Source organism: Lissotriton helveticus, chromosome 10 (genome assembly GCF_964261635.1).
Source record: "Lissotriton helveticus chromosome 10, aLisHel1.1, whole genome shotgun sequence".
NCBI classification, from domain to species: Eukaryota; Metazoa; Chordata; class Amphibia; order Caudata; family Salamandridae; genus Lissotriton; species Lissotriton helveticus.
Window position 1 is genome coordinate 1,046,508,499 of NC_136071.1, and position 144,179 is coordinate 1,046,652,677.

Genomic DNA, 144,179 nt, shown 5'->3' on the forward strand with positions numbered 1-144,179 from the left:
GGGGCATATTATCAAGGGGGTTTATCTCCGCTTTTTTGGCTTTAAAAGCCAAGAAAGCTAAGATAAAATTATCTTCCTATTACCTAGCTGTCGCTAACACCAGTTAGGGACAGCTAGTAGGAGATAGCGACCATCTTGGGCCCCACTTTGCATGTCAGTGATATTTATCACTAATGACATGCAAAGTGGGCGTGCCAAGATGTTAGCGACTGGAAACTGTCGCTAACATCACTATCTCCTATTACCAACTTTTGGAGATATTCGCGCTAAGCGCGAATATCTCCAAAAACTAACACCTGCCCTGAGCAGTTCTTAGCCATGTTATCCAATGGGAGGTGGATAACATGGCTAAGAGCATTAGCTCGGTAATGCATGAATATCGCTGACTTTTCAGCGATATTCATGCATTGCGGCCGTTTTTTATCGCATTTGCGATAAACCTTGATAATAGCAAGGTTTATCTGCAATAATTTCTGACGATGCTTAGCGTTAAAAAATTTGTTGCTAAGCATCGTTAGCGATAAATATCGCTTAACGTTGGTAATATGCCCCTGAGCTCTATGCTAATTCGAATTATTTCGAATTTTGAGAATGTATTGACATTTTGTTTGAAATTACAATTTTTGACTTCTATAACAATTTTGGATTCACATAAAGCGTCATGGTTTTGATTCTGAACCTAATCTGTGTAATTTTGATTTGGCTTTATTTATCTTTGTTCCAGGATCATCATTCTTTGAGACACACCCACTTAAAATGAAAGCTTAAGAATGATAATTTAGTGTCAACAGTTTTTAAGAGAACAAATTAGTGCCAACAATGACAACTGTGGTTGACGGGAAGGAAGGAAGCAACATTTAACAGTAATATCTACTTCCTTTCTACTGTCTTCCATCATTGATGAAAAAAAATCTTTTAATAGGATTTTGCAAGTTTATTAATCCATATTACATTGAGTACAGATTTTGAACTTTGGGTTTCGGAAAATGTACAGAAGCATCTGCAATAAGATCATACCTCATCCAACTCGTCTACAATGATAGAGCAATTTAAGGAAGACCAAAGACCTTCCCAGGCCAGGTGATCGATGGAAAGTAATATAGTTAGAGAAGTGTGAGGGTTTTCTATTGTGCACTGTTTTCATAGCCTCATCTAATTTTTCAGCTAGCCCTTGAAAATATAGGCCCTTATGTCTGGAACCATGGAATTATAAACCATACAAAGATTGTTATGATCAATTTTACAGGATGACCGGTGTTACCAGCAGTTAAGGAAAAGCCATCAATGAAGCAGACTAATCTTGCAATAGAAAGGTATGACCTGCTGCAGATAAACTACTACCAGTAAACATCAAGGACTGTGGAGTGGGACACTGAGGCAGAAGTAGACCTGACAGTTCACACAATCGCATGTCTAGTGGTGAAAGTGGAGTTCATAGGTGTTTAAACGAGTGCACACCGTAATATGCTGTATGCTTGGCAAAGTTGCTTTGTATATAAAGAGAAACACTTAAAAATAGTGAGCATTAGGACTGTATATTTGTTAATGCTAGTACATTTTCACACACACCCTTATTATTGGGCTCTGCATATCCTGTGTAATTTTTGTTTTCCTTACACTTAACACACACTGCTCCGTAATCACCACCCCCTGTTCCTCATGTAGGGCCTTATCCATGCTTGTGTGCAAGCTGGAAACTTCACCTCTTTTAATTATACACTGAACCACATAAGATGAGGAAGAATGACGATTCTTAAATTAATATGCAGAGAGAATTTTGATTTAATGAAAGACATATGGAGGCCGAAATTATGCAATGACTTTTATTTGCTGCCCCAACAAGCAGCCCTTTAAGGCATGTTCATACAGCTTAAGCATTAGAATGTTTGTGAAAACACTATAAATATCTAGTGCACAATCTCATCCTCCTCTTTTAGCTGCAATGATACAAAGATGAACCACCTCGAAGATTTCTGCTGGATCGTATGCATTATTATCTAAGAAACAAAGTGAAACAGGTAATTTGACCAGTAAAAATAGTTGTAACATTGAATGCAGGGTAGATATTGCAGAAAATAAACACTTAAGAGGAAATGTATTTTCCTTAAAATGTTTATTGAATATTGAAAAGTAGTACTCACCTAAAATAACCTTCTCCTCAAAGTGAGGAGGAGGGATAATGTTAGCCTACGTATTTCGGAGGCGACAATTATGCATGTTTAAAGCCATCTAAGCCAGCGTTACTAATATGCTTCAATGATCTTAAATAGAATTTTGCCAAAGTGTTTGCCTTCGACCAATCAGCTGTTTTAAGTATTTCAGGCAGGGATCGCACTGCCCAAACCACCTTACTAGTTATGGCGCCTCCTGATGAGTGTGCTCTGAATCTTGAGAGGTCTACGCTGCTTCATACATAACCATGGAAATCCATCTGGCTAATGTAGCTGTTTTAACTGTTTATAAAGTTTCACATAGGAAAAGAGGAGTTGGTCAGTGTCATGTGTTCTGAATTCTAATATGTTACTCTCATACACTTTCATACATCTCACCATGCATAGATTCTCACATTTATGGAAGAAAGGATAGAATACAGAGTCTGGCATAGTTTTTGTTCTATTCCAAATGTCAAAGTATGCACCGTCTGCTGAACAGAATCTATTAGATAGTTCTAGTCTTTTAATGTCTGAAACTCTTCTAAAGGAGATTAAGCATAATAGGGTAGCATGTTTCATGGAAATTTGTTTAACAGAGAGAATGGTATTGTTTGGCCAGGTGGTGAAAAGTATAAAAACTAGATTGACATCCCACAAAGATTTGTAACGTGCTTTAGGGGGTCTTCTCAATTTCACACCTTTCATCACTATTTTAATTAGAGGGTTACTACCAATTGTAAGATTATTAACCATAGCATGTCCTAAAGAGATTGCAGATCTGTAACAATTAATTGTTCTATAAGAGAAACCTGAATCAAAAAGTTGTGCTAGATAGTTAGCTACTTGTTGTACAAAACCTTCCACCGGATCCAAGTCCCTTTCCATGCACCAACGACACCATTTTGTCCAAACACCCCTCTATCTCTTTCTAGTTCCTGGTGCCCATGATTCTTCCAGAAAGCTTTTAGCTTCTTCCGAAAGCTCTGAATATCTATTTGATCCCCAGAAATCTTTAAAACAAGAAGGTAATTTTTCTCTCTATGACCAAAAGGTGTTCCTCTCCATCTGGACCCTGAAGAAGACCCAAGGAGCCTGGATACTAGGGGGCCCATTAGGATGTCGGGAGAATTGCCAATACAAAAATATTGCGGAAACATATTGCCATTAAAAATATCTAAAATACCTTAAGCTTGAATACAAAAATATAGTTAAGCTAAATAATGATAGGACATCAACTATGTACAAAAAGTAAAAAATATCAAAAGTAATAATATCGGCTACGAAACTATAATTTAAATAAATTAAAAAATATCAGACCAAATAATTTTGGACTAGTAATTATATTTAAAATCGCTTAGATTAATTAAACACAAGGAAGTCTTTTTAAACTACTTCTTATACCAAATGATAACAAAATAAAATCTTATAAAATATATGCAAAACCATATTTACTGACTAAACGGCTAAAATAAATAAAAATAGTTTGAAAATAATAAAGTAACATAAATAAAAAATAACATTAAATTATACATGCTTAAAAACATGTGTAATACATAGTAGTATCTGTTACCAAATACAGAACAAACGGCACAAAAAAATCAAACTGAGTCAAAAGTGACCAGTAAACTTAAATTTAAAATGAGGTAACTAATAAATATCTTAAACTAATCAGATAAACACTATAAAAAGAGCAGAAAAATTCAAGTTTGTGCCAAAAATGTTCATCTAGACAAAAAACCAATACACTGCTGTATTTTCATTAACATTCTGGGGGCTATCTTGCACAAAACTGACCATTCACATCCATTTACATGAAAAAGTAAGTATATTAAAGTCATTAAATAAAACAATTCACTTAAATTTATCTAAAGTAAATGCATAATACTTACCTAAAAATAGGCCAATAAAATACATCTTTTTCTTTATATTTCCAAACATTAGCAGCCTTTACAAGATAACGAACAAGATCACCCTGCTCACCATAACACCAACTTTCCTAATGAAAAACTCGACAAATAGACTGAAAAAGTAAGTAAATATAATTAAACGTAAAAATTCGCAAAACCCCTAAAGGTTAACAAAACTAACAACCAATTACCCCTAAAACTATTGTTTTCAAAATACACCTCAACAAATATTAACAAAAGAGAAAAAAGCTGCACGTTAAAAACACAGTATCTATGTAAGTAATATATATGATCAGTGAAAATGCATATAAATAAAAATGTTAACTGTAAATGATATACATTTTCATCATAAAATAATAAATAGATAATTTTAACATTAACTGATACAAAGGGGCTGATTATGAATAGGGCGGTCTTGAGACCACCGTATCCTAGAGGGTGGTCTGACCTCTGTCTCCTCAGCTGTCCTATTGTCCCATTATGAGGTGGGCGGTCGGATCACCACAAGGCTGCTGCAAGCACAGGTTCTTGGATCCTGTGGCGGTGGGTAAGGCAGCACTCTATGGCCCGCAGTGCAGATGTCGGCACCACTGTGCTTATCACGACCTGCCTTTCTGCCGACCTTTTCATGACAGGGACCCTGCCATGAGAATATCAGCAGAGAGGCAGGGAGGGGGCCACAAACAGGGCCCTAGGGCAGTTTTGCCCATTGAGGTCCATGCATTAAGGCACATGTTGTGCCCCCTCTTTTTGCACTGTCGTGCAGGCACTGTGTGCCATGCATGACATGGTGCATGGTACACAGTGCGCCAAATGTCCAAGTGGCGCTGCACTGTGGCAGCATGTGATTCAGGCTCTTTCTACGAGCCGGAGCACGCCGCCGCCGTGGCTCCAATGCCACAACACCGGCAGCCATGCAGTAAGTTCATAATGCAGCGGTCAGGATGCCGTTGGCTCGGCGGCATTCTCCCGTCCACCACAACCGTGGTTCGGTGGTCTGTCCGTCAAACTCCTAATCGGTCCCAATGCTATAAATAGCCACGTACTTCCCCTCTCAGAAAGGCACAAATTGTTATCGTACATCGGATATAAATACAGCCAGAAGAGCACAAGAACCAGGAATATACATTGAAATTATACTAAATACCATGGTAATGTTTGCTACCGGAGGGCTACAGCTAGATATTACATCATAATTAATGTTAGGAATCACAATTCCTACCCCAAATATAACAGAAATAGAAATAGGACATATGTTGCAAGACATGCGACAAGCAAGCATTACCTCCCAGTAACCCACAGGAACAATCATAAAAAATATACTCGCAAACATTCCTGAGCACATGACAGTGCAATTCTTAGCAATGTTCCAATATAAAAAAGATTAATAGCATATACCAGAAAATCCACAAGATATACCCCTGCTATCGCCAGAAAAGACCAATACTTAGGCATTCCTGAAAATCTAACCACTGTGAATACTAAGGAGCACTTTCTCCTGTACGACAATAATTTATGCTTTGCTTCCAAAAAAACGAAATACTATGTACTTTGCATTATTGAGTCGAATTAAAATAAGCTCTACAACTAATACCCACAAAAAATCATAATAGACTTCGAGCAAGTAATTAAACAAATACATATAAAAATCCATCCCCACACAGCCAAGCAAGGTTTCTATTACCATTTCAACCAAATCATTCACACCTCCCAAAATCTGCACTAATTGTAGAATATGCAACAGACTGCTATTTTGCATATGAAATAAAATGAAATAGTGCTGGCATATGTACCAGTCACAAAAGTAGCTAATCACTACAACCTCGTCATACAAGCCCCTGACTATCAGACCCAAGAATTACCTAATGTGCTACATTGAAGACACTCGGGTTAGAAGACTGCACCATTCTGGCCACAGGCTCCGACTCAATTTTCAAATACCTTGGTGGAAAGCCTATGACGGCACCATTGCTCAACAAGCTAAAACCAGTAATGCAGTGGAAAGATGGCACTAAGCATTTTTAAACCATATTACGCAAAAGTCATCCTACCAAGGAAGAGTGTGCATCTGTTAGACCTGTCAGCCTTTGGGGATTTTCCTTGAAATATTTTACATACACCAACTCATTTTTTCTGAACTCATTTTTGCAGTCCTTGGGACTCTGTAGTTCATCACTGCTGTCCAGTGCTTTAGTTATTGTGTTTAATCCCTAAAACATGTAAAATTGGCTTACAATTGATTAGCACATTTAATTTACTTTTAAATCTCTCGTTAAGTGATATACCATGCACTTAGAGCCTGTATAGTAAATGCGACTAGTGGGCCTGCTATACAATGACATACAGCAACCCAATCTTCCCAAGGAACTGGGTAAACTAGTTAAAACACAAAAATGTTCCCTAAGGGTTCATTTATCTCAAATCTTTGTTTTTTTCCAGGTCACTAAAAGTGATCCTATTACTCATCTGCGACACAGTTGTGTTTGTAAAAAAAACATATCAACCAGCATAGATGTCTTGAAGTAAAATCAACTGTATTTTATTTTAACTAATCATGCATACCAAAAGTATATGTCGCATTATATATTTCAAAATTCCAAGCAGAACACAAGCACAGTTATATATAAACACTGATGCCACCAAATAATCCCTTTGTTTCATGCAGTATCTATACAAATAATAATGACACTATTTTCATAATTAACAATTAATTAATTCTTAATTTATAATTAACCAATTATTATTTAATTAACTTCCCACCATATACCCCTACAAACCAACAACCCGCATCTAAAATGTAAATGACAAAATTATTATAATCACACTATTTAAATATTAATTAACAATTTATTAATAATGTATCAATAATGTATCAATTATTATTTAATTATATTCCCGCCCCAAAACCCTACAAACCCAACAATCTGCACCTAAAATACAAACAAATAATTAACAATTAATGAACAATGAATTCATCAATAACTTATCAATAATTAGTAATTAATTAATGAATATTTAATTGACTTTACACCCTGTACCCCTACAACCTGATACAACACTATGAATTACTATTTTCCTATTAATTAAAAAAATATAACTAACTTATTACAAACTATATTTAGAAATATTAACAACAATTACACAAACAACATAAAACTTCTACAATTAAAATATCATTTAAATGACTGCTAATATCACCTTCCTGGCATATGTTTTACACTGTAGTATGTGCTTATATTCTTCAATAAAAAAATATTTTATGAAATTAAAATATAATTTAAACAAATAAAATATATTAAAAAATGATATTTCTTACTATTTTTACAACCAATATTTCTGAGTCATGATATTAAAAATGAGATATTTCTGAAACTAGATATTTTTGACTCAACTTTTGTTCCGAATACCGGCTTGAGCCAGGGCAGGAAGGCAAGAAATTCCCAGCACTTCAAAGGAAACCTATAGCAACTTCTCCTACCTCAATCAAGGTAAAAAATAAGACTCTCAGACCATTGTTTCCACTTTGTGCTCCATTAGTTTTTTTATTTACTGTTTGTTTCTCTTATTTGGATTTCTCTCTCACTCTCTCTCACACTCCTGTCTATGTCTCTAACTTTTTCATCCCAATAATTTTTGCCTTATTTGTTACTATCTTGCATTTTCCTAAATGAGTCTCTATGTTTGCCACCTTTTCTCTTTTGTTGTTGCTCACTTTGGTCTCTATCACTCTCACTCTTTTGCTCGCATGCTTGTTTTGCTTTGCCTCTCGTTGCCTCATACTTGTTTAGCCTCCTTTTTGCTCTCTTTGATCTTTTCACTCAGCTTTTTTTCAACCCATTGCTGCTCATTTCCCGCCCGCATCTGCTCCTTGCTGCCTTTTCCTGGCCTGTGTCCTGGTTTACTAGCTCCACCGCTTCTGCCCAGATCTCATCCCTCCTCCAGGAACATCTTACTGGCAGCAAAAGATGCGCAAAAGGCAGACCAGGCCCCCGGTCCTGTCTGCGCCCCTCCCATGCCCTCAGTGAGCAACCCTGGTCCTTTCACTACTATCCCCAACCCCATTCATTGCTCCTTGGTCCTTCAACTCGTCTCCATCAATCCAGGATGACCCTTCCCATGTTGCACCAGGGCGTTCCCCTCATGGACGACAGGACCCTTTTGCCACCCCTGCGATTCACCTGCCCCTCCCCTAACTTCTCCTCCACTGACACATACCACAAGCCACATACCCTTTGGTTGGGCCCATGAACCACTCACCTTAAAACACACCAGTCAATCAAATGTCTCCTGCTCAACACAAACTCTCTATTCATACATGCCATTGAAATCTGGGACATCCTGAACTACCTCTCCCCTGACCTGCTCGTCTTCACAGAAACCTTGCACATAGATGTGGCACACTCCCTGCCCACAAAATAATCAAGCATGGCAGAACCATCAAACCCGGAGGCATATTAATCATCATTCACTGAGAAAACATTATTTGAATGGCCACAGACTGAAACCAAGATACGGCTGGCACATCTGGTCTACAAAATCAACATTCACAACACGACCAACATTGGAGGCGCTCTCCTCTTCTGAGAGGTTTCTTGGACCATCTCATGATCTCCTAATGTGACCAAGGTCATAACTGCTTGCTCCTCCCCATCCTAGGGACTCAATACCTCCTCCAACACTACACTCACCCGGTGTTGGAGCACCAATGGGTGCCGGTGGTTGCTTGGGGCATTTAGGGGCAATGTGACACACCTCCTTACAAAAATAACAAATAGGAGGGCCTCTGTTGTCCCGCTTGCCCTTAGCGGGCCAGGACCTTTAGCCTTCGGGGACTGAGACCCCTTTACCTGGAAACAACTTTTGGGCCCTTTAGAGAACTCACTGTGGTTACCCTTATCCTCCCCATCTTCTGCTGGCGACCCTGTACACCTTTGTCAGAGGTACCCCCAACCCCCTTGTGGACCCTGGTGCTAGCCCAGCGGTCCACCTCCTCAGCAAGCTTACCGGGATCAGTCAGCTTACTTTCTAAAAGAGGCCGGTGCAGCTCCGGAACACCGAGACTACTTAAGTTCTCCAAAATAATTAAATTGCATAAGGCCTTAAAATCAGTCACCTTCCTGCCTGTCATCCAACCATCCAGTGCACGCATGTACGCATTTACACATTCCACCCAAGTACAGGATTCCACTTTCTTAAAGTTCCTGAATTTCTGCCTGTACTGCTCAGGAGTGTGCCCATGACTGAGGCATAAAGCCTCCTTTATGTTGGCATAGGTCAGGGTTCCCACCCTCTCTAAAGGTGGTAAAACACCCCTCTCAGAAACCTCAAAGTGTTTCCATAGGCCCACCCCCAATGCTTCTCAGGCACCTTATTCATCCTCAATGTGATCTCATGTGCCATGCATAAATATCATCACCCCTTTGGTAATCTCGCACTTAGGGGCCCATTAGGATGTCGGGCGGATCGCCGCAGCCATGCGGGCGGTGGCGATCCGCCCGACATCCTTGCCTGCCCGCCACTCGCCCGCCACCCATTTCCCCTGCCATATTACTATGGCGGGGGGACCGCGGCGGACGGAAAGTGCGTCCACCGCTTTTCCGCCCCAGTCACCCTGCGACCGGGCGGAAAAGGTTTAATATGGTCGCGGTGTCTATCCGACACCGCCATCCATATTAGTATGGGCTTTGTGAGATTCCTCTCCGTGGCGGCCACCACGGAAAGGCAGGTGGTCTTCACTTTGGGGGCCCCCTGTGGGCCCCCATGGTGAAGGTGAGGTGGGGGTGCACATGGTGGGCTACCTGAGGTACCCCCTAAATTTGCATACACAATGCAGCAGGCACCGCGCAGTGCCTGCCGCTTTGTGTATGCAAATGCATAACATGCATTTTTAGCATTGTGGCGAGCGGTGCTGAGAGCACCGCCCGCCACAATGTTAAAAATGCAGGATGCACCCGCCACTGTGGCGGGCGCATCCTAATTCCCCCCACGGGACCCCCGCCCTAATGGCGGGCGGTCCCGAAATCAGATAGGATGGCAGGCGGACTAAGTCCGCCCGTCATCCTTATGACCCCCCTTAGTCTTTGGGAATGTACCCCTTGCCTGCTGGAACTGACTGTGCACTGCCACCACTCGAACTGGACTCCAACTGTTTAGCCTTAATATCCAGTTCCCTCATGCTTAACTCATGAGCTACGAGAATCTTCTCTTCCAAGGCGAGAGCGTCTTGCTCTCCTCTGCTCGCTTTTCACTTTCAATGAGCAGCTTTTTCTCCTCTGCTTGAGCCTTAAGTTTTAAATCTCCAACTCAAGCTCTCTGTTCCCTTGGTTTTCCTTCAGCTCCCCTGGGGAAAAGCTCATCCCTGAATGGTTACTACTAGCCCCAGAGGCTGGTCCTCCCAAAGGCAAATCCTGTGGACCAAATCCGTTCCCTGGGTCATCCTCATCCAACTCAGCATCACCTGTCTCCTGAGCCTCTTTGGCTTCCCACCAGGCTCTCTAGGCCGTTTGCAGCTCCTACTTCTTGGCGCTACTTTCCATGGGACATCTCAAAGCTCTGCAGATTTGCCTCAATTGATCAACTTTGTAGGTAAGCAATGCCTCAATGTTGGATTCCAATTCTGCAACCTCACTGGCTACTTGACTCCTTTGAGACATGATGTGTGGCTTAAAGTCATTTAAAAATAGAACCATAAGGTCTGCGCTAAAACCCGCGATGTACACCAATTACTGTGAGTCAACCACCAATGGTAAAACTGGGGGTCTCTAGTTGGCTAAGGTGGGTACCTTAGTCCAAATAGAGACCCTTGCTTCTAGTCAGGGAAAGGAGGGACACTGTAGTGTAGTTCCTATATTCCCAATAGGCCCTGTGCATTGGAATAATATATTCAGCAGTGTAGACGTAGGACTGAGGTTAACTAGGTCTCTACTGATTATAATAGACTTAAGGTTTGCCAGCTAGCTCAGAGGTCACTAGAAACTTTCTCGAATAAACGAGGAGGAGTTTAACCTCCCTGGATAGACAAGAAGGGATTAGCTTCTGAAAACCATAAAACATGACAACTTTGCTCTCCCTGAATAAGAGTGTATCTCTAGAGTCGTTTGAAAACAATAGACAGCTATTTCACTCAGTCAAATGTGCGTACTTAGTTTCACCAGAATGCAGAGAAAAGAGAGACGGGCGTTTTCAATAAAAGGTGTAATTTATTGAGCAGTCTTCTTCCTCATGCAAGAGAAATGAATTGCCACGATTGTGATACTCATGGTAAAGTAAAGTGCGTACAGTAAAAGTAGGATTATAAAATAATACTGTAAAAGCATTGATATGGTTACTTAGCCATATGATACTTTAAAATAGATAAAACATATATACATATATACATTGACTAACGTACTCAACTGGTGCTTCTAAATACGCCTACCCCTGTGTACCTGACCTAAGCCTAATACGTGGGAAGGAGTAAGTAAGTAACAGTTTAAGTTAAGTTTGTTTTGCCAAGAATCTGACTCAAGAATTCTCTTTAAGGGTTGTGGCGTAGTGTAGCTCACTGGTTAGAGGCGGCAGACCCGGGAGCAGAAGTCGGCCCGGGACCAGGGTTCAATTCCCGACGCGGCAGGGTTGTGCAGGGTTGTGGACTTGGGTCAGCGGACTCGCTTCGGTGCTTACTCTAATCAGGGGTTCCACTCGGCAACTCTGGGCATTAGCTTGCCTAATCTCCACAACGGCCCCATCAACTCCAGGGATGCCTGGCTCCACCTTGGGGACTCCTAGCAGGGACCATCCCACAGGGAAAGCCAGGATGGGTTCCCCAGAGTTATACAGCGCCAGGAAACCTAGTACGGGTAGCAGTGCGCTTTACAAGCTCAAATACATTTACATTTAATGGTTTAGTCAGCTCCGTACCTGGGTAATTAGAAAGCAGGAGGTCTTGTATCTCTCTCTCAGGGCTCGATATCCCAGCAACCCGCAAGGGTAGGCTGGAAACGCCGGAGCTGGATTTCTCGGCAGGAGAAAAGACAGCGTCTTTCTCAGCACGTCAAAGAGGAGGGGCAGCGTCCGTGGGCTCTCGCATCAGCTGGGCTTACGGGCAAGTAGATAGCTGCTCTGCTCCAAAATCACCACCGTGTGTTTGCTGAAGGCAACGTTGGTATATTTATACCTGAAAGGTGCCGGGTTTGACGTAAGATTGGACATAAGATGTCAATAAAGATGTCACTAAGAAATGGCCGTTCTTACAGTGCTTTACAGGAGTTCTAGGACGAAATCAAAACAAAAGCAAGGGGGATTTCCCAGGTTGCTGGAGGCTTGGTTTTGTTTAGAGAACTCGGTGTGCTTTCTAGTGGGCCGGAGAAGTAGCCTTGCTTAATGTGACAGCATGTGCTACGACTGAATTCTGGATATGATTACTATGCCGTTGTATGGATATTATTGATTATAACTGGACAAGGGCATAAAATAGGAATATCGATTCAGGTCCCTAGATAAAAACACTACACCCACTCCACAAATTAATGTCCATCATTACTAAAACTAAGCAATAATAAACATTTAAAAGGTGCATGTGTACACCATCCCACCCCATAATACAATTTTGCATTTGAAATGGTGTATGCGAAATACATGAAAATGATTATAGGTACTGTACGCTTTTCAAGCAGTGTAATCATTCAATAAAAGATGCATATATATATCAGCATGAATGATTTGCGAAATTTACACATGAGATGGCTCTTAATACAGAAAAGAAGTGCGAGACCATTCCATCACATATAAATACAGTTATTTGTAAAAATGCTAGAGGCTGAGGTAATATATTGTCTCTAGAGTTCCTAAAAATAGAAGCTCTGTTCTCTAAGAATAGTTCTACGTTAAGCAGAGTACAAGTGCCAAAAAAAAGGTAAATATTTTGGAAGGAGAGATGGAGAAAAAATGTTTTTTTTTCCTTTCAGGGCAAAAAAAGTTCCAAATATTTTCAGTAGCTTTTAGTTTAACAAAGCCGAAGGCCGAATTCAGAGTTCATGGAACGCTGTGTGCTCGTTTGCTTAAAAGTTTTTCTTTCTGTTCAGGGGAGAACATCATTTTAGACAGACTTTCAAAAAAGTGGTCTACCGCTTCAGGTGAAAGTTCGACCAAGTTGGAAAATGCCGCTACTGTGCAGTCGTGAGAATGATTGCTATCATCGATGTCTTGATCAGCAATGCTCACAGAAGGTCGTACCTGGGTGATGTTGCTCTCATCTCGTACTTCACTACCCTTTAATCGCAGTGGTGAAGTCTCAACGAATGCCGTCATCAGGATTGGTAATCGCTGGGGACAACACGATGCATGAGCCGTTACAGGACTTAGCAAAGTATCTGTATCCAATGGTACTGCTGATTGTAGTGTAAGACAGACGTCCAACACGCATTCTTCTCCGCATAGCATACATCGAAGCACAGGTAAGATACAATTCTGCCAGATGGATCTGAATGAAAGAAACCAGGTCATATTCAGATCTCTTAGCCGGGCTAATCCAAGGACTTTAGTTATGCGGTCTCGATAGCGTATAGCTAGGATCGTTTCTTCCATCGTTGCAGGAGTTTTGTCTGCGATTTGGCTTGCCATAACGAAGCAGGAGTAACAAAAATAAAATGCCTGCTACGAGTCCCAACAGGAGTGGTAGGCCGCCAAAGACAGAATGGACAAAATTAGGAAAAATGCCCAGAACTGTTGTGAAGGGTGTTAACAGTCCCGAAAAAATTGTCTTAAATATATGTGGGATACCGCTGGTTTTAGACATATTTAGGATTTGGCTTAACATTTCTTCGAAATGCAGGGGGCAATTTGTTGATAAAAGTGTATGTATCTCTGCCGTTGTCCTTGCAACTTGAAGATCATACGTTTCTTTTGATGACGTCAAGGGTACAGTTGTCTGTAGAAGGACAGACTTCATTCTGCTTAAAGTATCAATTCGAATAGAAGAGATATTCAAAAAGGGCCAAACTTTTGCCTCCTTGTCTGGAGTGCTGTTTGGATACAATACTTGCATACAGCAAGTGACCATGGAACTAACGCTCACGAGATAAGCTTTTCCTGGCACCATGCCACAACATCTGTGGTCCACTATTAGAATATACCTCCCGTTAGAAACCGTCTAAAGAATGGCTCTATTCGAGTTGCAGGTGTGCCATGCTGGTGACATGAAAGGTTATTTGAAGTCCCCTCACAGGCCCCATGCAGGTTAATACCTTGACACAGAAGTATACCACTTAGTGATCTTTTACAAATGTTACCACTAAGAAATACATTCTGTTCCTTTTCACTATAACATGTGTGTGTGTAAGGTAATTTCCATGATGACTTAATGTACCCTTTACCCAACCTTTCATACTGGCCTGCTGGTATATACTCTTGACAGAATTTAAATTGGAAAGTTGTTATCGGAATAGTTATTATTCCGTGTATTATCCACTCAATGACAGGTCGTTCTGACATTGTCAATGGTAATCTCTCAAGTTTTTCAATGCTCAGAATTGGATATTCTTCTCCTTTCTGTGCCAAGCTGATTTGTGTATCAGTAAGGTTAAAGATAGAGAATAATGACGTTGTGTTGATTAAACGCCAAGGCACGTAGCCTGAACGCAGATTTTGTAACGTCCAGCTAAGCTGTACAATAGAACGTAATTGGGACTGACAGTGTTGTAACATTAGCAAGTCCTGCTCTATTATATCTATAGCAGATGATACAATACTGTCCAGTGAATATATTCTGGAGTCATTAACCCATTGTCCACAACAGAAAGTGATTTTTCCAAATTAATACGGTCAATTTCCCGTATTTTTTCTGCTGTTTTAATTTGCGTTTCTTTCCAAGCTTCGTTGTAAGCTGCGTATATACCGGCCGCTATGAAACATTTTTGACGCTGTTTGCGTGGTCCCATTATGAAATCACGCAAGTCAGCACCGTCTTTGAATAAAGTCAAGTGTTGCTTAATTTCTGCCAGTGTGGATGCCCGTAGCCATTCGAGGCAGAGTTTTCCTACACTGTATGTTGTAACTATCCCTGGATGTTGTCTCTGGGAGTATCTAGGGTCTGGCCTGGTCAATTTGAACCCCTGTATTTTGTTCAGGAATCTATCTTGACAGTTATTTGTTTCTGTGGGCCAGATCAACCATTTTTTCCAATCAGCATGTGTTCTGTTTTGGTTAAAAATATAGGATACGTCTATCTCAACATCTGTAGTGCTATTACTGTCAGGTGTTGGCTTTGGAATAGACGGTTTGTCTAAGTCTTTAATTTTGGCTAGGCAAAGACAGGTTGTCTGTTGAATTGTGTCATTCAAGAATATAATTTGTTCTGGGATCATGCAGGCTCTAAATAATGTATCTATACCTTGGACCTACCAATCTTTGGTACCCCAGATGGTTTTTGTTTTAATATTGTTTTTCCAAAAATCAAAACCAAACGTATTCATTTTTTCATAAAATGTTTCAGAATAGATTAATTTAGTGTTTGTCAGCATTGTTTATCATTCCTGTCTTATTTAACAGTTTAAAATAAAACGTTTCTGCATTACTAATGTTAAACTCTGAGAAGTATGGGAATTTCTCATAAAATGTTTTTGAACTGCCTTTTGGTGGAGTTGCACAATGTTCTCATTGATTATAATTAAAAACATTTCTAGGTTGAGCATATTTATGCAAATAGTGATGTGCAAAGTGGTTGTAGCAGTACATTTCTTCATAATTAGATGAACCCTGCAAGTAATCATGTTCTGTAAATTTGGCTGACATTACTAAATCTGACATCATATCATTAATACTTTCAAAGTCCCAATCATCAGAGAATGTGCTCGGTTTTACAAAGTCACTTAATGAAACCTTAAACTGGTGTGGATACTTCAAGAGCTCGACCGGGCCATAGATTTCGTAATCTGTTTTGTCCCAAGCTACCCCACCGGGTATTGGATTGGCTGTGACATTCACGGATGATAGTTCTCTTTTCTCGATGTGAGATGACTTGTGTGGCTTTAGGACCAAGTTGATGTTCTGACTTGCTGTGTCCATTGTACTGTATTTTCCCTCAATGAATTTTCCCAAACAAATAACCATGATGAGGCAAAGCAGGAGGAAAAGTACACCTACCACAATCCAAAATTCAATCCATGGAGAAATCAGATAGGTTTCTTTGAGTTGATGAAGGAGTTCTGTTACTTTGTCTTTAAAAGATTTAGTTGTTGGCTGTTCTGCAGGCTCGCTTGGATCCTCAGAAAAGTTATCGAAATCGATGAAGTAGCCAGATGCAGTTCTGTCAATTGTTGGAATCGCTTCCGGATTTTTATTTGCTTTTGGAATTTTCTTTGTTTCATTAGCATAGTCTAAGGCTACATCGTTGTAGACAGGTGTTTCTTGACGAACTGTTGCAATTTGGGTTTCAAGAGGCATAAGTTCCATGGCATTGTTGCATAGTCCTTTTTGATTCACTGTAGGTTTATCAAATGTGATTAGTCTCTCAGTTTGAACCTCTTGTATTGTAGCAAACTTTGGTGTTCTGCTATTTTTTGGGAGTCCACTGGGCCTACTACTTATTATTGGCCACATGATTGTGGTTTTACCAGGTCGATGGATACAACTCGGTTCTCCTTTTTACCAGCAAGGGGCGGTAGTACAACTGATCTTGTTCCATTGACAGCTAAGACAGGTACTGCTTTTCTGTAAGAAGGCCCAAATTCCTTCTTCACCGCGATCTTCTCTCTGACCAGATCCCCAATCTTTGGAATCCAGACAGGCCTTGCTTGGACAGGTGGTTTTTCTTCAGTGGCTGTTTGCTGCTGTTTTAGCTTTACGTTGCTCAGGTCCTTTCTTGTTTCATTTAAGTCCTGTAAAATAGCCAAACGATCTTTGATATCAAAGCATTTTTCTTCTACCACTGAAGTCTGACTGTCTAAGTCCTGAATATCCATTCTAGTACCGAACAATAGTTCATACGGACTGAAACCTTTTAGAGAATTTCTTGGCAGATTGTTAAGACTACGTTGGACACTTATTAAATGTTGGACCCACCCATCACCCGTACCTAATACCCTCGCCGTTATAGATTGCTTTATGTCTCGGTTTTTTCTTTCCACAATCCCGTTTCCCTCAGGATGGAAGGGACAAGAGTACCGCAATGCAATGCCCATGCTGGTCATGGCCTCCTTATAAGCTCTAGAGCTAAAAGCAGGACCATGGTCAGAATGTAGCATGCCAATTGCGTATGTGCCGATATAGACTCGCAAATCTTTTATAACAGTTCTGGCGTCAGCTGAGCACTGGGGTCTACATTTTAAGTGGATCTAGTCTTAAATATTATACATTGGGACGCATTTTTCTTGTTTAATCATGCGTATAGATCGCCTTATGCTTTCTGTTAGGTGTTCTGGCACTACTTCGGTCGGTTCGCCACTGCGATCTCTGTTGCAGTTTTCACAGTTTATTGCAAATTTGTGATTATGCAAGCTCATTCCCGGCCACCAGTATTATGATTGTAATTCTGTCAGAGATTCTTTGATCATCTGATGCCTTAGACCTAATCCCATATGTGCTTCTTGTATTAAGAAGATTCTCCTGTTCATGTTTGGAATTACTCTATTCCCCACTCCAGGGATTCGAGCAAAAGGAACGGAGTTTGCATCGGTTATGTATCTATAATTGAGTGGATAGTTCACGGGTAATGCTGCACAGTCGCCTTTTGAAGACATTTTTACCGCCAGCATGGTTTCCCCGTCTATGTATTTTTCTGAACGCTTTTTTGTGGCTACGGAAGCCGGATTAGTTGCTTCTGCTGTGGCTGTCTCAGCCAATGAATTCTCTGCAACATGAACGCCATCACGCTGATGACTCAGTGTATGTATCACGTGAGTCTTTTGTAGTTCTTTCTGCAAAAGAACTACTCGTTCCCAAAGCGATTTTTGCTTGATTGTGGCACCCGTGTCATATTTGTAACCGTTTTGAACCCATTTCTGCACGTCATTATTGTATGATTTGACGCAGGAATGCAAATCGCACACTATCAGTGTCGGGAATTCGCAATCGGCAATATCGAGCGCCATTTTTAAAGCTATTAATTCAGTTTGTTGACCTGAATTGTCTTTTACAGATTGTGACATTGTTACCAGTGGTCTCAATTTACCTCCGCGCCACCGGCATTTGACAACCTCGCACGTAGCGTTATAAGCTTGTTTTCCCCAAACTGAGGGTTGTGCATATCCGTCTGTATATATTACACAGGCGTAAAGTTGTATGGGCAGAATTTCGATTGGCAGAGGATATTCTCTTTCATATGTTAGATATTTCAATTTTTTCATTTCCGGGTCAAAATAGTATTTCACTTTTTCTGTAGCAAGAGAATTCTCCCATTGTATCCATTTTGGATCTAATGCCACGGTAGTTAAATTGCGTCGGACTTGTTAATGCCTCAAAGACTGATTCTGCTGTTAAAACAGTTATCATTTTGCTTTGGGCTTGGTCTCTTTCGCTGGCTACAGCTGTTTGAACCGCATTTACAATATTTTCCGCAAGACTGAATGTTTTTTCAGCTTGTGAGTATAAAAGTGATTTGTATGCTATTGGTACCTTTTCTCCCTCGTTAGAGGTCAGGTACGTAAATCCGCATCTTCCTGGGATGACTCGGATTACAAGGTTGCGTGTATTAGTGCGAGTTTGCAATTTTGTTTTAGCTAACATGTCTGTTTGCAATGATCTCAAAATTTCTGTGTGTTTTTGAGTCCAATTGATTGGTTTAAAATCAGGTTTTATTAATTCATAGAGAGGTTTAACCCTCTCCGCATAATTTAGAATGTAAATTCTTCCGAAATTCAGGAAATCTAGTACTGATTGTAAGTTCTTCAGCGTTTTAGGTGCTTGGAGTACAGCACACTTCTCTAAGAAATTGTCTGCTAGACTTTTGCCTTCACTTGATAATTCATATCCTAAAAACAGGACAGTTAGATGGGCAATTCGTGACTTTTTAAAGTTGAATTTGTAACCCTCTGCTGCGAACCCAAGTATTATGGTGTTCACTCTTTTCAAGTGAGTATCCAAGTCATCACCTGTTAGATAGATGTCATCGACATAAGATAATGCCTCATCATCATACATTTGTAGTAACTCTGTTACTCTTGCTGAGAATAATCCTGGGCTATTCTTGAACCCCTGTGGGAGTCGACAGAAATTTTTCTGCGAACCCATTATTGAGAAAGCGGTCAAATACCTGCTTTCAGGTGCAATGTTTTGACAAAAGAATCCATTAGAGATGTCTAATGTCGTTTTATATTTTTTGCGCACTATGTTATTCATTAGTGCTACACTCTGTGAGTTTTGTACTACAAATGTCTTGCAACATGAGTTAAGGTGTCTGTAGTCCAAAACTAGACGATATGAATCGTCTTGTTTGGAGACAGGAAACAAAGGATTGTTCATTTGTGAGGTGCATGTTTCAATCACCCCTTGGTATTCAAGTTGATCTAAGATCTCCCTGACTTGTTTTATAGCTTCTTGCTTAATTGGGTACTGCCTTTGTGCAGTTGGTTGACATTTTAATTGGATTTTGTGAGAACGAGAGTCCTCATGCCATCCTACATGATTTTTATATAATGCAGGAGCTTGGGCTACTGCCCACTTTCTTGCAAGTGTATATTTTTTATGAATTGGAATGTGATTTGAGAAGGCAGGCATAATCATTTCTTCGCCATGAGGGCACTCCCTGACAAACTCTGGTGGCCAGTCTTTCTCAGCTAAAAGGATATCATAGCCTTTGGAAAGGTTATCCCAAAATAGACCCCTTACTTTCCTAGTCTTATCTCCCTCTATACGTAATGTTATTTCCTATATTTTATGAGGTTTGCTAACTCTGCTGTCTGCAGTTTCCACTTGAATGTATTCATTCGTGTCCACTGTCTCCAGATGATTCATCAGGATCTTGCGAGCTATGGTCACTTCTGCTGCGCTGTCTAGCACTGTCTGGGCCCACTCTATGTTTTTCAGTTGTGTCCTTAGTATCCTCGGCATGTTTAACTATTTTAATGCTGGCTACCTTCTTTCTTGGAAATTGTAATTTTTTACTTTGAGCAGGTTCCTTGTCTTTGGACTTGACGTGCTCTTCCCTGTGTTCTGACCGTCCTCTTCTTTCCGATTTCTGCGAGGAAGTCTGAAAAGATCGAGAGGGACGTGTATCAATATCTTGATATCTATCAGGTTTTTTCAGATTATCCCTATTTCTAAGATTGTATCTTTTCTCCGAGGGCTCCCTCTGGGGAGACTTGTGTCCTTGGTCCGGAGATCTTTCTCTCCACCGAGGAGACCTTCCTCTGGACTGGAGTCTTTTTTCTTTGGGAGTGGATTGTTTATTTCCATCCCAGCTCTTTTTTGGAGTGTTTAGATTATTTTTAATAAATATCTTTTCAGGATGTTCAGTTAGTTGGGGTTTTACTGGTTTCCCACCCAAACTATCTCTTCCTAGTTCTTCATAGCATTTTTCTATGATTCTGGCAAGTTCAAATGGTTGTTCTGCTATATCTGTTTCTTTCAATTTCTGGAGGTAAGTTATATCCTCCGTTGCCAATTGAACTAACTCTCTATATGCCTTTGTTAATTCTTTTATTTTAACTAAGAGTTCTTCACTTGACATTTTATCAATGTCTGGATGTGGTGTGTAGCTGGCTAGAACCGGCCACGTTGCTCCTGGTCTACCTAGTGGACCGCGCCTGGTGATGTGATTATTATGTTTTAGGGGGCCTTTAAACCAGAGCAGGTGCTCTTGGTATTTTAATGGGATTTCCACCTCCTCGAAAGGGGTGTACTCTTCCGGAGGTTCCTCTATTTTGTAATAGTGGAATTCGTGTGTGACAGCGTTTGCTGCTGGAAAGTTTATCCATGAATAGAATACCTCTGTCTGCCGATATTCGTGTGCCTCAATTACGAATATGACTGTACCACCTCTCGATGTCAGTCCATTTTCTATAAGTTTAAGAGTTATAGTTTTTCTTATGTTGACCGGAATGAGTATTGCATCCGGGTCACTCTGTAGGAGACTTATGTCATCCTTTAGGAGTCGAGCCGCTATTCTTGCTGCCTCCCTTTCTTCTTCACCTTCTGACATTTTACTGACAGAAAGGTTTTTGATGCAGATCAAGTTTCAAGGAAACAAAGATTAGGTGCACAATATTTTGGAACACTGTATCCTTCAACGTTGACTAAACCAAAAACTATACATAGAAATCTCTTTCTACTAAGTTCCAGCGGATTTTAACCTTTTACCCACTCCAGACGTCTTTTGGAGTATTTACGGGAAAAAGGGTCTGTGTGAAAAAGCACGACTGAGTTACTCTAACGTCTTGCGTTAGATTTATCGCCTTACCAAACGTTGGGCGCCATGTAGTGTAGTTCCTATATTCCCAATAGGCTCTGCGCATTGGAATAATATATTCAGCAGTGTAGACGTAGGACTGAGGTTAACTAGGTCTCTACTGATTATATTAGACTTAAGGTTTGCCAGCTAGCTCAGAGGTCACTAGAAACTTTCTCAAATAAACGAGGAGGAGTTTAACCTCCCTTGATAGACAAGAAGGGATTAGCTTCTGACAACCATAAAACATGACAACTTTGCTCTCCCTGAATAAGAGTGTAAACAATAGACAGCTATTTCACTCAGTTAAATGTGCGTACTTAGTTTCACCAGAATGCAGAGAAAAGAGAGACAGGCGTTTTCAATAAAAGGTGTAATTTATTGAGCAGTCTTCTTCCTCATGCAAGAGAAATGAATTGCCACGATTGTAATACTCATGGTAAAGTAAAGTGCGTACAGTAAAAGCAGGATTATAAAATAATACTGTAAAAGCATTGATATGGTTTCTTAGCCATATGATACTTTAAAATAGATAAAACATATATACATATATACATTGACTAACGTACTCAACTGGTGCTTCTAAATACGCCTACCCCTGTGTACCTGACCTAAGCCTAATACGTGGGAAGGAGTAAGTAAGTATCAGTTTAAGTTAAGTTTGTTTTGCCAAGAATCTGACTCAAGAATTCTCTTTAAGGGTTTAGTCAGCTCCGTACCTGGGTAATTAGAAAGCAGGAGGTCTTGTATCTCTCTCTCAGGGCTCAATATCCCAGCAACCCGCAAGGGTAGGCTGGAAACGCCGGAGCTGGATTTCTGGGCAGGAGAAAAGACAGCGTCTTTCTCAGCGCGTCAAAGAGGAGGGGCAGCGTCCGTGGGCTCTCGCATAGCTGGGCTTACGGGCAAGTAGATAGCTGCTCCGCTCCAAAATCACCACCGTGTGTTTGCTTAAGGCAACGTTGGTATATTTATACCTGAAAGGTGCCGGGTTTGACATAAGGTTGGACATAAGACGTCAATAAAGATGTCACTAAGAACTGGCCGTTCTTACAGTGCTTTACAGGAGTTCTAGGACGAAATCAAAACAAAAGCAAGGGGGATTTCCCAGGTTGCTGGAGGCTTGGTTTTGTTTAGAGAACTCGGTGTGCTTTCTAGGGGGCCGGAGAAGTAGCCTTGCTTAATGTGACAGCATGTGCTACGACTGAATTCTGGATATGATTACTATGCCGTTGTATGGATATTATTGATTAAAACCGGACAAGGGCATAAAATAGGAATATCGATTCAGGTCCCTAGATAAAAACACTACAACACACTCTTACATAACCCCTGCTCATCCTCCGGTAGCTTGGCATGACCTGCCAGGCTTATCTCTAAGGCAATGTGTAAAGTATTTGCAACCACACTCCCAGTAACACAGTGATAACACCACAAATGGACATCACACTGATTTCGGAAAATAGCGGTATCTTTATCAAGAAGAAATACGATGAGACCAAATGATAAAAATATCCAGCATATGCGTATTCGTAATATTTCACTTGGCTGGTTATTAGGCCAACAATCACTTGTAGGTTCTTGCGGTATTAATGGTCAGTTCATGATGATCTAATGCAGTCCTAATGCAATGCTATACAGTTCGTAATGTAGTTTGTAATGTAGAAATAAGACAGTCCTTCATGCAAGTACTAATGCGGTTCGTAAGAACAAGTAATAATGCAGTCCGTCGTGCAAGTACTAATGCCGGGAAACCTCCGGGTAGCTGTGCGCCTTATAAATTACATTTAATATTAATAATAATAATATTAATGTGGATTGTAAAAGCAAGTAATAATGCAGTTCATAATGCACATACTAATGCTGATCGTAAAAGCAATTTGGCACCGGTGCTCTTGAAGGGCTCTATGCCACACTTGGCTGACTCGGGGTCAGCGACTGCCACAATATGCCCCCAATCCTCTTATGAATTAAACAAAGTGCAGCTCCACAATCCAACCCCGGTACTGCTACTCCTCAGCGAGTACGGGCTGCGATACTGACTTGAGCAGAGGCTTGCGCTGCAAAGATCGGAAAGGCCAAGAGCGGTCTCTCGTAGCATGCACTCCAGCCCAGGCAGCGACACACGCACAATCTCTGAGCATTACCTGGGGGGTTGCAGTCTCTCTCTCCTCTCCTCGTGGCTTGGACGTCATGCTGTGTGGCTTCGGGTTGTCGGCGGCTGCCTCTCGCAGCGAGAGTCGGGCTACCAGGCGACGGCCTCGCAGCTGATCGGCTCCTGGCGCGACTCCGTTGATCTTGCCCAAAGGACCTCGGACCCAAGATGGTGAAGGTTCACTGGTCTCTCCTTGGAAAAGGCAGGCTCTGGCCGGCTGTGGTGATTTCTCATGGCTCCCCCTTGGGACGACAGTCCAGGCCAATGGTGATAATGATTACAGTACTTCTGGTCACGCTGTTAATCGAAGCAGAGCGCAAGACTGCTCCGGGGCACATGGTCACAGGGCATATTCTCACGAAGATCTCAGGCTGCAAAAAGCACGCGCACACAGCGTCGCTGAGACACTCTTGGGAACCTTTATGTTCCTGAGTTTCAACAACAGGGAGCCATCTCCTCTCAGGCCCTTGGAGACAAGTTAATTAAGGACACAGCGCACTTCTTTCAAGCAGGGGTACACAGCACGCAGCAAAGTCCCTTGTCCTCTCCTTAGTCAGATCGGCATATTGCAGGCCAGCCCCAGAACGTACAACAAGGGCAGTCCATCTCTTCAGCCTCTTCAACTGTTGCAGTGGCAAAGTGCCCAAAGCATCTAAGCCAGCAAAATGAAATCCATCACAGCATCAAAAATAGAGGAAGTAGAGGCAAAGAGTCAGGGGTAATCACACCAAGAAATGTCAGGTCTAACAGACTCTCACAATCAGATTCGGTCGGAAACCATTCCCAAACCCACTCGGTCGGGAAGCTTTCCAAACCACATCAGAATCAGGCCCTAGGAGTCTCAATCATACATTTAAGAGAAAAAAACATGCTAGACTATTGCCATAAACTCTATGTCGATATCATATTTTTGCAAGAAATGCGACATGGTGAGATTGAGGCGCGCAGTATAGAACACTCATGGGTCCAATATAGTACATGTGCTCCAATAAAAATGGTGTAATTACATTAATTGAAATGAAAAATGGTAAAGACACCCTTGATATAATCTTCAGAGATGCCAATTACTGTCAATCTCAAAGCACATAAAGAACAGACATGCCCCTTCTATTGGTTCTCATATGTGGGTGACCCTCATCCCAATGTGTGGCTAATTGCCTAGTCTAGGATGATTTCAAAGTCCCAATATCAGTAGGCAGGACCTAGAGGATATCTATAAAAATATACTGGATGACCTCACACACCCCTTGGGTGTCATGCTTCATCACTGGCCATCCTACACTCACCAGAGTACCCTTTAGTGGCAGGTGGGCCCACCTAATACAATGATGGACTGTGCAGGGATAATCCAAGGGACCCTTTTGGACATTAGCTGCCTTAAAGAGCCATACGTATCCTCCTGTTTATTTTAATCATCCCTTCACCACCCCTTCAATAAAGTGTAAAACAACCTCGGGAAGGTGAATGGGAATTCTACATTAAATCTGACTCCCTTTCCCCATTTTTCTTGGATCTATTGAATCCATTGTTATCTCTGACGATGCTTGTATTTCCCTAAATGTTGAGCTAGCCAAACCTCATTACAAAAGAATACCCAGAGAAATAATGATGTAGGGACACCTTAAGCTACACAAATGGCACACTTGTCAACTTACACAAAGCAAGTACCTCAAACACCACTTCGGTCAATGTGATTGCACATAGGGATATGGCCTCATTTACCATGGGCACGTCTGGAGTATAGCATCCAGCATATGTGTAATGTTAGAATTGGGGGTCTCTGGTTGGCGCAAGTATTCACTTGTGACAAGCAGGGACCCTCTCCTCTAAGTCAGGGCGAAGGATGACCCCTTTAGAATTACCCTTGCTCACCCTCTAGGTGCGTGGCGTGAGCAGCCAAGGGTAATCTTCAGGCGTTATTGGGTTAAGCATTAGTAATCACACACACAGCAAATATATCAATCCCCCCACAAATGGACACCAGGCTGTGGTTATGTAAAAATACGTCTTCTTTATGTAAAAATATATCTATGCAGGTAAGAATTTATCACAAGACCAATATCACGTTTTTAGCTAAGCCACAAGGTGGTAAAATAATGGCAAGTTCTCCTTTGGATTGCAAACTGCTTCTTTCTAGTCTCTTTCTCTTATAAATAGTTTTGTTAGTTCTTTGGGCACACTTCCCAGCACTGGGATTCGGGTCAGGCTGGCTGGGCGGCTCGTAGCGCTCTCCTGAGCGTCGTACGGGCCGAGAAGCGGAGTCCTGCTGACTCCCACGCTTCTCGCGGTGCGCCGCGTACGGGGCTGCTGATCCCAAAGCAAGTACGACTCGCACGGCTCTGGTGCGACTCGTACTCGGCTACGAAGGAGGAGACGTCCGGGCCGGGTACGCGCCGAAGGCTGTCAGCGGGGTGGCGGACAGCGGGGAGCGAACTGGGCACGGCAGAGGCGCACAAGGAAAATGGGGAAATAAAACGTTGCGGGCCCCAAGCCCGTGGTTTGCTGGTTCGTGTTGGGGTGCGACGTCCACGCTTGACTCGGTCTACCAGGCAGGCAGACGGGTTGGTGCGCTTTGGTCACGGGGCGTACCTTGGGGTCTGTGAAGGCAGCAGGCGGCTTCCAGATGGCGCGGCGCAGGACGGAGACCTCCAATACGGGTTGTAGAGGTGGCGAGTCCTTAGGTTATGCGGCGCGGCCTCTTCCTAAGGTCAGAGGGCACAGCGGGGCGGCCGGGTGCGATCACAGCGCACGGGCGGCCGACCAGGCTATAGATGTGCGCTCGGGGAGACCAGGATTCCGGCGGGAGGGGGCAGATGAACACTCCATGTCCTCCAGTAGCGAACAGTGGCAGAGGAGTGGGCGGCCTGACCCAAGGGGCAGAGAGCGGCTCTGGGCCGAGCGAGGCTCTCAACGGGTGAAAGGGCAGGCACACTCCTGAGTGACACAATTTTAGGAGGGGGCGAGGTGCGCGCAGTCTTGCCTCCGGGGGGAGAAAACACACGTCTCAATCGCAGATGAGCCAAGGCACAGAGAACCCACTAGTCCTGGGGTTCAGATCAGGGGGCAAGCTCAGTCAAGCCCTTGGAGAAAGTTTCAAGCACAAGTCAGCAAAGTCTTTTCAATAAGTCTTCTCCTCTCCTTCCTCAGCAAGGCAGACAGCAGGCCAGTCCTTCCAGCTTCTTCTTTTCCTTTTAGTTGGGCAGAGGTTCGTTGTGGGAAACAGGATCTTTTTCCTTGGGAGCAGGGCTCCTATACTTATACTCAGTTTCTTTTGTTCTTTCAGGCCAGGGGGGTCTTTGAATAGCCTAATTCAGGTTTGGAGCACTCTGTTGTGCTGTTCCTGGCTTTTCCTTTCAGTGTGAGGGGCAGGCACATCAGACGCTCCGCAGGAGGTGGAGCCAGCATTGTGATGACAGGGGCAGCCAGGAGTACTCTGTTGACAGTCCTCCCTCTTCCTGGGCCAGGTGTCGGGCTGAGTCATCAGTCGCTCTACAGGAGGTGGAGCCAGCATTGTGGTGGCAGAGCACAGCTCTAATCAGAGTCCAGGGGCACTCCCACCTCCCACCAAGGTGTAATCCTTGCATTCACCACCTGTCATCCTCCAGCCCTGTCACTCACATAACCCAGACAGTCAGATGCACATCCTAGCAGAGGCGGGCTGCAATGGTTAGGCAAGCAAATGCTAGCTTCCCAAAAGTAACATTTGCAAACACAGTATATTAAAATAAACTTTACTAAAAGAAGTATTTTATTATTCTGAGTTCAGGCATACTAAACTTGACTTTCTACCATGTTCCCTGAGCCTGCTGGTATTATAGAGTGTAATAATTCCAGCAGCCCATCTTGGCCTAAGAGAACAGGTAGCCTTACAATAGTGAAAAACGAAATTGGCTGTAATTCACTATTAGGACATGCCACACACATCAGGGCATGTCCCACCTTACACTTACAATGCACCCTGCCCTTGGGCCTACCATAGGGGTGACTAATATGAAGCAAAGGGAAGGTTTAGAGGCTGGCAAGTGTGTGCACTTGCCCAGCCAGCATGACAGTACCAGACTGCACGCAGGTTCTGCAATGGCAGACCTAGACACATTTTACAAGGTTGCTTCTGTGGGTGGCGTAACCAGCGCTGCAGGCCCACTAGCAGTATTGGCATTCACAAGCCCTGGCACTTCTGGTGCACTCTACTGGGGACTGACAGTAAATCCAATGAACCAATCATGGACATCAATCACATATACATTTAACCTTGGGAGCACTTGCACTGCGGCATGGATTGGCCGTGGCGCAGTGCCCTGAGCAGCAGACACCAGCAAAAACATCTGAGGCACATCAGCAAAAAGTGGAAGGGAGACTCACGCCAAGGTGCCAGGTCTAACATGTAACAAATCAACCCCACTGTCTCATACCTAGCTGCTGTACCTGACACACCTTCATGCATCATTTTAACCTGGCACACATCAACAACACAATGACCACAGTCTGAGCAGAAATGACGATTGTGTGCATAACCAGACATGAGAAGACATGCAAATAATACCATCATTCATTGAGTCAAACATTGCTGTGATTGCTAATGCACCTTAACACATTGTAGAGTCCAGAACAACACTGTCCTGTTTACAGGACCATCAATATCACAAGTGACATGTGAGGAGTGCATGCAATCTAAGAAATCACATACACATACATGGTATGTGTAGTCACCAGTGGAGTAAATGGAACATTGGCAATGTGTGCACAATGATGTGCAATTGACCATGTGGCCACTGTGCACTGTTTATGTTTGCCAGATGGCCATTGTGATTGTGTGGCACCCAAAATCGCAGTAGCTACCGCCTGCCCCCAGCGGTGTGTCATCAGCAATCTCCATTACACAAGTGCGGTAGTGATACCTATCTATGTATTGCCAAATGGCGGTTGGCATGCTCTGCCACCCAAATCGTGGTGTCTCATATGACTCTATGGCACCCAAATCACAGTAGCTACCGCCTGGCCCCAGGGGGTGTGTCACCACCAATCCCCATTACACAAGTGTGGTAGTGATACATATTTATGTATTGCCAAATGGAGGTTGGCATGCTCTGCCACCCAAATCGATGTGCCTCATGTGACTGTATGGCACCCAAATCGTGGTAGGTACAGAATGGCCCCAGCGGTGGAGCATGCCCTTACAGCCAATGTTTGATCGCGATGGCATGATGCAATTCAGAAAATCACGGTAGGCCACCATAGAGCTGGTCATTGGATGTAATTGAAAGATGCACCATCGGTGTAGCTACCCCTTGGCCCCTGCGGTGTCTCCACCATGGAGCATGCCTTGCAGCCAATGGGAAGCTTGATCGCGGTGGCATGATGCAATTTTGAAAATCGCGGTAGGCGTGCTCTGCCACCGCGGATCCAGTCATCGGATGCATTTGAAAAAGGAAGACCTGGAACACCAATGTCTGCAGCTTGGCACCTTTGAAATGACCCCAGAGGTTTATATATGTGTGGGAATGAGCCTCACATTTCCACTGATCCCAGAGCCTGCCTGAGACCCCTCATCTACTGCTGCCTCCAGGGACTGCTGCCAAAGAGCCCTCATCTGCTGCTGCCTCCAGGGACTGCTGCCAGAGAGCCATCAACACCCACTTCCGCCGCTGCTGTCTCATGTCTACAGTGATGGCAAGGACTGAGAAGATCCGTGCCAGGCCGTTCACAAGTGAGGAGCTGGAGGCCCTGGTGGACGAGGTACTGACCCAGTACCCAAGGCTATATGGTGCCCCAAATGTCGTGGTAAGTCCTCAACAGTGGGGGGGAGTGCAGGGGGGCACACATGTAGTTGGACTGATGCAGCATGTGCCTGAGAGTGTGGGGTGGTATCATGCACTGCCTACCATGCTGTCTCCAGGGGGAAGGTGGGTGTACCCTATGCCACAGGTTTCCCTGCCTGTACATGCATGTTTGAGTGACCTGTGTTGTGTTATCAGCCATACAGTGATGCAGTGAGTTGTTCATGCAGGAGTCAGGACAGTGATTGCTTGGCTGAATGGCTGTGGGTGCCCCTGTTGTCGATCTCAGTGTGAGCCCAGTTGGCCTGCACAGTCCCCGCCCAACAAGACAAGGACACTTTGCTTCCTCGCACTGGGCGGTTTGCACGGCGCAGCATAACACCACTCATGGGCCGCATCATGGCTGTGACACAGCCTGAGCTGGCTGCATGTTTGAAGGAGCATCATCAGCAAGCCAGGGGTGAGCTTTCTGGGAAGGGTGATTTTAGCTGGGAGTAGCTGCATGTGTACAGACCCTGCGCCAGCGCTGGCCTTTGTGATGTTGTTAGTGTGATGCAGTGGCTTGTAAGTGGCAGCTGGGCTGTGTGCAGGTGTTCTGCATTTGCCCTACCTGTACTTACTGAGGTAATTTCAGTACTGTGCATTCCCATTGCATTATGAGTCATGGTTTTCAGGTATCATCTGCATTGGGGTAGTCTGGGGAAGCCCATGGAAGGGAATGGAAGTGTGCCCCATCTGAGTGTGCCTTTTTCAATGCGTCCATTGACTACACTCAGATTTAGGATGCTTAGACATCTGAAATCAATGTGAACCAGTTGTTGGGCACCAAAGTACAACATGGTTGGTGGCATGGGCTCATGGCCATTGTGGAATGTCAGGTTGTAGTGTGTGTGTGTGTGTTGTCCACTCCTGATCCATCCAGATCTGTCAGTGGCAACAAGTGGTGTGCCCCCATCATGGCGCTAGGTGAGCTCAGATCGATTTGTGTGTCTGGTTGAATGGTGCAACTAGCAGGGTGTTGTGTTGTGTGGTCATCACATGGCTCACTTATGCCTCAATTACAAGTTTCCACACACTGTTTGAGTCAATATAGTGGGTTAGCACAATGTGATTGCACAGGGTGTTGTGCAACTTGTAGATTGAGTCATATTTCGTGATGATTTGCTCGCATATGTTTGTTCTGTTGCTGCCACTGAACTGACCCTACATCTCTCTCTCTCATGCAGCATCTCCTGTGGTCACTGTGGGACAGGAGACGGATACCAGTGGGGGTCAGACAAGCACAACAGCTGCACAGGAGCCCAGTGACACAGATGTCACCAGCGCCTCGGAGAGGGACAGGAGTCAGCTGGAGGAATCCCAGCCTGAGACACAAAGTTCCACATCATCTGATGCCAGTGGTGATGCATCCATTTTGGCGGGCATAGGGAACAGGGACTCTGCATTATCTACCACCACACAGACAGTGCCCACCCTCCCAGCAACTTCCTCTGGTGCTGCTCGTGTTCACCCCAGTAACAGAGGAAGAGTGTCCTTCACCCGGGCACCGCTGCTCCTGCCCCTGTTCCCCCTGTTGCCATTAGTCTATGGAGCTTTTGCGCCAGCTGTGTGTAGACCAGACAGCTCTCCTCAATGCCTTCATTGACCACGACCAAAAATTGTCACAGGTGGTTGCTTTCATTGAGGGCATACATTCAGACATGGGTGGGCTGCACCGGACTGTCCAGTCCTTGTCCTCCACAGTGACCGCAGCCCTTCAACTCGCACAAAGTCAGAGTCCAGATCCGGTCCCTTTGTCCACCCCCCTGGCATTGGCCACATCTGATGATAGTGACCACGCTCCACAGACCTCAAAGTCACGATACAGAACACGAAGCACACAGCAGCAGCAGCAGCCCAAGCAGTCCAGGCTGCAGACACCATCCCCACAGAAGACAAAAGCCACCCCAGAGCACACAGATAAAAGCCCATCAGGCGACACCAGGGGCCATAAAGCAAAGAAGCAGACCTCAGACTCACATGCCTCAGAGGTATCCCCAGCCAAGGACTCTCCTGTCCCTAAAGCATCTCGCAAAGAGAAGCATACAGTTCATGTGCCCACTGAGAAGATGGTGCATGTCAAGAGTACACCTAAGAAGGGCTCCAAGGCAGATTCACCCACCACCTCGACTCCCATTCCAAGACCAGTGAAGCAGGGGAAGGAGGGCACTGTAGGGATAACACCTGGTAAACAGGGGATGGAGGGGCAAAGGCGAAGCCAGGCAAAGCATTCCGCTGGATCCAGCACGTCCCTAGAGGGAGTGCCCTTGTCTGCACCTGATGCAGCTTTGGTCGAGAGTGTGCCTGTTGTGTCTGCCCCACTTCCCACTCCTACCAAGACACTGAGGCCATTTAGACTCCCCAAGAAGTGGAAAGGCACCCCTCCACAATCTCCTCGCCGCACTGTGTCTCACGTCTGCATGACTCCGCCTCCACTTGTCACTACACCACCTGGTCCAAGCAGCCCTCCGGCTTGCCAAGCCACTGATAGCTCTTCCAGATCAAGTGCTCCGACTGTTCCCAACACACAGCCAGCTCACAGTCCACCTGACAGCCAAGTTTGAGTGATAGTCACCCTCACACACCTGTCTCTCACACAGGTGGGCTCTCCCCGGTCAAGTGCTCCGAATGTCCCCAACACACAGCCAGCTCACAGTCCACCTGAGAGCCAAGTTTGAGTGATAGTCACCCTCACACACCTGTCTCTCACACAGGTAGACCTGTACTGTACATCGTTGCCCCCTGACTGCGTTGCTGACCATGGAAAGGTACAGTCAGACACATTCACTGTGCAGATTCTCATGGACATACTCCGAACCTTGCCCTGTCCACTGGCCTTATTTTTCACTGCTGTTTTGGCCTTGCCTGTGCAGCTTCTCATGGACTGACTCTGCACTTCACCCTGCCCACTGGCCTTGTCGTTCACTGATGGTTTGGCCTTGCCTGTGCCGCTTTTCATGGACTGACTCTGCACTCTGCCCTGCCCACTGGCCTTGTGGTTCACTGCTGTTTTGGCCTTGCCTGTGCAGCTTCTCATGTACTGACTCTGCACTTTGCCCTGCCCATTGGCCTTGTCGTTCACTGCTGTTCTGGCCTTAGCTGCGCATCTTTTCATGGAATGACTCTGCACTTTGCCCTGCCCACTGGCCTTGTCATTCACTGCTGTTCTGGCCTTGCCTGTGCAGCTTTTAATGTACTGACTCTTTTCTTTGCCCTACCCACTGGCCTTGTAGTTCACTGCTGTTCTGCCCTTGCCTGTGCAGCTTCTCATGGACATACTCTGTACCCTGGACTTGCCACTGACCTTGCTGTTTTGCCCTTGTCTGTGCAGCTTCTCATGGACTTATTCTGCACCCTGGACTGGCCGCTGGCCTTGCGGTTTTGCCCTTGCCTGTGCAGCTTCTCATGGACATACTCTACATTTTGTGCCTTGCTCTTCTCTGCTCTTGTTACCTATCTTTGCAATATGTGAATAAAGACAGTTTCTCCAGTTGTCTGTTTTGCCTGTGTCCTTACTGAATAAAGTTATTTTGCTGTGTGTGTATGGTTTAGTGTGACACATGCTCTGTGTGCCACTCAACATATCCAATGTATTTGCTCACTTACTCTATTTTTTACAGGGGTGACAGGGTCTTCAGTTCTTCATGACTTACTTGTCGAGCAATGATGTCAATTTTAAATGGAAAACAGTTGTCATGTTCTTAATTTGTTCTTGTTGGCTATATTGTACACTTGGCAGGTTGGGGGGCACTGCCAGCACACAGTGGGATTCTATCCACAGGATTGCAGACAGGCCGGCCAGGGTCATCATGCATGTGTGTTGTTCCTTTATGTGTGCCCAGTAGTGTATGTGTGTGGTCATCTTGTGATGGCCAGTCATCCTATTTCCATGGCTTACTTTCAATGTGTGCTCTTGGGTGGTCAAGAAGTGTGCAGTGTGAAGGGGTGGTTTCGTGGGGAGTGTTGATGTGTGTCTGCCCCTGCATTGTCAACTACACACATGTGTCACCCAGGAGTTGATTGTCTGTTGTTTGGATTGTTCAGCCCTGCGGATGTGGTTGTATGCACATCTGTGAGTTGTATGTTGTACACTGTGCAGTGTGTTGGTGTGTCCTTGCAGTTGTGGCTGACTCCTACATGTTGTTTTTGTCATTTGTGAGTATGCAAAGTGTGTGAGTGGCAAGTCACTATTGTGTTTTGTTGATCATCCATGTGTCTTGATATTGTTTGTGGAGGTTGTGCAGACCACTGCCCCACACTGCCATTGTGGTTGTGTTTTCTCTAGGGGTGGGCGGAATTTGCGTAATCGTGTTACGCAAATCTCCGCGAAACGGTAAAAAATCTCCACGAACACGCAGAAATTCAGCGAACATGCGGATTTGCTTGTTCGCGGTGCTTTTTTACTGTTTGCAATCGCTGTTTGCATGCTCGGGGGGCATATATCTCACGAACACGCATTTGAGAACACGAACAAGCCAAAAATTCCACAAAATCGCGGAACGCAGACTTTTGGGCAATTTCGCGTTCTCCGCAGAATGCGAAATTACCCAAATTCCGCAAATTCCGAGAGCGGAACGGAATTTACCGCCCAGGCCTAGTTTTCTCATGCATTGCTGTCACTTTGGCCTTTTATCCTCCAGTATGATATGTTGTGTGTGGTGTCATACCGCCCCTATCTGTGCTTCAGATGCCTTCCCTTTGTGAGTGTGCACTCCCTCTATTTGTAAATGGTACACTCTTGCCATGTCCCCTTCTGACATGCAAACCACTTCACTCTGATGTCAGCTGTCCCCTTGGTTTACATGTGTGTGTGCGTCCCTGTCACTTCATTTGTGACACTGTGCTTTGTGGTGCAGTTCTTTGGCTAGAAGCAATGTGTCACTCAGGACATGTCGCCAACAGTTATATGTGATGTTATTGTGCTGTTTGGCAGTCATGGTTGCTCATATGCACTTCAACTGTATGTGCTGCCCAGTCCTCTGGTCAAGTTGTCTCCACTTTTCTGTTCCAGACTTGTGCATTTGTTGATGTTGTGTTGAATGTACGTGTGTTTGCTATGGTACGGCTTCACTTCATGGGTGTGATGTTGTGTTTGTGCTGTGCTGATTGGTGTTGTGTGGGTTACTGTTATGTCACTTATATCTGTGTGGAGCTGGTATGCTTGGTGTGCACACACTACTTGATGTGCTTGCTGTGCTGTGGGTGTTTATTGCCTTGTAATTGCCTGGTGTGCACCCCCTAATGTCCTGCTGTGTTTGGTACATGATTGTTTTGCCTGTGCATCTGTTGTTTGTTTGAGGTGGCTGTGTTTTTTGTGATGGCGCACTTCTTGTCAGTGTTGTAGTGTGTTGTCTGTGCATTGTTCCTGAGTGATGAGGTTGTGCACTCCTGTTGTGTCTGTGCTCCCATTGCCTTTCCACAGTTTAGCTGCACAGGGCATGCCCGTTGTTGTTGTTTGTTCTGTGTGTGGTTCTGTTTGGTTATGTGTTTGTCTGTTGTTTTTGTGCAGACATTTGTTCTGGCATCCCTGTGTTTCTGTGATGTATGTGGCTACCCCCAGGGTGTGTGATTGTTTGTCTGGTTATTGACTGGAAAATATTGGCACCCTTCAGTGTGTTTGACACTGGCGTTGTGTGCTGCTGATATGAGGGGGGTATGTGTGTAGATTCCTACTTGTGTTTGACAGTCATGGACTGTGTCAATGGGCCTTGTGTGTTGTGCTGGTGGCTTACTCCTGTGAAGAAGTAGTATACATATGTGTGGCAGTTCACAGTTTGACGTCAAGGCCTTCCTTTTATCCTTGTGCCTTTGCATGGGTTTCCTTGCTGTCTCCCTGGGTTGTTGAACTAAGCTGATCGGTTTGACTTCACTCACTGTGCCAGCCATGTGTGCTTTGATGGGCTGAGGGTGTTGTTCTATGTTCCTTGTCTTGCATGTAATGTACACATGCTTGGTGGTTATCTCCTTTGCCTTCCATTTGTGTGCACCTGACTTTGGCTTTCCTATTTCTTGTGCTCCATTGCTGGTGGCATGTGGTCTGTGTTTGTGTCTGTGTCAGTGTGAGGTATGTCTGTGTGACTTGGCAGGCTGTGTGTCGGGAAGGATGTTTGTTCCTTGTATGTGTGTGTGTTGATTTACTGGTTGAACTCAGTTTTGTTGCCATGAGTGTGGTGTTGTTGGGGTGTGTGTGTTGCCCTGGCCCTGTGCGTCTATGCTGTGTGTTCCTCTGCAGCCACCCCTGCTGTGGCTGTCTCCCTGGTTGTTTGGTGTCTGGTGCAGGGTGTGGATTCACCTGGCTTGTTGTTGTGCATGGGGGGCACAGGAGGGGCACATGGTATGTGCCTTCTGGGGGTCTAGTGTGTCGAGGGTGGAGGTGTGGCCCTGTGGTCTTTGTGCCCTGCCCATGCCTTTGGCTGTCCCAGCCTTCTGCTTTGTGTGCATGTTTTCCCTTGTCTTCATCGCTGCGTTGTTGTGACCGGGACATTGCTGCATGATCGCGGAAAATCTGGGTCCTGGATGCGGAGGGGTGACTTTGTTGCAGGTGGGTCATGTGTGGGTACACTTGTGGATGTGATCCTGTCCCCACCAGGGTGTCTGATGTGGATTTGGACCCATTATCAGCCCATGAGTTGTGTGTTGTGGTTGTGCTATTGTGTACCTGCAGCGGTGCCCGCAGCGGTCCATGAGTTGCTGGTGATGTATCAGGTACAGCACCGGCAAAAACGTGCAGGGCTGGGTCCATTGCGGTCGTGTCCGAGTGGTGTGGTCAGGGACTCTGGTTTCACGCTCCGCTGTCGAGCTTCTGCCATCTCTGATTGGGCGGTTTCTCTGCTGCTGTGTGAATGGTTGTTTGGGGCATCCTAATTTGTGGAGCGGGTCGGACGTCATTCCACACGGCGGTGAGTCTCCATTAGCTCACACCGCCGCTGTAGCGGGCGCCCATTGATGGCGGTTTGCTTTATACCGCAGTGGACGGGAAATGGGCTATATTTGGCCATACAAATATGGCGGGCGTGAGGTACGCTGCTCGCGGGCTGTAAAATGCATTTTTCCAAACCGCCAGCCCCGCGGTGGTACCACCGCCCGACATCCTAATAGACCCCCATGAATATATCACAGCTTGCTATTAATTCTGAATCTATGCCTTCCCATCGGGTCTTTTACTTCTTTCTTAAGGTGAGGAAGATAGGTCCACATTGTACACATGTTAAAACCTGAGGCGGGTCGGGGACAATCGATATTTGCCCGGCGGTATTGCCTCTGTGACCCTCTAGTTATTTAATCAATGAAGAGGCAGGCGCTGGAGACTGGAAAGCAGGAAACAAGGTTTTTATTTTCTCCGGAGGAGAACACAACGAAACGGACAGAAGGTATCGTTCTGAGGTGCTCTAGATACATTTCTGAGGCCTGGCCTCTTATACACTGTTTTACGACTTTATTGTAGATTACACATTCATGTTAAAGCTTTGATGTATGGAAAAGATATTCCCGGAAATCCCCTTTGGGCCCGTTCCCACACACATTTACAGTTGAAGTCCCCACCCTAGTCACAACAGGTGATGAGTATCACGCAGCTGGATATTCCGCCGATTCACGGAATGTGGGGGGTTCGATCGGATCTCATGGAGTGGGGGCTTTGATCAACCCGGGGATCCTTTGATGGGGGAAGCTTTCTATTGTACGGGGAGGGGCAAGGAATGGTATCGGCAGAGCTGGGTGTCGGCCTGGGAACGGGGAAGACAAAACGGGCACACAGGGAAAAAGGGGGTTTGCATCTAAGGGCCGGAGATCATGAAAGGGAAGCAGGGAGGTGTCGCGCTGGGAACAGGATGAGGGCCTGGGGCAGAGCAGCGCCGAAGAGGGGTTTATGACTCAAGGCAGGTGCAAGCAGGGGGTGGTCAGCGTGCAGGCTTAGTGAAGGCGAAGGGCTATGTCAGGGGCCAGCAGCATGCAAAAGGGTTCGCTCTGATCGGGGCATCTTAAAAAAATGGCGGGCGCGCACGACAAAAGTGTGGCATCAGGGGAAGAGGCAAGATGGCGCAGATAATGTTCACCAAAACGTACTAATTTTCAACAGTCCTCCCTTTAACATATTCAAGACATCTTGCTGGTTCATTTTCTACTCGGTTCTATTGTGGTGGGCATGAGAAAGAAAACGGTAGGAACCCTAGAGGAAAAGAGTTGTAAACAATACATTTTAACGTTTCTAGTTTTTAGGAGGTGGGCCTATTTGATAAACTTTGATCAATTTGTTTAGCAGGAAAGTCATAGGAATGCAATACAAAAACGATTCTGTAGCGAGAGCAGCAAGCATATTTCATACTGGCAGGTTATTACATATATATCAGGTTCGGATTGGAGCATGATCAATACGATGGCGGCTGGGAGAGAAATGAGGTCTAGCAGAAACGGCGATTGGAGATGTCAAATGTTCGAAGTTTAACGAGTTCTCATCATTCTTTGTTGCCTTTCGTTGGCGCTGTTGAGCACCGGCGGTGGAGCTATAAGTCCAGCTCTGTTCTAAGTTCTGCGTTGCAGGGCACGACCCTTTCCTCGCGTTTCTGGTCGAAAAGGTCCTTTTCGCCCTGTGTCCTTTGAGGTGTTTGTCAGAAAGTTCAGATGGAAGAAGAGCGTACAAAACAGTCCATAGGGTAGGTCAGAGGAAAAGGGGGATGGAGCAAGGCCAAATTAGGAACAAAACTAGGGAAACGAGAGACTTCAAATAGGCGGGCGTGTGACCGAATTCAGAGAGCGGGGACTTGTCGACAGACACTGGACATCGAGCAGGGGCATCAGGTCGACCCTTTCTTCTCATGTTGTCGAAAACAGTGCCTCGTCCTGCAGCTCTTTTCTGTCGTGGTCTCGCCTTAGCTAATGTCGCAGGTGTTCCTTAGTCTGTAGTCAGGCCTCGTGCTCCCACATCCGGTCCTTCTCTCCTCCAACAGCAGTACCCTTAAACAAGTTTGAAAAGACAGTCTTTAGAGAATTTGCAGATGAAGATAATCAAAAAGTCTATTTCTCTCCCAGCTCCAGGCAAAGAATGAAAAATGCCCGTTATATTAGTGTTCACAACTGGCATATGAATGACCGGTGACGGGCCTGTTGGATTTACTATGACTTTCCTTTACAATTATTTATTACAGTCACGACAGTTCATCTGATAGTGACCCACCTTCGTGAGACGAACCTGGCAAAGATATGCCGTTCTCTAGAGTTTTACATTTACAAAGGGTACTGTGAGTCGTCAACATAGTACTACACAGGTATTTTGCTGAGAGACGAACATGGCTAAACATTTCCTTTCTATCGATGCATCCTGCCTTTCAACTACTACGGGGTTCATTTCGATGATTTCTTTACCTTGGACTAGTCTGTTAACCTTGTAAAACATCACTCTGGATCCTACGTAACCTTTTACAGCCCGATTACTTAATTAGGAGGGACAGGGGTTTTATGGGGAACAACCAGGGACATAGGAAACTTGTGGTAAGGGCATAAATCGACCCATCTCTCACAACCGGAAATGAGGGGTAGTTTCATAATTCCAGTTTTTGGGCGGCTGATACAGGGGGGTAACAGGGGTGATCATTTTTCTGGTTTGGGTATTGCGACAATTCGGGGAGGGGAGGGTCGCGTATTCTGAGGTCCTTGTTTTATACCATAGGAGCCGTCGACATGTAGTTCCCTTATTTCGGGCCAGATTAGGGAACCTCTGTCGTCTTACCTGTCCTTTCCCTTACGGCCCAACCTCGGTTCATTGACTTCTAGCGGAAAAGGAGAGGTAATGACGCGGCCTCAGGGTGATTGTATTAAAGACAAGTTTTTGTGCAAATACTGACGGTATTTGAAGCCAATTAGGTGGTGTGCTAGGGGTGGCAATCTGCCAATTTCGGGGCTAATCACTCGGATGAGTGGGAGTGCAAAAATAGAGGGAGAGAGGGAGAGAGAGAGAGAGAGAGAGAGAGAGAGAGAGAGAGAGAGAGAGAGAGAGAGAGAGAGAGAGAGAGTGCAACGGCAGGCTAAATAGTATACGCGCGACAGAGAGGGTGGCGGTGTATTCAAGAAAGGCTATTTAGTGCATTACACAGTAAAGGGCATTCACGGGTCTGCGTTAGAATCTTGTAATCATGCAGTTTGAGCATTAGACAGGGTAGAGGGGACGTGCCTTGAGAAAAAGGAAAGAAGAAAGGAGGTACCATTTTGTCGCACTTCTCGCATTCTCGGTCCTTCGACCAGTTGGGTCGACGCCTCAGTCACACACACAAATTCCCTCACAGTTTCGCATCATACGTGACATGGGTTCATTCGTCCGGTCTGGTTTAAGGGTGATCATTTTTTATCAGGTTGCGCTAATTTTCCGGGTTTGTTCGATACGTGAGTAGTTTGCAGGCGTGCTTAGACACCACCTTGCGGCGCTAGTCCGCTTCGTGTATTAGACATGGCAAGGCTTCAGATCTTCGCCACACCTCGGCTGTAATCTCTGATGTAACCTGCAGAGGGAGGAAAAAGGGGTTGGGGGAGACAGCATTCGCGCATATTCAAACACATGGGTTCATAAGTCCTTTACTTACCTCTTACTCGTCTTTCCTCCTCGGGGCAGGGTCCCCGGGGATATGGTTTCTGGAGTCGAGGGGGGGTAGTGTGTCCATATAGGTCGTGTGCGGGGAAACGTAAAAAGGAAACCAGAGGTGCTTAGTGCGAGGTATCTAGTCAAAGGATGTATCTCACTATCGGGATCCTTAAAACCTCGTTCAACGCTGTGGCGTTCTAAGGTTCTTCGGTTCTTGGGTCAGCTCCGTTCCCTGATACTTTGGAACGTTGTACTTTATAACATTTACATTATTTCATTTCACCCTCCTTTTACATTCCCTCATTTACACCGTTCGTTTTACCCATCCTTGGAAGTCAAGGTCTTCCTCTACGCGAGGGCTCATGGGTCAGTCGCGTACGTTGAAGGCGGAGTGTCGTGTTGTCGATCCGATCCGTCCTCCAGGGCTGGGCAACCATCTTCTTTTAACCTTAAAGAGAGAGCAGAGTAGGGTGCACAGAAAAGAACTTTCCCACCGATCCCACATTTTTTTTTTTAAAATAACGCATGCAATACCCGTCCATAGTTTCAAAAACTTTATTTTGCAAAATCATGCCAGCATGAGGATTATGAGGGTGCGGTCGTATTTGGCCGGTCGTGGCAATGGCTAAAGTGCGTACAGTGGGGGGTGTCGTTTGCAGCAATAAAAACATCGGAAAGTTTTACTCATTCATTTGTAAGAGACTAAAACGTCTATTAATTGGCTGGGGGTTCGGGGGCATTTATTTTCATAATTTAGAAGCATAATCATAATAGTGGCAATCAGATTTCCTATATGCATACCGTACGTGTGCGTCGTAAATGAGGTTTACATCAGTTATAAAAATATAATACATTGTACATTTGTAATCAACATTTGTAACGGGGATCCTTTCATACTGTTCGTCGAGTGAGTTCTCCTTGTCTTCTCTAGCCAAGTGTACAAAGGATCATATAAAATCTCGGAACATCAAGTTTATATTAGTGCCAAGGAACACCACGAGGTGTTCGTAAGTTCCGATTGATACCAGCGCCATTTTGGGCGGGGCCGGCTCAGTCCGGAAGCAGCATCAGGGGGAAATGTTTCCCATTACTGGCAGTTTGGACCAGAGTCCTTTTCGGCAGTTCTAGAATTCATGCTAACAGAAGGAGTGGCAATGTCATGTTTGTTTCGTTGGCGATCAAGGCAGCCGTCCCTTACCGGAAGCCTGCAGAGGCCGAAGGTTCCGCCGGGGACCTTTGTAGGATCTTCAAGGCTGCGGAGATGCTGTCGGAGATGGGGGCTCGTGCTCCAGGGGGCAAATGTTCGAGTTATATTGCTGGTCAAAGTTACTCTAGTGGCCGGGGCCCGCCTTCCAGCGGACCCAGACGCCATTTTGAGGCCCTACAGGGGCCACTCTCGTCGAGTTTGCAAGAGTGGGAGAGATCCTTCGGAGTGAAAGGAAGAGGTCCCTGTTGTGTGAAAGCGGGACGTTCAGCTGGGGTGCAGCTGTGATGCCCCCACCTGGGGGGGCGAGGGAGACTCGTCTGCATCGTCTCCTTCTCCCGGTGCACTCCATGCCGATCCTTTTCATCGCCCCGCATGAAGGTCTCTCCACATCCGGTGTTCCCCAAGTCCTGGGCTCAGTGCTGTGGGAGTATGGCCACCTGTGGCGCGCATTCGGCGCGGCACGAGTATCAGTGCAGTCATTGCAGGTTCGGTGTTCCGAAAATATGGCCACCATTGCACGTTCGGTGCTGCGCAAGTACTGGGGTGCCACCATGGTGTGTTCGGTGCTGTGGAAGTATTGGCACCATCGCCTGACTGGGGGTGTTCGGCGTCGGGCCGGGGGCTGGGGGACCTCCTATCGGTGGAGGTGGGAGAGGCTCGTCCGCGTCGCCTCTCCCTCCCAGCCCAACTTGGACAAATTGTGGTGGAGGTACGTGCAGGACATCCCGCCGTCCAGAGCTGCTGCGGCTGTTACGGAAGAGAAAAGGAAAAAAAGGTGCCTCGTTCTCCTCTGGACATGTGGCGGGACTACTTAAGTCTATCCAGGCCCGTTGCGGCTGGCTGAGGAGACATGTGGCGGGACTACCTACAACTGCCCCGGCTGCTGGCTCCTGCCTCTCCTCCGGCTCCCCCATACGTTAAGATTTCCTGACCAAGAGTTGGCGGCCGGGCCCGCCTTATATGGGTTGCCGTTGGTTGGGCGTAGCCGTAACCCTGCCCTACTTTGGAAGGTTCCAGAATGGGGGGGGGGGGCGAATGTTCTGTTTGACTTTCATTTTCTACAGTTTACCGTTATTATTCCTTGTTTGTTGTGCTAAATTAAAAGTTCTAGTTCATTAATGGTCTACGGATTTTGTTTTACCATTTCTTTCTTTCCAGGTTGCTTTTATGCTAAGTTTCTGCTAACAGAGGTTGAGTAACACGGAAACACGTGTAGAGGGATGACGCAGATTTGTACATTACATACACACAAACTCAGACGGGGGACAGTACAAGTACGACATACAAAGACCCAAGACGAATATAAAAACAGTTATTGGTCATAATTATCTCTTTCCGTCTGTGAATTTGAAACGAGGCTGGGTTCCCGTCTTGACGTTGCCCGACCTAGGAAAACTTGAGCATGCCGCTGAAATTGTCCTGGCGAAATCTGTGCCATCGGGCATAATCAAACGTGGTGGTTCTGTCTGGTCTGTCTATGTAAGTCGGGTTCTTCTTTGTCTCGTGCTTTTTCTCGTACTGCCGGCCTGTCGTTCCTGTCGGCCCTTTGCCTTTACTCACGCTCAGTAGAGTCGGGCATTGGGCTTTCCAGTGTCCGACATACCTACAAAAAGCGCATTGGGCTGGCCCTAAGTCTGGTCGTCTTTTGCATAGTGTCGGGGGATAAGTTGTGGGTAGCGATGTCCTGGGGTTGTCCTGTCGGTATATTTCTCTATTTGGGTTGTCCTCATCTTTTCTCTGTCGTTGCATAGCCTCTCTGCGCCACATACCGAGACTGTCGAGCATAATTGGCGTTGTCTTATTATTTCGAAGGGCTATTTCTAACGTTTCTATTTTATCAAGGTCAAAGGATCCTGCCAGTGGCCACTGTTTGTCTTGACTATCTTCGGTATACCTGTGCCACAATTTATTATAGGCTATGGTGACTAATCCATAGTTTATGAACATGTCCTTATTAGGGGTGCCTTCTAGTGGAGCTATATGGTCCACCTCTAATACTCGGTCCGGGCTAAACAGGCTATTAATCAGTGGGGAGAAGACAGACATGACGGCTCGTAACGAGGGACTAAAAAGTCAGCACTGCCTATCTTATCACTAGGTGCAAAGACCGGACAGAATATTTCTATTCAACGTTGTTTGCAGGCAGTGAATACCTCATGGATCAAAAATAATAAAAAGACCAATAAATAACAATGGGGAGAATGAGTAGGTCCGCAAAGATCTGCGTTACCTACCCTTTTCACTATCTGCAAAAAGGGTGGTCTCTTCCCTGTTTGCAGACAGGGAATCTCCAGGAAACAATAGTTTTGCGAACAACAATTCAGTTTCAAGTAATTATTGAGTGGGGGAGAAAAAATAAGCACGGCTGCTGCCCTACCTATCCTCCACTGCTTGCAAAGAGAGAGCCCGTTGTTTCTCCGTTTGTAGACAGTGAATCTCCAAATAAATAAAAAGAGCAATACTAGTATTTTTAAACAATCAAGCAATCAAGCAATCATTTCGCAACTTGTCGTGATTACACGACCTTACCCGGACCATGTGGACAGTTTCTTGTCTTCCGAATCCAGCGCCCGATCGTCCTCTTTTTCTCGTATTTCTCACGGCACTCCTGATGGTCCCCAGTCAGGACCATAGATCACTCGAGAGAGGTCTGTTCGGAACTAGTGAAGTTCGGATGATCGGCTGCCAGACGAGGGTCTATTGGGCAAGAGCTCTCCCGATCGTTGCAGTCGTTCACTCTGTCGTCGGGACCTCTCCCACTGGATCCACGAGTCGCTGATGGGCCCCACGCTTGGGACGCCAATTGTTAAAACCTGAGGCGGGTCGGGGACAATCGATATTTGCCCGGCGGTATTGCCTCTGTGACCCTCTAGTTATTTAATCAATGAAGAGGCAGGCGCTGGAGACTGGAAAGCAGGAAACAAGGTTTTTATTTTCTCCGGAGGAGAACACAACGAAACGGACAGAAGGTATCGTTCTGAGGTGCTCTAGATACATTTCTGAGGCCTGGCCTCTTATACACTGTTTTACGACTTTATTGTAGATTACACATTCATGTTAAAGCTTTGATGTATGGAAAAGATATTCCCGGAAATCCCCTTTGGGCCCGTTCCCACACACATTTACAGTTGAAGTCCCCACCCTAGTCACAACAGGTGATGAGTATCACGCAGCTGGATATTCCGCCGATTCACGGAATGTGGGGGGTTCGATCGGATCTCATGGAGTGGGGGCTTTGATCAACCCGGGGATCCTTTGATGGGGGAAGCTTTCTATTGTACGGGGAGGGGCAAGGAATGGTATCGGCAGAGCTGGGTGTCGGCCTGGGAACGGGGAAGACAAAACGGGCACACAGGGAAAAAGGGGGTTTGCATCTAAGGGCCGGAGATCATGAAAGGGAAGCAGGGAGGTGTCGCGCTGGGAACAGGATGAGGGCCTGGGGCAGAGCAGCGCCGAAGAGGGGTTTATGACTCAAGGCAGGTGCAAGCAGGGGGTGGTCAGCGTGCAGGCTTAGTGAAGGCGAAGGGCTATGTCAGGGGCCAGCAGCATGCAAAAGGGTTCGCTCTGATCGGGGCATCTTAAAAAAATGGCGGGCGCGCACGACAAAAGTGTGGCATCAGGGGAAGAGGCAAGATGGCGCAGATAATGTTCACCAAAACGTACTAATTTTCAACACACAGTTCAATTTTATCAGGAGGAGACAAGTAGTTTAGAACTGTTATTTTAAGTGACAGAATATCTGTCCGCTCATCTGCAGGTGAATTCTCAAGCCCATTGCAAGTGGTAGGCTTTGCTTCCAACCCACGGTTATGCAAGGAGTTGCCTACATGTTCTCGTGGCTTGTCCAGATAGAGTTAAGGCTTTTGAGTTCATTGAAAACTGAAGGAACATACACAGGGCAGCATGGACTCCAGATGAGATGGACCAAATTATTTCCACCTCATACATCTGATCCATGTACCCTAAATGCCAAGCCAAAGACTGGTTACTGATACTCAAACCTATTTACCCATGCATTAGGGAAAGATACTGAAGCAGCAGTCACATTAACAGATCAATAAAGGAGGCCTGAATGTACAATCAGCTAGTGCCTTTCTTAAAGGTGATCACCGCAGGGACAATGATATATCTCCTGAGAGACTAGGGTACAGTACACCCACCTATAGACTACAAATCTCATCTGGGTCTTAACAGGCTACTTTTGGGGGCCAATTGTCCATACCCAGGTATCTGGGAAAATTATCCTGTCATCAGATTGTCACTCAAAGGTGTTTTTCTGGCCACTCGGACCTCCAAGTGTACTCATGAATGGGAAGTGCAACCTCTCCTCATAATTTTAAGCTCACACATTGGAAAGGCTACATCTGCTCCCAGTACTTAGCCTGAATATGTTCCTGGCAGTACAGGACTTCCAGTGTTGGCACACGGTGCAAGTGATAAATGATGGTCAACTCACTTTGTTGCATGCAGTGGTATGACCAGTATAGCCTCCTGCTCATGTTATGTAAGCCACTGAACCAGGTAAAAAATGTCCAGAAACCTGTCCTTCATAGACAGGTGCCTAATTTCAGTGTTGCAGATTGAGTAAATCACTCAGCATCAAAAATTGCATTGCAGCACAGCCAAAGAAAATCCATTATGATCCACACCAAAAATCAATTCTCTGGTGATTGTTTGAACTCAAGTTCTTTTTTAAAAAGATTATTTGTATAATTCAGAATCTCATAGTGTGGATGAGAATCCTATTTTTTAAGAGTTTGGCTGGTCATTTTGTAAAAGGCTCAGATACGTAAGCTGCCTTAGACAAAAAACACTAACTTACCACATGTACATGTTTTTTTGAGGTTGCTGCTCCTTGAATCCTGGGCTGCATCATCCATTTCATATAAGCCATCTCACTTAACATCCTACATCTTCCTCTACACTCTATCTCGACATCCAGTTTAAAAAAAAACATTTCACTTATCGATTGCCGTGCACTGCTTCTTAAACTGCACTTACCAGCACCTGTGAAGACAAAGAAAAAGTCCAGTCCGTGCAATAACTTGATAATTTACTATTGTGCAGCAAAAGTAAAGGAAGTAGAAACAATACTGGACCTAAAATCAAGACAGAAATATCAGAAGCAGACTAGTTGTGAAATAAAGTTCTATTACAAACAACATTCAGGATTAGCTCTTTGATTAACAGAACCAACACCACTGGAGCGGTAGAAAGAGCTGATATCTCCTGAAGTGGGAATACATATGTCCACAGAGCAGCTTTAGAAGCAAAGGACAGACTTGGTCATCTGTCAGTCTGCTCACCACAAAATGTTTGAGTCTCAGGTATGCCTAAAAGTGTGTTTACCAGTAGGGGGCATGAACTCCAATTGGTTTGCTCCATAATTCGGTTATTGTCTTCATTATTTATGCAGAATTCTACCATCTCAAGTCCTCTTCTGTAGAGGACATCATAGAAAGATTATTTTGTCACCTTGTTGTGTCTATGTAAGGCAGAGTCGTAGCTACACTGCACCGAGGTGAGCATCCACTTCGGCACACCTTCCATCCACTTTTCACAATGGCCATGTGAAAAAAAAAAAAAAAAAAAAAAAACTCACCTTGCACTCGCCGCATCGCTGAAGTCTGCGATGCAGCTAGCGCAAGGTAAGTGCTTTTATTGATTTATCTTGTTAGTTTTCACTTTGTCGTCGTATGTCGATTTCCACTAGCCCCCACCCTGCCCCGATCCACCCCGCCCCACAGCATTTACCTGGGCAAGCTGCGGCTGCCCTCCTGAGACACCACAGGTCCGCTCCTCTATCCCACTGCACCTATCTACTTGACAGCCCACCAATAGTATGATGCAACCTCTATTAATCATTAGTGACTACGAGGAAGTCAAGACAAAAAGATCCTCTGTTACACTTAGGTAGTATTGGGCTGAGCCAATCACCAACAATTGGCATTTTAAATGCTTCTTGGTTTGATGAGGTCTGCCTTGGATTTGAGGCATACTGTCTCAGCATTTAAGGATGCCTACTTTAAAGAGCTATTCTTTTAGAAATTATTTGGATGCGGCAGTATGAAATATTTCATTACACTATTAATTATACAAAAATGCATATCATTTGTCAAGTCAATGGCTACTTTGTGCTGATTGGTGTGATATGTTGTGTAATATATCAAACAAGAAAATTAAAATGCATAATACTTTTGGTCATTATTAACAAACCTCATTTAATAAATCAATAACAATGAGGCCGCTTCGAATCAGGATGACATTCACTAGACACTGACAAAGAAAAGACGTTGCACTTAAAACAAAATGAACGTCAAAATCATAATGGACTTTTTGGCAGTAAAACATAGGCGTTCTGTTGATCCTTTATTTGTATGAAAAATAATGAAATGTGAGCAATTGAATTAAAAGTCAGCGTGCTGTTTTAAAGTAGGTTTCTAATGGGGGATTCAGCATTTATAACAAAGATGTTATATCAATTTAATTCAAGTGAATGCTGACTCAAAAGCCCTCAAGGCGACCTCATAAATCTATTTCTCCCCGATAGCGCCAAATACTTACTGCTGAAAATTATTGTTCTGCTTTTCATTTCCCACTGCAATCATGGCAAAGTGAAACTGTGTTATCTTTAGAAAAGCACCTGAGCAGCCCCTTCTGTATTGCTACTTAACAGAAATATTTCATTCACATGTGTTCCTTTATCATTCATGCAGTTCAGCATTCTCTGATGTTGGATTCAATTTCTCCCGAGCACAATCACCAAAGATACTCTATCTGAAATTATCCCAAAGTGTAGTTTTGCCTGCCTGTTTAAGTCACTTGCTTAGCAATTAACTCAAGTGCATATCTCATCATTATCAGCCATGAAATAATGCCTTTTGATGCTAAACTCAAAGTTATTGATTCACTTGATGAAAACATGCATGTCAAGCACATGACAAAAAACTAGGGGCCATTGTACTATACGTTTTTGAGGTCACAAACACCCTGGATTGGAACTTGTGACTGCAAATATGGATTTTCAAATATACAAATTCCCTTAAGGATGTGATAAGGCCTCACATAGTACTAAAAGGGGACTACAAATGGATACCAATCATGCATTTGTAAAGGGCATTTTTTGTAGGCGTCCCTTCCATATACCGAATTGGTATGTGTTATGAATGTTACATGACCGAAATACAGTAGCAAACCTTTGAAAAATTAACACATTTCTAGTTGGAGTCGTAAGTCATTCGCATAAGAGAAGAGGTACTCTTGGGGCCCCTTCCCCTTTGTGAATGTTAAAAAAAGATTGTTAGAGAGAAGGCAGTGGTCTCAAGGACCACTGCCAAATATGAAACAAATTAATTAGAAAATATTTTTTAAATGCAGCTCTGTTTTCTTTAAGGAAAATGGGCTACATTTTTTCTAAAAAGTACTTTATTGAAAGGCGAACACAGACACTGCGGACATTAGCAGGCCACCGTCCCCGTGATGGCCACCAATCAAAGTGAGTCACAATTTGTGATGGACCTCATGAATATAAATGAAGTAGGTCGTATTGCGATCCTCTTCAATTCTGAAGTTTATAAACTGACCTATTGGTACATAGGGCAATTCAATAACTAAGACTTCTTATGAATTCAAGCATTAAGACCACCTCACATATCCTCATCCAGGACCTCCTCACTGCCATCTGTATTAGTACCCTGGGCATGGGGGGGTTGCAAATATTACCTCAGTGCAAATTCCACTTTCCCCAAACCTGGTCCCACTTCCGGGGGCATCCTTTATTCTTATAAACCTCAACTTCAGCAATCATGCACCAGTCCATGTTTCTCCCCCATTCGGCTAAGGTCGGTGATTCTGCTGCTCCCCACCCCTGGGCAATATTACGTTTTGCAATCATGAGGCCCTAAGTAGTCAAGAGGTGTTCAGTTTGGTACATATCGGTTGCATCCCATATATTCAACTGGCACAGTTCAGGGGAAAATCGAATAACCCCACCACTTGCATCTTTCATGCATGTGATTATTGCTTCCCAATCGTTAGACTTTATTAAAGTTTAATAAAGACTTCCAATATTAGCCTATGGAACTAATGTACTACAATGCTGAAAAACAAAATTGGCAGTTTCTCCCTCAACAGGGCATATAAAATATATTTTAAAATGTTGCAGCTCAAGGCACCCTACCGCTGGGGTCAAATAAGGTAGTTTAAGACTTTGAAAGTTATTCCAAAGTCAAGTTTGCATGTAATTTTACTTTAAAGGCATGCTGCAAAGCAGGGCTGACTTTTAAAAGGACAGTAGGCAACACAGCAAAGCACACTTCAATGCATTACATCTTCTGGGCCTCTAAACCTACATACCCTACCATAGACTAGGGACTTACAGGTAGGTTGCCATACCAATTGTAATTACACCGAATTACCATATACCTTTTAAAAAGAGCACTGGTCCAGGACCTGGTTAGTCATACTGGCTGGCTAACTCCAAAGAGGTTCACAATTGCTCACAAGGTATCCTAACTAGGCAAGGGAGAAATGTTTAATATGCCAGAGTGATCAGAGTAATTCCAGTATTTACACATTACTCTTGTAATACAAAAGAACCAAAATTACGCGATTGTGCCAGTTTGAGTAATTAAGAGTAAGTTGGCACAAACATTCTGAAGCAAGAGCACAGGAACAGCAAACTAAGAGAGAGCTAGTGGCTGCCGGCTACTGCTGTTCATGCCCTGTAGCATTTAGTAATACTTTCTAAGTACAGGATGCATCCTCTGGCCCATTTTGGACACAGAGCTGCATTTTCCACCACGAAAATAGTGCTAAACGTGGAGTTATGCTTCTCAAATAAATATGCATAATTTAGAGCAATTTTGAGCTAATTACTCTAGAAAAAATTACACCCACCCCTATTCATAACAGTAACCTCATAAATAGTTATAGCTTCCCATATATTATACATATGAAACTACATCTTGTGTAATTTCGAATTAAATCATAAATGCATGAATGCCTCCAGAAAATACAATCATAACTTTGAGCCTTACGAAACCACTATGCTCTGTTAGGTGCCTTTATACAAATTCATGATAATTACTATGGGCGCTTTGGACTGTGCACTTTTGTCCTTTTTGGCAGCTCACTTTGGGGCATTTTTACAAGCCCCTATCGCCACAGGAATGTCACTTTTAGTGACGTTCCTGTGGCAATATGTGCTTGCCTTGTTTACAAGACACTGTTAAGCCACTTAGGTTTTGATGCAGTGGCGTCCTAGAATAGTAAATTTCACTGCACCACTTCTACAAGCATTTGTTGTGTGGGAACGCTCACCCTGCATACATCATACGTAATGCAGGTATAATGTGGCACAGGGCTTTACAAGGTAACGCGTATGCTTAGCTGCATTACTCTGTAAATACGGCGCAACGTGGTGCAAACTGACGCACTGGTGGCATTAGACTGTCGCAAGGGGCTCATGAATAAGCCCCCCTGTAAATTTCCTCTGCGTTGGCGCAATGGCTGCCATGCGCCAACGCAGGCACCCTTGCGCCATGGTGCAAGGCTGACTGTGTTGCAGAACTGATTGATGATGTGCAGGAAGGAACACCTACTTGCACAACACCTATTATCAATCCAGGGTATTTACTCTTTCTCTGTGTGCTGCAGAATGCTGCGCACATTGAAAAAGTGAAAAAAGAGGAGACATTAAAAAATTTATTTTCGTAGCTCCTCCCAAACGCCACCCTTGGGGTGGTGTTAAATTCTTTCACATTGCAAAGGTTTATGGTTTCTCGTAAACCTGGGAATACTTCAGATTCCATTGGCTTGGAGTGGGAACGACCACAGCAACACCCATTCAATGTCCATTTTACACTGTATAATGCATGAAAGGGGCATATATTTACAAGATCATGAAGAGCCACGTAAAGTGGCTTTACTTGGCCCTGTAAACATGCTGTGTCACATTGCGCCACCGGACCGTCTAACCAGTGCTGCTACAGTGTTGCAAGAGTGACACTAGGGCCTCAAAAATGAGGCCCTTTGATAATAGAAGAACTCTTACAATTCATCCTAGGCAAAGCCAATGACGCCATGGGCCTCTTACCATTGCAGCTAAGTGCACCAAGGAGACGACCACCACCACCTCTGACATGCATCGCTCACCTGAACAATTGCTCTGTTTCCTTTTGGTGATGACTGGACCTGATCCCCTCTAATTGCTGATCTCGGTAGACAGGGACGTCAGCAACAGGAAGCTGGAGACCAGGAACTACCAAAAGCCAGAGACTCTCTGGAGCTGTCTGTAACTGTGGAAGAAGGAGAGGCACACGACCAGTCAACATTAAATTAGGTTATCTGCCATCTGAGGAGTCACATCCGGGGGCTACACCGACTCTGCACTGGATGACCACGTCGCAGTGGAGCCCACGTTGCTGGGGGAGCATTCAGGGGAAGTGTTGGGATCTTGTCTCTGAGTGTGATTATGCATCGTCGGCGCCGCATGCAGTTCCTTCCGCCTCGCTTGGATAACCTGCTGCAGATTGGGGGTGACTTGTAATTGTGGTGAGGACACCTGCTCCTCCTATGCCTCCCAGTGCAACTGACTCCACGAATGACAGCTTGTTGAGCGGACCCTTCACTCCCTGTCTGCAGCACCTGGCAAACAGAGGATTGCACCCAGGTCCAGACCTGTTCAGCGGCGTCATTGATTTGCGTGTCATCATCTGAGATCGCTCTCAGCCTTTATGGGTAGAGGAGGGAGTATTTGATGCCCAACTCTCTTAATGGGAAGGGTGCACCTGCTGGCAGTAGGTCATGCAACCATGTCTCAGTATATACCACTGCATCAGCTCCTTCTGCTCCCTCTGGTAGATCCAACATATTCACGTTGTTACGCTGGGAGCGGCCCTCTGCACCCTCCGCTGTTCTTTTTTAGAAAAAGAACGGGCCCCCTGAAATTAGGATACAAACCCTGTCAGTGAAATTACTTCATTGGGAAACAAGAACACCTGGCACAGTGTGTTAAAACTAAGATTGACATGAAACTCTAAACTTTCTTACCATACATTCAGTCCAGACATATGTACTATTGTACAAGACATATGAATGGTTTATTATTTTCTTTTAAATATTCTTGTATCTTTATCAAATAGAAAATGTTTTTATATAAATATGTAAATAATGATATATAGATTTACAATCTTAATGATATTTTCGAACCACATGTATACTTTTACTTGAACATTTCCTTGAACAGGAGATACATTTCAATTGATTTTCTAACTGTTTGTATCTGATAACACCAATATCTAAATTTTCAATTAATTTACATATATGACTTTGTTCCTTGTTTTCTATATAATTAAAAAAAGAGATGAGAAGAGGCTCATAAATCACAATTAGCTTAATGTGCAGAAACTGGCAGTTTGTTTCAAAGCAACATGTTTCGGCTAGGCCTTCATCGGAAACTCCGTTGCAGTGGATACTCATTAATATGTAGAAGACACATTAATGAGCAGAAATAAGCCTATAATTTTGTTTGATATTCAGTGGCTTTTTTATTAAAAACGTGTTCTTCTTTCTTTTTGGACCACAGGGTAGTTTATACAGATATTCTTCTAGCAGTGCTTAATTTGAACTTGCTACTGGAAAAAACTTCAAAGCTGATGATAGCAATAGCTTTTCTTATAATCTTCTCTTCTGGTCAGTATGTGGTAATCATATAAGATTCATGTGGCGGTATTCTTTGTAGAAATACTATGCGGGAAACTTACAACCTCTCTACAATGATTCTATATTGTTGTTAAGAGAGGTCACTCCATATCTCCATGTGCCTAATGGCATCTGCCAATACCTGCCTTAGTACATGAGGTGCCATTGATCACTGTCGCAGTCTCATTTTTAAATAGTTATTGTAGATCAAATTTACTTCTCCATGCAGATTACTAACATGTGGCAGTACGGTAATAACCGATGTCCGTACATGACATGCCCCTGACGTTCGAAGAATGGGAAGGGTGCACCTGCTGGCAGTAGGTCACGCAACCATATCTCAGTATATGCCCCTGCATCAGCTTCTTCTGCTCCTTCAGGTAGACGTTTTTGTCCGCTGACCACAAATTGTCACATGCGTCGCCACTAATTGTGTCACCTACCCAAACAAGCACCAAGTTCAATTCAGGTTGTACACACATTGCTGAATGCACATTCTAAAAAATCAGCCTAGAGTGGCCCGGTCTCTCCTTTCGTGTAAAGTATTGTACTTGAAAGCCTAACCGTCAACCTTAACTATACCAGTTGAGATACGGGGAACCTGCTCGCAGTAGCGACTGCCGCCATGAGAGAAACAGCCATTTGTTCCTACCTGCCTCCTGCCGCCGTGAGGGGAATGGTTTTCCATCGCCATATTGCCCTGCAAACCATCGCCGTGAGGGAAACGGCTACTCAAGGGACTACATCCCCCACAAGTCCCAGCACCTCGTGCACCCAGTGACGCTGAGACCTCACCACGAGGCGCAAAAATAGCCGCGCTGCACCCCTGTGGCCCCGGGGAACCTGCTCGCAGTAACGACAGCCGCTGTGAGGGAAACGGCCATTTGTTCCTACCTGCCTCCTGCCGCCGTGAGGGGAAGGGCTTTCCATCGCTATATTGTCCTGCAAACCATCCCTGTGAGGGAAACGGCTACTCAAAGGACTACACATCCCACAAGTCCCAGCGCCTCGCGCACCCAGTGACGCTGAGACCGTGCCACAAGGCTCGATAAGAGCCGCGCAACACCCCCACGGCACCCAGGCCAAGGGCGGGCCCGTCCTAGACTGTCTGAGACTGGGCTGGGCCATCCCCCTTCAATTTGCACCTCTGTGGAGTAATTTTGAACTGGGGGCTTGAGAGAGTAATTATTTCTCTGCCTATACTCTAAATTAAGTCATTGGGGATTTTGTATTGTTGTACCACAGTAATTATAACCAACTGTAGCCATATCTGTAGGCTTTGTTTAGTCCAAGACAAGAAATTATTATGGGGAAGACTACTCCTCCCCAGTCTAGACCCAACACTAGACAGAAAACCCCTACCCAAACCACCATTATCCAGCCAACTGCGATAGATAGAATGCTGCAACAGGTTTCCAGCGAGATAGAACGCACAGAGAGGCGTCTTTCATTAACAGCAAGAATGACACTTTTCTCACAGTCCCAGGAGATAGACACCCCTGTTGCATCCCAATCATTAGCTCTTTCCAATTCCTTAGTATTACCCCCTGCACAAGTTAGTATGCCCCCAACGAGAACTGGTTGGGCGGGCCACGGGAGGGAGGGTGAAAAGGAAAGGAGCCTCTCGGAAAAAAAGTGCCTATAGGGGTGGGATACATGAGGAACATCATCCTGGGATAGTGCTCACTAATATTCCAGGGATCGAACACTCTGATGTTAGCGATAATAAAATCTCCGAGCCCTCTGGCTGGGTACTGTCACTGAAATTGGAGCTGAAATCTTTTTTAGACCAGCTCATAAAATCTGAAATGAGAGATGTAACGAAAAGTATCGCTAAACTAAAATCACTTATTGATGCATGGGGAACTAAAATTGACGCTGCCCTGAACACTATTGATACTACCAACGTTATGAAAAGGGCTACTACCCCCAACATACTCAGGCCATCCTGTCTCCCTGTGCCCTGCATCCTATATCTGAAGGTCCAACGAATGTTTCACAAGTGAATGCGCCCATTCCAAATAACTGCCCTCCCCAATTGAACCTAGGTAGCTCTCATAGTAGGGCGCCCCACTCTTCTGTTAATACACAAACTCTAGAACTGCGGCACACACTACAGTTATTCCAGATGACCAGCAGATTTAAACAATAGTGCCAATAACTGAAAGGAATTTAACACCACCCAAGCCGAGATTGATAAACTCTACTCACCCCTGTATCGACCTGCCCCCAGCATCATCTCCATATGTGGTAATCTTAACTGCAGTACCACCGCTGGAAGCTGGTCGTGAGGAAACTTACCCGGAGTTAAAAAACAGAAAAGTCATCCACTGGTTGAGTAAAAACAGAGCACTCCTGACCTAGTACAGACTGAAATTCTATTTACTAGGAGGGTTAGTTGGCTTGGGCAGAGACAAAAAGACGTTGCAGGGGATTGTGTTCTAATCAATTTCAGAGACAGAAGGGTGGTTCAGCATGTTCTCAGTTGGGGACCAACAACAGCGACTGGAGGCATCCAGACAGTCCGCTTGGGCTATTTTTACCCTCAAAGCCCTCACTTAGATCAAGTGGGAAGTGTGTTTAAAAAATGGGAACTACGTGCCCAGAATAGTGTCTTGTCATATATAGGCCAGGATTGGGGCAATAGAGAGCAATTTAACCTACCCGTAAGTAATCAATTCAGTCCCCTCAATTTGGTTGACTGACTGGCCCCCAGTCATGAAAACTTGAATATTGTACAACATTTACCCCCACTACTTGCCATCTCGATATAAGGATTCAAAATTAGTGACCAACCACCTGAAGTCTTCTCTGGTAGGTGCCCTCGGAGCACCGGAAACTCCTTTAGGTAATTTAGATTGTATTACTGTAGATCAAATTTACTTCTCCATGCAGATTACTAACGCTGGGCGACATGAGCAGGCTAAAACCATCCTCCAGGAAGTACAGCAGGGCGGGTCCCGTACACAGAACACCTAGAGCTTATCCTGGAACATAGCAGGCCTCAACTCAAAACTGGATCATCCAGATTGGGGAGCCTACATAGATACCCATGATCTATGTCTCTTTCAGGAACCTGGTCAAGGAAGCCTCTATATAGAGTGGAGTATGTTGCATATTTTCCCCAGCTGTTCAGGGGCCCAGGGGGAGACCCTCAGGTGGCCTCTGTATCTGGGTTGGTACACATCTGGGTTGCAACATCAAAGTGATATACACATCATCACCAGACATTCTGTGTATTCTCTTGACCTTTTTTCAATAAAATGAACATTGTTATCATTAACATCTACTCACCACCAGTGAAACAGGGACTGACATCGCAGGCTTTAGATTGTTTGGAGACTTTCTTACATTCTATGCCTGAGTCCTCACATACAATCATTGTCGGGGATTTCAACTGCCATTTTGAACCACTAAATGGTTTAAATACTACTATAACCAGTGAGGAGGACTCAGTATGGTCAATCCCTGATTGCAATACATATCCGGTAAGAGGTTGAACCCCCATTGTCCTGCAGATGAACTCCCATACTAATCAGCTAAGGGCATGTAATGGACGGTTTCCCTCGGACAGTCCGGGTATCCCCACCAATAACACGTTGGGACAAACATCTATAATTGACTACATACTGGTAGATGTGGAGCTATGGCACAGAATAGGAGATTTTGTAGTTAATCTTCATTGTGAAAATGACCATAACCCGTTGATGTTAGAAAGGATTCCGCCAAACCTTGTGCAAGCCCTGAATCTACCTGCTCAATCCGCCCCAAACCTAATAGCAACAGAAGGAGGCAGAAGAGTTTGCTGGGGAACATTTGTACAGTCAACTGATAAAGTGGCTACCCTCAATGAACAAATTATTCCCCATTTGGAATTTGCTTTTCAAACATTTGCAAATGACCAAGGTTTAGACTCCTTGCAGGAAATAGGCAAGAACCACCAGTAAATGCTCTCTAAACTAGTAGTGTATTTCCTTAACGGCGAGCCTGATAAAGCTCAGATCACAAAAATAGACACTCCTGGTATAATAAAGCATGTAGGGATGCTAAAAGTGCCCTAGTGTTAGCGGTTAAAGATAAGGACAATCAATGCACCATAGAAGCTAGGGCATCATACAAAAAAAGTGGTTGAAGCAAAGTCAACATGGGCATTAGATCAATGCGAAGCTATTACAATGGCTCTAGAGAATAGAGATATGAGAGGCTTTTGGAACCTAGTGAGAACTGGGAAGTCTGAAGGCAACTCGGCAATTGAACCGAACTTGGGGGAGGAAGTCTGGAGGATGCATTTCCATCATTATACTCCAGACTTACAGATCAAGTTGTACTAACTAGGGATTTATCCACTTACAACACTTCCCTGGATAGTAGTGCTCCTACTTGTACTATAAAAGAGGTTACTGCAGCATTAGGCAAAATGCTCCCAGCCAAAGCGCCAGGTCTGGATAAAATCCCTGGCGACTTATTTAAGGATGAAGGATCTGTGTGGATACCCTATCTCTGGGTGTTATTTAACGCTAGCCTACAAGGGATGGCGTTACCCATGACTTGGCAGGTGCAGAAATTATCCCGATTTATAAGAAGGGCTCCCCGCTTAACCCAGCTAACTACCGCCCAATAAGCTTAATTGACGTGACACAAAAGCTATTTGCCCACGTTCTCCTGGGTTGATTGCAGTCTTGGATTGAGGAGAAAAAATTTCTAACTCCTCTACAAGCAGGTTTCAGAAGTAAAACTTCAACTATTGATCAGATTCTCAGATTGCAACTGATCCACCGGAAAACAGTGATCTTGGAGGGTGGCAGTCTTTACCTAATCTTTGTGGATCTTAAATTTGCATTTGATATGGTGCAACGTGACCAGCTATGGGGCATCGTCCAGGATATGGGAGTACCAGAGTACTTATGCCACCTGCTGAAGCTTCTGCACCAGGATACGTATGCGAGAATCAGATATGGTAAAAAAGGGGAATTGTCAGCCCCTTCCCAGTAGAGAAAGGGATGAGACAGGGTTGTGTGGTTTTTAAATGGTTTAATAGACACCCTGCTGGCGGTAAAAGACTAACAGCTAGATTCATGAAAGGGCCGTTTTGCGTCTTTAATAGCGATTCATAAGGAATCGCTATTAAGGACTTGCAAAACGGGATTCATGTAGGAATTGCTAAATAAATTGCGATTCCTACACATTCCTTATTTGCGATTAGCAAATTGCTAATCGCAAATAAGGAATAACTCCCCATTCCTTATTTTCGATTAGCAATTTGCTAATCGCAAATAAGGATGCGATTTCAAGGGTGAAGGGGTGTCCAAAGGACACCCTGTAGCACCCCTGAAATGTGAATTTACACTGATGTTGTGCACACACATGTCCAAAGGACATGTGTGTGTGTAACATGCAACTTAGAAAAATTTTAGCTATTTACCACGAGGTTTGACTTCGTGGTAAATAGCGGTCCTAAATTGCGATTTCGCAATTTCAAAATGGTTCATGAATTGCATTTAAGGAATCTCAAATAGTAGTATTTAATTTTTTTTAAACTTTTTCTAAAGCAATAAATGCACATGCACGCTGATTCCCGCAGTGAATTAATTTGTTGTTCTTGTCAGCTTTAGGTACTACTTTACAATGGTCTATTGCCATCTAATGAGTACGTCTGTGTGACTTCGAAAGCATAAACAATGTCCAGTGAACGATAATAAAACCTCAATGATCAGATAGGTCTTGATAGAACCGTCAATCACTGGATTGCAGCAACAGATCAAAAGCATAACTCAATGAGAAATCCACTTAAAATAGACATTTGACCACTCCATCCTAAATCTCAATCCAGAGATGCCTCCGCACTGTCAATCTACTGCGACTCTCAGCTCTGTGTTTCTCACCCCTTACTTCAGCTGAATCATGGAGGTGTTTTACTTTGAAGTGCACCTGACATAAATCACACTTTCTCTCTGAATTCCAACACCAGCGCTCCCCTGCAGAAAAGACATATTCAGCAATGTTCTGTGTGTGGTTTAAGGCAGCACCGAGTTAAAATGCTTCTGTGTTTCATGGAATCTCATTTGTATTACGGTTTATGACTCGTATGTGTATACACTGCTGCACTAAAGTATACATTTGAAGACAAATATGTGCACATTTCTATACAATACAAATTGCAAATTGTTCTAAAGATATGCCCACGATTAAGCTCGTGATGATGTTCTTTTTTATTTTTACTTTCAATCATTATTATGCGCCGTGTTTTTGTTAGTACGAATTAAAAATTACAAATTGAACATAAAAATAGTATCCCAAATTTAATGGACTTTTACATAAATGGAGCTATTTAATGGAAAAATATGTCTGTGAAAGAACACCGGTTGTCAAATGTTCCAGTCTGGATCTTCCAGCGTGAATGAGTCTATATGATCAGATGAATGATTAGAGACTAGAGGCAGAATACATTTGTTTTTAATAGAAGGAAAAGGCATTGGATTCTAAAAATTACGACATTGTAAAAGAGGGAATGGCGCCATAAAACTGTACGGAATTGGTCTATGAACAGTTTTCATGTTTTATATAAATATAATAGCACTTCTTCACAGATTGTTAGATAATACTCAAATGGCATATTTTCTAGGCTTTAAACCAAACAAGGCCTTAAACTTTAAAAAATGTATTAAACATTGAGGGCAGGTTTACAAGCCCCTTGCGCCACCAGTGCGTCACGTTTTGTGATGCACCAGCAGCGCATTTTGCTGCCCCATATTTACAAGGGCAGGAAAAGCCAACCCGCATGACTTTTTCAGTCATTGTAAATACGGCCCCTTTACACGCAGCACTTTGAGTGAAAGAGACGTTCCATGGGTGTTGCTGTGGGTGTTCCCACGCAACACCCATGAAACCTTACACATTTCCAGATTTACAAGAAATCGTATATCTGGAAATACTTCTGAATGCTACGCCTCCCTAGGGGAGGTGTAGGGAGGCGCAACGAGGAGAAATGTATTCATTTTTCCTAGTTTCTTTCCTCTTTCTATGCGTGCTGCATTCTGGAGCACACATAGAAAGAGGAAATCACCTCTGGTGATTGTTTATGTACAGGAAGGTGTCCCTTCCTGCACATTAACAATCATTAAACAATTACGTTTTGCAAGTTCTATGTGTGCTAATGCAGCACACATAGAAGTTGTAAAATGCCATTTCTGATTGTGTATGTGCAGGAAGGGAAGCCTACCTGCACATAAACAATCATCACCGTGATCCAGGCATCCTTGCACCAGGGTGCCTGCGTCAGTGCATGGCCGCAGTTTGTGCGCTAGCGCAGGGGGAAGTCCAAAGATGCGACATATTGTTGTAAATATGTTGCATTCCCGTGCTTCGAAACTAACTCAGTGCAGCGCAGCAAAATAACTTGCTGCACTGTGCTGCGTTAGTTTCTTGTAAACCTGCCCCTGCATGCTTTTAAGGCATTAGGTGTCAACTGAATTCATGTAAAAGCCTATTTGTTACAGGTTGTGCAACTTTAAGTTCTCAAACATTGATTTCCAATGAATGACATATAGAAGTAATCCGCACCTAATACAGTAACAGCATGGACTTTTAAAACCTGGAAAAATTCAGAAAGAAACCGAAATCCCGATTAATACCACACTTCTGAGTTTCTAAGGGGCTTATTGATAAGCCTCTCGTGCCGATAATGCGTTACTTTTTACGACGCTCTGGCGGCGCAGAGTGCAGACCCATATCTACGGGGCTGCCCAAAGCTACTTTTGTGGCTTTTCATGGCCTCGCAGATATGGTTTAAGCCAACACACCACAAGTTCTTGCGTTGCCTTACAGTGCGTGGGGGGGGGCATTCCATGGGCCTTGCAGTGGGTTTTCCCACTCAGCACCCATGGGATTTGACACATTCCCAGATTTACAAGGATCTGTAACCCTGGGAATACATTGGGAACTGTATTCCCCCCAGGGAGGACGAGAAATATCTTTATATCTCCTTGTTTTTTCCTCTTCTTATGTGTGATGCATTCTGCAGCTGAAATAAGGAGAATATCCCTTGGATAACGTATTAATCAAAGAACCTCAATTAGAGAAGCTAATCACTCACATGTGTTAACACACTCATTCAACCTAATGATTCCTTACAAGATTCAGCCACATATATGAAGGAAAAAACTCAACTACTGAATAAAAAACATATGACACATATTTATTGATTCACTGTCAAAATATCGACCTACAAAATATCGACCTACAGGAATATCGATGCAGAAATATCGAAGGCAAGAATATCGACATCCTATCTACAACATGGTAAGTACAAAAATATCGAAAAAAAATATAGATGTCAAAAATATCGATGTTAAAAATATCGTTTTTTTGTAAAAATATAAATGTAAAATAAAGTAAATAACACTAATAAACATAATTAAAAATATCTAATACTTTTGAAAATTAATAAATAATATATATATATACACAAAATATATAATATATACATACTTAATAAGTTGTAATAAATATTTTAATAATTTATAAATTAATACAAAATATTATAAATTACAAATACATTTACAAACATAAAACAAAAACATAAATAAAAAGTAAAGAATTATGTTTAATAAATAAAAAAAGAAATATACCTTTAATATTCAAAAAAATAAATATATACTATATTATCTAAATTTATACAAAAAAATTAAATAACTAAATAAATAAAAATACTATTCAAAATCCATAAGTAAAAAAATACAGTAATAAAAATGTTGGATAGCATAGAACTTAAAATTACCATTCCCATTCCAGAGAGCGCAACAGTAGAGAAACCGTTGTATAGCGTAGAGGTAAAAATTACTATTCCAACTCCCGAGAGTGCAACCATATGGAAAACATTGGATAGCGTAGGGGTAAAAAATACTATTCCAACTCCAAAAAGTGCAACAGTAGGGAAATCTTTGGATAGCGTAGGGATAAAAAATACTTTTCCCACTCCAGAGAGTGCAAAGTGGGGAAAACATTGGATAGCGTATGGGTAAAAATTACTATTCCAACTCCAGAGGGTGCAACAGTAGGGAAAGCGTTGGATAGCGTAGGGGTAAAAATTACTATTCCCTCTCCAGAGAGTGCAACAGTAGGGAAAGCGTTGGATAGCGTAGGGGTAAAATTTACTAATCCAACTCCAGAGAGTGCAACAGTAGGGAAACCGTTGGATAGGGTAGGGGTAAAAATTACTATTCCCACTCCAGAGAGTGCAACAGTAGGGAAAACATTGGATAGCGTAGAAGTTAAATATAACATACTTATAAATAATTGTTGTAAATAAAATATTTAAAAATTTAATTTTTTAATAACTCTACATCATTTGCAAATACCCATTAATAATTACTAAAAAACATATTTAAAATTGAATAAATAATTAACACTAAATTAACAATAAATTAATAAATTTCTAATTAATAAAAAGTAATTAACAATTACAATTATCAATTACCAATTGTAAAAAATTAATTACCAATTAAAAAAATTAATTGCAAATTAAACAATGTAATTTCCAATTAAATACCTTAATTACCAATAAAAAAAATAATTGCCAATTACAAAATGCAATTACCAATTACAAACTTTAATTACCAATTAAAAAATTAATTAGCAATTAAAATACTTGTTTACCAATTAATAATTAATTAGAAATAAAAAAAGTATCAATACCAATAAAAAATAAATAATTACTTAATTACAATTAAATTACTTCTCACCCAATTCCCCTAAAACCCACAACCCGATACAGAACTTAAATGCAAAAATTAATTAAAATTAAATTACAATTACTAAAAATTATTAATTAATTTACTATAATTAAATTACTTCCCACCCTATTCCCCTATAAACCCACAACCCGCTCCAGTACTAAAACATCAAATTAAATTAAAAATAACATTTTTAATATACAAAAAATAGTACACATAAAATGTAAAACAAATAAAATACTTTAAAAAAACATATAACACATACATATAAAATACATAATAAAATACATAACAACAAACAAATATCGATATTAGTAACATCGAAATTATTAACATCGATATAATTGATATCGATATTACTATCTTCAATATTACTTACATCGATATTAAAAAAATTGATATTACTTACCTTAGAGTCGATATTCTGTCCAACGATATTCTTTACCTCGATATTCTTCACCTTCAATATTTTAAACTCGATATTAAGTTTAAAACGATAATTAGGAATCGATATTTTGACAGTGCACCATATTTATTCTGACTAAAACAAAGATTATCAAGATAAAAACACAAAGATATCCTGTCCGTTAATACCAATTCATAAAATCACAATGAATAATAATTCAGCAAAAGACAATAAGCATGAAAATGTAAAAAGAGTGAGAAAACAAGAGTTAGACCAAATAACTTGATCTTAGCTGATTACACATCCGTTATAATGTCATCACAAAGACGTGGGCTTAAGCTCTCTGCAATCTGCTTTTTGAACACCACTGTCCCCAAACCGGACTGTGTGTAAAGATAAAGAGATGGACTGTTCCCATGAGGCACAGGGTCAGACTGATTTGTACCGCTTTGATCGCCATAGGTTGGCAGGGTATGGTCAGACGTGAGTCTCTTGCTCACTTTGCCACTGGATTCAAGCATGCCTGGCTTAAGACGGCCAGAATTTCAGAAACCGGTCCTAGGAAGCTTGTTTCCGGTCAAGGGAAGGCATGGCTTGGCAGTTCGGGCTGGACTGTTCCCACGAGGCACAGGGTCAGACTGATTTGCATATGGCCATGTCTGAACTGGGGTGGCAGAGTGGGCTAAAGAACAGTGATGGGTTAAACCCAGATCTGTGGACTGGGTGTGAGTGTTTGATTGGTTCAGATGCTCCGTCCATCACCACCCCCTTTTGTACCGCTTTGTTCGCCATAAGTTGGCAGGGTATGCTCAGACGTGAGCCCTTGCTCACTTTGCCACTGGATTCAAGCAAGCCTGGCTGAAGACGGTTGGAATGCGAGACACCGGTCCTAGGAAGCTTGTTCCCGGTCCAGGGAAGGCATGGCTTGGCCGTTCGGGCTGGACTGTTCCCATGAGGCACAGGGTCAGACTGATTTGCATATGGCCATGTCTGAACTGGGGTGGCAGAGTGTGATAAAGACCGGTGATGGATTAAACCTAGATCTGTTGACTGGGTTTGAGTGTTTGATTGGTAGAGGGGCTTACCATCGACCTTAAAATGCGAATTATGCCATAAGGAGGCTAGGTTTGATCTGATAATCCTGCTTTTGGCACTACAGTGTCTCTCCAGATTCAGGAGGGCCCTCTTAGTGTTTAGGAAAATGTATCTAGACTGGGAAAAGGTAGAAGTGCCTATCGTCATTATTGCTGACAGAGGTAAATTCTTAATGATCGCCTTTTCAATATGTACCCACACAGGAGTATATTCCGAGTGAGGCAGAAACCAATTCGCCCCCTGTTTGCACAAATATGCAGTCTGATAGCACCTGAATTTTGGCAGTCCTATGCCTCCCTTATCTTTCGGCAGTTGGAGTTTTCGAAGAGAGATCCTAGGCTTTTTTCCCTGCCACAGAAAAGTATTGAAGAGTTTGTATATCTTTTTTAAGAAGTCATCCGACTACAGCATGGGCAGCATACATATCAGGTAATTGACAAGGGGGGTAATCATCATTTTCGACGTTTCTGCTCTGCCCCACCATGACAGGAATTTTGGCCTGTACCAGTCTCAGGTCTCAGTAATGATGAAAAAGAGAACTCTAAAACAAGGAATCTCAGTGAATGAAGGCAAGTCACATAACAGTAATTAACATCACTGGCCTGAGAGACAACAGTTCTGCAGTCCATGTTTGATGTCCAATGCATTTATTCTGCTCATTGTCAGTGCCTGAAACATCAACAGTTCCAATGTATGTCCCGAAAGAGGAATATCAAAAGATTCTCTCCTCAATTCCTCAGCAGGGCCATAGATTCTCCTCAGCACCTGGTGCAAGCAGAAATAAAGCACGTTTATTTTGATTATGAATAATCGAATATATTTGGATTACCATGAGTGAAGCAGTGCTTCAAGGTTGTGAGTTTCATGTACATGGTTTAGGGAGTTTCCCTGCTCTGGTCTCTAGTTACCATTATTAATGTCCCTCTGACCCAATAGTTAAGTGCAAGAGTAAGGCCAATATTTCCTTGGAGAAATACAGTCACGTTTTCAAGCAAACTACTCAATTCACCTGGCGAATATGTTACAATGAATTTACTTGACGTTTACATCAATGTCTAAGCATTTTCCACTAGTACACTTGATGACATTTTAGAGAACCTGGTGGCTAAAATATACAAACATACTTATATAGACAAATTAAAAAAAGTCAATTTGTAAGAAATAGTACAGAAAGGAAATGTTACAGAAAACAAGCTTAAAAAGGAGTGCAGTATATATGATCATATGTACATGGTCACAACTGGATACAAAGTTCCTATGTTGATAATGGAATGTTTGTGAGATGTAATAAAATAATAAAATATTAGAACTCAACTAAGGAATTGGACATGACCAGAGAAGATACGGAACAGTAGAGCAAATGTGCTGCTCTTTCACTACCCTCTTAAACATGATGTATGAATTGTCATTCTTTATTTATAATAAAGAGATTGAATTTGGGGTGACCTTGGGATCTGGGGATCTGGGTTTGAGTCTCGGTAACGCCGCCAAACATCCTGTGATGCTGGGCAAATCGCTTAATCTCCCCGTGCCTAACAAAAAAATGAATGTGTGTCCTCATGTAACGTAACTGGTGCTATGTAAAGCGCTCTGTTACCCGATTCAGTTCGGGTCAAGTTCGCGCTATTTAAAACTCAGCAAAAAAAATAAAAATGTAGATTTCTATCAAAATCTAGGCACACATAAAAGTAATTCAACAGTATGTATTTACTACACAAACTTAAATACAATAGAAACAATGGTCCCTAATCATATAGGTAGGGTGTTGCTTTGTCTTTAATTCAGTTTTTATTGAGACAAAACAGTAACCAGCTGACACGTGTTTCGTCGCATGTGGAAAATAATTCCGCGACTTCTTCAGGGCTGTATGATGCAGTGAGAGTCTATGTAGTCACTCTGCCGGTGATAATTCCAACCCGGCTGGGCTAAACAATTTCAATAGTGGATATTCTCTCTAAAAACGCAGTGCTGCCGGTACAGTTATTCACCCGGCTGGCCCAAACGAAGTCCTGAAGTGCTGAACTTAAATGTTAAGAGACCGTGGTATTGGTTACTTCTGTAAAGAAATCAGTTTGGGTGGGCCCACATGTTTAAATGTTTCAGGGCAGAGCCATCCATGAAGTCACGGCAAGCATGGCACGCAGGTGACAGGGCAAGCGCGTGGGGGGTGGGTCGCTATGTAAAAAACATAAATTTAGAAAAATGAACACTTACCTTGCTGGCGGGTCCCGTGTCTCTGCTCCTGCTCTCCTGCGTTCGACTCCAGAAACAGGAAGGACAGCCAGGCTCCCCTGACCAATCACAACCGGTCCCAGGATGCTTGTTTCTGGCCGGGGAGGACCTGGCTTGGCAGTTTGGTCTGGACTGTTGCCATGAGGCACAGGGTCAAGACTGATTTGCATATGGCTGGGTCCAAACTGGGGTGGCACAGTGGGTTTTGAAAGATGGAGTTAACCCAGATCTCTTGACTGGGGAGAATGTTTGAATCATTCAGCATTCCGTCCATCATTTGTTGCAGTTACACTGCGCTACAATGCATCATTGTGATTGATCTGAGCGCCAAGACACAGCACTCAGCCAGGGGCTGGAGGGGTGGGCATGTTCTCCACACAGGCTGTAATGCAGCCTGCATGGAAAACAGGGAAAGTGCGCAAGACTGTTTTGGGTGGTCCGAGAGGGCCGGACAATCAGTCATTGCGCACTTAGGAGGGTTGTACAACTCCTCAGCTGTTCTGCAGCCCTGCCCCACCCACTCACGCAAAGCTGCTGCAGCAGGAGGACCACCGTGTATGTGTTCTAATGAGAGTTGCATGCACTATTTTTCCTAACAAAGTGAGAATCCGCACTGCGGGCTCTATACAGAAAAGTGCTGTGACATGTATCTGCATTCCTCTCATATTAGACATCATAAAATAGAACATTATTCTATGTGTTTTCTGATTTTTAGCATATTTGCTAAAACATTTTTTAAAGCCAGAACTAGAGTTCTAAATAGGATTTGTAAACACACTCGAAATAATATTATGTATAAATGAGTAAAATGTGAAATAGGGATTTGATGCTGGAGGGACTTTTGTACTTGTAGTAATGGGGTATCTGTACCCCTGGTTGTAAATGCTCTACTTCACAAGATGTGGTGCAGGACAGAGTGGTTCCTAGTGCTGCTAAATGACGGTGCATTTATGTAATGGGATAGAGAGCACCAGTTGTATATAAATGCTTGGATGCACTTGCGCAGAAACTCGTATTTATATTCCTTACAGTGTTGATTGTCATATATACAATCAATAGCAACATGAGCCGTTGTCCTGTCATGAATATTCTAATGACTTAGCCTAAAAGGATATGTTGTTTATGTTGTTTTCCAGAGTGATCTCGGTTTTACTGGCAAGGTATTAATTATATTGCAATTCATTTACAACACATATTGGAATGACGTTTTTAATCAAGAATATTGAATATTGATCTGTTTGGGAAGTATCCTTTGAAATGAGAAACATGTCCTAATCTCTCATTGACCACGCTATGAAGGAAAACACTATTGATTAAACACTCCGTGGTTTAATCTCAGGTAAAGCTTGAGTGATTATCTGACTTCACATTATCTGATAATATATAATCAATCTTGTCAAGGGACACATAAGAGTCATAGATAATGGAATGTCAAGGAACCAATATCCTTCTCGGAGAAGGCCCGGAATAACAATGCTGGTGAAGTGCTACTAGGCTGACACTATTCGAGCGAGCTATCAAAGAGAGTGTACTTCTTGAGTGCATGACAATAGTGTGCCCTTTACCACCAACCAGGGTGCACATTACAGAAAAAGCACGGGGGCGGGTGCAACAGGCATGTGCTCTCACTTTGTGTGCCTCCGGGGAACTAGGGCATTAAAGAAGGGGCCACAGATGCTTGTGCAGCACCTTCTGTAATACTGATAGCACTGGTGCATACGTAGCACAAGCACTATCTCAAGAGGGCATTCCCTCATTTGCATGGGGGTGAGGCCTCAGAAAAATGATGGAATCTTTTTGCATCTGCGTCCACACCTTATTATGGACATGGGTGCAAAAGCAAAGAAGCTGCCAGGAAGTGCACTGAAAGTGTGCCACAAAATAGCAGCACACTGTCTGGAGAGGGAACAGGGGGTCCCATGGACCCACCCAGACATCCACCTCTAACTGGGTGAAGTAACCCACTGCACTTGCCTAAAGGGGGGATTTCTCTCTCCCCTCACTAAAGAGCAGGCAGGTGCTGTCTGCACAGTGGAACAAGTACAGCTTGGAAGCAGCCACACCATATTCCATTTCAATGTACGGCCCCCAGCGCAGCATGACTTCAAGGCTGCCCTGCGGGAAGTACATTTATTGTAATCTGGCGCACTGTCCATGTTTGTGCCAGGTGCACCTGTTTAAAGTGCACAATGGCACAGATATAAACAGTGTGCCCAGTTCAAAATACAGGACCAGAGATCTAATCACTGATCTTCCTTAAGTCACAGCCATTATGAGGAGTAAGGAAAGTGTTTAGAAGGTGTCTGCTTCAGAGGTGACTCACGTCAAGTAACAGGTTCCGGTAAATAAGTGATGCCATAGAACGAAGAGTTAAAACCACCTGAAGCCCTATTACAGAGTGCCATGGGGGCTCAACTGGGAGGTGAACCCACTTTGAGCACCTCTGGGGCACTTTGGTATTGTGGAAATGGCATCCCCTTCCATAATACAGATAACACTGGTGCACATGTAGCGCCATCACTATCATTAGAGGGTGTTCCCTCATTTGCTTGGGAGCGTGGCCCCAATCAAATAAGGGAATTACTTTGTCTCTGCACCCATGCTGTATTATGGAAGTGGGTGCAGAGGCAAATATGCCTTAAAGAGGTGCACTTTCAGGGTGTATCCTAAAGGCAGCTCTCTGGAGGGGAGAAAAGGGTCCAATGGACACCCCGATATCCCTTTGCAGGCGGCTGGTGACTCATTGCACCAGCCTGCAAGGGAATCGTTCTCCCCTCTAGAAAGTGCAGGCAGCTTCTCCATAATTCACCTGAAAGCACAGCCACCCCTGCAGCCCGAATTTATGGCTGCCCTGAGCGTAGGGCATTCAACATAATAGGGCACACCTTCCCCATCTGTGCCCGCAAAACTATTTTAAGGTATGTAACGGTGCAAATAGGGAAAGTGTGCCCATATGGGAATATGGGCCCAGAATTCTACAATGAATTGATGTATATTATTGTTTTACATGCTAATAGTGACCATTTTACAGTTCTACAAGTGGAACCCATGAGAGCTTCACAGAAGGCAATTTAACATGAAGATATGGAAGGCAGGGTTTTTTTGGGGCATACATGTATATGTCCTCTTTCACGTGCATGCATGCACATCTAGGGACCAGCAAAGCTTCGCCAGTTTTCTCACATAGTGTTCGACTCCTGGCAGTGCACAACCTATGCTTATTCCCATCCTCTTCAGATGTAAATCTTCATAGGCTTTCCTCGCCACCGCTAGCATTTGACCCCACAAGTAAATGAAGTAAGTAAAATCCATATCTGTGATGTGAGTCTAAAGTCGGAAACATGAATTCTTTTTGTCACACATATTCCCTCCCTCTCTGCTCCTGGAAATGAAACTCACATTATGGTTGCAAAAGCATACATCCTTTTGCTGTGATCTGATCATTTGAGTGTACACATGTCAATGGGATACAATTTTCCATTCTGAGTTGTGATCAAATACAGGGTATGGTTCATTAATGTTAGGGTCAGGGATATACCCTTGGGTAACGATGAATGCTGTCTTATGATCCCATTATAGTAGGACCAATACTGATTTGCATATTGCCTGGGTCAAATCTGGGGTGACATGTTGGGCAAAAAAGAATGATGGGTTGGAATGCTACCCTGAGTGATTGCCAGTGGTTCGACCTAATGCAAAGGACTAGTCATTTATCACTAGCAGCTGAGACACCAAATAATACAGACGCAGATCAGGGAGTGCGATTTCCTTCATCCATTGACCGTCTGGTCAGGGTATTGAGCGCTATCCATAGCATTTGATCCCACAAGTAAATGAAGTAAGTGAAATCCCTATCAGGTATGTGAATCTAAAGACAGAAACATTAATTATTTTGTCACAAATATTCCCTCCATCTCTGCCCCTGGAAATGAAACTAACATTATGGTTGCAAAAGCATTCATCCTTTTGCTGTGATTTGGTCAGTTGTGTGGAAACATGTCAATCGGATACTATTTTCCATTCTGAGTTGTGCTAAATAATAAAGACGCAGATCAAGGAGTGCGATTCCGTTCATCCATTGACCGCCTGGTCTGGGTATTGAGCAGTATCCGTGGCATGTCACCATTTCAAAGCAGGGTTCTGGTCTCGTTCTCCACCACCTTAACCGCATCGCTGCGGCGGCTTTTCCCGCTGTGCATGGCGGTTTTAAAAAACCCGCGGTTCATGGCGAGCTCAGCTCGTCATGAGCGCACGGCAGGTAACGCTCATGATGAGCTGAGCTCGTCATCAGCCTGGAAGGGGTTAAGAAATTATCTTGGACCTCAAAATACAAGTTCTGTAAAACATAAAGGTACTCGGGTATATAATTCTTTTTGTATAGGGTTGCTTAACCCAGTAGTTAGGTGGGGGGAGGGGGGCAGCGATAATGGTTTACATACCATGAAAGTCAGGAGACATCTCAGGCTTCTCTTATGGAACACTTTCCAGTTTGGGTCACGTAATTGCACAGGGATTTAAATCCAATCTCTTCTCAGACTAATGAACTAGGACCACCTAACTTGTGGTTGCCATGGCACATGGGGGTATGCAACGATTTCCCTGAGTTAACCACAATGCCTGAGAAGAGACCAAGGACTTGCAGGATCTCGAGAATTCTCTAAAGTGAGTTTTCTGGGTCTGCAAGGTACAATAGGATGTTGTCAGCAAAGCGGGAGGAAATGTCTTCACTGTCGCCATCCCAAGGGAGTCCTCTTAGGAGTATGTCCCCCTAATCCAGTTTGGCAATGGTTCCATTGCTACCGTGATTAGCAAGGAGGAATGGATACAACCATTGTGGGTACCCCTGTTCAGTTTAAATTCCTCAGAGAGGGCATTTTTCACTCGGCCCCTCACCATTGGTTTATTTTGATAGAGACATACCCAGCGTAGTAGGAGGTTCCAAACAGAACCTTTCCATCAGTGCCATGAGGTAGGGCCATTCCAGGAAGTCATAGGTGAGTTCTTTCACTCTTTGTCGACTGGCCAGGCACCCAAATAAATGGCAGAGGTTATGTCTACTGGACCTGTAGGGCATAAAACCGGGGTGGTCGGGGGCCTCAATGTGATCAACTACCTGCATAAGGTGGTTCACCAGAATTTTGGCAAGTAGTTTAATTTTGATAATTAAAATAGATATTGGCCTATAGAATGCACAGTCCTCTGATGCCTCACCCTGCTTGTGGATGAGGGCAATATTAGTCAATTATATGTATTTTTGAGACTGCTAACTTCTGTCTTTCTGCACCCTATTTCATGTTGCCCTCTTTTGAGCCATCCCCTCCATTTCTTCTCTTTCCTCTTCTTATTCTTCTGATCCTTTGCCTCTCTCTCGGGTTCTGTTTCTTCCTTTTGATAGTTTGCTGCTGTTCTTGGAAGTAGAGATTCTCTAGGTATTTGAAGGACTATTTGGATTAATTTGTGAAAAAGACATTTTCAGAAATAACAGGTACAGACATATAGGTTGATGTTAAAGACAGGCTTCTGCAAACACAATTGATGTAAGGCGTGTTCACTAGAACTTCATACACAGGGGAAGCAGCATTAAGATCAATGGTGAACAAAGACCGGAGCAACACTATGACCAATGTTGATTGGAAAATGATGAGTTTCTATGGTATTGACATGATATAAAAGAATGAGGGTGTGATGGAGAAAGAAATTTGCACCACATTCAGTCTTCGTACACAACATCCCTAAAAAAACATGGCTTCAAAGGTATTAAATACAGAAGAGGACTGATACATACAAGTGGACTAGGATGACGTATAATAACATTTTGTGAAAAGAGCAATCATCATTCATGAAGAATGATTTGTGGAGGATCAATTATAGCTACAATCAAATAGAGTATAAAACATATACTATATGATATCTGGAGACTATAGGAAAACAAAGATTTTTAAAAGTCCAATAAACGGTAGCTTTGTAACTCATTCAAATTAAAGATGAATCACAATTAGATATAGAATGAATTCATAGACAATCAGTAGTAAAATGACACATGATATAAGCTTTGGGGGGGTCATTATTCCAGAATTATAGTGCATGAACAAATTATCTCACCGACCATGTCATGAGCAATGTAATATGTGAGGTAATAAGCAGTGCATTGTGGGGGGGCGTAAGTAATAGTTAGTTCAGTTAACTATAACTGCTGAATTTCTCTGGTTTTTGTACCAGTGAAATGTGAGCTTAACTATATATAATGTCCCTGTAAATGTTGTTTTTTTAAGTGAATTTCTACGGTTATTTTTAATTCTATTTCATAACTATAATGTCCCTGGCTGGAAAATTATTTCCTAACTGTAACCTGTAACCTTAGCCAGGGAGTGTATGAGTGGCTGTTTAGGTAGGATAGTGGGTATGTGCATCTTTGAGTCGGTGCATGAGTGTCTGAGTGGGTCTGTGAGTGGGTGTGTGAGTCTCAGAGTGGGTCTGTAAGTGTCTGTGTGGGTTCGGGAGTGGGTGCATGAGTCCCTTGAATGGATCTCTGAGTGGGTGCATGAATCTCCGAGTGGGTCTGCGAGTAGCAACTAGCAGTGGGTGTTGAACTCCACACTGCCAGCGGAGTTTGTGGGGTTTTGCCAGTCCGTGCTCTGCTTGCAATGCGGAATTGAGCAAAAACCCATCCAACATGCCAGCGGAGTGGAGTTTACCGGTGCACTCCCCCCTAGTCCCAGCAATCCCCCTGTGGGGGACTTACTTGTGGCAAAATGGGGATTGTTGGTCCCCAATGACCCTCAGCAACCCAGAGGACTTCATCTCCAGGATGAGATCTCAGCAATTCTCAGGAAGCTTGTTTCTGACTTTTATTTTGCCTCTTTCTGCTCATGTCTGACCTTTATTCTGCCTCTTTCTGCTCATTTCTGATCTTTATTTTGCCTCTCTCTGCTCATTATTTACCTTAATTGTGCCTCATTTTGCTAGTTTCTGACATTTATCTTGCCCCTTGCTGCTCCTTTTCAACCTCTATTTTGCCTCTCTCTGCTCATTGCAAACCTTTATTCTGCCTCTTTCTGCTCATTTCTGATCTCTATTTTACCTCTTTCTGCTCATTACTTACCTTAATTTCGACTCGTTTTGCTAGTTTCCGACCTTTATTCTGCCTCTCGCTGCTCGTTTCCAAACTCTATTTTGCCTCTTTCTGCACGTAGTGGACCTTTATTGTTCCTCTTCCTACACATTTCAGATATTTATTCTGCCTATTTCTGCTAATTTCTCACCTTTATCTTGCCTCTTACTGCTCGTTGCTTACCTTTAATCTGCATTTTTCTGCTTGTTTCTTCCCTTTATTCTGCCTCTTTCTTCTCATTTCTGATGTTTATCCTGCCTGTTGCTGCTCATTTTTAGGTCGAGCCTTGAGCCAGCGCTCAAGCGTTGCTCCGAGGTTCGATCTGGGGTAGTTGAGTACGAGAGAGAAGCCCCGCCAACTACCCCGCCCATATTTTTCATTGACTTGTGTGTTTGTCCTTCTAACTGCTGTCTTCTGATTGATTATGAGGCTTGTTAGTCCCTCATTATTCCCATGTCATCATATGTACCCTCTCATGGCTACTGTCCCCTTCACTTCGAGTCTTACACCGTAAGGTAGTATTGTCAACACTTTCTTTATCCGTGCCTTCTCACTCCCACCCAGCCCGCATTTGCATTGTCTGTGCCTTCTCCACCCTCCCCCGCCCACACTCCTGTTGACCGTGCCTCCCCCCTCCTGTTGTCCATGATGCAATGCAATAACTCTCGCATAAATGCAAGTCTTATTGGATTGAAAACGCTTGTTTTTTAGTATCAACTCATTAAACGGGCTTCAGGCACAGAGTGGAGGGAGTTTGGTTGGTTTTATGTAAGTGGTCCTGCCACTCAGAAGAATTAGGTAGACGGCCTGGAACTCCTGGACCCCCAGCTCCCCTCCCTGTTCAAAGTAAGAAGGAAGGGGAAGGGAGTAGCTGGGATGGGGAAGCCCACTTTTGGGTGACTCAGACGGCTTCCGAACTATCCTGACTAACTTAAAGTTGATTCACTGTATCACTCCAGGGGCCTCTTGTTTAATTACACACAGTGACTCTGGGACATCAATAAGGACACGCAGGGCCGACAGGGGGGGAAGCGGGGGGATTTCGCAGGATATGCTGTACCCTCCTTAGGCAGAGGCACTCTGTAATTATAAGTAACACAGCAGCTATATGCCCCCACCAAAAGTACTCCTAGAAACAGAGCAAGAGAGTGTAACACACGGGAACTGCAGGAACACATGAAAGGCCCGGGAAAACGGGCAGAAGGAGGAAGGAACTGACAAAACAATCATGGATGAAGAAGACAAAAAAAAAAAAGATCAGAACTGAAGAAAAGTCAATCAATAAGTAATTAGAAACAGACAAAAATGAGACAAGGGCTAAAAAAAAAAAGATAAGTACAATACAAGTGTAGGAAAAAGCAGGAAATGACACCAAAAATGAAAGTAAGATGCACCTTTGTGTCTTGGGAAACCCGGAAACTGCTACTGGTATTGCCTTTCCAAACCTCAAAACTGCAGCTGTGTCTTTTCAAACACACTGCTGCTTTTTCTATCTCGTCCAGTCTCTAGACTTCAACTTTCTGTGTCTTGGCTAGCCACAAAAATGCAATTCTACATGTGCTGGGACAGCCTCATATGACAACTCAATCTGGCCTCTACAGAGGCATACACCAGGTAAACTCATCCTCAGAGCCGGTGCAGCCCTCAGTAGTCTGTGAGCAAGGCCTGCACACTCGCCTCCAGTTCACTTTCCCTATCCTGCCACTCTGTGCGCCATTTATACTTTTCAGGTACTCACCTAGTAAAGTCACTGTGCATGCACAGACTTCAACTATGACAGCATGTCACCGTCCAAGGATCTCAGCCCAGAAAATTCTTCCTGGAAGAGACCTTGGCTTGTATAATCATATCCCACTCAACAACGTCAACCAGCACACTCCAATTAAGGTCCACAGCCATTATAACTACCCTTGCCCGCCCAAGGACCTCCATCAGGATAGAGGCAAGATATCCCTTTTAGGTCGAGCCAGGGCTGCGTATGCGCTGCTATGTGAGGCATGCTGTACTGGAGTATGGACTTGAAGCTCTGCCCACCCTCCACCCATACTTCTCATTGGATTTTGTCATTGTCCTTTGTAAATGCTGGCTTCTGATTCGTTAATAGGCTTGTTAGTCCCTCCTAAGAACCGCCTTGTCTTCATTTGTAACCTCCCATGAGGACTGGCTCTTTTACTTCTGTTGTTACACTGTATGTAGTCTGTAAGCGCTATTTTCTTTAATGAGTTTCTCCTAAAGCAAGCACGACATGCTTCCCTGCAACATTCAGCGCTCTATACGCACTTTCACATTCCAAGCAGCCCGGGACAGGGGCTCATTTCTCACCTTTATTTTGCCTCTTTTTGCTCGTTTCTGACCTTTATTCACCCTTTGTTTACTAGTTTCTCACCTTATTTTGCCTCTTTCTGCTCACTGCGGGCCTCTATTCTGCCTCTTTCTGCTTGTTTTTCACCTTTATCTTGCCTCTTTCTTCTCTTTGCTGACTTTTATTTTTCCTCTTTCTGTGCATTTCTGACCGTTATTCTGCCTATTTCTGCGTGTTTCTCATCTTATCCTGCCTTTTACTGCACATTGCCTACCTTTATTCTGGCTCTGTTTGCTCTTTTCTGACCTTTATTCTGCCTCTTGTTGCTCATTTCCGACCTCTATTTTGCCTCTTTCTGCTCATTGCAGACCTTTATGTTTCCTCTTTCTGTGCATTTCTGACCTTTATTCTGCCTATTTGGCTCATTTCTCATCTTTATCTTGCCCCTGACAGCTCGTTGCATACCTTCATTCTGCCTTTTTCCTCTAATTTCTCACCTTTATTCTACCTCTTCTTCTCATTTCTGAAGTTTATTCTCCCTCTTGCTGCTCTTTTTTTATCACTATTTTGCTTCATCCTGCTCATTTCCAACCTTTATCCGGCCTCCTTCTCGTTTCTCATCTTTATTTTGCTTCTTTCTATTCGTTTCGGACTTCTATTCTGCCTATTTTCTGCTCGTAGCTCATTTGCATTTTGCCTCTTTTCTGCTGACCCATATTTTGCCTCTTTCTGCTTGTTCTAGCCATTATTTTGCCTCTTGCTGCTGATTTTAGACCTCTATTATGCCTCTTTTGGCTTGTTTCTTACCTTAATTCTGATTTTTCCTGGTCCTTTCTGACCTTTATACTGCCTCTTTCTGCTTGTTTCTGAGTTTTATTTTGCCTCTTGTTGCTCATTTCTGACCTCAAATTTGCCTCTTCCTGATCATTTCTGAATGGTATTCTGCCTCTTTCTGCTAGTTTCTGACCTCTATTCTGCATCTTGCTGCTTATTTCTCACCTTTATTTAGCCTCTTTCTGGTTACTGCTGACCTTTATTCTGTCTCTTTCTGCTAGTTTCTAACCTTTAGTCTGCCTCTTTCTGCTTGATTCTCACCCATATCTTGCCTCTCTCTGCTGGTTGCTCACCTTTATTCTGCTTCTTCCTGCTCATTTCTGACCTTTATTCTGCCTCTTGCTGCTCGTTTATGATGTCTATTGTGCCCTTCTGCTTGTTTACCAATTTATATTCTGACTTTTTCTGCTAGTTTCTGATGTCTAATCTGCCTTTTTCTGCTCATTTCTGACCTCAATTTTGCCTCTTCCTACTTGTTTCTGACCTTTATTTGACCTCCTTTTCCTCATTTCCCATCTTTATTTTGTGTCTTTCTGCTCGTTTTTGATTTCTATCCTGCCTCTTTCTGTTCACCTTTATTTAGCTTTTTTCTGCTCCTTTTTGAACTTTTTTTTGCCTCTTTTTGCTCATTCCTGACCATTATTTTGCCTTTCTGCTCGTTTCTGACCTTTATTTTGCCTCTTTCTGCTTGTTGCTGACCCATATTCTGCCTCTTTCTGTTTGATTTTGACCTTTATTCTGGCTCTTTCTGTTTGGTTCTCACCTCTATGCTGCCTCTTTTCTCACTTTTATCTTGCCTCTTTTTGCTTGTTGCTGACCTTTATTCTGTCTCCTTCTGCTCGTTTCTCACCTTTATTGTGCCTCTTTCCGCTTATTTCTCATATTTATTCTGCCTCTTGCTGCTCATTTCTGACCTTTAATCTTCCTCTTTTTGCCAATCTCTCACCTTAATCTTGCCTTTTTCTGACCTTTATTCTGCCACTTTTTGCCCGCACCAGCCGGCTCCACGCCTCCTGTGGGAGCTGGCATTGCGGCAACATATAGGGAGCTGCTGGAAAGGTTGGAGCAATCTGTTTCATCTCTTTCCATGCCTGCATGCCAATGATGCTTTGTGTGTTAAGCCCATGAGGAAGGGGTCAAGGAACTCTGAAACGCGTTGGCACTTCAATAATCAATGGAACATTAAGGCAGGCTGCATTTTTTAAAAGCCGGAGGGCAGAGTGACTTCGAGTGTGTTCCTATGCTTCAGGGCATTTGCTTCAACACATTTCTACACAGAGTCCTGGCCGTGGGGAGCTGCACCATCATCACCTGGGAGAGAAACTGCAACCAGATGGTGAGGCTGCCGTTTTGAACTTTTCATTTTCGGATCAGCAAGTCACTCTATATGCCAAATCTGCCTGCCTGTGTGTGACATCACCTACTTAAGGAAATAATGAGAAATGAAAAACGAAATCACACAGACTGTGAATTTAAAACTTACGAAAGGAACACTGTTTCCCAACATGCACTATAATTAACATTGCTTTCAGCACACGCCCATAACAGGATGTAATGCAAATGATTAAAAACCGGAAATGCAGGCATGAAAGTTTCCGATGCTTTGTGTGTTAAGCCCATGAGGAAGGGGTCAAGGAACCCTGAAACGCGTTGGCACTTCAATAATTAATGGAACATTAAGGCAGGCTGCATTTTTTAAAAGCCGGAGGGCAGAGTGACTTCGAGTGTGTTCCTATGCTTCAGGGCATTTGCTTCAACACATTTCTACACGGAGTCCTGGCCGTGGGGAGCTGCACCATCATCACCTGGGAGAGAAACTGCAACCAGATGGTGAGGCTGCCGTTTTGAACTTTTCATTTTCGGATCAGCAAGTCACTCTGTATGCCAAATCTGCCTGCCTGTGTGTGACATCACCTACTTAAGGAAATAATGACAAATGAAAAACGAAATCACACAGACTGTGCATTTAAAACTTACGAAAGGAACACTGTTTCCCAACATGCACTATAATTAACATTGCTTTCAGCACACGCCCATAACAGGATGTAATGCAAATGATTAAAAACCGGAAATGCAGGCATGAAAGTTTCCGATGCTTTGTGTGTTAAGCCCATGAGGAAGGGGTCAAGGAACCCTGAAACGCGTTGGCACTTCAATAATTAATGGAACATTAAGGCAGGCTGCATTTTTTAAAAGCCGGAGGGCAGAGTGACTTCGAGTGTGTTCCTATGCTTCAGGGCATTTGCTTCAACACATTTCTACACGGAGTCCTGGCCATGGGGAGCTTCACCATCATCACCTAGGAGAGAAACTGCAACCAGATGGTGAGGCTGCCGTTTTGAACTTTTCATTTTCGGATCAGCAAGTCACTCTATATGCCAAATCTGCCTGCCTGTGTGTCACATCACCTACTTAAGGAAATAATGACAAATGAAAAACGAAATCACACAGACTGTGCATTTAAAACTTACGAAAGGAACACTGTTTCCCAACATGCACTATAATTAACATTGCTTTCAGCACACGCCCATAACAGGATGTAATGCAAATGATTAAAAACCGGAAATGCAGGCATGAAAGTTTCCGATGCTTTGTGTGTTAAGCCCATGAGGAAGGGGTCAAGGAACCCTGAAACGCGTTGGCACTTCAATAATTAATGGAACATTAAGGCAGGCTGCAATTTTTTAAAAGCCGGAGGGCAGAGTGACTTCGAGTGTGTTCCTATGCTTCAGGGCATTTGCTTCAATAAATATATATATATACCGTACTAACACCTGCGCAGGAGATGAGATGCCTGTGCGAGGCCAGGCGCGAAACCCTAAGACCAAGAATAAACCTTACCCAAACAGGAAAAGTGCAAACCGTAAACGATCAGAGCGACGCAGATGCCACAAAGAAAAGTGGCACAACCAAGAAGAGAAACAAAGGGAAATGGTCGAACAAGAAACGGGGCAATCAACAGGGAGCCCCTCAGTAATCAACTTGACCAACATAAATCTAAGTCCCAAAGAAACTAAAATTCTTGGTTTAGGGCTCTCCTATTGTCCGCCACAAACTTTTAATTATGCTAGTACACGTATGGATGCATATAGGTTTGTGAGAAAACTCAAGCTTACCAAGTTTCATCGCCTACGATCAAAAAATAGTAAAGACATTGAGATAATACCCTTGAGCCCGAATATACTAACAGTCGAAGATGCCCCCTCATTTGACGAAATTTGGGAATTACAGACTGAACAAAACACAGCAAATCCATGCACAGCGCCAGGTGCGGTTACTGCTAATACTGGCAAGGATAAGGCAATTACACCTTTTAAGCCAAAGTCTACCTTCAACCCCATTTCAACCCATGACAATCTGGACATTTACCAGGATTTATTGGTGGAGGACCTCAAAAAGCTATACATAACTACCAACAAAAAAAGTCAAGCCATTGCACGACAGAATCAGAACTACAATCTTCTGATCAAAAAGTTGAAATCAGATGATAACCTAGTCGTAAAACAAGCGGACAAGGGAGGCAACGTTGTGCTATGGGCACGTGACAAATATATAGCAGAAGCTGAAAAACAACTCGGTGACATTGCCTGTTACCAAAAAACTAACATTATAACTATCAAAACGGCTTGGAGTGAGCTCAATGCTAAACTTATGGGGTGGCGCAGCTGTGGATTGATCTCTATGGATGAATTTAAATTCATCAAAAAGGAATTCCCTGTAATTCCCACCTTCTATCTTTTGCCAAAGATTCACAAGGATCCACTGTCTCCACCAGGGAGACCGATAATATCGGCAATTGATAGTGCAACGGAAAACCTATCCAGGTACATAGACTTTTTCTTACAAGAATGGGTTAAAGGATTGAACTCGTATATACGAGACACAACTGACTTCTTGTGCAAACTATCTAAGCAGAGTTGGTCTGAAGACTATTTACTTATGACATTGGATATTTGTTCCCTGTACACGTCTATAAGGCATATAGACGGACAGAAGGCAACACAATTCTTTTTGGATAAACGCCCCATACACAATGCACAGCATAACAAAATGCTTATGGGGATGCTTAATGTATGTCTACAACAGAATTTTTTCACGTTTGGAGGTCAAGCCTATCAACAATTGAGAGGGGTGGCCATGGGGTCTTGCTTCTCCCCCAGCTTCGCGTGTTTGCACATGGGGCTGTGGGAGGAGCAGACCCTGATGGGACAGCACAGAACTACAATGGAACAACATGCTATATTGTACCTCAGATACATTGATGATCTGTTTTTTATCTGGAGGGGTTCTAAAGAAAGTGCTATTGATTTTGTTGATAGGATGAATGTTAATAATTTGAATCTTCAATTTACCTCAACGATCAGTGAATTTTCAGTCAATTTTCTGGATGTGGAAATTTATATTAAGAACAACAAAATAGAAACGAAGTTGCACAGAAAAGTTACCGCTGGTAACACGGTATTACATGCCTCCAGTAACCATCCTCGCCATTTAATTCGTAGCATCCCCTATGGGGAGATGTTACGAATAAAACGCATTTGTAGTACTGAGGAGGAATGCAGAATTGCTCAACTTCAGTGCAAGATGCGGTTCTTGGAAAGAGGCTACAGTCTTAAAATGATAGACGAAGCTATGACTAAAACAATGAAACCCAAAAGGGAACAACTAATAGAACCTTGTATAATCCCTACTACTGTTATTGAAACTATGACCCCACCAGTAGAGAAAATACAGTGTAGAGCCATTGTCACATATAGTCAGCAACATGCTGAGATTCGCAGGATCTTTTCAAGAAACTGGAATCTCGTACAAGGAGATCAAGTAATAGGTGATCTAATATGCAATAAACCAGAGATCACATTCAGAAGATCGTCTTCCTTAAGCAGTGCCATTGTAAGCAATACCTTGGAACTCCCAAAGAAGTGGTGGGAACGAATTACAGGTTTCAAAAAATGTCAAGTTTGTAAGGCCTGTAAGCACGCCATCAATAAAACCCACTATACGAGTCCTTTCCATGATAAACCAATTGCCATCAGACAAAAGCTGGGATGTAAGACAGAATATGTGGTATACGTATTGGTATGCCCATGTGATCTTCTGTATATAGGCAGTACACGTCTTCCTGCACATAAACGCATCCTACAGCATTTAAGAGCTATTTCTGGAAAGGATTCAGCCTATCCAGTGGCGAGACATTTCGAAAAATGCCACCAGAGCAACCCAGAACTATTAAAATACTATCTGGTGGACTCTGTTTTACCTTTGAGGAGGGGGGGAGACAGAGACAGTAAATTACGTCTACTAGAAACCCGATATATCCTTGAATGTAACAGTAAACAGCCTGGTGGGCTTAACAGTACGGAGGATCTATACACCTGCCTATAATCTGAAACATTACCTCATGGTGGCTTTCACTGGTACTTGTACGTCTGATTAAATACTGTAAAATCTATAACATATTTGGCAGCCTGAGTATTTTAAATTTTAAATAAGAATTTCATTTTTTGAATCTTATCTGCACATTCACTTTAAATGGAACTTTTATAAACGACCCTCAGGGAAGTAACTAGTTGTAGCACATACATCACGAAATTGGATGGTTCCCCTATACTAACTTAAAAACCCACTTGGGTAGTATTCGTTTTAATACTGTTATAAATCACGTTTTCCCCAAACTATTATGATACCTTTGATGGAACTGTGGCAATCGTTTCCAAAACAATAGCACAAATATGAAAAAAATATCTGTTTTGGAATATGTGAGATGTAAATAATAGGTGGTTTTTTATATATTTTTTATATATTTATTGTACATTATGTAAATATATGAATTTAGAGAAACCCTATATATTTGTATACATATGTGATTTTAGATTTATATATATATATATATATATATATATATATATATATATATATATATATTTTTCTAAAAGGATTGTTTTTAGGAATTTTTCTATGAAATTTTGAATCTCATCTTTTTTTACAAAAAGTATTGGAATGATCAATTTAATTCTTATGGAGGTTCTAATTAATATGAATGGGTTATTATTCCTTTTGTTTGGGGATGTGATTATGGGGTTTAAAAGGGCACTATGCCCAGTATAACAATGTGATGTGTATCCCTTTAAAATTTGAATGGGATTCTAGACTGATCATGTGATCAATTAAGCTATTTAAGTTACTTCCTCTCTTCTTACCATGACATGTGATCAAGCCTCGGCTGAGGTGAAACGCGTCATGGCGACTGGTGGGCTGTTATTTCATCACGAATAAAACTCACTGACAACAGAGCACGGAGTTTGTGGCTTTACTCTAATTCCGTTTTACTACGTGGCGTGGTGTGGCTACACTGTGCCTTGTTGTTCCGGACTCAACGCAATATATATATATATATATATATATATATATATATATTACCTACTGGCGGTCGCCGGTAGGTAGTTATAGTTAGGACCTAGTTTCCATAGGAAATCCACAACATTCTATTTGGATTAACTTTGGCGCCGGTGGACGAATCTTCGTGAATTTCTCCAAGAAAATGGCCTGTTCGGGTTCCGCTCCTTCCCTGAACGTTTGGGGGTGATTCGTCAAGTGGGGGCTGAGAAAAAAGGGGGTCCCAAACGTGTTTTCCCCATGCAATTTTCCATAGGGACCTTTAGCCAGGGCTACATCCCGAACGGCTGAACGGAATTACACGAAATTTGGCAGAGAGGTAGAGTTCGGTTCGCAGGTTGTGCTTTTTGTTAAATGGTGTAAATCCGTTCAGTAGTTTCTGAGAAGTAAATTCATAGCAATATCTAGAGTCGGAGTTCAGTACGCATACTGAAATACGTTCAATTACGAGCGCGAGCTGCATGCTGATTGGCTGTGAACTGTGTGTCAACACTCGAAACCAGGAAGTGTTGGCGGCCATCTTGTGCCTCGCTAGAACCGAGTCACAAGAAAACAGTAAAACCAAGTTGAGAAATAAGGGAAGGGGGCAGGGTAGAGACATTTTGACCCCCTAGGCTTGCTCAGGAGGTCGTACATGGATGTTAAGGCTCTATTTTTAATTTAATTTTTTTTAAAGAAAAATCGTGGCGTACGCATATGTAAATACCTACAAATACGAGCAGGAGCTGCATGCTGATTGGCTGTCAATACTCCAAACCAGGAAGTGTTGGCAGCCATGTTATTTGTTGGGAGAGCAGAGTCACAAGAAAACAGTAAAACAAAGTTGAGAAATAAGGAAAGGGGGCAGGGTAGAAACATTCTGAGCCTATAGTCTTGGTCAGGGGGTGGTACATGGATCTTTAGGCTCAATTTATATTTTTTTTTTAATAAAAAATGGCGGGGTACTCGTGCAGTACTTGTACGCGGTGGAAAAGGTGAAAAAAAAAATAGAAGTTCGTTTTTTTTTTCATTAGGTCCCGGGGGGGCAAATTACGGGGGCAATTTTTCTGCATAATGGGGGCTTGTAAGGTGCCTCCTCTGTTTTTTTTTTAAAATATGTGGGGGGGTTACGGTCCTATTCCCCGCAGTCTCGGTGAGCGGCACCTCTGGGGTCTTTTTAAAAAGAAATATATGTTTTGAGCTCTCTCTCTCTCCCCGTACACGTCGCGGGGAACGCCACCTTTCTGGGGCAGTGATATGTAAAATGACCTTCCAGCTCCGGGTACCTTCTTTGTCTGGAGATTTTTTTGTTAATGTTGGGAGGGTGGGCTTGATAAAATGTCCTTGTAAATTCCCATAGAAGCCTCTGTTCTGGTGTTAACATGGGCTTCTATGGGAAATAACAAGGCCATATTATCAAGCTCATTATCGCTGTTTTTCGGAAGTTTCTTGCCAATTAAACGGCGATAATTTTAACACGGGTGGTTGATGATATGCAGCTAAGTTTACTGGTCTAAAAAAAGAGTAATGGGCCATATTATCAAGAAAAGGCGATATATTATCGCTGTTTTTATCGGCAGGAAACTGTTGATAATATATCCTTGTGAATTGCCATAGAAGCTCATGTTGACACTAGAACCTGGGCTGCTATGGGAATTTATAAGGGCCTATTATCAAGCCCATTATCGGCGTTTTAGCAGCAGTTTTCCCCTGATAAAATCGGCAATAATGTATCGCCCTTTAGTGATGATACGGCACTGACGGGCGTATTATCAAGGATTGGTGTTAAAATTATCGTTGTTTTATGGGCATGAAAGTGGCGATGAAATGGCGAAAATGGTCTTGATAAAACACCTTTGTTAATTCTTATAGAAGCCCATGTTCTGGTGTTAACATGGGCTTCTATGGGAATTAACAAGGGCCTATTATGAAGCCCAATATCGTCTGTTTATCGGCAGTTACTGGCGATAAAAGTGGTGGTAATGTATCGTCTTTTGTTGATAATATGCCCCTTCATTTCTATGATAGTATATAAAACTTTCCTTTTTTTGTGTAGCAGTTGTACTCTCTACGCATGCGCAGCCTCGTTTCGAAGCCCACGTTTTTTTCTTCAAGTTCAACAAACAAAGCTTTCTTTATTTCAGGTATTACATTTGGCGCTTTGATTTCCCGGGTCGTGTGTGTCATCCTCTGCTGTACTTTTGTAATATATTAATAATCGTATTTTATCTACATTTATTTGGAACGTAGTGCCGAGGCGCCAAACGTTGATCATGTACTCCGTCCACTGCCATTTTAGTAGTTTTTCACCGTTGTTTTTATTACATCTGTTACTTTCATTTTATCGTCCTCCTATTTTCATGGTGATGGATGAGATTTTCGAGTCACAGACACCATGGTGTTTGTCCTTAAACTCTGATGTTATCAGACATGGTCACACTTATACCTAAAAACTAATTTGAAGGACGTAAGTCACAGGCATTGCAACGCGTGTTCGTCAACAGAAAGATAATATTAAGTTTATCCCCGCTTTTATCGGCAGGAAAACTGCTGATAAAGCGGCGATAAAGGGCTTGATAATAGGACCTTGTGAATTCCCATAACAGCCCAAGTTAACACCAGAACCTGGGCTGCAATGGCCCTATTATCAAGCTCATTATCAGCATTTTATCGGAATTTTTGCTGCCGATAAAAGCGGCGATAATGTATCCCCTTTTGATACGAAATTCATTTTATTAATTTAATTGTTTACTTACCTGCAATCATCCAGATTCCGCTGTTTATAATCCCCCACCCTGCCCCTCCCTCGCCCCATTTGCCTACCTCACCACAACTCCCTCCACGGGCCGCGGCTGAGTCAGTTATTGTACTTACGTTAAGCATAATAAATAATAAAAAAAGTATATATTGTAAAATTGTCACCTGTGGAAGATACAAAAAACACAGTTACTAGATATCTTTTGCAACACAAAATAATTTGTAAAACATTTCATTTGCCTTTTTTGCTGTTCTGAATTTCTCTACAAACAGTGAGTTCAATAGTACTCATCACATAACAGCGGGCAAAAAAAAAGACAATCCAAAAGGATATCTTAAAAAAACCCAGTCAACATTGTCAATAACAATATAAAAAATAGAAATAAAACATATCTTAAATGTTTTTTTCTAAGAGCAATTTCTTACCTAAATATAAGATATGTCAAGCAATCATAAAATAAAAATATATTCTGATTGATTTTCTTACACTGTAAATAATGTTACTTACAAGTAGATGCTGAGAAAATACCCAGCAAAAAGTTCTTAATGGTTTCGCACTCTTTTCCTTATGGACAAATAGTATGCATCAAGTCCTTTGTTTGGAAGTTGTTCAATAGTAATCGTGAACGTTTGTCTCCCAGCCTTCTGTTCCAAAACCAGCAACATCATCTACGAGTCTCCCGGGACTCATCCATCCATCAGACGCTGTTCATCATCTACATGGCCACCCTAACACAAGTAGCCCACCATCACAACTTCAACAACATCTATTACACAAAGACCACCCAGGTCATCCTCTTCGTCACCAAGAAGGCAAATACCACCAAAAGGAACCTCCACGACACAATGAAGGACGTCACCAACTACATAAAGAGCAGCACTGTAAACACAAACTGGCAGAAGATGAAGGTACTCATCCTCAGACCCACTCCATCAGCCTCAGACAACTCATGCTACCTGACTACAGTGTGAAGAGTACCAACACCTACTAACCATCCGGGCCGCTCTCCCGGATGTCATCAGTTCTGAGGCTCTTGGCTGTGCTAATTTCAATGTGCTAGGCGATCTCAACCTGCACTTTGACTGCACACTCTTACCCTCTATTCGAAGCTGCTTGGCTGATATGGAAGCCTTACAGCTTTCACAGAGGGTATTGTTCCCCACGCATCAGGGTGGGCATTTATTGGACCCTCTGTTCTCTAACTTAGTGGACATAATTATAAGCCAACCAACCCAGTTAATTTGGACAGACCACATGTTGGTGAAGGCTGTCATTCCTATGTCAGACCATCTGCTCACATCGCAGAATAAATCTATCCCTAAACGCCAGTGGTATAAATTAAAGTTAGAAGATTTCCACTTTTTACTGGAAAAGTCACCTTTGCCTTCTTTCTCCGAGGTTAACTCTGGCTATGATTCATTCTGCAGTTGGATCTCCTTGGCCTTGGACTTGTTAATTCCTCTGGTGCAAACGAATTGTCGGAAGAAAAATCATAGTCCCTGGTATGATGAGACTTTAGCGTCTCTCAAGAGAGATTGTAGGAAAGCAGAAAGGCGATGGAGGAAAACTTATACCCCCACGCTCAAGACCTGTTACCTTACTTTAACTAAGGCCTACCATAGAGCGATCTGTCGAGCCCGAGCCACATTTTATGCAGAGGAGTTTCGGAATAGCCCGAATCCCTCTAAATTGATTTTCAAGGTCCTAAAGGACCTTATGACGAAGAGGGCATCTGCAGCTGAAATTTGTACCGATTCCCACTGCGAGAGTTTAGCCGCCTTTTTTATTCATAAGGTTCAGGCAATTTATCGCTCCTTTCCTACGGGGATGCAACAGCCGATTTTAGATAGCGGCCTGAGGGATGACGGTGTGACGCTGGACCTGCTGGCCCCCCTCTCTGATGAGGGGTTTGATTTATTGAGCCAAAAAATCAAATCCGGCTCTCCAATGGACCCGCTCAAGCCGGCCCAGTTTAAAAACATGCAGGCTGTATGTCGCACACCTATGTTAGCCCTTATCAATTTATCATTGGCCTCAGGAATTGTGCCCACTAGGTGGAAGCATGCGGTAGTAACACCTATCCTCAAAAAGCCTTCTTTAGATCCGGTCAAACCAGAGAATTATCGCCCCATCTCACTGCTGCCGTGGGCCGCCAAAGTTACCGAGGCCCACGTGAATGGGATCCTGGCTGATCATCTCGCCAAAGCTAATATTTTGGATCCCACCCAAAACGGATTTCGCACAGGTCACAGCACGGAGACTGCCTTGTTGTTTATGACCGAACATCTGCGCTCCGTGTTGGATGGTGGACGAACAGTGGCACTCTTGTTGTTAGACTTGAGTGCAGCGTTCGACACTGTATCCCACGAGATCCTGTTACGGCGGTTGGAGGAAGTGGGCGTTAGGGGATCCGCTCTTTGCTGGTTCCACTCATTCCTCTCAGATAGATCGTTCCAGGTTGCTATCCCTCCCGGGAAATCTACCTCTTACCCGCTCACTTTGGGGGTCCCACAGGGATCAGCGCTGAGTCCCACTTTATTTAATATCTACGTTAGACCGCTGGCTGATGTAGTCAAACGCTGGGGCCTGACAATGGTCTCTTACGCGGATGACACACAGCTGGCAGTCACCTTAAGTGGGGACTCAGCAGGGGAGGCCCTCAAGTTTTGTGAGGGGCTTCGTGCGGTGGCCAATTGGATGAATCAGAACTGTCTCCAATTGAACACTATGAAAACAGAGGTCATGGTGTTTGGTAAGCAACCTGGATGGTGGAATGATCGCTGGTGGCCTTCTGAGCTGGGAATAATCCCAACTCCTATTACAGAGATAAAAAACCTTGGAGTTTGGTTGGACCCCTCCTTGAGCTTTACGTGTCACACTGAGAAGGTAGCCGCTACCTGTTTTGGCGTTATTAGAGGCATCAGGCCGGTATTGAAATTTTTTGATGCCCCCACCAGACAGCTTGTGGTCCAGGCCTCAGTGCTATCCAGGTTAGACTACGCCAGTGCTTTGCTAGCAGGGACCAACCAGGCGGAACTAAAACGGCTGCAGCGAGTACAAAACGCGGCGGCAAGAGCGGTAGTCGGCCTGCCTAGGAGATGTTCGGTCTCAAGAACACTGCAGGCGCTCCACTGGCTTCCAGTAGCCAGGAGGATCGAGTTCAAGGTGCTCTGCTTGGCTTTTAAAATTTTAAAAGGTACAGCCCCACCCATTTTGGAGAATCTTTTGATCCCATATGTTCCCTCCCGACCCCTGAGATCGATGGGTCAGAATTTGTCTGTGGTCCCACGTTTTCTGCTGAGCAGGACTGGTGGCCGCTCCTTCCGAGTGGTAGCCGCAAAACTCTGGAACTCTCTTCCTGCGGAAATTCGAGCACTGGAAGATCTTCTCCAGTTTAGACGTGCGATAAAAACAGTACTTTTTAATAAAAACGTTTGATTCGGCAGCCACATGTAATGTTGTGTTTACTTTCCTGGGCGCCAGGACGCCCCTTCGCTGGGGCAGCTGTGCGCGATATAAAAGTTATTAACATAACATAACATAACATAACATGTGCACAACAGAGGATTCAACCTCAACTGCTCCCTCTCCATGTATACGCAAGTCTACACTGTGTCCTCGTACTGCTATAACACCCTCCACATGCTCTGCAACATTTACAAGTGGATCTTAACCAAAAGAAGAACAGTGACACAGGCCCTCATCATCAGCAGGCTACACTGTTGCAAAACACTTTACACATGAGTTCTAGCCAAACACCTACAACAACTACAACAAATCCAAAAGACCTGACTGATCATCAATGTTCCCGGCTGCACCCACATCACCCACCACCTGATACACCTACACTGCCTCAATATCAAGAAAAGGATCACCTTTAAGCTCCTCACTCTCACTTACAAAATACTCTACAACACCATACTAATCTACCTTAAAAGCACAAATCCTAAAGGGCAAATTTTGATCTTAAAATGTTGTCTTTAAAAATATTAGGTAAGAATTTGGTAACTCTTTGGGCAAACGTTGCTTAAAAACTATTTGAGTATCATTACACTGTATCCAACCTTTTAGACATTTTAAATAAGCAGTGTAATGTCCAGATGTGGTAGAAGGTCCATCATGAAAAATAATAGCAACAGCTATAAAAGTTCTTCCTGATATTGAACATTGACCAGCTACAACATTTTTTATTAAAGTTTTCAATTTTGTTCCATCAGTTCTACAATGCTGCAGCATTAAAATAACATACTGTCCATATCTTTGTATAAATAATGTTGATGACATTTCTGATTTACATTGGCTACACTCCATGTTTTGACTTGCTCCTCTAATTAGATTGTTAAAAGACACTGATTCACAGTCAGGTAAAGTCAAATATATGAATCTCTCAGTGTCTATGTCAGTGCTACATGCAAACAAACAATTTGGACAGTCATGATGCCATTTATAAGAAAGGCCAAAAAGGTTTTCAACATCTATACCTTCATCTTCCAGTACACCAAGCATAAACATTAAAAATTCCTGACAATCTTGCTGAATATTCTGCGTAAATTGAGTAGAACCAGAACATATGTCCAAAACATTTCGAATATCAGAAACACTTTGTATTTTATTTTTATCACTAGTACATTTCTCATAAAACAGAATTCAACAATGAACAGAATCTTTTGTCCCGATTTTCTACAATTTGCTGTTGGAACCTTTGACGAAAAAAACAACATTAACAACTACATTAGCAAAGCAGTTGGCACCAGAACTATTTTCAAATCGATAATCCACATTCTCTTCAACTCTGTCCTTTGTCTTTTTTCTTGGAGGCGCAACTTCATATTGTTTTTTTCTTTCTCTACAGTTTCAGAACCGATATTCTCAAATCTTCTTTTTGTACCTACCACACGCTTTTTAATCACTGGATATTGACCTAAATTGGGTGCATATTCTCTTCTTAACCTATTATACTCTTTCACACAGTTTGTATCTGCAGAAACCTTTGGCTCATCAAAATCAATCAAGTACAATCCAGATAAAGTTCTGACTCGAGACAAAGCATAATATGCCATACCTTCTTTAAACACGGTACTTCCAATATTCACTAAAGCACAATCTACACTTAAACCTTGAGATTTATGAATGGTCACCGCATATGCCAAACAAACAGGAAACTGTTTTCTGCAGACATACAAATATTTTACAAGCAAAAAACGAGCTGCACAACGACTAACTTGTTGTACTTCAGAAATTTCATCAAAATTGATTTTCAAAAATTTAATGCCAGGTCTGTTTACATAATTAACAAAATCAACAATTTTACCCATTGCTCCATTTACTAAATCTTTTTGCACATCCAAATTACGTCGCAAAATTACTCTACAATTTACACATGCATACAAATTCTGTTCTAAACCAGCAGTTTTACTTATCAATTTCTCTAAACAATCCAATTTCACCCAAAATAATACTGATTCTCTCATGTTCTATTTTATCAATTGCTTCCAATTTTATAATTTCTTCATTTTCCAACTTTAACATTTCTTCATTGAATATAGAACATTCACGCAGTGTTGGCATTAAGCAGATTACAGATTTGTTTTCTGCAATTCTCATGTATATTTATTCTTGGACAATATTTGCATTTGGAAAGAAATTGGAAAGTAATCGTGTCTGTAAAGCTTTTTTTCCACGTTCGGTCAATTTTCCAATTCTTATATCTTGAATAATAGTTCCATAATCAACATCATTTGCTTGTCGCATATTTTTTGTAAGTTCCTTATACTGAAAATATGACCAAATGTTTAACAGGAGTAAGTTGTAGAAGATCTCCAAAAACTATGACGTGTTTTCCTCCGAATAATGCGTCATACTCTGTTTTAAGAATTTGCTGCATTCTCAATTGCACAAAGGTAAGCATTAAGGGGCATATTACCAAGCAATAGCGATAATTATCGCTATTGCTTGGTTAGAGACAAAAATTTACCGCTGCGCTGATTTTTTTCGCAGATAAACCTTGGTATTACCAAGGTTTATCGCAAATGCGATAAAAACGGCCGCAATGCATGAATATCGCTGAAAAGTCAGCGATATTCATGCATTACCGAGCTAATGCTCTTAGCCATGTTATCCACCTCCATTGGATAACATGGCTAAGAACTGCTCAGGGCAGGTGTTAGCTTTTGGAGATATTCGCGCTTAGCGCGAATATCTCCAAAAGTTGGTAATAGGAGATAGCGATGTTAGCGACTGTTTCCAGTCGCTAACATCTTGGCACGCCCACTTTGCATGTCATTAGTGATAAATATCACGGACATGCAAAGTGGGGCCCAAGATGGTCGCTATCTCCTACTAGCTGTCGCTAATAAACAATGTAAAGTAATTCCTTTAATATTGTGTGCCGCCAACCCAGTTGTAGCAGTGACAACACAAGACAAATGTGACTCAGTTCTTTTCTGTAGAAAACTTGTGATTACTTTAATTAAAAAACTTTTTCCTGTTCCAGCTTGTCCACTCACATACATATGGATAGGTTCAAATGATGAGCAAGAGCACTCTTTCTTCTCATGAAGAAATCCATGGTCAACCTGTTCTCTCACTTGCGCATATATTTCTTTCTGCTCATGATTTAGTTGTTCTTCTAAGATTCCTAAGTTTGTTAGATGGTATTGACCTTGATACATTACTGTTTGCACCTCTTCCATAGCAGTTGCTACTTCATTTAGATCAATTGGTTCTCCTAGTGGGTCCTGACTCAACGGAGGAGTTTGACTGTCTTGAGAACTATCTCTAGCAATCTCAGCTGCAATCGTAGCTTCTTGCTCAATTTCGTCAATTCGTCAATTTTGTCCCCAGGACACCCTCACGCCGCACGGCCCACCAGCTGCACGCGCGTCTTTGCCCCAGCACCACAGGTCCGTCCCTGACCACGGCGGTGCCCCCCTCGCTGCAGCTCATTATTTCTCCCGCATTTGCCTTCTGTTCCCTCGTTTTTTTGTTGCACTGTATTTACTGTTTTAAGTGTTTTTCTTGCTTCGTGACTACCCCTGGTGTGACCCCCCTCCGCTCCCCGCTTCCCGCTGGTGCCCCCTCGTGGCCCCGCCCCTTTTTCTTTCTGTTACCCATTGGCCGGCCCGCTCCCGCCTTCCAGCTGCTCCTCCCTCCCGCTTCACCTTAAACAGTGCCCGCGCGGCGTAGGCGAGGATGACCTGTCCCCAGGACACCCCCACGCCGCACGGCCCACCAGCTGCAGGCGCGTCTTTGCCCCAGCACCTCAGGTCCGTCCCTGACCTCGGTGGTGCCCCCTCGCTGCTGCTCGTTATTTCTCCCGCCTTTGCCTTCTGTGCCCTCGTTTTTTCGTTGCACTGTATTTACTGTTTTAAGTGCTTTTCTTCTGTAAGTTGGTTTTGCCGCACTTTGCTTCGTGACTACCCCTGGTGTGACCCCCCTCCGCTCCCCGCTTCCCACTGCTGCCCCCTCGCGGCCTGCACCTTTTTCCTTTCTGTTACCCATTGGCCGCCTCGCTCCCGCCTCCCATCTGCTCCTCCCTCCCACTTCACCTTAAATGGAGCCCGCGCATACGCGCAGTGGACACGCGCAGCGGGCGCACCGATTGTGCGCCGAAGGCGCGCCAAAGGCAAGCCCGTTTGCCCCTGTCTGCGCCTGGCCCGCCCCCACGCCAGGACCCCTGGCCCCCGACGATGCCAGCTCACACGACGGATCTACGACGCCGCCACCCTCAACGCACTCAAACCCGACCAGAACCTCACCTGCTACCAAGCCACCCCGAAATGCACCCACGGACCCTTCACCTGCCAAGCCTGCAAGTTCACCTGCCTCCGAACCTGCACCGCACCCAAAAGACCAGGCACCAGCAACAACCTCCTCAAGTGCAACCTGCTCAACACCCGCTCCGTCCACAGACACGCTGTCGAACTCTGGAACCTGCTCGACACAACATCACCAGACTTCGCCTTCCTCACGGAAACCTCGATGAACGCCTCCTCAGCGCCCGACATCGCCATAGCCATCCCGGACAGATACAAGATCACCCGGAAGGACCGCATCAACCAGACCGGAGGAGGCATCGCCATCGTCCACAGGAACACCATCCGCATCACGACCAACTCCGACGACACCACCTTCACCGCCGCCGAGCACCTCCACTTCCAGATACACACCGACCCCAAGACCACCCTCAGAGGCACCCTCATCTACAGACCCCCGGGACCACGCACACAATTCAGCGATGACATCGCAGACTTCATCAGCCCGCACGCCCTCCCCTCCGCTGACTACATCCTCCTAGGGGACCTCAACTTCCACCTGGAGAACAACAAGGACTGCAACACCGCCGCTCTGCTGGATAACCTCGCCAATCTCGGACTTAAGCAACTGGTGAACACTCCCACCCACTATGCCGGCCACACGCTTGACCCCGTCTTCTTCTCCAGCAAGCACATCTCCTTCAGCCACTCCACCGGACTTCATTGGACAGATCACAGCTGCGTCCACTTCAGCTTCGAAAGAACTACGACCCACCACCACCCGCAACAGGTTCCTCGCAGGAGCTGGAGCAAGATCACCGCCGACCAGCTCACCACCTCCCTCAGACAGAACCCTCCCACCAGCGCAACGGACCCCAACGAAGCAGCCCGCACCTTCTCGCAGTGGATCACCAACTGCGCCGACGACCTCGCACGACTGAAGAACCCTCCCAGCAGACCCGGCAGCAAGAAAGCCTCCTGGTTCACCGATGAACTCAAAACATCCAAGAAAAACTGCCGCACCCTTGAAAAACCCTGGCGCCACGACCAAACCACAGAAAACATGACTGCCCTCAAGAACGCCACCCGCAAACACCACCAGCTGATCCGCACCACCAAAAGGACAACATTCAAAGAACGACTGGACAACAACACCCACAACAGCAAGGAACTCTTCAGCATCGTCAAAGAGTTCTCCAACCCCAGCGCCGGAAACAACAACATCACACCCTCGCAAGACCTCTGCGACTCACTCGCCACCTTCTTCCACCGCAAGATCGCCGACATACACAACAGCTTCGGCGCACAGACCACACACCCAACCGCAGAACCAACGCCCCCCACAACCACCCTCTACAACTGGACCCCGGTCAGCACCGCAGACACCACCCGCACGATGAACACCATCCACTCCGGATCACCAACCGACCCCTGCCCCCACCACGTCTTCAACAAGGCCGACTCTGTCATCGCACCCCAACTCCAGGACATCATAAACATCTCCTTCAACACCGCCACCTTCCCGGAGAGCTGGAAGCACGCCGAGCTCAGCGCCCTCCTGAAGAAACCAACAGCGGACCCCACCAACCTCAAGAACTTTCGCCCCATCTCGCTCCTCCCTTTTCCGGCCAAAGTCATCGAGAAGACCGTCAACAAACAGCTCGCTGCCTTCCTCGAGACAAACGGTTCCCTCGACCCTTCGCAGTCCGGCTTCCGAGCCAACCACAGCACCGAGACCGCCCTCATCGCAGCCACTGACGACATCAGATCCTTGCTCGACAATGGGGAAACAGCGGCCCTCATCCTCCTGGACCTCTCTGCAGCATTCAACACTTTCTGCCACCGCACCCTAGTACAGCGCCTCAACAACATCGGAATCCAAGAGAAGGCACTGGAGTGGATTATCTCGTTCATCGCCGGAAGAACCCAGAGAGTCCGCCTCCCCCGTTCAGATCCAAGGCCACCGAAGTCATCTGCGGCGTACCACAAGGATCCTCACTCAGCCCCACCCTCTTCAACGTCTACATGAGCCCCCTCGCAATCATCGCACGCCAACACAACCTTAACATCATCTCCTATGCCTACAACACCTAGCTGATCCTCTTCCTCACCAACGACCCCGACCCCGCCACCGCCAGAGCCAGCCTACACGAAGGGATGAAAGACGTTGCCGAGTGGATGAAGTACAGCCGCCTGAAACTGACATCAGACGAGACGGAAGTCCTCATCCTGGAATCATCCCCCTCCGCCTGTAACGACTCCTGGTGGCCCCCTGCCCTGGGCACCACCCCCAAGCCAACGGACCACGCACGAAACCTGGACTTCATCCTGGACTCCTCCCTCTCGATGAGCAGACAAGTCAACGCCGTATCATCATCGTGCTTCAACACCTTGCGCATTCTCCGTAAGATCTTCCGATGGATCCCCACCGAAACCAGGAAGACAGTCACCCAGGCACTCGTCACCAGCCGACTGGACTACGGGAACACCCTCTATGCGGGAACCACTGCCAAACTACAGAAAAGACTCCAGCGCATACAGAACGCCTCTGCACGACTCATCCTGACATCCCTCGCCACAGCCACATCTCTTCCCACCTGAGAGACCTGCACTGGCTCCCCGTCAACAAGAGGATCACGTTCAGACTCCTCACCCACGCACACAAGGCTCTCCACGACATGGGCCCGAAGTACCTCAACAACTGCCTCACTTTCTACACACCCACCCGCCTGCTACGATCGGCCAGCCTTGCCCTCGCCACCGTACCATGCATTCGCAGAGCCACCTTGGGAGGAAGATCCTTCCCCTACTTGGCGGCCAAGACATGGAACTCCCTCCCCATCCACCTACGGCTGACCCAGGACCACCTCTCCTTCAGGAAACAACTCAAGACTTGGCTTTTCGAGCAGTAACAAACCCCTCCCCCCAGCGCCTTGAGACCCTACTGGGTGAGCAGCGTGCTATACAAATACTGTTGATATCTCTCAAAATCTCCAAGTAGTTCCAGTTCTGAATGCCATGGCTTGAAAAGTTGCAAAAGAGCTAAATAGTTAAATTCCCTTGTGTCAGGTGTTTCGCAACTCAGTTTACGGTGATTAATCAAATGTCCCTTTCTTTGTTTCACAAGACATCCTTCAGAACTAATAACGGCATATGTAACACTATTAATGTTTTTGGTAATATTCCGTTTAAAAATATAGTTTTGCAGCACTTCATAGAGACAAATGCTCTCTAGATGATGACTTCTATTTGGATAATATGTATCCAACATATTTGTTTTCAGAATATCAGTACTTTCTGGTTCTTTTTCAGCTAAATATTCAATTTCTTGTACAGATTTAAGAACTCAGTTTCGTGTTGCAGCAAGACCTAGACTCACTCAAATGATTCTTCTGGATTTAGAGTACAGACTTGCAGATGATAAGTGATCCGAGCATTCATACGCTCCAATTTCTCGATGAGATAACATCTTTAAACTGTAACTTTATAATTTCTTACTTACACTCTTCTCATGGGAAATCTCTTCCCACATTTCCTTCAATTCCGTCTTTTCTGACTTTGTTATGTACGATGTCACATATCGAGCAGTTTGGGCTGGACTGTTCCCATGAGGCACAGGGTCAGACTGATTTGCATATAGCCATGTCTGAACTGGGGTGGCAGAGTGGGCTAAAGAACGGATTTGGATTATACCCAGATCTTTTGACTGGGTGTGAGTGTTTGATTGATTCAGATGCTCTGTCCATCACCACCCCCTTTTGTACCCCTTTTGGCCACCATAAGTGTGGCAGGGTATGCTCAGACGTGAGTCCCTTGCTCACTTTGCCACTGGATTCAAGCAAGCCGGGCTGAAGATGGCTGGAATGCCAAAAACCGGTCCTCGGAAGCTTGTTTCCGGTCCAGGGAAGACATGGCTTGGCAGTTCGGGCTGGACTGTTCCTATGAGGCACAGGGTCAGACTGATTTGCATATAACCATGTCTGAACTGGGGTGGCAGAGTGGGCTAAAGAACGGTGTTGGATTAAACCCAGATCTTTTGACTGGGTGTGAGTGTTTGATTAATTCAGATGCTCCATCCATCACCACCCCCTTTTGTACCACATATCGAGCAACAGCAATGGAATTGTCTGCAACATATTGAATATCCATATTAGCATTCCACATGGACAAAATGACTGGGTTATAGTCATTTATTTGACTCTTCATTTCTTCTTAAGTTGTAGGTATTTTTTGGAGACTTTCTTGTGATATTATGTCGTAAGATGACATAAAACTGTTCACTCATCCTTTCGATATTACACGTCAAGGAAATGCAAAAAGGCATTTGCTGTAGAATTTGTCCTTAGATTTGTACTTTCGACGACAGTATTTGCTACAACGATGGCTTTGGAATAGTAAGCCTTGTTTTCTTAAATCCTTATCTTGTGTACTTTTGGGTACTTCACATGTAGCATATTCATCAATAAAAGACAACACAGTATCATCTGAGTCTGTTCCAAATTTGGGAGCATCTTTGAACCATAATAGCATATGTATGTGAGCAGCACCTCTCGCTTGATACTCCTTTCTCCCAAAAAAATCCAGAACCTCTCCAAGAGCGGGATTTTATGACTGAAATACCTGCATACATTAACAGGATCCAAAGAGCACAATTCTCCAGGTGTCTTGTATTCGATATTTGGTATATTTGGATTTGCCTCTCGAAGAAATTGAAGTAAATCATCCCAAGCATAATCAGCACAGCTTAGAGTAAGGAACCATGTAGGAGTTCCTAAGTTCCTTAGCATACATTTGAGTTCTCCGTGACGACGGTACCAGTACTCATTAGTAGCACGCTGACATGCCATCAGATTAATCAGCTGAGTTTCCAACACAATATCTTTCTGCTGTACTTTATCCATAAATTCCTTTGCTGAAACATTTTGCAGATGTACACCTGTTTTCAATATGTGGTTTACTGCATAAGAAAGTCCAGACAAATCACTCTCAAACAAAAGATGAAACAAATATGGAATACAATGGCAAAATTCTTGCGTCTTCTGCATATAATCTTGATGTCCGGTATTCAGATGCAGGAATCTGCACAGGTCGTTCATCATATCGTCCTCCTTTTCCTGTAGGAAACAACTGAGGGAAACAACGAGCTTCCAAGCTTTTTTCCCATACACTAATGGGACTTCCTTTTGCTTCTTTCATTTGAAATAACTCTATAGCATTCCCCATCATTTTTTGGAATGCAATGGATGAACACTGTAATGTTAGTAAATTTTTTCAGTTCTGGACACATCAACTTTTTCAATTTGACCAGATGGCAAGTCAGTATCTTCTTGTACAGATATTTCTTCTTCTCCCCCATTTTTTTTTTAGTTAAAAAAAAATCTTTATTTGGTCTTACACAAGGTACACAGCCATACGCCTACAACCTTGGTCCGGCAGCATGTATCAGAAAGAGTGTATAATAGAATGACACAGCCCTGTGGCCGACAACCCGGAGGTCTGGCGGCGAGTCAGAGATATATATAGCAATAGGCAATCAACTCGTGAAGAATAGAAATGACAAAGCATTTTGTTTGAACTGATTTTCAGTTTGAACAAAAATAAAAAAAACAACAAAGAAATAAACAGTGATCACTGCACCACTGCATTCTCCCTCCCGTCACCATACAATTATATTTTAACCTTTACCATCGTGGCATACCTGACATCTCCAGTTCACTCAGGACATTCCAGGGGTCGTGCTTTCAGATAATCAATTACATAACACCAATAGTCTTTAGGTCTAGAACTCGCTGGGAGTTCCTCCTCATAGGTCGGCAGTGTATCTTTGCAGTAATGAGGTCTTCCAACCAGTGCCGCAACGATGGATACCTCGAACCATTCCAGTGTAGCGAGATCCTACGTTTTGCCATGAACAGCGCTATAACACAAAACTTGCGTTTCGTCACTCTTACTAGGGGGACAAGGCCAAGTAAACATACTCGTATCGAACATTCAATGGGAACCTCTAGCATAACACTCAGAGCCTCCGTCAACCGAACCCAATAGTCTGCAATTTTTGGGCACTGCCAAGCCAGGTGTATGAAGTCTGCATCTTCCATTTTACATCTTTTACATCTGGAATCTGCACACAAGCCGTATTTATAAAGTCTATGCGGTGTATAATACATTTGGTGTAGATATTTATAGTGAATTATTCTTAAATTCCCATTTGGCGTCAGCATGTTAGTTAGCATGCATGTTGCGGACCTGTCTTCTATGGATAGTGGTTCTGTCATGATATTGCTCTATTTGTTTCTCGTTTTCTCGGTGTTACCTGCAATATCCTCTTGCAGTCTAGTGTACAGTCTAGAGACTATGTGAGCTGGAGTAGGTGCCATTAATATAAACTGCAGTGAGGACATTTGCTGGGGTTCTTCCGGATAAGCTTTATATAGGTCTTTCATTGCCCTTTGTAGCCGGTAGTATGTGAAATTAAACAGTAGTGATGGATTGCTGATATAGCTCAGTCTCTCCAACGGCTTAAATTGACCCTTCTCATATAGATCGCCCATTTTGTCTATCCCGGCTTGTTGTAGCAGTCTCATGCCAACAGCTTCTTGAGTGACCGTGAGCTCCGGGTGATGTGCCAACGGTTGGGCTGGCGCAGACAGTGGAAGTTTACCCGCCTTTTTGCCCATCAGGTGCCAGGCTGTGTTGGTAGTGTCGATAGTGTTTATATCCCGAGTATGCAATGGTGGTCGCTTGTGCGGCAATATGGCCGATAAAGGGATAGGATAAGCATCTCCTGTCTCAACCGCTATATGCGACATGAACGGTATTTCATGATACCAATAGTGCGCAAATTGCGCTTGTGCACAAAGGTAGTAAAGAAAGAAATCTGGTATTTTAATTCCTCCCTGTGCGTAGGGCAGTGTTAACCTTTGTAATTCAAGTCTGGCTTGTTTGCCTACCCAGATGAGATTGAGGATTAATTTGTTAATATTGCGAAAGGCAGTTCTGCTGGCGGCTTAATAGGAATGTTATGAAACAAATAGAGAAATTTAGGTAGAAGTCCCATCTTCACTATGGCAGCCCTATCCGCCAGCGAAAGTGGCAACTTGTTCCAGCAAGCAATCTTTTCCTCTAAGTCAGAAATGACCCTCCCATAATTCGTTCAGATGACTAGCTCGGGGTCTCTGTGGTACCAGATGCCTATCTCGTGGGTTCCTCCCTCCACTCTAGCGGGTAATCCAATGCAAATGGGGTAGTGCTATCTGATAGCGCTATTATTTGGGACTTGGACCAGTTGATTTGCAGGCCTGAATGCTGGCCGAATTTTATATATTCGCGTAATAAGGGGTTGAGGTTTTGGGACGGATCTTTAACATAAAGCACCATATCATCCGCATATAAGGATATATGTAGGGGTCGCGTTGGGAATTGGTGTTCCGAGCAATGATGGTGTTGCCTAATCTTGCATGCAAGTGGTTCCAGTACCAACGCCAATAGCATTGGGGACAATGGGCATCCCTGCCATTCATTTTTATGCGGGCCGAGAGGTCAGTATATAGCATCGATATCCATTGTGTGAACATGATCAGAAAGCCCATGCGCTGCAACACTGCATGTAAATATGCCCATTCAATCGTGTCAAACGCCTTGGCGGCATCTAAGAGGACCGCCGCAGCTTTGGTTTTCAGGGGTCAGATAATGAGATAGTGCAAATAACGTACGTGTGTTATGTGTCGAGGACCTCTCTGGTATGAATTAAGACTGATCCTGTCTAACCTGCAATGGCATCAAGGGCTTAAGTCGTGAAGCAATTACACTCGCAATGATCTTAGTATCTACGTTTATGAGTGACAATGGCCTGTACGAATCGCAATAATCTTTACCCGGCTTCAATGGCGCCACAATCATTGCTTCACGGAGGGATGCTGGGAGAGTTTGTTTTTCGTGAGCATCTCCATACAGTCTTACCAGATGTGGAGCTAGCAAATCCGCAAATGCCTTATAAAACTCTCCTGTAAATCTATCCGGTCCTGGCGCTATGCCGTTGGGGAGGGCTTTTATGATATCAGTTACCTCCTCAATCGTTACGGGTCGGGATAAGTATGCTCTATGTGCATCTGACAGCCATGCAATTTCTACATCTGCCATATATTCTAGTATGTCGGCCTTCGACACCGTGAGACGCGACTCATACAATTGACCATAAGTGGCTCGAAATTCATCTAGTATGCCCTTCATGTCATATATGACAGTGCCCGCGTGGTCTTTCACCTTGTGGATGTATTGTGGGGAATGTCCAGTGCAGATTTTTTGCGCTAGGGCTCTCCCAGGTCTGCCTCCCTCCCCGTATGCCCTCGCCTTCCAGCGTTTTGAGAAATAGTTAAGTTCATCAATGGCATACTCCTGGTGTTCTGCCAGAACCACCTTTATTTCACCCAGTATGGAGGAGTCTCTGGAGTGTTCATATCGTCTTTCTAACTCATGCAGTTTGGATTCCCTAACATGCAGTTGCCGACTTATATCTTTTAGGATTCCCACAGTAGTGCGAACACATTTTCCCCTAATTGTCGCTTTAAATGCTTCCCATAACAGCCCCAGGTCCTCAGTTGTTGGAGCATTGAGTTTGAAACATTCCAATATAGCTTTGTGAATAGTGTCTGTGTATACTGAGTTTAGGAGTGCCGCGGCATTAAACCGACAGGTAAAGGGAGGGGGGGTTGTAGTATGGCATTTGTAAGGAGAGTAGCACCGGGCTGTGGTCAGATAGTGTGCGCGGTAAGTGCTTAATGGAGGTCGTCCATAGGGATACCTCGCCCGACCCCAACCAGTAGTCAATTCTCGACCAGCTATTGTGCGCTGCAGTTATATGTGTGGCTTCTAAATGGTCTGGGTACCGTGTCCTCCATATGTCAGTTAGCCGTAAATCTACCATAGCATCTTGTAGTGCCTCCAACGCCCTTTTATGTGGTTCTGCAGTATTTGGTGAGCGGTCTAGTACATCCTTCAGGGCAATATTGAAATCACCCCCCCACATTAAGGGGGTCATTAGGATCGCGGACGGACTTGAGTCCGTCCGCGACCCCAGAGTAGGAGGGAACGTCCGCATGGGCTGCGTCGTTCCCTCCGTGCAGATTAGGATGTGACCGCCAGGGTGGCGGTCACATCCTCTATCTTTAACATTGCGGCCGGTGCAGCTTCAAGCTGCACCCGCCGCAATGTTAAAAATGCATGCACCGCATTTGCGTGCACAAAGCGGCAGGCACCGTGCGGTGCCTGCTGCTTTGTTCACGCAAATGCAGGGGGGTACCATAGGTACCTCCCATGTGCACCCCCACCCCCTTCACCCAGGGGGCCTGCAACAGGCCCCCGAAGTGAAGGTCCGTATGCTTTGCCACGGCGGAAAAGCCGCCGCAGAAAAGCATACATTTGACACCATACTAATATGGCTGGCGGTGTCTGATAGACACCGCCAGCCATGTTAGAGCTTTTCCGCCGCCATTGTAAGTCAACCGCGGAGGAAAAGCGGCAGACTGAAACCAGGACCCACCAGCCATCCTAATGTGGCGGTGGGTCGTTGGTGGGTCCTCAGAGGATTTTCCGCATCCGCCGGGCCGGCGGTGGCTTCCGCCGGCCCAGAGGATGCGGAAAATCCTCCATCATAATGTGCCCCTAAGTGTGCTACATGTAAGTCTGAAATGGTGTGCCATAATTTAGTGTAGAACCCTGGGTCATCTATGTTCGGACCATATGTGTTTATTAACGCTACATGATGATTACGAATAATGCCAATCACTATGACATATCTACCTTCCGTGTCCTTTAGCACACTCGAGACCCTGAAGTTAACTCCCTTTCTTATGAGAATACACACACCTCCTGAATAGGAGGAATAATTCGAGCTGTGTACCACCTCAGCCCATCTATTACCTAGTGTTATTGACGCATTCGCTGCAATGTGCGTTTCCTGAAGAAATGCAATATCCACCTGGAGTCTGTTGAAATAAGCAAATATTTGGCTGATTATTTTAGGGTTATTCAGACCCTGCACATTCCAGGTGATTAGATTCAGTTGCGCCGGTTTCACTCCATTATCGAATACTATATTTGCAACACATTAACATGGTGACCCATTTCCGAAGTGTCTTATGACTTTGCAAAACATCAATTACTAGGTAGCCCATAACAACGTTCATTCTGTGTGATCTAGAGTTTGCAATGCGTTTCAGGTACAGTGATCTGTCAGTAACAGTCCCAAACAACCCCCCTCCCACTTCAGCATCCCAACCCTGCCAAAGCCATATCCCTGAATTAGTTAACCTGTAGAAACAACTTGTGTTGGGGAACACCCACATAGGGGGTCCACCGGGTGCGCACATCTCCATCCACATTGTGGATGTGGACGGGTGTACTGTCTTAATTAGCAAATGTGAACATAGTGCTGTACATCCTTGAACATCCCGTACGGTGACATTTCTGCAATGAAGTGTAGCATCATACAACATTTCAACATTTGTCCATATCTGGCCCTATTATCTGAATGTAATCATCTCCCCCAGTACAAGGTGATGTAGATCCATTGTCCAGACTCAGCTTGTCTGTCATATGAACAAAGTTAACCCGAATAGTAGTAAGGCACCTTAAGTGAATATAACTATAGTTGGGTGCCTGTGAGTGTGAACATAGTGATCTGCTCAGTTTTTGAAGCACCCTACCATCTAGCAGTACAAAAAGACAGGTGTCAGAGACATTCCAGTGCAGGCCCACTGCGAATAGTGTCATTAATACCATTCACCCGAACTTCAACAATTTTCAGAGCATATAACAACTGTGAAACATAGGAATAACCTCATAAAGATGCGATATCCCTAAATACGTGTGCATTGGTGCCTGTTTTGTAACTAACGTGGCGTATGCTCTGATATGGGGTCCCATACAGAATAAAAATGTCAGAGTCCGTGGCCCCATTGATTCAGTGATTAAACATTAGTACCTGAATGGATTAGCTCAGTCCTCGTCACTCTGCTGTTCCTCCCGTCCAGTCGCCTTCCACCGTCGGCTTAGTTTTTTATATACTCATGGGCTGCTTGTGGCGTGGGGAGTATCGTAGAGCGGCCAGCGTGGGTTACTTTGAGTTTTGCTGGGTAGAGCATAGAGTATTCGACGCCCAGGTCTCGTAGCTTTTTCTTAGCTGGGTGGACTGCCATGGTGTGATCCGGGTAGAATTCCAATTTATCACCCCGATGAGTGATGTCTCCTTTTTCCCGTGCCAGTCTGAGGACTGTATCTCTGTCCCTGTAATTCAGCAGGTGAGCGATGATGATGCGTGGGGGAGCACCTGGCTTTGGTCGAGGCGCAAGAGAGCGATGTGCACGTTCCACCAGGAATACTGGCGACTACTCCTCGTCTCCGAAGAGGTCTTTAATGAGATCTTCTGCATAGTGTTCCATTTTCCCAGTGTTTGTCGACTCCGGAAGGCCCGCTATACGAACATTATTGCGGTGGGACCGCGCTTCCAAATCCTCCGTCTTGTGACGCAGTGCTTCCAACATTTTCTCCATGTTGGCACAGGACTTAGTGGTGTTACTGGATTCATCCTCTACTGCCGACAGCCTTGTTTCCGCCTCCACTAGTCCCTCTCCGTGTTTGTCCAACTTGGTGGCCAAGTTGTCCACTCTTTGCGTCAGATTATCCAGTTTCCCATTCATTTCTTGTAGACTGCGCTGTATGGCTCAGAGCACTCCCTCCATACCGTTTCCGTCTTCTACATCATTGTCCCCTTCCGTCTCTGATAGTGCTGTGGCCCCTTTGCTTTGTTTTTTTTGCCTCAAGCTGTAGCTTCGATTGTTGTTTCTCCGGCTTTCCCATCTTGCTTGCGTGGCGCGGTATGCACCAGCTTCTATTCAGAACAACGCTAATGGCGGACTGCACTCTAGTTTCTGACGTCACACAGATTAAACTTGTTCATTGGAGTCGTGACATAGTTGCAATGAAACAAAAGTCTGGCGGCAATGTCCAAGTCAACAGTTTTGCTAGCGGCTTACTGATAGTCGTTTACACACATGAGGCCGTATCGTCATTTCAGCCGGTGGCCTCGTGCTCCACTTCGCTCCAGGATTTGTGCTCCTGGTTGACCCAGGCGAAGATTTGCACTGATCTTCCCCTTAGTGGCGACGGGTCCATGGGCTGCGTGCCAGTGTCGTGTAGCGCTCCATTGAGAAGGCGGTCGCAGTTAGAGCACGATTTTGGTCAAGGGGGTCTCCGTTCTCGGTATCAAGTTCAGTCATGCAGGCCGGCATTGCATCTGGCACCGGTGAGGTCTTGTGTCTCTGCCGCCTTCTAACATACCCTCGTTGGTATCGAATACTTATAGCCCATGCCACAGATTTCTATAGGCTATAATCATATTTGATGTGTCAGCTGCATTAGGATCTCCGAGCTGGCAATAGTGTGGTGCGCTGCGTATAAATTCGCCTTGGGGGCCTGATATCAGTGTCAGTTCGCCATGTTGAATTTTATCCCACGGGGCTCGACACTGTGTTAGTAGCGCTGCACTAAGCTTTCAGCCGTTGCTCACATTAGTGGGACGCGGGTGCAGAGCGTTTTGTATCAGGCGGCTTTAGTGCACAGCGGACATAGTCCTTAAAATAGTTTCCTCGCGCCTCTTATCTCCTTATCCTGGCCTCCGTCTCTTTGCGTTTCACCGTAGCCGCCATTTTGCCCACTACCAATGCCTCACGCAACGCATCCTTCTGGGTACTCATGGTTAACGTGTTGTGTGTTAAGGTGACGGTCGCTATCTCCTTCAGCCCTGCTAAGTCCCAGGGAGTCCTCAGGGATCTCGCGAGGGCAGCCCTCATGCGCCGTGGAAGATCTTCATGGCTCTGATTTCAGATCACGGGCGCCGCCATCTTGAAGCCTCAGTCGCGGTGTTCACTCTTTTGCCTCACCAGCAGCGCTTCAGGCGAATATTGGCTCAATTACCACTCGCTGGTCATTGTCCAGGTGTTCCAACGTTGATATCTTTCAAAAATGCTTATATCTCTGCCAGCAGCACAGCGTTAATTGCAGTAATAGTCACCCGTCCGGCGGAGCTACCTCAGGAGCCAGCCATTCCGCAGTGTGCCCTCTAGCGCCCCCTCTTCTTCTCTCACATACACATTTTTGTAATATTGATTTTTTTTTACCAGATACAACGTTGCCTTTTTCACTTTCCCAACATCCTCTAATTCTTGCCAGATTTTCTTACTCTTAGTAGGAACGCCATTAACAAGAATAACTAAAGGTTCATCCTCTACATTTTCTGCACCAATAGTTTCAATATTTTTCTTTAAATCTAGAGGCAAATATACAACTCTTCCCTTTAATCCTCTCTGTAAATCAGAAGGAGGCAATTTTCCTGTCTTAGGCTCCATACGAACAATAGCCTGAAATGGATGAATAAGAATAGACTCATAGGTATTTAAATCCATCAGTTCAGAAGGAATATTTACCAACTCAAGATTATTATGCACAGCTCTAGCAGGCATTTTGTTCTCTTCTAATTTGTTATAACAATATTTACAAATACGCTGATCAGAACCCAAATCAAAACAATTCTCTACCAACAAATAAGTTGTAAAATCCTTCCACTCATTATTATTTTCCTTTTCACTTTTTAAATACAGATCAACAGTCCTGGTCTGATTTTTATAATGAATTCATCGACAACAGATACAAGAATAATTTGGCCTTTCACCTGAAATCACACTACACTGTATAGTCTCTTGTTCAAAATTTTCTACACTGCACTGTCCTACATTCTCTTCCACATTTTGTTCTATTAATCTCTCACTTTCTGCACTGTCTTCCTGAGGACCAAAGTAACTAATCTCAATTTCATCACAAACATGTGATACGTGTGATACAGATCCCTGCAAAAGAGCACTTTTTTAACATTAGTGCTGGACTTATCGCGTAATGCAATGTTCTGACTAATTTCCTCATCTGAGTATGATGAACTGCTAACATCCTGAAATGGTGGAAAACACTTCGCCATACTTTTTTAGGAACACAAGGTAGAGAATGACCGTGTAAACCAGTATTTTCTCTCACTCTACAAGGGTCTAGTCCTTGTAAAATCTTAATCTTTTGTTTAACAGTTTTCTTGGTGTAATTACGTAAGAAATTGCGTAAAAAATCAATAGATTCTTGCCGGACACTGCAAATACTACTACAATTCCAAGTGTACACTGGAGCTTTAGGACATCTCCCTAAAACATCAGCAGCTTACTCCTCTTCTGCATTTGTAGGAACAATTTTCTCTTTCTCAATAGGACAACCATATCTAACCTCATAAGCACGACCAGTAGTGTCAACTGCATGCAACAAATCATTACTCTGAAGATAACTTTCCTCATTAAAAAAAGGCTCTGAAGTTGAAGTATGTTTCCATTCACCCCAAAAAACTCACAAAAATGACTTCTGTTAATTAGTCTTCTCCACCTACTTTTGCTCTTCATTAAATGGATTGGTTTATATATAGTGATCTAATTCTCTTGATTACTAATATAAACAGTTTTCTTTTCAATTCCAAAGCTTTCTAACTACATTTTCTACAGAATTTTTCTTCTTATAAAATACTGTTTTTTTCTTAAATACCTTAATTTCTTTTATTAACTTTGATAGCAATCTATTATAAAACATTGTTTTCCTAATTTCCATGAATTGTTTTTTTCTCCTTGTACTATACACAGTTTTGTCTGCACTTGATTTTCCATTATTCTTTTGTTTATTAGTAGTTGTTTTTCGTTGCTGATACACTAAGGAAATGTTTTTGTTTCTGAACAATATTCTTAGTCTTTAGTATTTTCCTCAAAAAAGTGCTCCTGCTCTTACCAGGAGTTTCTTTCTGTTTGTTAAGACATCTCTCTTCATGTAAATCTTCTTGGTAAGCTCTCTTTAAATACACACTTTTCTTTCGTTGCTTTGTCTGTTGGTACTTCGTTGGCATGATGCAGTACTTTTAGTATCGATAAACACAACCTATAATAAAAAAATATATGTAACATTACAAAAAAAATTATGAAATATTCTATTATATTACTACAAGAAGAGAGGGAGGAGTATGAGGACGAAGCTCGGAGTATAAAAATAAGAGGATTTACAACAAAAGAACAATGAGTATGAAGCAAAAAAAATGTAATAATAAATTAGAGAATAAATAGACAGTACAATAAAACGGAATATAGAAACAGCCGCGGCCCGTGGAGGGAGTTGCAAGGGGGCAGGGTGAGGAGTGATAAAGAACAAGTGGCGATATTTATCTCTAAATAGGGTTAGCGACGATTTTTTTATCGCTGCCTATCGTTGGATATGTTAGCGGAGAAAACATGCTATTAGCAACGTTTCTCTGCATTGTGGTAAAATGTCCAGCGGTAGTGGCGAAATGCGTTAATATCGTTGAGAATACAGTGATATTCACCCATTAGAGACGAAATGGGCTTAGCCATGTTATCTACTTGCCATTGGATAACATGGCTAAGAACTGGTCTGGGCTGGTCTGGGCAGGTGTTAGTATTTGGAGATAATTGCGGTTAACGCGAATATTTCCAACTGTACGCCTGCTTTGCTAATAGCCGATAGCGACGTTTGCGACTGCTTTCAGTCGCTAACTGGTCGGGTACGCCCACTTTGCACGTCATTAGCGATAAACATCGCTGACATGCAAAGCGGGCCCCAAACTGCTCGCTATTGCGTAAAAGCTATCTCTAACATCAGTTAGCGACTGGTTGCTCATAGGACGATAGAATTGTCGCCGCTTAGTGGCCGAAAACAGACGGTAAATCGATGATAATTGCCTATCGTCCCCCTTGGTAATATGCCACCTCAATCATTGCAGGTAAGTAAACAATTAAATTAATAAAATGAATTTCTGGACATATTATAAACAAAAGGCGATAGATAATTGTTGTTTTTATCGGCAGGAAAATGCCGATAAAGCAACGATAATGAGCTTGATAATATACCCTTGAGAATTCTCATACCAGGCCAGGTTAACACTAGAACTTGGGCTTCTATAGCAATTTACAAGAAGCTATTATCAACCCCGTTTTCGCCGTTTTATCGGCAGTTTACTGTGCATAAAACGTCAATAATTTTAACACTGGTTCTTAATAATATGCCCGTCAGTGCCATATTATCAGTAAAGGGCGATACAGTATCGCCGGTTTTACCGGCAGGAAACTGGCACTAAAGCGGCGATAATGGGCTCGATAGTATATCCTCTTGAATTTCCAATGAAGCCTAGGTTAACACCATAACCTGGGTTTCTATGGGAATTCACAAGGATATATGTCGATAAAAGCGGCGATAATGTATCGTCCTTTATTGATAATATGGCTTATAATCCCTTAATGTACAGAGGCACACAATGATATTAAAGAAAAAAACATAACAGCATGCATTATAGCAAAACACGTTTACTACTATATAACGTTTAACAACGGACGAATATAGGAACATATTATCAATGCAGGCGATAATATTATGAAAACTTTATCGGCAGTTTCCTGCCAATAAAGTGACGCTAATTGTATCGCCGAGTCTTGATAATATACCTTATAATTCGTTAATGTACAAAGATACACCGCACAGCCGCACTCCCATACAACTTTTCAACTCACCTTTCAAATTGAATTCTAGATTAACAAGAATACCACTCACAAGGTGGATATTCTTCTACAAAATCTCTGGAGTTCAGTGTTTGCAGCACACCCGTCAAATGGAACATTGTCCCTCTTATTTTACGTATACATACATATAAATAACCAATTAAAATCGTGTTCACATTAATTCAAAAGAAAACACACATTTCGATTGGTTTAACATTCCAAAGCTTTCGAACTAATAGAACTTTCAACCCTTCCCACGTTCCACAATCTGCCAGTTACCATAGAAACACTTCAGGGAACTCCTAACTCAGCACCCAGGTGAAAAGTTCATCATAAATTGTTGCAAATTAAAACAGCAAGTGCGCTTGACTGGAGAATATACCAGCCTATCTTATGTAACGTTCTTTTCTATCACTTTTTCTTAACCAATACAAATATGGCTTTTAAATAGGAGGAACATGGAACCTAGTTTTCTGTAAAGTGTTGTCAAACAACCAATCATGTCTGTGAGGAATTTGGACCTTGCTATTGACGGAGATACGTGGGCTGCTTACTTTCAAAAATTATATAGTAGACCTATTTCTCTCAATACTTCTTCTCCGGACTCTATTCCTTCCTCAACCCCTACTGCAATGGCTGCGAGAAAGGGCACTTCCAGCATTGTTTTTACGTGTGAGGAGGTCATGCTTGCAATAAGGGAGAGCCCTTCTGGGAAGGCACCTGGGCCAGATGCCATCCCAGCGGATGTTTTTAAGGCGGAGCCAGATTTTTGGGCCCCACTCTTAACCTCTGCCTTAAACTCAGCAAATGTGTATGGCCAAATACCAACTTGGACAGAGGCAATTGTGATACCCATTTATAAAAAAGGAGATAGGCATTTACCATCTTGCTATCGGCCCATCTCCTTGATTGACTCTCTAATGAAGGTCGCAGGTCGCATAATTTTAAAACGTTTACAGCACTGGTCTGAGGAGGATGATGTTCTTTCTAGATTACAATATGGCTTTCGATGTGGAAGGGGCACAGTGGAACAAACCCTCAACTTACATCTCCTTATGTCTAAATATGTGGACGTGAAAAGGGGCAATCTTTACGTAACATATATAGATTTAACCTCCGCTTTTGATTGCGTGGTCCATGACCAGTTATGGAAGGTACTTGAGCAGTTGGGGATAAATCCATCTATCCTCGACTTCATCAAGAATTTGTACAGAGATGCGGGGGCCAGGGTTCGGTTTGGTCTGAGGGGGGAGTGCTCTCCATGGTTTACCATCACCAGAGGGGTGAGGCAGGGGTGCATTTTAGCCCCCCAGCTTTTCTCTCTCTACATAAACGCCATTGGAGATCACTTGAAAAACATCGAATGTGATTATCCGAAAGTGGGAGGACAAGCCGTACCAATTTTGTTGTATGCCGACGATGCGGCTATTTTATCTCAAACACGACTGGGCCTACAAAGAGCAGTTACTGCCTTTTCAAATTTTATGCATGAAAGGGGTCTCAAAGTGAATATTGGCAAAACTTTTTCGATGGTATGCAGTAAGGGATCAAAGAAAATCCCATGTCCCATATTCATTGAAGGTCAAAGAATAGACACAGTTGACCATTTTCCGTATCTGGGCATCTGTGTCCATAGAAAGGTGACATGGCAGTCTGCTGTTAAAGCTAGGAAACTTGCATTTGTTAGAGCAATTGGGGCGCTTCGTGATTTTGCCAGCAAAATAGGGGGGAGACCAGTAAAAGAGCTTATTCTTATCTATAAAGCCAAATGTGTCTCAACAGCAATCTATGGGGCCGGTCTGTGGGGGATCGAGAATATATCAGCCATCCAAACAGTAGAAAAACATTTTTTAAGGTATCTACTAGCTATACCGAAATCAACATCTGTCTACATGACCCACATAGAGTTAGGTCTACCATACATTTCAGATGTAATTAAAGTTGAGCCCCTGCTTTTGTGGCATAAAATCTGGTCCACCCCGGAGGCTGTACTAAATCGAGAAGTAATTTTGGACATTCTTAAACTAGAAGGGGCAAAATACACGAAATGGCTGGTATACGTAAAAAGTGTTTTTTGTGAAATTGGACGCCCAGATCTATATACTGATCCTATGTCGTTGGAGAACTTTTCTAGGAAAACCTTGAGAAAGATCTTAATGGATCATCTGGAAGCCAAGAGGTGGGCTATTCAAAAATCAAACAAAACAACTTTGGATTTCCAACTGATTACTTTGAATAAGGGTCCCCAATTGTATCTTTCCTCTGATTTTTCCCATTTTTCTAGAATGCTTCTTACTAGATTTAGATTGGGCTCTTTCTACCGCCTTATAACATTCCCTTCTTGTAACAATTGGTCTCGAAATCTCTGCCCATGCCCTTGTGATGACCTTTCCCCTCAATCGAACATTCATTCTATTTTATTCTGTACATATTATCTAGTTCCCAGGAAAGCTTTATTGAGACCTCTTTTTAAGAAATGGGGCTTGAGGACCTGTAGAGATGCCTTTGTTCGGTTACAACAGTTGGAGGTCAAAGATGTTATATGTACTATGGAACAGTTCTTAAAATTGCTGCTTAAATTCAGGAAATCTTTATGATAGCCCATGCATGTTTGTGTTTTTTAAATCCTTGGCTGTTTTGCACTTTTTATATTTTTTATGATGTTTGTGTTTTTAACAAAATGTAATGATTGCTTTTATGATATCCTTTTTGAATATCGAATAAAGCTTATTTTGATTTGATTTGATTTGAACCAATCATGTCTTTTCTTTTTTCAAAACTACATGTTGTCCACCATTTTAGAAAAAGCTTACTTTTGAAACTAGCATTTCATTTACAGACGCCATCAGAGTGCTTCCAGACCTCTCTTCAAAATGCTTACAGTGAGGATTGTGGGACACAGCTATATTTTCTGGAGTCAAAGGTACAAAGAACGGAAAAGAATTCACAAGGACCTAGGTTTACTAAATGTAGACATTAAATAGATTGGACAGGAAGGATTAAAGTTGCATCAATTGATGCCATTGGTGAAATCCTTTATGCATCTCCAACACCCTGACCTCATAATTGTGCACTGTGGTGGCAATGACCTAGGCACTTTGACTGGGGTAGCTCTGGAAATGCTCCTTTGCGCAATTGATGACACTGTTCCCAAAAACTGTCCTTGTATATTCTAATATGTGCCAAAGGCAGAGATGGAAGCGTTCCAACCACTATTGTCCACAGTTTGAAAAAGCTAGGAAACATGTGAATAAATCAGTTTCTGCCTTTCTCCGAGACTACCGAATGGGGTCCGTTTACAACAATAATCTGCCTTTCAATATGCATGGCATCTATAGGAGAGATGGTGTACATTTTACAGTTGAGGGGAACAGAGTGTTCCTCATAAACTTAAGACTCTGCATTGGTACTTACTTGTAGGTACTAAAATCTCGCAATAAATACAACGGCTCTTTTTAGAGCCACACAACACATCAACAAATACACTTCATAAATATCTAAAATTATTTTTAGTTTTCTTGGTTATGTACGCGTACGTGACGATTTTCAACATTACACCTGTACGTTGTCCATACGTGGTTGATACACATACAATAAATGTATCGCCCCTGAGCAACACTATAGGTTGAGAATGTTTCTATTGTGCTCCCTTTCCTTATTTGTCAAGTTTGTTTTACTGTTGCCTTGTGACTCGGCTGCCGTGACAAATAAGAGGGCTTGCAACACTTCCTGGTTTGGAGCATTGGCAGCCAATCAGCATGAAGCTCCTGCTCGTAATTGTACATATTTCTGTACGCGTACGTTGGTATTTTTCAGAAAAATAATTAAAAATAAAATAGAGCCTAAACATGCATGTACAACCCACTAACCATGCATGATCGTCACCACGAAGGCATTAGTATGCATTTCAGGTCATATTATCAACAAAATGAGAAGGATTATGGCCGCTTTATTGGCACTTTCCTGCTGTGAAAAGTGGGGATAATGTGTCTTCTTTTGTTGATATCGCGTTTTGTTGATAATATGGCCTGAAATTAGTTTTATTAATGTAATTGTTTATTTTCCTACAATCAGGCAGATTCTGTTGTTTATCACTCCCCACCCTGCCCCTCCCCTGCCCGCCCGCCCGACATGTCCCACTGCAACTCCCTCCACGGGCCGCGGGTGAAATACGCGGTAGCGATCTAGTCATTTACCACAGAGTTGTGGGGAATCCTTGGTGAGGCTGGCGCTCACTAACGAGTGCGCACTTCACCGAAGACGTTTCGGAGTTCAGACCCGTTTTGAATTGCTCCTTAGACATTCCTGAAGAGAAAGTGCAAATATTTCTGTGAGAGTCAAAGATCGTTGTTTGACAAGTTAATGAGTAAGCAAAGTTACCTGACTTTATAGACAATATTGAATGTAGTCAGACAATGTATTTTCTCTAACTTAAAAGAAGAATCGATAAAATTTGTGATAAGCAAAGTCTTAAGGGAAAAGAACACATTGAGTTAGGAATAGAACAAAGACTTTTGAATTAAGAAGGAACATTAATGAAAAACAGAAGATATTGAAGGATTGACAGAATAGATAACAAGCAACTGCATAAAGAAAAATTAGTAGAAGAACACAAGGAAATGTATAATATAAAAATTAGACAATAAAGTGAGAGGGCTAGGTTAATGAATGTTACATAATTATAGGTTAAAAGCAGTGAGAAAAATAAAGAACCGTAAGCTACAAGGTTGCAGATAAATACTAGAGGAGAGGCTAGTTCGAAATTGGAAGGGGTAGGTAATTAGTAGGGTTAGACTAAGTTATAGATGAGGAATAGAGATAGAGTAAACACATGATGTATTAACCACTTCCATGCTAATGACAAGGTCAGCTCGTCATGCAGCAGTGGCGTAACGAAACCTTAGGGGGCCCCCCTGCAATGTACTGCAAGGGGGCCCCCTTATTCGATCACTCTACCACCCGCTGGTTTAAAGCACCTGACCATCATAACCTTCCTTAAAGCTAGTAGCAGGGTTTTCACTGATACAAATGGCTTCAAGGGAATCAACAAGTTCTGCAGTCAGGGAGACATTAGGGTATATAAAAACTGTTTTTGGGTGTTGTTGATTTACAAAATGAAGCTATAGGTGAATAAGGGGACATGCTTGGTGACATGAAGGGATTCCATTGCAGTCATAGGGCTATGAGCATTTCAAAGTTAGTAGTGAGCAAAAGTGGTAACTTTGTGCTACTGAAAATTCCATGTGCAGTGCACCAATGGACCAGGTTACCGGACATTTTAATGTCTCACATTTCTTGATCAATCTTTTCCGGTCAGCCACTCATTTTTAGCGCTCATTCTTTCATAACCATTTCTGCTTTGAACAGTTCACCTGATCTCTTATATTTCAAGCACTTTTACCCTTTTCCAGCATATTTAGGCCTCCCTGCCACTAGCACTGATGCCATTTACCTTTGTCGTTCTTATCTCTAGCATTCTCAGTTACCCTACTCCATTCTTCCAGTTCTCTTCTCTCTCCCAGCTCTCTTAATTCCTCCGGTTTCATAAATTGTTTGGAGTTTCCTCTTCGAACACAAGATTATTTTTCTCATTCTCATGCTGCTGTCATGATCCCTCACACTTATGCCACTTGTTCTGACAATTTCTCCCTCAGCTCTATTCCTCCTGGGTTGCTTTGCGCCCCAGTCTCTCATTAGCAAACTATCTCTTCCAATTTGCTCCTTTCCTTAAACTCTGATTCTCTGATTCTCTAAACTATACCTCTAACGTTTCTCACTCACCCCTATCTCTCCCGGTTTTACTGCTACCCTAAGCTCATTCTCCTCTCCCTCCTCACATTTACCTTCCACTTGCACACATCACATTCACCCATATCTATACCACCCCTTCCTCTTACATTTAATTTTACCTTTGCCCACTATCTCTCTTCAGTTCATCTCTTACTTTCCACTTTATTCTCCTCATTGTCTCCCTATCACCTCTCAATGCTACTGTCAGCACGGTCTCTGATCTTCTTGCTTCTGCATCCTCAGTTTCCAAACTATGTTCGTCTTTACCATTTTGTTTATTTCCAAACCCCTATCACACTTGTTTCCTTCACTGATCCCTCCCTCATTCCCATGCAGCCAATTACTTCTTGTTTCTGTCTTTTATTACTCAGAATTTTCCTTTCAGCTCACTCAACTTCAGCTTCCCTTACTCCTTAACCTCTTTATTTCCATATTTTCCACTTATGCAGTGCCATCTTCATTCACACACCCACAGAAGGTACTATGCAGGCGGCAGCATTACAAAGGAGAGAAAAATGTCCTCTTGCAGGTTATGCACAAGCAGTACCGGTGTGTGTTTTCTTCACACAAAAGAGAAATAGCACAGCAATGTAATGAAAGCTTTCCTGATGCAAAATAGGCATAGCAGAGGCAACTTCTGTGCAAGCTTCCTTCACACAAAGAACAGGCACACCACGAGCAACAGCACTGCACACTATCCATGCACAAAATAGGTACAGCACGGACATCAGCATTCAAATTGCTATCACATCAGTGAGTTACTATGAGCATCAGTGCAAGCTTCTCTAGCAAGACAAGTTCAGCATGGGTAGCAGATGTGAAAGCTTCTCTCGCACTAAACATGAAAAATATGAGCAGCAGCTGTAGAGGTTTCCCCAAGAAACAGATACAGCCCAGGAAGCGATTTCTGCAAATATCCCTCACAACAGTGGTACACCATGAGAAGCTCCAAGCAATAACAGTCACCTTCATTAGAGAGGTACTTTAGTGACAGCAGCGGTGCAAGGATCTCTCACCCAAACAGGTAGAACACCACAGCAGCAGAGCAAGCCTATTTGACAAAAAGTGATGATGTATGGAGGGATAGGTGTGCACAGGTAACAACATGTCGCATGTGACACTGTCAGTCATTCCTGGCATTTTGTACAAAAGCACGGTGCAAACAAGGATTTCTGATCCGATGTTTAAAAGCTAAACTCAAAACTACCAGTTCCAGAATGCACATTTATCTTGGCTAAAAAGCTAGAACCAGCTAAGGTTTCTCATATGATGTCAGGAGAGTGTGGGTGTATGTGAAATTGTATACACCACTATGTCAAACTTGCCAGGTACATATCGTAAAATGTGATGAAATATACAACCTCAGTGTGCTATCAGGTGCATTTGGGTTATGCATTAAAGAAGCATTTTTTTTAATCTTGTAGCTTTCAGAGTTATAATATATAGGTTTTAGAGATACCTGCAGGGTCCAATATGCTTTTTAAAGATAATTTCTTTTTATTTTACCTATGGTTTCAATTCACCTTATGGGGCATGCCAAGGTTCCATTTCAATATGCGGTTTTTGGTATCTGCATATTATTTTCATATGTGTAGACCATTTAAATGAACATGAAAAAACGTAGTTTGGAGAGTTCATAATGATCTAAGTAAAGAGGTAAGCCAGGGGACTCTGCACCATGGAAAATAAAATGTGAATGGGTGATTGGCACTGTGTCTCACTTTCTGAATCCAGGGCAGATCACACAAAATCCCAGGTCTGATTTCGCATTACAGGCATCCAGTATGTCAATCTTTGTTGGTACCCTGCCCCACTGCCCATGACCTCCTTCTACTTGGATTCCCTCATTACCTCCCTCCATCGGTGCACCTCATCTCTCCATAATCTCATGTATCGTGTCAGAGCACACTTTAAGTCACACAGACATAGTGCACAGAGACAAGAAATCCCCCTACCCAGTCCTCTGTTACTTTTTTTTAATTGGTGCTTTCATGTTAAAAAATCTTTTTTTTATTTACCAACCCAATTAGTGTCCTCAGTCTTGGATCAATACCTAAAAAAATTTCAATAAATAGTGCCTTGTCCATCCCGCTGGCATGCACGTACTTTGTAAAGCATGGGTGCTAGACTGGAATGATGGGACTGGCATTGCGCTTTTTTTTTCTCTTCATTTTGACAATGCTGCCAGGCATCCTGGTGCTGTACAGGACCGCCAAAAGAAAAAGGCTAAGCCAAAAGGTCCTAAGGGCGTGACCAATCTGATTGACCAGTGCCTGTATTTATTAATCGTAAATTTAATAACATCCTCTGGCGGGGGAATTACAGTGATACCAGCAGAGTTCATGCCATATTATTTTGATATCAAAGGCATAATAGGTATTTTTGCCTGATCTATTTTTCCTGATAGACTCTGCCCAGACCTACTGCAAAACCCAGAGTAGATAAATGCTGGTGGTATCTGTAGCAGGCCACATTAAGGGCCACCATATCTGATCGCCTTTGTTGCATTTGCATAGAATAATTACCTGGAACTTAGCTAACAGTACCCAAATGGGTAGCAACATATTTTATTTTAATGTTTTTATGACACAATCATCGGACCGAATCATGCGACCAAGTTATGTGTGCTGCATGTCGTTTTTAGTAGGATTTATCTGGGAATACGATGGTACTGAACTACAGTATTTGAAATGTGAGAGGGACGCTACTATGATGAGGGTGATTTGGCCTTCAGTTTCCAGAAATGGATGCATCCACGGAGGCATTGGAAGTGGGAAACAATCTTTTTATTCATTGAGTTAACCTGAATGGTGAAAGATTCGAAGAGTCGAAGATAGCGGCCAGATTTCTAACTTAATTACAGGGGTAAGTAAGCGATAGAGGTTAGATTGTTTTCAAGAGTCTGCTTTACATGGCCAATGACCAGCATCTCAGCTTGTGCACCATTCAGGCAAAGACAATTGTCTGTGTTCAATTTGTGTGTGTGTTGGAAGCAGTTGTGCGCTTCGGTTCTATTTTCCGCACATTGATGCCTACCCTGTCAATTCTAGAAATTATATTGGGGACCTTAACCATCTTGTAGGCTAGCTCTGCTGTGTAGGCCCTTTAATGCAGCCACTACTCTTCTCTGCTGGCTGAGTCGGTAAGAGGACCCAGGCTTGAGACTACAATGCAACTCACTCTCCTTGTTTTTGCCTTGGCCCCGACCCTGGTCCCCTCTGCAACACTTTTAACACCTGAAATAATAAGACTTCATGCACCCTCTCAGTCAGTCTCTCATTCAGAAGCCCCGAACACTAGAGCCTGCTACTACCGTGTGCTGACACTCAAATACAGCAGTCAGCAACAGAAAGATGACCAGTCAACCTTTGTGAAAGGCCTTCCACTGCGCTGCAACACGAGTCGCTGCATTTTTAGCAACTTTTGACCTGTTTGAGATAGAACCAAATCATTTTAGTTAAACTCTGCAGATTATACAGTAGATGGTGGATTATGTTGCAAATGCGGCAAATCCATAACTATGCAGAAAATGCAGCAGCCACAAAATCGCATAATTCCAGTGGCCCAGGTTTAGCAGCGTGCTCAGTGCAATGCACTGGCATACAGTTTATCTTTATAAGGGTTTTGTGAGGTTCTTGAGGTACTCAAAGCAGTCTCCCTTGTTCCAAAGCACAGTGTGCCTCCACCATATGACTCGATTCTTCCCAAACTGCCCAGGTAGTCGGTCTGTCTATCTCCTCCTGAGTGCAGTGCCTGGTGTTTGTGAGACAAACATGGACCGTATCATAAACGTCTCACACCGTTACAAAAATGGGAATATACACATCTGTTTAAGCACACAGCCAGTCACCGTTCTGTGTTTTTGCAAGCCTAATCATCAGTTTGTGTACATACATTCTGTTTTGATTTGCACATGTGCTCATATTTTATCAGTGGGTGACCCTATATGCAGTTGATTCTATCTGGGAATAAGAAAGAAACAAGCATGGGCAGGTTTATGAGTGGGGGAAGCTGGGAGGTGTATTCTGCGGCTGTCAATCAGGCCTCTCCCCTCAGTGTCAGCGTTTTAATAACAAGGAGTACATATGCTTTGTAAAAGATGCTGTTATGCATCCATAATATAGGGACATGTGAAAAATTAAACATAGCTCTTCGGGGGAGCCCACACGTCTAACATACATTCGATGTAAATATAGCCAATATGTAAGCACATAGTAAGGGAAAGTTGTCATTTAAACAGACCAGATCATCCACAAAAAATTCAATTTGAGCATTTATTGCTAAAACTAATATATTTCTGACACATTTATATACATTTTCTTTCAATACATCTCAATAGAAACTTGAACATATGATCGAAACTTGTTACTGCAAAGAAGCTAATGAGCAGGATGCAGGATCGTAAGAAGGAAAGCACGCAAACCTTGGGAAGAAAATAGAGGTACATAAAGAAAACACTGAGTTCACTACACAATGCAATGTGCAAGTGCACAACACTAAATACAATGGGCCTTATTTATGAAGGCCTTGCGCCGCCGGTGCGCCACTTTTAAAATGGGAAAAAGTGACGCACCGGCGGCGCAAGGCCTTCATAAATAAGGCCCCATGGCTTCTAGGCCACAGAGAGGCATGCAACCTCACAGACATGTTAAGGTTAATGGATGCTTTAGATTTACTTAAAAATTACATTGAAATTCGGCCGTGTAACATATCAGCGCGTGTTAAGGCATACATATCTAATAAAACGTTCATTATAAATCACTGTATTAAGGCATGGAATATATGACCCTGCTTTCTCAGAACCTAAATATGAAGTATTCTGAAATAGCATGCAACCATGTGTTTAGCAAATCGATCCTAGGGGATCATTGTTTTGTTATTGGCTCTTTGGCATCAGTTGATCATCACAACAATGCACTGCGTCATTGTTTAACATCGGGACCCACAACAGACCCAGACATTATGCGTGTGTGACAGCCGTACCCTGCAGTGTGAATTTGCAGTGGAGTACAGAGACTATAATGCCACCCCAGGCTACTCCCTGGTGCCATAGCAAAGAAATGATTGAACATGCGGCACAATTGATGTTGCACCCGTGTAGGCTCAGATACTAATATGACTGCTGCAACACTCTTTTGTTTTTAAACTTGCTTCCTGACACACCACGGACACTCCTGCTACTAGGCCCGGCCTCGGACGCAGCGCAGACTCTGACTCACCTTGACCTGAGGGCTGGGGCTGGGCCTAGCCTGCAGCTTCTTCAGTTAGGCGCAAGCAGGCGGCAGGGCAGGACAAGGTTAGCCAGACAGGGGCCCGGGAGCTAATACATTAATTTAAATAATGGGCGCCAGTGACAGACTTCGACACTCCAGCGTAGGAGCAGCTGCGTGGCTTGGTCTTCTTGGGATGCCTCACGCGCACTTTTAATTGCACGCGCTTCAATGCGCATGATTGTGAGGACATATTCAAATCAGGGCATGATTGGTCACCAGCTCTGCCCCACCCTGAAGAATGCGCACACACGTCGCGGTAGCAACTGCGTGCACCCACCCACCAATTATTATAGCCTCATCCTGCTTCTATTACAGAGTTTGGATCAGCAAGAGAGGCAACACGCTTTCTGTGTGAAAGGTTGATGATTTATGTCTTCGTAGCCCTTATGTGAAACAAAGAAGTGTTAACTGTTAAAGGCTAGCACAGTTGCCTGTTTCTCAAAGAGAAGACGCTTTCCCACTATACGGCTGTTAAAATAAATTAGGGGCCCCCGCCGGGGCCTCGCACCATTTTGTAAGAACTTATGGGGCCCCGGCCGGGGCCTCGCACCATTTATTAAGAACCTATGGGGCCCCGGCCGGGGCCCGCCGTGGCGCACGTGTGCAGTTGTTTATTAAAGGTGCAGTGCACCAGAACCAATTTATGATGAAGTGAGGCCGTGCCGGGGCCCCCTGGAGGGCGAGGCCTCCCCGCAACGCGGGGCCTGCGGGGGCCTGTGTTACGCCCCTGTCATGCAGTGCCCATTCATTTCAATGGAAATTAGAGTAAATTGCTGGAATTGCCTTAGCACCAAAGGGGTTAAAAAAGTAGTGTGATAATGATGTTTAAATATACACAGATACACAGTGTTATTCTGGACTATGAATACTATCTTTTCAATTTTAGAAAAACACATTTACTTTTTTGCAAAGGGCAAGGTGAATAGACATATTCTACATTTTTAGTAGTGTATTTTACTATACCATCCTGAGTCTTTTCCTATAGTCATAGGGAGGAATTGCTTTCAAAATTTAAGAATAGCTAAGAACAGGATATCCTTATAAGTAAATATAGTTGTATAATTTTTCAAAGGAGTACAACTGTACTAATGGAATGTTATTAGATGATTGTATTTATATAGTATTTGTTGTAGGCCAAAATAGGTGAAAACTGTAGTTTTGTATTATGTATTACGAAAAGTGATACAATTAACTGTTTATATTTTTATATAGGGAGCAAGAACATAAAGGAAACATTATGGAAAGAGAACAGCCTCATACTCAGGAGATTTTGGATATTATTTTGAGTATAATTGAAGAACTAATCGTATCTGTCACAGGCAATGAGAGTGAAGAAGGGGAAATTAGTGCTGCAGACATCAATTGTGATTTTGAAGATGAAAGCTTTGATGTAGATTTCGTTGATGTTTTAAATTATGTTGAAATTTTAGAACACATTAAATCAGAACCTGCTGACGAGGAAATGGATCTGAATTACATAGCTGATGAAGTTGTATTGGAATGTCTGTTAAATTATGAGATGTTATAAGAATAAATGTATTGTTGAAAAAATAATAAAGGTTTGAGCACTATCTACTAATGTATTTATTGTAGTAAAAGTGAAGCAGTTATAGATTCAGTTATATATTCTTTTAATCTTTGTATTGATTTAAAATATGCAAAGTGAGTTTGAGGGCATCGATTGCTTAAAATCCGATAGGAGTATACATGCAGTCTTGTATGCACTGGCAAACTTGTGTTTTATGCTTTCAATTCCCCAGTCTGTATCTTTAGACTTCTACCAAACACCCTGACACTGCTGTTTTAGTATTGTAGTGAGCCACTCAGCAGTATGTTCTTTTTGATTGTATGGGGGTAAAACTGAAGCTGTAATAAATTTAGTGAGGGACTTTGTTTGCAGAAGTGTAATGATGCAGTCAGTATCTCGATACTCATGGATTAAAAGAAGCCTTAGTGCATAGGTTATTTCAAAGCGCTATGGATTGTGGATGCACTGTTCTATGTACCAAAAAAACGTTTTTTTTATACGTTCAATTCCACAATGTGTATCGTAATACTTCCAACAGACATTCTCACACTACTGTTTCAATATTGTAGTGAGCCATTCAGCAGTATGTGTTTATATGTATACCGTGGTACAACTGAGGCTGTTATAAATTCAATCAGGTTCTTTCCTTTAAGTTTTGTAATCATTCACTCACTATCTAAGTACTCATGCTTTAAAATAGGCTTTAGGGGATAGACTGCTTCAAAACCCTTATAGACCATGTATGTAGTGTTCTATGTACTTGCAAATTTGTGTTTTATACGTTCAATGTACTAGTTTGTATTGTTACATTTCCAGCAAACACTCTGTCTCTTTTGTTTTAGTTTTGTAGTGACTCATTCATTGGTATGTAGTAATCCTATCACTACATTAAAACAGTAATGGGCACATATACAATAACTGGCATATCCCCATGAATATGTCAATTATTGTGCTCCGTGACACCACCACCATGTATCCGCCGTATTTGCAATGTGGTGTACCTTGGGACAAAAATGGCACATATATGTGATGTATCTGTGCTGTAAAGGTGGTGCATTGTTTGAGTTATGTTGGAAGTGCAACATATCTCCAGCAATGGTTTGGGGGCCCTATGCTCAGACTGCTGTGTCAATCTTTACACGTGCCTCAAGGTAGTGCAGGGTTTTGACACAGCATTAGCGCAAAAGTGACAAAGTGACATTTTGTATATTGTAGTCAGCCACTTTTAGGAGGTGTTTCTGTGCAGGAATGCCCCCCTATGTGGGAATGTGTCGTTCTGGTACAGGGATTTAGAATGTGACGTAGTTCCCAGATACGTCACATTGTAAATACCACATATCGTGGTGCATGTTTTTTACCAGTGCTTCATCAGAAAAGTGATGCAACGGTTGTGTGAAAGAGGCACAAGGGTGTTGTAAATCTGCCACTAACAAACACTTACAAATTCACCGAAGCAGTTTCACTAGGAGTGCATTGTTTTTGAATTTACTTTTGTTATTATTTTACATTAAAAATATGAAATGTAAGTTTAAAAATATAATAAATAGTAATGAAAAGTATTTTTAATAAAAATGTAGGAAATTACTGTAAAAAGAAAGAAATATAATTATTAGTATATTTCAAAATTATCATTTACAAAACCTTTGAAATACACTGAAAAAAACATAGGTTTCACACCTGTTATAGTTAGGAATTAGCATTTAAAAACCTTAGAAATTCACTGAAAAAACCCATAGGTTTCGCACACGTTATAGTTAGGAATTAGCATTTAAAAAACCTTAGAAATTCACTCAAAAAAACATAGGTTTCACATGTTATAGTTAGATGGACATTTCTCTCATACAAAACCATTGAAATTCCCTCACTATAGCTTGCGCGCCCGCAATGCACTGCTGATAACGTCACATACTACATCACTCATGACATGGTGAGTGACATCACTCATGACATCACTCATGACATCTCAAATGACATCACTAATGATATCACTGATGACATCATCCTTGTGAAAGAGTGGCACACCTCATCTTACCCTAATATAACCTTTGATACACACATTCAAAAATAGAAACTAAAATGTTCAAAATAATGGAGATAACAATACTAGTTAGAACAACCTATTCAGTAATTCCAAAATCTACATACACATCCACTCATTCACCAACAGTTCTATATAGTCACTCATACATGTACTCACTCATCCTATGTACTCATACACCTATACATCCTGTTACACACCTACACTCATACATAGAGTTACTGACACACATATTCACACATGCAAATAAACTTTCAAATGTCCATTTGCTCTCATATATAGTTATACACATACCACTACACTTATTTGTACAGAAATGTACATATACTTACTCTCTTAAACAATCACTTATAGAAACACATACTTAGTTATACAGGAACTCTTTGAATCTCTCACCCTTATATATACTCACTTATAAACACCAATACTCACATATAGTAGTTTAAAGCATATGTACTTAGTCATAAAGACAGTATTGAGACAGTTATTCACTCACTAACACACCTATACACACAGTCATCCACCCATGCAGTCCTGCACATATGCTGTCTTCAAAACACATACAAACAGTGAGTCACCCATTCATGCATCAATGCGCTAAGTAATATCCCCCACCGAACCATATGACACCGATACTGATACTCAAAAAAACAACTAATAACCTATACAGACACTGATGTAGCTACTCACCAACCCATGCAGCCACAAATTCAAAAAATGTGTGAGACTGATACAGATAATTACATATTTAAACATTACTCACTAACCCATGTATTCACTGAGATACACTTAATCAGTCAGTTATACAATCAATTTTACAAAACAAATAATTCATTTAGACACTTATGTACCAATCTATTGTTCCATCGACTTTGAGATATACATATATAAAACATAATTAATTTTCAGAAAAACACACATTCACTGGATGATGTCATCAGTGATGTCATCACTGATGTCATTTGAGATGTCATCAGTGATGTCACTGACCATGTCATGAGTGATGTAGTATGTGACGTCATCAGCAGTGCATTGCGGGCGCGCAAGTTATAGTTAGCTGAACTAACTATAACGAGGGAATTTCAATGGTTTTGTATGATGGAAATGTCCTGCTAACTATAACATGGGTGAAACCTATGGTTTTTTCAGTGACTATAGTCACTGAAAAAACCATAGGTTTCACACCAGTTATAGTTAGGAATTAGCATTTAAAAAAACTATTAAATTCACTGAAAAAACCATAGGTTTGACACCAGTTATAGTTAGCTGGAAATTTTACTGACATAAAACCATTGAAATTCCCACGTTATAGTTAGTTGGACTCACTATAACTTGCGCGCCTGCAATGCACTGCTGATGACGTCACATATTACATCACTCATGACATGGTCAGTGACATCACTCATGACATCACTTGTGAAACCTATGGTTTTTTCAGTGAATTTCATAGGTTTTGTAAATGCTAATTCCTAACTATATATAGGTCCGCAAACCTATGTTTTTTTCAGTGAATATCAAAGGTTTTTTAATAGCAAATTTCTATAGCTATGAAATTTAATATTTTTTATAATGAATCCTATGTTGTATATTTATGTAATACTATTTTTTTATGTATATTGTTCATGTTTATTTATTTATTTTTTACCCTGGAGCGCTCCCGGTGCGCGTACCGGTGAGCGCACCGGTTAGCTCAGTCTTGCGGCTCACCCCGTGCGCGTACCGGTGAGCGTCCCATTAGAGCTATTGCCGCGAACGAAAACATCATCGTGACGTATCGCGTAGCTGCGAGATGCGTCTTATGACGCACGGCGTAAGCGCACCCGGAAGCGCCCGAGCGCATACGATCGCGCTACGTAAGCGCCCCCGGGCACGCGCCCCGGGGTGCGTAGCGTAAGCGCATCGGGTCATCTGACCTGAAAATAACACTTTTCATTGGTTCAGAGCAGTTTATTTTTCCAAATGATGAAAGCCCCCACCTTTTTTCCTCAAACTCACTTTGTACTTTGACTGAGGAAGACCTGTTTGCAGACCTGAGAAATGGCTACAGTAGCAGCAGCAGCAGGAGCATCTCAACCACCACCACCACCACCACCACCACAAGGACCACCACAACACCACAGTGGTGGTGAAGAAGAAGAAGGGGAGGAGGAGGAGGAGGAGAGGCGGTTCCTGCCTGAAGATAATACCCCCTATAAACCTAAGGAGCACTTTGTGTGGGAGTTTTTTAAAATCCCAAGGGGACAAAAGAAAGTCAACGCTCCAAAAGTGACATGTCTCATCTGTGGCACTGTACTTTCCAGGGGGAACCCTGCAAAAAAGTATTCATTTGGGAACCATACAATGATGCGCCATATGCAACGCCGGCATCCAAACAACTATTCTGCGGCAGAGGTCAGAGAACTAACAAGAAACCCTCCCCAATCTTCTCCCAGCACCTCCAAAAGCAAACAACCCACTCCATCGGGTCCAGAGACAAGGGAGATGGTCCCAAATATCCAACCCCAGTTTGGAGATTATAAAATAGTTTGTAAATTTTGAGGGACTACAATTTCCTATGGGGAGCAAAGTATCAAACTAATCCACCGTGCTGGAGACAACCACAACTGCAGAAAGAAACCTTAATTTTTTCCTGATTTTTTTTGCTCCAGTTGAGCCGTTTACAATTCCCTGTTTTTTGTTTGCCCCCATAAAAATTACAAAAAAAATATAAAATTGTTCATAAAAGCCAAAAAAATTAAAACATTTAAAAAAAACAATAAAAAAATAAAACAACAAAAAGAATTTAAAAAAACAGTTCTTTTTAGAACTACCTCCAATTTATAAAAAAATGCTACATTTTTTTAAAACTCTGTCATTCTTTTTTCTCCAGGGTACGCGTACCGGTACGTGCACCAGCGCGCACCCAAAAAAAAGAAAAAAAAGAATGAAGGAGTGAGCATGAGGGAAGGGGACAGAGAGAGTGATGTTAAGAGAAAGAGAGCTAGAGGGAGCAACACAGAGGGACTGTGTAATAGATAGTAAGACAGAGAAAAGGTGTAATAGGGTGTAAGTGAGAAAAGGAAAATGAATAAGGGAGCGAAAGAAGGGAAGAGAGAGGAAGAAGACTAAAGCTGAGGTACTGGGAGAATGTGAGTGGGTGTTGAAAGTAAAGGGAAGGACAGTAAAGGATGGGGAATGAGGGGTAGTGACAGAACCGGAGTAAAGGAACAGCGGTGAGGGAGGGTGAGAAAAGAGCAGTGAGTGTAAGTAAAGAGGGGTGAAAAAGGGTGGATAAAAGTGAATAAGGGTAAGACATGGGGAGTGACAGAGAGAAAGGACAGAGAGAGTAAAGGAAGGAGTGACAGAAAGGGACTGAGTGAAGCAGCAAAGAAAGGTAAGTGAGAGAGTGTGGGTGAGTTATAGGGAGTGAGCATGACGAAAGAGTAGTGACGGAGTGAGGGGACAGAGACAGTGAGGGTAAGAGAGACAGAGTGAGGGAACGGGAGTGAGGAACTGTGAGGACAGACGGACTGAGAGAAGAAGTGAGAGGAGTGGAGTAAGTGAGTAAGGGAAAGGGAATGAGTGAGGGAGCGAAGGAAGGGAACAGACGGTAAGGGAAGTAAAGCAGGGGGACTGAAAGAAGTTGAATGTGGTAGGAGAGAAAGGGAAAGAGGAGTAAACATGGAGGATAGGAATAAGTGAGGGAAGCAGAGTAAGGAAACGGGAGTGAGGTAGGGTGAGAGAATAGTAGTGAGGTTAAAGCAAAGGGTGATGACAAACTACATTTTTTTAGTCACACTTGAAGTCCGCCAAATGGAGCGTAAATGGCGAACAGCCTACCTAGAAGTAGATAGAGTCATTTACTGCAAGATACGTAAGAATTACCAAAAACTTATTTTGGAACATAAAACGATTATTTTTCTAAAAAGATTCTTAATGCCCATAACAAGTCCAAAGAGCTGTTCAATATCGTGGAGAATTTGAGTGCTAGCGATAGAACCTCTCTCCCGGCAGTCCCTACTCAAGAGCTTTGTAATTCTCTCAATTCATTCTTTTCCGACAAAATTAGCACTATCAAACAAAGCATTCCTATCACTCAGTCCCCGCTCTTATCAGATGACACTGATCACAATACTGCGACTCTGACCGTATTCCCCCATGTTGACAGCACAACTTTACATAAACTTCTCACCAAAGTTAAATCTGGTTCCCCTGATGACATCTGCCCTCCTTACATCTTGAAGGAAGTGGGAACTAGTATTCCTGAGGGTATACTTTCTCTACTGAATGGAACACTTACTCAGGGTAAAGTCCCCGACAACTTAAAAAAAGCCCTTCTTATCCCCTTGATGAAGAAGGTAGGAGCCAACCCGCAGGACCTGCAAAATTATAGGCCCATATCCTTGCTACCCTACTGTGCCAAACTTCTGGAGTCTCATGTCTGCAACAGCATCTCCAGATTTCTGGAAGCATCAGAGTACCTTACACCGAACCAGGCTGGCTTTCGCCCAGGCCATTCTACCGAGGCTGTTATTCTCTCGGTGCAGAATACTCTGAGACGGAATGCAGATGAGGGAATACATCAGGCTCTGGTGTTATTGGACCTTTCGGCTGCATTCGACACGGTCGACCATAACATCTTGGTCGACCTTGTCGAGCAGGCAGGTCTCAGGGGCACGGCACTGAGCTGGATCCGCTCATTTATCACCGGGCGCACTCAGGCCGTCAGACTAGGATCTTTCACTGCTCCCACCATACCTTCTACCTGTGGAGTCCCTCATGGCTCTTCATTATCACCCTTGCTTTTTAATTTATATTTACGCCCCCTTCTGTACTCCCTTAGGAAGGCCAAGGTGACAATCTTTAACTACGCAGATGATTTGCAGCTCATCTTTCCTTTAAACACCAAGGACTCCGTGGTTGAATTTCAAAATACGATGTCCCACATTATGAACTGGATGAGCTGCAGTCATCTGAAACTTAATCCTGGCAAGACCGAATTGGTCTTGCCGGGAAAGAGTGCTCTTAGCTGGAACCCTAGTTTCTGGCCTCCCAGTATGGGAGCTCCTCCATCTAAGTCTTCCTCGGTCAAGAGCTTAGGAATACACATTAGTGAGGACCTCTCTCTTAAAAAACAAGTAGGAGCTGTTGTCTCAGCTAGTTTCTTCCAGCTGAAGAAAATTAAGAAAATCGCCTGCTTCTTTTCCCCAGCAGCCCTCACCCAGATCGTCATCTCCCTGGTTCTGTGAAGATTAGACTTTTCCAACAGTCTCTATTTTGGTATCCAAGTTGGAGAGCTTAAACGCCTCCAGCTTGTTCAGAACCAGGCTGCCAGACTTCTCCTGAATCTCTCCAAAAGGCAGTCTGTCAGATCTGGTCTGAAACAGCTACACTGGCTGCCTGTGGAGCAGCGCGTGGCCTTCAAAATAGGGTGCATTTTATTCAAATCTCTGCATGACTCTGGTCCTCTTTTTATTAGAGACATGTTTAAGAGATACACCCCTTCCCGCAATCTCCGGTCTATTCATAAACTTCTTCTAACTGTTCCACCCTATAAGAGGAAACGTCTTGGAGGCAGCTGTTTTGACCATCTTGCGGCTGGCTTCTGGAACTCTCTCCCCCTTCGCCTGAAACTGACTGATGACATCCTCAGTTTTAGACAATCTTTGAAAACTTGGCTTTTTACCCTGGCGCATTGCTGAGTTGCTCCCCTTCCACTGTGACCTGTGCGTTTGTTCCCTCCGACAGCGCCATGAAGCCTCCGGACGTACGAGCACTTACAAATACATACTAACATTAACATTAACATTAACACTTACCATGTAATTAATGTAAACTTAATTACAAGTTTTTACTACACTTTGTATCTGTGAAAGAGAAAAGAAAAAATAAGTTATAATTAGTAAAATATATATTTTAAAATAGAAGAGACAGGTCAAGAGGTTAAAAATCATAAAAGTGTACTAAGAAATAAAGTAAGAGTGAAGGACACAGAAAGGGAAATAAAGTAATGTAGAAGGACAAAAAGAGGGAAAAAGAAATAGAAGGAGAGCAAATTACTAAGAGTAAGGCAGATACATTCAGTGACAGAGGGGAAGAGAAGAAGAGAGAAATGAACTGAAGGTAAGAAAGATACTAAAAGAATGTGAGTTAGCAAAACTAAATTAGGAAAGAGGAGTAAGTAAAAGGGGAATGACTGAGAGGGAAAGGAGTCTGATTGAGGATGCATTTACAAGAATGAGGAATGGAAGATGACTGAGAGTGAGTGAATGGGAGTCACAGAGTGAAGGGATGAAGGGAGTGAGGATAATATAGACGGATTGAGGGAAAATGAGTGAGGAAGTTAGTAGACAGAGGGACTCAGGGAAGGACTGACTGAAGTGGAGTACAATGATTGAGGAAAGGAAAATGAGTAAGGGAGAAAAAGAAGGAAAGAGAGGGGAAGAGGACTAAAGTAGTGGTACTGAGAGAATGTGATTCGGTGTGGAAAGTAAAGAGAAGGACACTGAAAGATAGGAAATGAGGGGTAGTAATGGAACCGGAGTAAAAGAAATGGGGTGAAGAATGATGAGAGAGGAGCAGTGAAGTTGTTGTAAGAGAAATGATAGAAGGTAGATAAACACAAGTGAGCATAACACAAGGAGAGTGAGGGACTGAGGACATAGAGGTAGTGAACGAAAAACAGAGAGAAGAGGTCAAAAGAAAGGAGCAAAGAAAGATAAGTGAGGGAGAGTGGGTGAGTTATAGTGACAGAGTGCGACAAAAGAGGTGAGTGAGTAAAGAGGAATTACTAAAAGAGCAAAGGAGGAAAAGATGGAAAAGGGAAGTAAAGCAGAGAGACTGAAAGCTGAAAAGTGGTGCAAGGGAGAGAGGGGATGCAGACAGTTGAAATGGAAATGAGGGGTTGTGAAAGAAGTGGAGTAAAGTAACGGGGGTGAAACAGAGTGAGAGAAAGGCAGAGTGAGTGAGTAAAGAGAGCTGAAAGAGGGTGGAAAAAGGAAAGTGAGTGTGAGACAATGGGAATACAATATAAATTACACAATACAAACTATAGAATAACTTGTACAACATGTTAGATAGTTTATATTTGCTGTTCTCAGAATATATTGAATTTCACTAAAAACAGTGAGTTGAAACTACTCATCATATGACAGCGGGAAAAAAAACACAATCTAAAAGATTGTGTTTAAAAAAAAACATATAAACTTAAAAATCACATATGTACACTAATGTTTGATTCACTTACTTTTCCTTTAAGCCAAATAGTACATCATGAAGGTCCTTTTCGTTGGAAAATACTCTGCTGTTCTCTAAAACGTCCACATCGACTTTCTATAAGAAAAGCTCCAAGAACATCTGAAATATTTTTCAATGTTTTCATTTCCTCCTTGTGTTCAGTCATGACTCTTTGCTCATTCCTTCACTTTTCCTTAAGGCCAAATATTGTCAGATGTATCAGTATGTTTTCAAATTACTCAAAACAAACTCTGAAATTACTGTTTTCCCAACGTTCTGAAAGAAAAGCTCATACAACATTTTCACAATGTTTAAATATTCATATTTCCATCTCTGGCTCACTCATATTCAACATTTCCTATAATATTGATATCACTTACTATGAGATCCACTTACAGTACCTATATGACAACTTGAATTTTTATATTATCTTGATCACTTTTACTCACAATATAATTTTAAACAGCAGACTAAGTTTTATTAACTGCTCCCGTCTTCATAGGCCAATTACCTTTACTTAAATTTTGGTTCTAAAAACACTAGGTATGAATTTTTTAAGTCAAAAGGCAAACGTTGTTTGAAAGTCAAATGAGTGTCATTACAGAGCTTCCACCCTTTTTGACATTTTAAATAACATGTGTAATGCCCTGATGTTGTCGAAGGACCGTCATGATAAATAATAGCTACAGTTGCAAAGGTTCTTCCTGAAATTGATAACTGAGAAGCCACAACATTTTTAATAGAAGTTGTCAATTTAGTTCCATCAGGTCTACATCGTTGGAACATTAAAATGACATACTGACCATAAGTTTGTATAAATAATGTGGACAGCATTGCACACTTACATTGGGTACACACCATATTGTGATCAGCTGCTTTAACTAGATTATTAAAAGACACTGATTTGCAGTCTGGTAAAGTCAAATGTATAAATCTTTCAGTGTCTACTCTAGTACTACTTGATAAACTACATTGTCGCAGTCATGCTGCCATTGATAAGAAAGGCCAAAAAGATTTTCTACATCTACACCTTCATCTTCCAATACACCAAACATATACATTAAAAATTCCTGACAATCCTGCTGAATATTCTGTGAAAATTGATTTTGACCAGAACATATGTCTAAAAGATTTCGAATTTCTGAAACACTTTCTATTTTTGCTCTATCCCTGCTACATTTCTCAAACACAGAATTCAGTAAACAGCAGAATCTTTGATCCCGATTTTCAACAATCTGTTCTTGTAAAGTTTGAAGAAATAAAACAACATTAACCACTACATTAGCATAGCAGTTGACACCAGAACTGTTTTCAAACTGAAATCCAACAGCATCTTCAACAGAATCCTTTTTCTTTCTGCTTAGAATTACAGTTTCATCTACTTTTTGTCTTTTTGCTACTACCTCACTGCAATTATTCTCATTTCTTCTTTTTTGGCCTACCACACGTTTTTCAAACAGAGGATATTGAGGCAAATGTGGAGCATACTCTAATCTTAACCTATTGTATTCTTTAACACAATCTAGATCTGCACAAATCTTTGTCTCATCACACTCAATCAAGTACAATCCTGATACAGTTCTGACTTGTGATAATGCCACATATTCCATATCCTCTTTAAACACAGAACTTCCAATGTTCACCAAAGCACTATCTACACTAAACCTTGAGATTTATGAATTGTCACCGCATATGCCAAACGAACTGGAAACTGTTTTCGGCGAACATATAAGTCTTTTACAAGCAAAAATCTAGCAGGACAACGACTGATTTGTTGTACTTGCTCAATGCCATCAAATTTAATTTTTAAACATTCAATTCCATCTCTATTTCTGTAATTCAGAAATTCAACAACATGACCCATTGCTCCATTTACCAGACCTCTTTCAACATTTAAATTCCTTCTCAAAATGATACGACAATTGAAACACACATTCAGAGTCTTTTCAAAACCAGCAGTTTTAGATATACTCTTCTCTAATGAATCCAATTTTCATTTCAAATTTTCTGACAAAATAATTGTTGCTCCCATATGCTCTATTTTATCTATAGCTTCCAGGTTCGCAATCTCTTCATTTTCTAACTTTACCATTTTGTTGTTGAAGATGGAACATTCTTGCAGAGTTGGCATCAAACATATCCCATATTTGTTCTCAGTAATTTTCTTAAAAATATTCTCTGGAAGAATGTTTTCATTTGGATACAAATTTGAAATTAATCGTGCATGTAAAGCTTCTTTCCCATGCTCACTTACTTTTCCGATTCTTACATCTTGTAGAATATTTTTATAATCTTCATCCTTTGCCTGTCGCATATTTTGAAGCAGTTCTGCATATTTGAAATTTAACCATATATTAACGTTTCCAATGCTTCCTAGGCACTTCCTGGTATCTTCATGCGTGAGCATTTTAAACACTGGTTGTCCTTTCACTGGAGTCAACTGCAGTAGATCTCCAAAAACAATAATGTGTTTCCCTCCAAACAACACATCATACTCTGTTCTAAGAATTTCTTGCATTCTCAAATGCACAAAAGCAAGCATTAGATTTGAGACCACGCTTACTTCATCAATGATAAGAAGTTTCATTTTCTTCAGGAATCTTGAAACTTCAGAGCACGCATCTCCAGATAGCTTGTGTGGTATTGCAATTTATTATCATGCTCAACTGGTAGCATCAGTAAACGATGTAAAGTAATCCCTTTAATGTTATGTGCTGCCAGCCCAGTTGGAGCGGTAACAACACAAGACAGCAGTGATTCAGTCCTTTTCTGCAGATAAGTTGCAATTGCTTTAATCAGAAAACTTTTTCCAGTTCCTGCTTCTCCATTCACGTACAGTTGGACAGGCTTAAATGATATACATGAGAACTCTTTTTTCTCATGACTGAATCCATGTTCAATCTGTTCTGTGACTTCGTCATATATCTGTTTCTCTTCAACGTTTAGTTGTTTCACCAAATCTTCTAAGTTAACTACATCCTCTTGAGCTTGTTCCATAGCTCTTTCCACCTCATCCATGGCAGTTGCAGCTTCATTTTGGATAATTGGTCCTCCTAGTGGATCCTGACTCAATGAAGTAGAACTCTGACTGTCTTGAGAACTGTCTCTAGCAATCTCTGCAGCAATTGTGGCTTCTTGCTCTATTTCTTCGTTCAACATTTGCAGATAATTTGAAAAACCAGACATGCTATGGTATCCTTGGTTGCATTAAAAGAATCTTCCTAACAGAGAAAATCTCCAAGTAGTTCCTCTTCTGTACGCCATGGCTTAAAGAGTTGCAAACGAGCTAAATAGTAAAATTCCCTTTTGTCTGGAGATTCGCAACTCAATTTTCGATGATTAATCAAATGGCCTTTTCTCTGCTTCACTAGACATCCTTCACACCCAATGACAGCATATATTCCATTATTGATATCTTCTTTGATGTTCCTCTTATAATTATAGTTTTGCAGAACTTCATACAAACAACTGTTCTCAAGATGACTACTTCTATTTGGATAGTATGTATCCAACATGTTTGTCTTCAAAATATCTGTAATGTTTGGTTCTTTCTCCGCAAAATACTCAATTTCTTGTACAGATTTCAAAACTCGGTTTTGTGTTGCAGCAAGACCTAGACTCGTCCAAATGATAATTCTAGATTTGGTATAGAGACTTGCTGATGATAACCGATCAGAACATTCATATGCTCCAATTTCTCGATGCGACAACATCTTCAGACTGAAACTGTATAATTTTTTACTTATACTCTTTTCATGTGAAATGTCCTCCCACATTTCCTTCAGTTCTGTCTTTTCTTTTTTTGTGATGTAAGACGTCACATATCGAGCCACAGCAATAGAGTTGTCAGCAACGAACTGAATATCCATGTTAGCATTCCACATGGACAAAATCACTGGGTTGTAGTCGTTGATGTACTTGGACTCTTCGTTTCTTTTTAAATTGTATGTATTTTTTGGTGATTTCCTCGTCACAGTATGTCGCAGAGAAGACATCAAATTATTTACTCTTCCTTTAGAAATCACTGGTCGTGGAAACCAGAAACGACATTTTTTGTAGAACTTGTCCTTGTTTCTGAATTTTTGACGACAGTACTTTCCACAACGATGGGATTGAAAGCGTAAACTTGTTGCCTTAAACTGTTTTCTTCGGTAGTTTTCGGAACAGCACATGTTGAATACTCTTCAATGAAACTCATCACTGTGTCATCCGAATATGTTCCAAATTTGGGTGCATCTTTAATCCATAACAACATATGTATGTGAGGAGCACCTCTCGCTTGATACTCCTTTCTCCAAAAGAAATCCAAAACCTCTCCAAGGGGAGGATTTTTTTTGTTGGTAATAAAAGACATCATAGCTTCAGATCTATGATTGAAATATCTGCATACATTCACTGGATCCAAAGAACACAGTTCTCCAGGTGTTTTGAATTCTATCTTTTGTATGTTTGCATTTGCCTCTTGTAGAAATTGAAGTAAGTCGTCCCATGCATACTCAGCACAGCTAAGAGTGAGGAACCATGTAGGAGTTCCTAAGTTTCTTAGCATACATTTCAATTCCCCATGACGACGGAAACAATACTCGTTTGTACCAAGCTGACATGCCATGAGATTGATTAGCTGAGATTCCAAAATACTGTCTTGCAGATTGACTTTCTCCATAAAGTCCCTCGCCGAAACATTTTGCAGATGTGGTCCACTCTTCAGTATATGGTTCACTGCATAAGAAATCCCAGACAAGTCACTTTCATACAGTAGATGAAACAAATACGGAATGCATTGACAAAACCTTGGATCTTCAGCATATAATCTTAAAGTCCGGTATTCAGATGCAGGAATTTAAACTGGTCGACCGTCATATCGTCCACCTCGACCTGTTGGAAATAACTGTGGAAAACAACGAGCTTCCAAACTTTCTTCCCATACACTAATGGGACTTCCTTTTGCTGCTTTCATTTGAAACAAGTCAATTGCATTCCCCATTACTTCTTTGGAATGCAAAGGATGAACAGTATATTGTTCATATATTTCTTCACTTCTAGACACATCAACTTTTTCAATTTGGCCTGCTGAACAATCACTGTCTTCTTCTGCAACTGTTTCCTCTGCTCCAACACATACATGTTTGTAGTACTCATTGTTTTTGACCAAATACAACGTTGCCTTTTTGACTTTCCTAACATCCACTAAATCTTGCCAGATTTTCTTACTCTTTGTCGGAACCCCATTAACTAGAATAACCAGAGGTTCCTCTTCCACTTTTTCTACACCAATTGTATCAATATTTTTCTTGAAATCTAGAGGCAAATAAACAACTCTTCCCTTTAATCCTCTCTGTAAATCTGAAGGAGGCAATTTCCCTATCTTAGGCTCCATGCGCACAATAGCCTGAAAAGGATGCACACATTGAATCAGAATAGACTCAGAGGTATTTAAATCCATCAATTCAGAAGGAATGTCTACCAACTCCAGATTATTATGAACAGCTCTAGCAGGCATTCTGTTTTCATTTAATTTATTATAACAATATTTACAAATACGTTGATCGGAACCCAAATCAAAACAATTTTCTACCAACACATAAGTTGCAAAATCCTTCCACTCATTATTATTTATATTTTTGCTTTTTACATATAAATCAACTAATCTAGTCTGATGCTTATAATGAGTTCGTCGACAACACACACAACTAAAATTTGGCCTTTCACTTGATTTCACCTTAAACTTGGAAATTTCCTGGTCAAACTTTTCTGTTCTTGAAATCTGTACATTGTCTTCCACATTACCTTCTATTACTGTGTCAATTTCTACACTGTCCTCTTTTTCACCAAAATAACAAAACTCAATTTCTTCACAAATGTTCTTCACATCTAATTCAGATCCATGCAAAAGAGCACTGTTTAACTGTTTAAGCTTAAGAGCTGGGCTTTTTGCATAATACAACCTTCTCACTAATTTCCTCATGTTATTATGATACACTGCTAACATCCTAAAATGATGAAAAACACTCTGACATACTTTTCTAGAAAGACAAGCCAGTGAATGCCCATGCAAACCTGTGTTTTCTCTCACTCTGCAAGGATCTAAGTCTTGCAACATCTTCATTTTCTGTTTTAGACTTTTTTTACTATATGTACATAAGAAATTACTAAGCAAATCAATTGAATCCTGTCGCACACTACAAATACTACTACACTTCCAAGTGTACACTGGACCCTTAGTACGTCTCCCTAAAACTTCATCAGCTAACACCTCTTCTGCATCTCTAGACACAAGTTTCTCTTTTTCAATCGGACAACCGTCTTTCAGCTCATATGCTCGACCACTGGTGTCAACTGCATGTACCAAAACATTCTCCTGGAAGTAACTCTCCTCATTAAAAAATGGTTCACAACTTGAACTATGCATCCATTCTCCAGAAAAAAATTCACAAAAATTAGTCCGATTAATTATTCTTTTGCATCTACTGTTCGATTTGAAAACATCAATTGCCTTGTTAAGTATCCTAATTCTGTTGATTACTAAAATAAATAATTTTTTCTTAACTTCGAAAGCCTGATCAACAATCTTCTCTACACTTTTCTTTTTCTTGTAAAAATCAGCTCTCTGTTTACCTTTCTTAATATTTTTTAACAAATTTAAAACTACCCTATTGCGAAACATTCGTCTACGAATGTCCCTAAATTGGTTTTGCCGTCTATTGCTATACATACTGTTCTCTCCTGCTCCAGTAGTAACATTTTTGGGGGGCCTCTCCTTCCTTTTCAAATTTGCTCTCTCCTTCTGTATATTCACATTCCCATTAACATTTTTTTTTATCTACATATGTTCCGAATAAAAGACTTAGTTGTCTTACCAGGAGCTTTTTTTGTGTTTTTTGAAGTATTTGTTGTAGGGGACTGCTTTAATTCCGTTGCTCTTTTTGATTTTTTCCGCTTGGCATCTTTCCTTCTCCTCTGCCTTGAGGGCATATTTCCTTACTATTGAAATCTTGATTTCAATCTGTGGTAAAGAAAAAAATAACACATTATAGACCACTATTACCAAACAACAAAGCAATGACAATAAGCAAACGATATAAACACTAGTTTACAACGTATCTAAGTTTATACCACAGCAACTATGTAACTAGGAGTAAGACAGAGAAAGAAGCTAGAGGGAGTAACACAAAGAGACAGAGAGAGTCAGACAAAGAAACAGGTAGAGGGAGTAAAACATAGAGAAGGAGTAAGACAGAGAGAGTGTATAATATGGTGTAAGACAGAGAAAGGATGTAATAGGGAAAGGGAGTAAGTCAAAGAAAGGGAGAAAGGGAGTAAGTCAGAAAAAGGGTGAAACAGGGTGGAAGACAGAGAGAGGGTGTAAGAGGATGTAAGACAGAGAGAGGGTGTTAGAAGGGGAGAGGATGTAAAAGAGACTAAAACAGAGAGAGGCTGTAAAAGGGAGAGAGAGAGAGTAAGTTTGAGTGAGGGTGTAAGAGGAAGTAAATCAGAGAGAGGATGTAACAAGGAGTAAGTCAGACAGAGGGTGTAACAGGAAGAGAGGAAGAGAATAAAAAAGTCAGAAAGAGGGAGAGAGGGTGTAAAACAGACAAAAGGTGTAATAGGGAGTAAGTCAGGGAGAGAATGTTACAAAGAGAAAGGTTGTAAGACGGAGTAAATCAGGAAGAGGATGTAAGAGAGAGTATGACTTACAAATTGCTGTAAAAAAGAGAGAGAGGGAATACATTAGAGACAGAGTGTAAGAGAAAGTAAGTCAAAGAGAGAGTGTAACACAGAGTCAGGATGTAAAAAGGAATAAGTCAGAGAGAGGGTGTTAGAAGGGGACAGGTGGAAAAATAGAGTAAGTCAGGAAGAGAATATAATAGAAACTAATAAATTCTTGATAATGCTTGGTAAAGAAATGTTGGTGCATAAAGGAATTGTATTTTGTAAATGAGTGAGGTTTCAGTAGTGTAATGAAATGCTTATACATATGACCTGTGCTCTGTTTTGTAAATGTTATTTAAAAAAAGATTTCGGGCACATGAATTGGTTTTACATTATTGACAAGGATTAGATAGTATCTGCATGATTAAAAAAATATATTAGCACATTTCACAATCATGTCACCTGTGTTTCCTCAGATTAGTAAGCAGATTGTGCAAATGAGGTGAGGCCTGTCCAGGGGTGCAGAGGAGGTGAGGCCTGTGTCCAATAGTGCAGTGGAGAGGACTCACTTCCTCTGACCCTTGGGCAAGCTTCACCCTCTCCGTGCCCCCTGGACAGGCCTCAATGTAGTGGGTATAATTGATGGTAAGAGGGTGCAGATGAGGTGAGGCCTGACCAGGAGTGCAGATGAGGTGAGGCCTGTACAGGGGAACAGAGGAGGTGAGGCCTGTGTCCAAGAGTGCAGTGGCCAGGACTTCATGACGCTTCTCCCCTACTGCACTCTTAGACACAGGCCTCACCTCATCTACACCCCTGGACAGGCCTCTCTCCCACTACACTCTTGAACACAGGCCTCACCTCCTCTGCACCCCTGGACAAGCCTCACCTCATCTGCAACCCTGAACAGGCCTCACCTCATCTGCACCCCTGGACAGGCCTCACCTCATCTACACCCCTGGACAGGCCTCACCTCATCTGCACCCTGTTACCATCAATTATACCCAATACATTTAGGCCTGGCCAGGGAGCACGGAAGAAGTGAGGCTTGTCCAATGGTCAGAGAAGGTGAGTCCCGTCCATTGCACTCTTGGACACAGGCCTCACCTCCTCTGCATCCCTGGACAACCCTCACCTCATCTGCACATTCTACTTCCTAATCTGAAAAAACACAGGTGACATTATTGTGAAAGGTTCAAATATATTTTTTTAATCTTGCAGACACTATTTATTCCGTCTCCAAAATGTAAAAGACATTCATTTGCCCCGAAATCGTTTTTCACATCACATTTAGGAAACACAGCACAGGTCCTATGTACAAGCATTCCATGTCACTACTGCAACTTCACAATGTTACAAAATACAATTTCAACAAGAAAAAAGTACAATCTGCTTCCTAATCTAGGGTAACACAAGTGACATGATTGTGAAAGGTTCAAATATATTTATTTAATCATGCAGACACTATTTATTCCTTCTCAAAAATGTAAAAGCCATTCATTTTCCCCAAAATCGTTTCTCACATCACATTTAAGAAACACAGCACAGGTCCTATGTACAAGCATTCCATGTCACTACTGTAACTTCACAATTTTACAAAATACAATTTCTCTATGCAGCAAAATCTTTTTACCAAGCATTATCAAAAAACATGACACAATGCAACATTAAAATACCACAATGTGCTTCCAAATCTTCTCCATAGAGCATACAAGTCTCTATCTATATTAAATGAATCATTACTCACCTTTACAAATGCTTTGGGAGAGTGAGAACAGTGTCAGACACCCACACCAATATTTCTTTAGCAGAGCAAAGGGTATGCACTCCAGACACTGCAACCATGAATGGCACAGAAGACCTCTATTTCTACACACATATCCCTCATGTTAACCAATTAAAACTCTTCTCTCACTATTTCAAAACTAACAACCTTCCCCCCTCAACCCTTTCTGCCTGTTACCATAGCAACTCCCTCCTCACTGAGCTCTCAGGTTTAAACGTTTATTTTACAATGTTGCAAATTAACTCAGTAAGGATGTTTGACCTCTCAATACACCAACTTATCCAGTGCAATATTTCTTTAAATAACTTTTTCTTAACCATTCAAATTACTTCTTTCACAGAACAGAACCATGCACCCTAACTTTCAGTTTTCAACTATCTGAATCCACCAATCATTGCTTGTGATTCAAGAGCACTGAAACTCCACAGTTTTTTTTGCAAACTCCTACTGTTCCAACTGCCATTTCATTTCCACACTTCATCTGACTGCACCAGAGCCTCCTCTCACCATGTATTCTGTCTGGATTATTGGACATAGCTACATCCACTGGGCTCAAAGGTATGCAGCTATCAGAAATTTTCACAACCTTGATTTACCAAATGTGGACATCAAGTGGATTGGCCAGAGAGGATTGAGATGTCACCAATTTATACCATTGCTGAAAACCTTTTGCATCTGCCACACCCTCACCTTATAATTCTGCACTGTGGTGGAAATGACCTAGGCACTTTGACTGGGGTAGGTCTGGAAATGCTTTTAAAGGACACCTTTGAGCAATTGATGGCACTTTTTCCACCAACTGCCTTGGTATATTCCAATATATGCCAAAGACAGAAATGAAAGTGGTCCAACCAATTTTGTCCACAATTTCAGAAAGCACGGAAACATGTGAATAAATCTGTTTCTGCTTACATGAGAGACTATGGAATGGGTTCAATATACAACAATAACTTGTGTTACAACATGCAAGATAGCTACAGAGGAGATGGTGTGCACTTCTCAGATGAGGGGAATAGAATATTCCTCCTGAATTTAAGACTGTGCATTGGAACCTACATGTAGGTACCTAAATCAGCCACAGAACCCAAAAGCTCCTTTCAGAGCTACCCTACCTCTGATCACTAAAAATTATTATTTTACTCTAACTTTTTTCACTCTTTTTCACCAAAGTACGCTCCCCGGTACGCTCCCCGGTGCGCGTACCGGGCGCTCCCGCCGCGAAATGTTTAAATTTTTATTTTTTTTTGGCCTATATGGGCCTCCTAAGCCACCCTCAGAAAACCTAGGGGGTCAGGGGGTCTCTACCGTGCCCCCTTTTACCCATTCCCAACGTTGTTTGTCCTCCATCTTGTGTCTCAATTCTACCGAAACACAAGATGGAGGACTCCCGTTGCGCTGCTGGTGCGCGTACCGGGGCGCGCACCGGTAAGCGCTCCCCAAAAAATTTGGAAGTTAATTTACATAAAAACCACTGGAGAGACTTTCACCAAATATAGAATAGGCCCTACTAAATACCAGTTCCTACCATTTTCCCAAATTTGGTGGAATTCCATTGAGCCATTTGGGCTGTAGCCCTGTCTAAATTTCCTGAGGTAAATTACATGAAAAAAACACATATCAAAGTGTTAGAATTTACAACCAATTAAAATTGTACTTTTGTTTTGTATTTTTATGTGCTGACATTTGATTGGTTATATACATGAATATATATGAAAAATGAGAGGGAAACACGGCCATTTTGACTAGTACTACCTGAGGTACATTTATTAAGGATTTTCTCTCAAAACTTCAACTGCTTTCTGAAAGGTAAGTTGTTAATTTGTAAGGGGAACTTAGTCAGTCAAACAAGCTTTATTTGACGTAGTCATAAAAGCATTACCGATAAAAAAGTATTGTATAAAATGGGATTCGAATTTACACAGAACATTAAAACAAGAAATTCATTACAGTAATAATTAAAAATCATCAGGTTAAAATACATCAAGTATTCAGGTATAAAGTGCATTTTCAAAAACCTATCCCTTTACATTTTTGTTTCTAATGATCCAGGCCCATCCTAGAAATTTCGCCACAGCTATATATATTACAGGGCTTGGGTTTGTACAGATGATTCTAGTAGCCACAATTCCACTCCGAGTGCCTAACAATTTAGCCAGGGGTCGCAGCCAAACTCTGCGCGGGGCAGAGTAAGCCGGACACACAAGGAGTAAGTGGCTAACTGTTTCTTGAGGATCTAGGCAAGACGGACCAGAGCTACTTCCACCATTGGACCATCTGGATGTGAAAGATCTGACAGGTATACTGCCGATTCTCAATTGAAAATAAAGTTTCCTATCCAGTGGCTTCGTTATGTCGTCCCAGAATGTCTCGAAACGAGTTCCATCCTTGAACTCCATAAACACCCCTGCTAGTGAAAGTGGGGGAGTGGACCTAAAAAGTTTTGAAGAAATCATCTCCCAGTACAAACCCTTGATGACCTTTTTCGAGGAAAATGTAGCGTTGGCTGGGTCCTCTCATGCCTCTGCCAGACTCAGCTCTCTAAGGGGAACTATGTTGTGCACTTTAAGTTAATTTGGAAAAACGTTTTCTGTTAGTTATTTACTGTCCCTCTGTTATAGTTATAGATTGAGATAGGCTTCTCTGTTATAGTTATGGATTGAGTTAGGCTTCTCTGGTATAATTATGAATTTACTTAGGCTTCATCACATACACTTTTTTATAATTCTACTTCCTGACTGATACCATACACTGCCCAAAGATAACTTCACTGTTAAAAACTCAGAAGTACCTCTCTGAA